We start from the raw sequence: 115,575 nt of genomic DNA, 5'->3' as shown, positions 1-115,575 counted from the left end.
TCCTCTTGTGGGAAAGGGAGTTTAGTTTTCACAGAGGTATCAACAGGAATTTGTATATAAGCACTAAGGATTATAGGTTTTGTCCCTTTCAAATTTTCTAATATTTTATATACAACAAAGGATGCTATAAAGAGATGTGAAAATCATATCACGTCTTGAAAATATCAGGATAATAGTACTTTTATATTTGCTTTTTATGTAATACCAGGCATTTTTACCTCATTTAATCCTTACAAAAACAGTATGAAGGATATTATCCCCAGTTTACAGAGAGGATGGTAGAAAGCAAGCATAATGCCTTGCCTTTGGTTATAGAGGTAGAGCTGAATTCAAACACAGGCATTCTGGCATCTGTTTGGCTTTTAGTGAACACTACACTTTTTTGATTAAGATTATAGATTTAGACCAAATTTTTTTTTTTTTTTTTTTTTTTTTTTAGATTTAGACCATATTATGGGTAAATTAGGTTATCCTTAGTCTAAATCCTGTATAAACTTTGGGTACTCTCTTTGGATTATAGTGCTATTTATAGCTTTCCTGAACTAATTAGTTTTTAAATGCGTATTATTAAAATAAAAAATCCCAAGCTACCTGTGTTTCTGCAAAATTTTTATGACAGGTTTGTTTGGTTTCTTTTTTGGTATATATTTTTGTATACTTGTTTTGTACTTGATTTTTTTTCTTAAATCGTAACATTCATTTAATTGAACTGAAACCATTTGTACTTGTGTATAAAATCTAGACTTTTTTCTTTGAGTTTTTTTTAGATATTAAAACATTTCAGCAAAATAAGCTGTGGTATTTTTATCTTTACTACTGGCTGTATTCTTATTTTTTTTGTATTCTTATTTTAAAATGAGGAACATTGGGGGATAATAGATTTTTTTAGATAGTTATTTTAGATGCCTTTTTATAAAAAAAAAATAGATGCCTTTTTATCAAAGTTGAGTTATTTACTCTTCCTTAAGACTTATCATATCTATGGAAGCCTCTGGGAGGCCTTGTTTTTCTCTAGTCTTGAGTGAATCCCCATCAAAACAATGCATTAGAAAGTAGAAACCTTGACTATCCCATGATAGTGATTCAGTTGTCTCTTTTTATCTTTTAAATTTGGATCCACAAAGCCAATTCATAGTAGCTAAAAATGATCACTGAAGAGCTAGTTTGCTGTCTAAAAAGTTAAATGTTTTACTGTCAAAATATTTAACATGAAAATAACTAGCATAGTCCTTTATTTAAATTAAAATTGTGAGTAGTGACAAAGTTTCAATCAAGATAGATACAGTCTAATAATGCACCTGAATGATGTGCATTATTGGACTTAATATATCTTCTATGAAACCCTTTAGAAGTCCAACTTGTTACTTTTTAATTGACTATTGGACAAGTAGACATTGAATTAATTCATTAGGAGGCCAAATCCAGGAAAAATAAAAAATGTCAGTCTGAGAGATTCACTTAGTATATCTTGATGCCTTTTTTTTTTTTTTTTAAAGATTCTATTTATTTGAGAGAGGAGCACAAACAGTGGCAAGAGTGTGAGGGAAAAGCAGACTCTGCTGAGCAGGGAGCCTGATGCAGGTCTTGATTCCAGAATCCTGAGTTCATGACCTGAGCCGTCAAAGGCAGCAGGTTAACTGGCTAAGCCACTGAGGTGCCCCCATCCTGATACTTTTTAAAATTTTTTTCTTTTTTTTTCTGATACTTTTTTGATGAACATAATATTTGATAACATTTTTCATACTGTTGTGTATGATTGTCATTTAATGAGGATGGATAAAATGTAGTTCTACATTGAGATGTTTCAAGATCCTGTATTTTAAAGTAAAATAACTTTTTAAAACATTTTAACTTCTTGTTTTAAAGTATTATAACCAGTTTCTTATGAGCTAATTTATATGTTTTATTGAATCTTAAATATTAAAAAGGTTGATTATATCTAGACTGATAGAAGTATTTTCCTAATCTGTTTTTAAGTTCCTAAGAATTAGGGTTGGATTTCTATCTAATTTTTTTCCTTACATTTTTATCAAATTACAATAATTGAATTTTTGATAAAACTGTAGTAGACTCTGGGATTTTTTTACTTTGACAGTTTTGTGTTCTGTGAATAGAAATAGTCTTATTTCTTTCTAATCCATATGCCTTTTGCTTGTGTTGTTTCACTTTGTTTTTTGGTTTTGCCTATAGCACTGACTAGGACTTCTAGTACAGTGCTGAGCAGGAGTAGTGAGAATGGACATCTTTGCCTTATTCATTATCTTAGGGGGATAGTATTCAGTCCACCATTAGGGGTGGTTAGTAGGATTTTTTTAGATGCCTTTTACCAGGTTGAGAAAGTTCTGTGTCTGGTTTGTAGAGAGTTTGTGTATGTGTGTTTAAATCATGAATGAGTGGTATATTTTATCAGAGTCTTTTCCTGTACCCATTGAGATGATCATAGTTTTGTCATTAGTATGTGGAAATGAAAGGTTACATTAATTGATTTTTAAATATGGAATCAACTTTAGTTTCTTGGGATAAATCCCATAGGATATGATTTCCTAGATTTTGTTAAAGATTTTTGTGTCTATATTTATGGAAAGTGTTGATCTCCAGTTATGTAATGCCTTTGGATTTGGTATCAGGTTAATGCTGGCCTCATTAAATGAGTCAGGAAATATTCCTTCCTTTTAGAAGAGTTTACATTTGGTATTCTTCCTTGAATGTTTGGTAGAATTTACCAATGCAGGTCCCTCAGCCTAGAGATTTCTTTGTTGGAAGATTTTAAACTTAAAATTTTAAGTTACTTAGTAGATTTAGGGCTATTCGGGTTATCTCTTTCCACTTGAGTGAGCTTTGGTGTATGCCTTTATAGAAAATTTGTCCATTTTCTCCACGTTTTTGAATTTATGGCCATAGAGTTCTTGGTTTTTCATAATCCTTTTTTTTTTTAAAGATTTGTATTTATGTATTTATTTATTTATTTATTTATTTATTTATTTATTTATTTATTTGAGAGAGAGGGGCAGAGACATAGGCAGAGGGAGAAGCAGGCTCCATGAAGGGAGCCCGATGTGGGACTTGATTCTGGGACTCGAGGATCACACCCTGAGCCAAAAGCAGACGTTCAACCACTGAGCCACCCAGGCATCCCTCCATAATCCTTTTAATGTCTGTAGCATGTGTAATGATGTCCCTTCTTTCCTTCTTCATATTTTTCATTTTCATCTTTTTCTTAGTCTGGTTAGAGATCTGTCAATTTTATTGTTTTTCCAAAAATCCAGCTTTTGGTTTCATTGATTTTTCTGTTACTTATGTCATTCTCAGTTCTTCTTTGTTCTTATTTCTTCTCCTTGCTCTCCAGTTTTTTTTGTTTGTTTGTTTTTGTTTTTTTTAAGTTTTTAAAGTAATCCCTACAACTAAGATAGGGCTCAAACTCATGACTTCAAGATCAAGAGCTGCATGCTCTACCAACAGAGCCAGCCAGGTGTTCTAAATATTGCTTGAAAGGAAATATGACATATTGTGCTCTTATTTTCATTCAGTTTGAAATATTTTCTAATTCCCTTGTGATTTTTCTTTGACCCATGGGTTATTTATAAGTGTATTATTTGAAAATATTTGAGGACTTTCCAGGTATCATTTCTATTACTGATTTCTAGTTTAATTCTGTTATATTTCTAGAACATACATTATATTTCATTTTTTAAAAATTTGTTAAAGTTTTTGTTATGGTCTAAAATATAGTTTATCTTGGTGAATGTTTCATGTGCAATTGAAAAGAGTATGTATTTTGCTCTAGGATAACAGTATTCTATAAATGTTTAGCTAGTCTAATTGGTTGATGCTGTTGTTCAGGTCTTTTATATCCTTATTAATTTTCTGTCTACTTGTTCTGCATTACTGAGAAGAGTGTAAAATTTTTTTTTTCTTCCTGTCAGATTTTCTTCATGCAATTTGAAGATGTCTTATTAGTTGTATATAGATATTTAAGGCTGTTATTTCTTCTTGGAAAATTGATCCCTTTATTGATTTGTACTATCCTTCCTTATTTCTGGTAATGTTTCTTGCTCTAAAGTTTTTTTGTCTGATATTTAGTTATTTCAGTTAATTTAGTATTTATTTGATATAGTTACTGTATATTTCTTTAGATTAATTTTTACAAGGCCTATTTATCATTTTACTTCTTGCCTATTTATATCCTTTTATTTAAAATGTTTTTCTTATAAACAGCTTAGAATTGGATCTTGGATTACCTGACAAATTCTTTTAATTGATTAAAGGTGTTTACATTTAAGTAATTATTGATGTAGGTGGATTAAAATATAACATCTTGCCAGGAACTTTCTATTTGTTCTACTTGTTTAATGTTTCTTTTAACTCTTCTTTCAGATTGTTTTTTTTTTTAATGAGGCCATTTTATGTCTACTGTTGGCTTATTATTATTTATACCTTAAAATTTTCTTATACTGGTTACCCAGGGTTTACGATATATCTTTAATCAGAGCCTATTTTCATATAATATATACTGCTTTACTCCCAGTCTATGGCTTATCTTTTCATTTTCTCAGTGGTGTCTTTAGAAAAGCTGAAATTTTTAATTTTGATAAAGTCCAGTTTATCACATTTTTCTTTTATGGATTATGCTTTTGTTGTCATATCTAAGAAACCTTTACCTGGGGCAGCCCTGGTGGCGCAGCGGTTTAGTGCCGCCTGCAGCCCAGGGTGTGATCCTGGAGACCCTGGATCGAGTCCCACGTCAGGCTCTCTGTATGATGCCTGCTTCTCCCTCCGCCTGTGTCTCTGCCTCTCTCTCTCTCTGTCTCTATGAATATATAAATAAAAAAAAAATCTTAAAAAAAAAAGAAGAAACCTTTACCTAATGAAAGTCCTAAAGATTTTCTTCTGTGTTTTCTTTTAGTAGTTTTATTGTTTTCACTTTTATATCATTAAATTCTATGATCTATATTGAGTTAATTAATTTTAGTGGGATGAAGTAAGAGTTTTTTTGCATATGGGTATACAGATGCTTTTGTTTGGCTACTTTTGTTCATGTGAGAAATGGGGGAGAAGGATCCAGGTGGGGATTTTGTTCCTTTACTGCGACCACTGCTGCTCTCCTCTTCAAGAGGCCACAAGGGACACTTTCGTAGATTCCCACCATGTCTCCAATTTTTTTTGGTAAACATCCTGTGAGGTCTTTGGATAGGAGCCTGAGAGTGAATGTGAATTCTTCTTTTGTCTTTGGCCCCCAGGGTTTTAATAGTCTTTTCTGAGGTCACACTCAGCTTTTAGCAATTAATTAGAAATTTTAGCTAAGTTCTTACTGTAGTTTCTTTTTAAAGTGAACAAATGCTTACGTATCTTCTCTTCTTAGATTGAGTTGGTTGGCCCTGCAACCTCAGCTCTCTGCTGGTCAAGAATTGGGGTGAATTTGTAGATTGTCCGTCATTTTAAGAGTGACAGCAATGCTCTTTTCAGCTTTCTACATTATAAGAGTGGAAATCTGGAAATCTAGGCTGCTTTTTACTATTGAGATAAGAAATGCTCATTTAGAATTAAAACAATTCTTAAGGAGATTTTAAACATACAAAAAGAGAAAATAATAAAAACTCCCATATACCTTTGAACCACTCCATTGCCTCAAATGCTACCAACTGAGGGCAGTCTATAATCCCATTCTTTTTTATATACTTTATTTACTTAATATATATTATACATAAGTTCATAGAAGTTTGCTTTTTAAGTTATACAAATGTGTTCCATTTTCTTAATATTGTTGCTATGTTGATCATATCCACACCTAAATTTAAAAATAGAACATTTACTTATGCTCACTTAGGGCAGCACATATACTAAAAATGGAACATTTACTGGTATCTTGAAGACCTCTATATGACACTATTTTGACTTAATCCCAGCTCTTTACCCTACCACTGGAGGTTGCCACTATCCTGAGTTTTATGTTAATCATTCCCATGATTTAGCTTTTTTTTGCTTTTGGTCTTTCTATAAATGGAATCATACTGTATGCATTGTTCTATGTTTTGCTTCTTTCACACAGTATTACGTTTTTTTATTTCATCATTTTATTTCACTTAGCAGTGGTTAATTATACAGTATTCTTTTATATGCAAATGCTACACTTGATTTTTCTGTTCACCTGTCAGTTGACATTTTGGTTGTGTCCCGAGTTTTGCTGCTATAAAAAATGTTGCTCATGAGCAATTCTGTACATTTGTCCTGGTATAAATGTGCAACATTTTCCCAGGGCATATACTTAGGAATCCAGTTGCTGGGTTGTCCAGTATGTGTATATTTACTAGTAATTCCAAGTTATTTTCATAAATATTTGTGTCAGTTTGCACTTTATACTTACCTCTTTGCCAACATTTGGAATTATTAGACAATTTTTAAAATGTGGTTCTCATTTGTATTTTCAAGATTACTAGTGAGCTTAGTATGTATTTATATGTTTACTGGCCAATTCTTTTTTTGTGTGTGTGTGTGTGTGATATGACTACTTATGTTGGTTTTTCCTGGTTTTCTGTTGGGTTGTATGCATAGTCTTAGTAATTTATGGGAGTCCTATTTGTATTATAGATAGTAATGCCTACTTGGTTTTAAGTGCTATAAATATTTGCTCCTAATTTGTGCTTTGGCTTTTCACTTCATTTATGGTATGTTCTAATGTACAGAACTTCTTAAGTTTTTTATAGTTGAAGTGTTGATCAGTCTTTTCCTTTATGACTTGAGCTTTTGTGTCTTGTTTATAAAAAAAGGACACTCTCCCAAATCCTTATGTATAATTGAGGATTCAGTTTTAGCGTCCCATCATTTGTGAGAATAAGAAGGCCTTCTTGTTTTCCATGGGAGGTGACCCCTAAGCCCTTGTGGCTGATTTCTGTATTTTAACCTATCAGGTAGACTCAATCTTGAGAACTAATATGGTTATGGCGGATTTTAGTTTCATAGAGCCCATAACTGGAAACTAAATGCATTGTATTATGATGAGTAACATTTTTCTGTGTATTTTAGTGTTCCTCTTGTAAGTTTTGCCTACTTTATCAACTTAGGGGAGACCTTAAAAAACCATATGTCAAAGTAATACAGGCAAAGTATTACTTTGTAATTCCTAAGCACATTCACTTTACTTTCATTGAAATTCATAGAGGAAGACAATGGGAAACTGGAATCAGATATGTTGAGAAGATATAATTTTCTTTTTTTTAAATTTTTTTACTTATTTATGATAGTCACAGAGAGAGAGAGAGAGAGAGAGGCAGAGACACAGGCAGAGGGAGAAGTAGGCTCCATGCACCGGGAGCCCGATGTGGGATTCGATCCCGGGTCTCCAGGATCAGTGCCCTGGGCCAAAGGCAGGCACTAAACCGCTGTGTCACCCAGGGATCCCGAGAAGATATAATTTTCAATTGCATAGCACACCTTTATAAAAGTTAAGGAAAAAAGTCAAGTTCTTCAGATACTGATTGGCATGAAGAATTGTCCTACTAAGGACTAAAGTCTGCTCACCTGGCTTTTGTGTTCCACACAGGTATCTTGATGACAATTTATGATGGCTATATTGGTAAATGTTAAGAAGCAAAACTAAAAATCCCACTAGAATTTGGAGAGTTTATTTATTTTTTATTTATTTATTTATTTTTATTTTTTTAAATTTTTTTTTAAGGTTTTTATTTATTTATGATAGTCACAGAGAGAGAGAGAGGCAGAGACACAGGCAGAGGGAGAAGCAGGCTCCATGCACCGGGAGCCCGATGTGGGACTCGATCCCGGGTCTCCAGGATCGCGCCCTGGGCCAAAGGCAGGCGCCAAACCGCTGCGCCATCCAGGGATCCCAGAATTTGGGGAGTTTAGACAAGGAATTTATTGCTATAAGATATTAATGGCTTGCAGAATTTTTTTAGCATACTAAAACACTCTAGGTTGTACTTTCAAGAATGATTACACAGAACTCAGTGACCAGTGATGCTATCTCCTATCATCAGGAAACCATGGCCAGCACGATCATTCCATTACTGCTGTGATCAAAAAGCTGCCATGATCGGGATGCTGTTGCCATGCTGCAGCATGGAGCAAGAGTCAGACAATGCCTGCTGTAATACGCACTGGCACAATGGATACCCACCCCTTGCTTCTTAACTTCACAAAGCTAGTGTGACTAAATTATCAGGTTCTCTGCTGATGCTGCCACAGAAAAAACAGACCCTTTATGAAAATGCTAGAGGGGCACCTGGGTGGCTGTGGTTGAGCATCTGCCTTTCACTCAGGTGGTAATCCCTGGGTCCTGGGATGGAGTCCCACATCAGGCTCTCCAAGGGGAGCCCGCTTCTCCCTCTTGCTTATGTTTCTGCCTTTCTCTGTGTCTCTCATGACACAGAGAATGCCCTTCATGAATAAAAATCTTTGAAAACAAAAACAAAGATGCTCGAGAAAGAATTGTACCTTGCACCTCACTTTCAGTTTTCAAATCTTTACAAATGATCTGAATGACAGAACCTAAATAATACCCAGGGCCCTGTTTGTAAAGGAGTCTGGAAAATATAAGTTTTAACTTTGCAGAAGCAGGAGAGAGACACACCCTAAAAGGATTGTGTAATGGGTATTGAACAATCCACTGTGTTCATCAACCTTGAGGTAATAAAGCCACTCCTCAACATTTTCTTTTTTATTTTTTTTAAATCTTTATTTATTTATGATAGTCACAGAGATAGAGAGAGAGAGAGAGAGGCAGAGACACAGGCAGAGGGAGAAGCAGGCTCCATGCACCGGGAGCCCGACGTGGGATTCGATCCTGGGTCTCCAGGATCGCGTCCTGGGCCAAAGGCAGGCGCCAAACCGCTGCGCCACCCAGGGATCCCTCCTCAACATTTTCTTATACAAGGTTTGCCTCTCATATTAAAGTTCTTCATGTACTTGGGATATCCTTTTTTTCTTTCTTTAACGGTATGCAGTAGCTATTTAATTTCATCCTTTTCTCAGAATGGGTGACTAATTTTCCCAGCACTGTTTATTGACCTTGATTGGTTTGAGGTTTTCTGGCTCATATATAATCCCAATTCTATTACCTATCCTGTTGCACATAGGATTGTTTCTTGGCTATCCTATTACATTGGTCTATTAAGTCGACTTAATAGACCTATTTTGCATCAAAATCAAATGCTCATAATTATCATAGCTTAATACAAGTTTTGATATCTGATAGGGCAAATATCCCCTTACTCTTTGTCTTCAGGAATTGAAGTTGGATTTTAGCACTTTCATGCAAATTTTAGAATCAACTTTTAAAATTCTACCAAAAACAAAAAAATAGGATTTTGATTGGATTTACATTAAATGTCTGCATTATTTTGGAAAGAATCACTATCTTTGCAAAATTGAGTATTTTCATAAATGTGTCATGCTTCCATATGTTTCTTTAATGCCCTTCAATAAAGTTTTTCTCCATAGAGGGCCATTCTGTTTATTGATTTTACTATTTTTCACTTTTTCTATTTTTAGCTATTATAAACATTTAATTGAAAAATTTAATTGTTGGCATAAACAAATATTTTTGACTTGTGTGAAATTTATCTAGTAATCCTGTTGAACCTACTTCTTTTTGTTTTTTTTTAAGGTTTTATTTATTTACTTGAGAAAGAGACCATGTGTGGTGGGAGGGGGAAGAGGTAGAGGGAAAGGAAAAGAGAGAAGCAGCCCCCCCCCCCCCCCCAGCAGGGAGCCAGTTGAGGGGCTCAATTCCAGGACCTGGAGATCAATCATGATCTGAGCCAAAAGTAGATACTTAACTGACTGAGCCGGGTACCCAGTCATCCCTGAACCTTCTTATTCTAATGATCTTTCTAAGGATCCTTTTTGGTTTTCTATGGATAAAAGGATACAATTCATAGGAAATGGCAGTTTTTAAAAAATTTTTGTTTCTTTTTCTTGTCATATTATGGTAACCAGCACTTCTAAGTTAATGTTAAATAAAAATAAAAGGTCTTTTTATTTGCATATTATTTAGATGGGAATTGACATTTTAAAACATGGTAAATCTCTTAAAACGTGGTAAATCCATTTATTTAGATTTTCTTTTGTGTACCTCATGAAAGTTTGTTTTGCTACATATAGACTGATTTTTTTTTCCTTATTACAGGTTTTATTTTTTCTGCTTTTTTTTTATTTTTTATTTTTTATTTTTTATTATTATTATTTTTTTCTGCTTCTTTGCACGCCTAGTAACTTTTCATTTGATGCCAGATAGTGCAAATTTTATCTTTTGGGGACCTGGAAATGTTTGTATTCCTTTGACTATTCTCCAGCTTTGTTCCAGGAAGCAGTTAAATTACTTGGAAATGGTTTGATCCTTTTTGGTCTTTTTAATGTTTCAGACATAACAGGAACAATATACAGTCTAGGACTAATTTCTCTTCTGAGACAAGACCCTTTTACGTTAACATTTTGTGATTTATGAAATTTTAAAATCTCACTGGTGGGAATAGGCACTATTCTTACCCTTGTATTATCTCTAAGTACTGCTCCCTCTAATCCTTTTGGGCGTTTTCCTGGCCTCAACCCCAGATAGTTTCCCCATACCTGTGCACTGATCAGTATCCTGCTGAATATTCAAGGGAGATCCTCTGCAGATCTCTGGAGTTCTCTTTCCCCTCTACTATTCTACCCTACAAACTCTTTAACTGCCTGTCTCCCTGGACTCTTCCCTCTACCTCCTCAATTTAGGGAGTCTGGCAGTTCCTCTTCCATGTGCTCTGTCCTGGAAACTCAGGACAACTGGGGGGCAAACATAGGAATCACTATGTTTCTTATCCCTCAGGGATCACTGTCCTTTGTTGGCTGTTTTTCAGTGTCTTGAAACCATTGTTTCATGTTTTTGTCTGGAGTTTTAGATCTATCAGGTTGGAGGGTAAATCTGGTTCCTATTACTCTTATCTTAGCAGAAGCTGCTATCCAAATAAGAGTATTTTTAATTTCCAAGATTTCTGTTTATTTTTGTTTCACAAATAGCAGTATTCTCTTGAGTCTCAGAAGATCTTATAAATTTATCTTTGGTTGCATAAGTCACTCTTTTTGGATGATAGTTTCTCTTTTGAATTTCGAGTCTTTCTCATGGGCTTGAGTTTCTTTATATGTTTGACAATTCTTGGTTGTCTGCTTATCTTTCTTTGCATTTGAGAATTGCTGTACATTTCTTTGTGGATGCTAGTGATACAACCTTATCTGGTTCTTCTCATTTTTCATGATATTCTTCCAAATTGAGTTTGGTGGCAGTTTGTCTTGTGAGTGTGTTGTTTCTCATTCTTGGCATTAGTTGTTCCTTGTGCACTTCACTGTTTCTCTGATCCCAGATCTGTGCTCACTACATCATCCTGAGAGCAAATACTGCTATTGAACATTTCCCACTTATTCTTAGCAAAAGCTGGAGATTGAAAAGAGCTCCATTTGCCTGGCTTCTCAGAATTCATTTTTCTAATTAATCACTTGGAAATATCCCTTCCTGTACTTTATATAGTATCAGTGACCTGTGGAATTTCCTTAGACTCATTTTTGTGATAATCTGCTATCATTTGGAGCTTTGGTTTCTTCTAAACTTATTTCTATGTAGATCTAATGCCATCTGCATTATTTTTTTAAGCATGAGTTCTTCAGAATTTCAGACCCTCTGGGAACATTTTTTCTTGCTTTCCACTGTTGTTATGAATATATATTTTTAAACATATATATCTTCTTTGACAGTTTATGGGCTATAGAGCAGAAGGAGATGTGTACACATGTTCAGTGGTTCCATAATGTTTCATTATATGAAGATGAGCCATCAAGAGATTTTGATCGTTTATGATGTGTATAAGTTACACTGTAATGAACATTCTTGAACATATATCTTTACATGTTTATGTCATATTTATGAAGGGTAAATTCCTAATGGTTGGAATTTTCTGTCAAATAGTATGTGCTTCTTGCTTTTGATAAATTTTAGAAGTACATATTGTGAAATTATCCTTTTTTTTTTTTTTTTTTTTTGTGAAATTATCCTTTTAAAAAGTGTATTTGCTTTTGTCCAGACCCATAGGATGTATAGTATAATACGAAGAGTGTACTGGCATGTTCTGTGAACTATGAACTTTGAGTGATGATGTGTCTGTCAATGTGGGTTTGTCAGTTATAACAAATGTACCACTCTGGTGGGGGATGTTGACGGTGACTCTGCATATGTGAGGGCTAGGAGTACATGAGAAATCTTTGTACTTTCTCCTCAGTGTTGCTGTGAACCTAAAGCTGCTCCAAAAAATAAAGTCTGAATGTTTAAAATGTATTTATTTAATATAGACATATAGTGTTTACAGGGTATGAGGCATTGTTCTAAGCTCTTTACAGATATTAAATAATTTATCCCTTACAACAACCCTATGATATAATATCACCTTTTTTTCAAGATAAGAAAACTAATGGGGTACAGAGAGATTAAGAAATTTGTTCAAGGTCACATAGCCACATTGTATCATTTTATATTTCCATGGAACTGTTTTCCTGTGAAACATCTGCCAATCTAAGTGAAAAATAATATCTTATTACTCTTTGATTTTGTATCTCCAATTATATAAATTAGGTTAAACAGTGTCATATCTTTGTTGGTTATTTGTAATCTCTAGTTTTGTCTGTTGCAAATTGGATCTTTTTCTTATTGATTTACATGACGTGATCTTTGTATCATAGATCAATTAACCTGTGTTTTCATAGGTGTTGTGGATATTTGTCCTCAGTTTGCCATTTGTTTTTGACTTTATTTTTTCCAGAAGTAAATTTAAAAATTTTGAATGCATTCTTTTTCATTGTCGCTTTCTGATCTATGTGCTGCTTTTGATGAATTCAGAAATTGTGAGGCAAGAGATGAGAGAGTTAAGAACTTGGCTTTATTGTTTATTTATTTATTTACTTGTTTATGCAAATGGCTATACTGTTTTCCCAATATTTACAAATTCACTGATTAGAAATGCCATATTTATCACACTAAATTGGAATTTGAAATTTTGTCCAGAAACAGTAACTTTAGTTATTATAGTAAGCCTTAGCATTTCTTCTTACATGGATTATCAGTTTTCAAATAATTAAGATGTAATAGAATGTACTTAACAATGAAATTGCATCTGGCATAATTTGAATTTCTCAGAATGAATCAGAGTATTCTAGGATATTGTAATGCTTTAGGGTTTATTTTTATCAAAAGCAGTTATCATTAGAATGAAGAATTTTAGTGCCAGTTAACTAATATGTGTAGTTGCTAGAATGGTAGATACATTATTATAATTACTAATCTTTACAAAGTTCTAAAACTTTGATTTACCCATGTTATTACTATTTATTTATGTATTTCCCGTTTCATTGAGAAATAATTGACATAATTCACTGTATAAGTTTAAGGCATATAGCATGATGGCTTGATTTACATATATTGTGAAAATATCACAGTAAGTTCAGCTAATATCCATCTTTTCATATATATTAAAGAAGGGGAAAAAAGGGGAGAAAATTCTCCCTGTGATAAGAACTCTTTAAGAGCTAATCTCTTAACAACTTTCCTGTATATCATACAGCAGTATTGGCTATAGTCATCATGTTATACGTTACATCCCCAATACTTATTTATTTTATAATTGGAAGTTTGTACCTTTTGACCACCTTTTCATAATCCTTCTCCCCTTACCCTCTGCTTCAGGTAACCACAAGTCTTATCTCTTTTTCTATGAGTTTTTTGTTTTTGTTTTGTTTTGGGTTCCACATATATGTGAAATCACACAGTATTTGTTTTTCTCTGACTTATTTCACTTAGCATAATGACCTCAAGGACCAATCATGTGGTCATACATGATAGGACTTTCTCAATTTTTATGTCTGAACAATATTTCTCCTGGCTTGAAAAGTTTCTGTTGAGAAATCCACCACAAATAGTCTTATGGGAGTAACCTCTCTCTTTCGCTGCTCTTAAAATGCTTTGTGACCTTTGACAATTTAATTATAATGTGGCTCTATGTAACTCTATGGAGGTTCAATTTATTTGAGGTCCTTTGAGCCTCATGGATCTAGATGTTCATTTCTTTTGCCAGGTTTGGGAAGTTTTCAGCCTTTGTCTCTTTAAATATACTTTTTATCCCTTTCTCTTCTCTTTTTGGAATTTTCATAATGCAAATATTGTTTCTTTTCCGTGAGTACCATAATTCCCATAGGCTTTCATTCTTTTTAATTTGTGCTTCTCTGACTGGGTACTTTCCAATGTCCTATCCTATAGGTTGCTGATTCTTTCTTCTGCATGGTTGACTACTTTTGTAATTTTATTCAGTTATTCAGTTATTGTATTTTTCAGCTCTAGGATGTCTTTTTTTTTTTCTGTTTTGTCTTAATGGGTACTATTTCCTTGTTGAATTTCCTGTTTTGTTCATATATTGTTTTCTTAATTCTGTTTAGTTGCCTGTTTAATTGGAGTTCACTAAACCTCTTTAAGAGAATTAGTCTGAATTATTTGTCTGACAGTTCATAGATCTCTATTTCCTTAGGGTCAGTTATTAGAACTTTATTAATTTGCTTTGATGGTGTCATATTTACCTGATTTTTCATACCCTTGATTCCTTACTTTGGTATTTGCACATATGAGTAATCAGGCTTCTCTTTCAGACTTTACAGGTTTGGTAACCTAGCCATTCAGCTCATTTTGGGTTTCTAGGTATGTCTTCTGATAATGTCTTTGAGTAGGTGGGGTCTGCTATTATTTATTTTTGGGTGAAGCAACTGTTTGAGCTCTGAGGACAGGGATGGAAGACAGTGTGTGCCTCTGACTGAGAACAGTTGGATTGGACTGCTGGCTTGGTTCTCTGCCCAAGTGAGGCCATAGGATGGAGTCCATGGTTGCCTGGCTTCTCTGGTTAGGCTTACTAGATGCTCAAGGCTGGTACCATAGTCAGTGATAGATGGGGCTATGGATTCCCCTGTCAGGGGAAGCAGCAGGACAGAACCCAGGATCTGTACAACTTGTTTGGGGGACCCAGTTCATTGTAGAGTGTGCACTTAATTCTCTGGTCAGGCAAGGCTACTAAAGACAGGAGAAGCTATGGGCTGCAGTCTCTGTTCAAATGTCACTGTACATAGGGTGTTGGATGGGCTTCACAGCTTCCTGTGTGCTCTGATTCGTAGGTTTCCTGATCAGAGAAGCTGAAGGCTGGATTCAGCAGTGAGCGGGGCTATGATTAGAAAGAGTGGCATAATGGGAGAATAGCTCTAAAGCTGGTGAAGCTCTTTGTTGGTTGTCTTAACTCAAGCTGACCCACACCTCAAGTTCCCTGACCAAATAGGACCACTGGCTTTTTTCTGCAGACTCTTGGTTCTGCCTGCCTCTCAGCTGGGGTGCTACAGGGCCAGCAGAGCTTTCAAAAGTTGTCACCAGCCCTTCTGGTGAGATGGGACTGGAAGGCACTCCACAGTGAGTGGGGCTATGACTTAGCTCCTTGCCTGGGCTCTAGGGCCCTCAAAACTCCTTGTTGAGGATTTGGATAGGTAGATCTGCACCTCATTGAGTCTCCCCTGGTCAGAGCACAGCCCTGACTTTGTGGTACAGATGAGGAAAGCCACAGGTTGGGATTACTACACTGCAGATGCGCATTTGATCTGCCAGGATCTGTGTGCTGGTTGTTGCAAGCCCCTTTCCTCTTTGTCAGTCAGATTCCCAGTGGTGCTGGGCCCTGTAGATGCCCCTGCAACCTTCTGATGTAAGATCAGAGTAGAGGTTCCTACAAAATGACCCACAATGCAGTGGCAGGGGAGGTGCAGGTTGTTTGCCCTGGGTTCTCTTTTCCCAATGGTAGAAACAGGCTCAGGAGAGATTGCTTCAAGTGCTGCTGCACTGGCCTGGGGTGGGACGGAGTAGTAAGCGTGTAGCTGCTTTTCTTACTCTACTAATGCAGTCTGTCTCTGAGCTGCTGGGTGTGATTTGGTCTTACCCCATGTTTTAGGATTCTCTCGGTGATGTCTTGTTCTTTTCTTTTTCCTTTTTTTTTTTTTTTTTTTTTTTAAGTAAACTCTATGCCCAGTGTGTGGCTTGAACTCATGACCCCAAGATCAAGGGTCACATGCTCTACTCACTGAGCCAGCCAGGTGCCCCAAATGGTGTCTTGTTCTTGAATAGTTGTTAGTTGTTTTTGTGAGGGGAAGTCAAGTCAGGAACAACCTATGTTGCCATCTTGGTGACGTCACTCCAGCATTCACATCCTGTAAAATCACTAAAGTATACACTATTCATTTTATCGTCACCTACCCACCGATGAACTTGTGTTGGAGGATAAATTATTATTTTAATTTGGAAAATGATGTTTTTCCCTCCTGACTCATACCTTTTTCCATTAGTGTGAGATAGTCAAAGACTATACCTTAAAAAACAGTTTGTTATTTACTGAGTATTTTGAAAACTTTACCAAATATGTCAAATTACTGAAATGAGAACTTAGGTGATTCAACTGACAGTTCAATGTCCTAAGTTTGGCTTATTAGATATTATTCAGTATTTTTGTGGTTTTTACACCCAAGTATTTAATATGTGCACTTTCAATGATTATGGAGTTGAAATTGTGTTCCTGAGGGGAGAGCTTACTCTTTGCTCCCAGATTACCTGTATATTTTGTTAATGTTCAACATGCAATTATTTCATTTTGGTTTAGTTATCTGTTTGAAAGAAATACCGTTCACAGGCACAAAGTTGTTTCTGGGGGATTAGCTCCTTATTGTTTTTCACTGCCTTGGTTTTCAAATTAAATTTAACAAAATTGTTTTTAAAAATAATGTGTAAAAGAACTATAAACTAAAACTATTAATTTTATGCTGTCTTTTTCTTTAAATCAGAAAAATTGCCTTACTGAATTTAATGCAATATACTTTCATCAGTGTAATGTGTCATTTATATAAAACCAGAGAGAATTAAAAGTAAAACATTAAGGATATTGCTATTTTTAGGTTTTTGTTGTATGTACTTAGTTTGAATTCCTGATTCTATTTATTTTTTCTGTCAGAATAAGCAAAGTATGATCACAGGAATAATATTTAGAACTAGTACAACAAACAGAAACTGAAAACCAAGAAGAAAATACCATTAGGAAAAACATATAAACAAGTCTCATCAATGACCATATATACATGAAGTCTCAAAGCAAAAATACAAAGCTAATAGTGAAATTAAGGCAGTTAATATTTTTTTAAAAAATATTCAGGCTTCTCACTAGGAAAGATCACTCCCTGTCTAGTTGTTTATCATGATAAATATTTGATGTTTTAAATAGACTGAAAAATTAATCTATGATATAATTCTGGATATAAGGCCCAAATTATCTAAATAATCATTTAACACATTCATATAATGTAGATTCACTGTCTCATTTCTTGCCAGTCATTTGACTATATGACATTAAAAGTTTTTTTCCGACTAAAAGCAATACTAGATTAGGTATCCATTATCTGTTCCCTTGGAGAATTTAGAAGTGCTGAATTTCTCATTGGATAGCTCAAGAAGCATTTCGCCAAGTTCTTGAATAACCAAATTGTCTTTCTCTTGGTATCATATTCTTATTTCATCACTAGACTAATACTCTTGAGAGTTAAATTTGATCGGATTTGATGTGTACATTCCCCAAAGTGCTTATTTTCATTTATTTAATAAAAATCCTTAGTTTGCAGGATCTGTGCAATGTAAGTATTCTGAATAAAGATCTGTTGCCTAATTTACTGCTCCTTATCTCCAAGAGTGTACCTATTTGCCGAACATACGTTAGATACTCAACAAATAGTTATTGAGTGAATTTAGGCAGGGATAACCCCCTGATATTAGCAAATGAAACAACACCTTCAAAATAACCCAGGATCAAAAACAAATTACAAAGAAATTAGAAAAAAAATTGAATTTAAGAGTAATAAAAATATATCCAAATTTGTGGGATTTAGCTTATGCAGTGCCAAGAGGGAAAATTATAGCTCTACATGTTCATATTAGAAAAGGAAAAAAAGTTTATGATCAATGATCTGAACTTTTACCTTCAGAAATCTAGAAAAAGAGCAATTAACCTCAATAAGTACTATGGAGGAAATAATAAATAATGGAAATCAATAAAATAGGAAATGGACATACAGTAGAGAAACCCAAAATGACGTAGAAAACAAACACAATCGAGAATAATCAATGAAACTTTAAATAATTCCAAAAGAAAAATGGATAACCTTTTAGATGGTTCTGGAACAACTCAATATCATATTTTTAAAAAAATCTCACCTCAACTATCCACAAATATAAACTCAAAATATATTATAGATCTAAATGTAAAAGTTAAAACTCTAAAACTTCTAAAAGAAAATACTGAGAAAAACCTTTAGGACTTTAAGGCAGAAAAAAAGGACTTTAAGGCAGGCAAAGATTTTGTAGATAGGACACAGAAACACTTAAAAAGAATGAAAATACTGAAAAACTGAACTTTTCAAAATTAAAAACCTTTGCTCTTCCAGAGACACTATGAAATAAAGAGAGTTGCCACAGACTGGGAGAAAATATTTGCAATAATATATCTGATAAACATCTTGTATCTAGAACACTAAAGAACTCTTAGAACTTAATAAAAGACAACCCATGTTAAAATGTGAGCAAAAGACTTAGACAGAAGTCTAAAAAATATTATCAATGGCCAATAAATGCATGAAAACAAATTTAATGTCATTAGTTATCAGGTAAATGTAAATTAAACCACAATGAGATGCCATGGTACACTCATTAAAATGGGTAAAATTGAAAAGTTTGACGCTAACAAGTATTGGCAAAGATGTGAGGTAACAGTTGGAATTCTTATATACTGCCAGTAGGAATACAAATTGGCATGAGCACTTTAGAAAATTAGCAGTTTCTTAAACATTCATTTACTATATGATTGAACAAAATCCACTTCGAAATGTTTGCCCTAGAGGAATGAAACTATATCCATATAAAGAATTGTACCTGAATGTTCATTGCAGCTTAATTTGTAATAGCCTGGGATTTTGAGAGAAATCCAAAAAGTCCATCTATAAATGTATAGATAAATTATATATTCAAACAGTGGAATACTATCCAGTAATAAAAAGGAACAAACTACTGCTACTTGCAACAACCTGGATGAATCTCAAAACCTTAGTGGGGGTGAAAGGCCAGAGGTGAAATTGTATACTCCATGTACATACATATGAAATTCTAGAGGAGGTAAATTTAATTTATAGTGAAAAGAGATCAATAGTTGCCTGGGTGAGGTGTTTTTTAAATTTTTATTTTATTTTTTAACTGAATACAGAGGGGCACAAGGGAACTTCTTTGGTAATGGAAAAATTTTATATTTTGATTATGGTGTTGTTTGTAAGATGTATAACAAATTTTGGCAAAACTCATCAAACTATATTTTACTCTGCAAAAAGTATACCATACTTCAAAAAGTTGACTTAAAGAGATGAATAGAGTGATACTTTCTCTTTGCTCTCTGAAACCTGCATAAGATGGGGATTACCATTCTTCAAAAGTTACTGCATTTGGGGGAGGAGTAGATTTTCGACTAATAATTCAGTTTATATTTTTGGTCATTAATTTCTTTAGGTTTCCTATTTCCTCTTAAAAAGCAAATCAGTGATAAATCAGCACTCTAAATTCCAACCTAAGTTACTTCTCTTTCTTTTTTATTAAGAATTATGAGATATCAATGAGAGAAGAGGGTTCTGTTTCTCCACTCACTTCAAATCCTAGTTAAGACTATTCTTAAGAGTCATCCTGAGATCTAGGCTTGGTTACTTTCCCCTCTTCTGTGTTTCCATATCATTTCCAACATTGTGCAATTTTTCAAGTGGTTTTGATAGCATGCCAGGAATTGCTTGTTTAGATAAGGGCAGAAGTAAAATATTTCTTAGCTGAGAAAATTGATGCTTATTTCATTTATGAATCTTGAAAATCTTTGGATATATTTAGCCACATATCCCAAATCCAAGTTATTTTTTTCTCGATTATTATTTAATACTTCTCCATTTAGCCAGGAATCACAAATTCAGTTCAGAAGCCAGGCTTATAATGAACAGAATGAGACAGACTGGATATTAAGACAATAGGGAATACTGGAGAATGAATCCCTCAACCTAAAGTATTGACAACAACAACAAAATGAAGACAACTTGCCTGCCAAACAAATATGCCTACAGGCCATACTAAACTGGTTGACCACCATTGTGAATCCATTGACTTGTGACTTAAAATATATAGTACCACTCAAAGAAGTTTCTCAATTAGGAGACAAGGAATATTGTGGGAAGTTTTTCAAACACTCCATATTCCCCTTACCATCTGCCTAATTGAGGACCACTGGTAATACTACCTTAGTATCTAGTGTTAAATGATAATAATCAAGTTGATGGCACCATGTGGCTTTAGTTACTGGCCATTGCTAACAGTTTTCTTTTTGCCAGCAGAGAATGGTAATTTTGCTGTGAGTTTGAGCAAAACTACATTTGTGCACAATTGCATTATTAGAGAAATGACGAGAGATAACCATATGTAGCTCTCAAATGACCCATATTACTATGTTGAGTACTTGGACAAAAATTCTATTTTCTCATTTATTATTCATTCATCCATTCAATAAATATTTAAATGCATGCAAAAATGAGTTAGTGGTTTCTTTTCTCCGAAGATACTTAAAACTTAGTGTTGGGAGGGAGAAAATCTAGGCCTGGTATTCAAATGGCGAATGTCGCTGAGTTGGGCTTAATGAAGCCTCTTAGGATCAGCTGGCCTGCTAGCAAACGCTTCATTTCCCGTGGATTTCTTTTCTCACAGGCTGAGCAGAGCTCCAACAGTCCTCACAACAATTATCACCCACTTGTTCTGTAGGTCTCAAGTTTTTTTGCATTAGTCAGGTTGAAGGATTCATGGTATTAATCACGACTGAAGTTGTTATTTATCACCTGCTGGGTGAGAAATAATAATTTTGGCACTAGTGGGGCAGCAGGCCAGAGGTACCAAATTAAGTAAAACATCTAAACACCAGCAAGGATCATTTCTCTGATTAATGAATTGTTACAAAGAAAAAGTGCTACTCATTATCTGGTCTTACCAATACAAAGTGGGACATGTAAGGAAAAAAAAAGTACCAGCTTGCTCAGTCCAATTTTTCTGTTTATTTTATTCTTTGTTTTTGCTCTTTTTTCTTTGACTAGGAATAGATTTGGATAGCCAATCAAACTATTTTTAATTTTTTTGCTACCAAATAACACAAAGGGAGAGATACCTTATATTTTAGTAGTATACCAGGCCATTTCAATACAATGCTTTTTGTGACCTTTAAGAAATTAAAGTGATTTCAAAAGACATTAGATAAATCACCTTTAAAATGTTGAATTACCTCCTCATACATGTATAAATCAAAGATTTTACTCTAAAGAGTTGGTACATTTTACTTTTTCTACTCTGAACTGAATACCATTGCTGAAGGGTTTCTTTTAGAAAGGATACATTTTCATTTCTGGTTTTTTTTTTGTTTGTTTATTCGTTTTGTTTTTGATAGTTCTGAAAAAGAAAAGCTCATTTTTACTCTGTACCCTAGAGTAATCTTTACCTTTCAAGTGCTATCTAAGAACTTCCATTTTTAATCAGTGATAGGAGTATAGGAGTAACAGGGACTGGATTTATTCTCCTGCCTTAAACAACTGAAAAAAAAAAAAAGAAAGCAGACAAAATATAGGAAACATTGGTTTTCAGACGTGAAACAGTAGTCAGTTCAGGATACTGATCTTTGCATGAAGGAAAACAAAGTGAGCCCTTCAATTGTCTCAGCTTCTGCTTAGCCAGCATTTCTAGGCTGCAGCACAAGAGAACAGAACCCAAACAGAGCCTGCTAGGTTCCCTGAGTTGAGAAGACAAGAGTTCAGAGTTCCAGAAGGCCAAGGTGGCCAGAAAACACAAAGCAGAGTACCAGAGAGGAGATAACTGCATAGAGAACTCTAAGAGATCTATAAAGGGTTTTGGTTCTGGTCTTGAGTGTTGATCATCACATGCATAAGAAGTAACTACCAAGACTCAAGGAACTACTGATAAAGAGCAAGCAGAATGATCTTTAGAGCTCATGGTGGGCCGGGAATAGTTTGTGTTCCAACCAATCAAGAGTAGAAAGATCACTTGATGCATGAGTCTTTAAATGGGGTCCTCAGGAAGGGATTGTCTCAGAAGGGAATCAGGGCCAAATTAGGCCTGGACTGTAGGCTGTGTGGATCTTCTTAAGAAAGCTTCAAAGCAAGCCTCAAACGAATTGAATTAATTCCAAGTAACTTCACTTCATTCCAGAACAAAACCTTAAAATACTTAAGGAACATAAAAACCTCCAGCACCCACTAATGTAAAATTCACAACATCTGGCATCCAAAAAAAAAAAGACTAAGCATGCAAAGAAACACAAGAAGAAAAATCAATCAGTAGAAACAGACCCAGAAATGGTACAGATGACAGAATTAGTGCACAATGATGTTACAACAGCTATTATAAATGTACTCCAAGGGATCCTGGGTGGCTCAGCGGTTTAGCGTCTGCCTTCAGCCCAGGGCGTGATCCTGGAGACCCGGGATCGAGTCCCACATCAGGCTCCCTGCGTGGAGCCTGCTTCTTTAAAGTATTTAAAGTAACTAAAATTTAAAAAAATATATCAAATTATATTGAAAGCATCTAAGGGAGGGTAGGCAAGATGCCTACATATGGAATACCATAATAATACTTAAAAGTATTACTATAATCCTTATAATAATAAGGCCAGATATAAAAGCCATCTACTAACAAAACTCAATCTGAATGAGTTTAATTCAACTAAACAAATATTTACTGGACATTTTTTATGTTGCACTTGTTCGATTCTGAAAGAGATACAAAGACACAGCCTGTATTCTTTAGCAGATTATAGTCTATGGCGGGGGTAGATAAGGCAAAGATGTGTGCAAAGTTAAATGAGAAGGCAAAAAAGCAACCATCTAAGAAGAGATAGAAGGGCATGTGTAATTAAGTATTCCAAAAATGACACAGTTTAAACATGTGGAAAACTATTGACATTTAATGGAATGGTTGTCAAAAGTTTCATGGAGAAGGTAAACCTAATTGTATTTTAGAAGATAGGAAGGTAGATTCTGAATAGGGGAAGACGTTTATTAAAAGGTAACAGTATGAGTAAAAAGTGCCCGGTAAAGTCATGGATGGTAGATAAATCAGTGTAGTTGGATCAAAGGTGTCTGTAGGATAACCATGAAAGGTGAAGTTGTAAGAAAATAGGACTAGGTGACAAATGGCCTTGAGCACACTTAAGCAATTCTGACATTTAGGCAACGTGCAGTCGTCCTAGGCAGTACGCTATAATGGACATTGCTCTGGGCTTGGAGTCAAAAACCTTGTTCTCCTGGCTTCAGTTGGTTCTGTATAAATGGTCTCAGGCAAGTTATGCCCTCTCCAAGTTTTATCTCCCTCATCTACAAAATGGAAATGTTAATATGGTTCTACCCATCTCACACTCTTGGTGCGAAGATCAAACAAATGAAGGAATGTGTAAGCGCTTTGTGGATTATGAAGCAATCCACAAATCCAAAGTATTACTTTTACTGAAGAGAAGAATAAGATATGATTAAATTGGCTCTTGAACAAGATTGATAAGGAAATGATGTATTCTATGCCTGCTGTATAGCTAGAGGACATAAATGAAAGCCCCTTTCATTAATTTAAATTGAGATAATAGGTAGTTGGATTAGGAAAATTGCCAAGGAAAAGGAAATAGTGGGGCAGGTCTGAGAAGAACTTGGAAGAAGAAGGTCACAGGGCTGATAGCTAAGGAGATGTGGTGAAAGAAAAAGTAGTGGCAGAACTTGGAGCCTCGATGGCAGAAAAATCACAGTTGATAGAAAAGCACTTTCATGAGACGTTGACCGTTTGGAAGCTAGGTTTGGACATGTTGAGTTGGACGTCCAAATGGTAATGTCCAGGAAGCAGTTTAGAAAGATATTAATGTTTACGATTCTAATTTAACAAATCACCCAAAGAATCTTCTATACACAAGAGAAATCTTTACTATCCATGTCCTTGGTATTTGTAGGGTACAGGAGAACAAAAAACCTGGGGATGGAGGAGGGATAAACTGGGTGTAACTCAGCTCTGCCAACCTTGACAATGCTCATTTTAAAACATGTAAATTAAACTTGTCAGAATAAGTTCCTAGGGGGCTGCTGGCCACATCTTTAAAACTCCCCAAATGTAAGATCACAAAATCCATCTTGCTTGTTTTTCTATAATTTTATTATTAACATATGTATGTTTCCATTTTCTGCCCTCTTGTCATTAATTGAAAGAATCACAGGTAATCAGAAGTGGCAAATACTGATGGAAATTCTGTTAACTGGCTGTTCTTTTCAATTGAGAGTATTCATTTTCTGGAAATCATATCCTATTGAGTCACTACTTAGATGGCCTTGGTGGCTTCTATTTCACTTATTCCCATAGGCACAACTGGTTCTAAATGGGATTTTTTTTTTTTTTTAGTTTGGGAAGTACATAGATTTTTGTTTTACAAATTAATTTTGAGGGCTGATTTATTTTTATTAAAATTGGGTACTTCTGCTCAAGTTTTCAAAGTCCGTGTTTGAAGATTTTTTTTGTTTATGTCCAAATATGGTAAATGATAGAGGACAAGAACTAAATATCACATGTCTTTGTTTAGTTCCCCCCTCCCCCCACCACCCCCGCACAACCCGCCATTGAAAGAGGGGGGCCCGGGAGATATTTTATGTCCATGTGAATTTTATAGGAAAATAAATCCATATGTTTCTGATGAACTTACACTTAACTCATCAAAATGTGTGGTTTTGTGAAAACTATTTGATGTCTAAACAGATCCCTTTGGGACAATCTTTAAACCTTTTTATTTCTTCTCCAATTGGTCCCTCTCCCTCCCTGATAAAAACAGAGGATCGTAGTGAGAAAAAAAATACTGCACTGCCTTGAATCAAATATCTGGATTCTGGGGAGCATTTACAAGTTAAATAAATAGATAGCTGGATAGATAGATAGATGATAGATAATCAATCCTGTCTTAATAGTTTAGAAATTATGGTTTAGGATCTCCCTTGAACCCTGTGTGTGTGTGGACATGCATACACATAAAAGAAAATCTTATTTATGGGTTCCTGAAACTTGAGATGTGCACGAGAGCCACCTGGTAATGGCATTGTAGGGGATGACAGTTCCCTCTACTTCTTCTGGCCTATTAGGTAATGGCAAATCCCTAAAATTAATGACACCTCCTGGTCGTAGGTGTAACCCTCTCTGTTTAGGACTGATGACAACAAGTATACCCTTCCAAACCTTCCACTAGGTGCTCATGCAAAGGGACAAAACACAGGCCATTTCAAAGGCAGGTGGCACAGCCGGTAACCAGGGATTATACCAAGAGTGCCCTTTGCTATTCCCCTTTATCAAAATACATTCATCCCAGTTCTCAAATCTCTGGTTTGGGTGCCTACATCTCTCCCCACACTAATTTCTGCAGGTCAGACGGTGACCCTGATCGGAACAAAACCGGGAGGCAGATACTCACACCGGAGCGCCCCGCACCCCCCCGGGTGTCACAAGCCATATCGCTGCAAATGCCTCACACACCTTGGAGCGCAGCTTGTGGAACTGATGAGGTGAGAGCGCGGCACAGCGGCGCGGGCCCGGTAATCACAGGGCTGAGGAAACACATACATCATCTGCCACCCAGGTTGGCATTTCAAGTAAAAAACCTTCACACTGTGTAAGATGTTGGACAAATGATGGCCATATGCATGTTTGTCTGGGTGCAGATGGCTCTGCGTTCTCCGAGAGGAGAAAGCTGAGCTCGGCTCTTTTTGCAGACAGTTTAATATTGGTGACACAGTTTATGTCCTCTGCAAAAACAATAATGGAGGAGAAGGTGACATAAATTATTTGCAAATCGTTTGACATATGCAGGGCATTGTCCTTGCAATAATCACCATCAGTCTGTCAGTTTAAGATATGAACCGTGCCACTGCCATTTTATATCACTGTGTTAAGCTTTCACATGTTGTAATTTTACAGATTTGTTCTTTGGAGAGCCTCCGCAACACAAATCAAATTGGATTATGTTTAGTCATGTACTGTATCATGCACATTGCTTAGATAAAAATAAAAACGTGCGCTCTGCGGGATGGGGATCTGGAGGCCGGCTTCCATCCCCTATCTCTGGGAGGTGGTAGTTAAATAAACGTCTCCATCTGAACCATTATTCAACTTCCGTTCATTTTTCAAGTTGGTGAGGTTCTTTTTGGAGAATATTGACTTTCGTTTCTCACTATAAAGATATCTAGAACGCATATGGGATGAAAATGGCCCAACGGGAGGATTTTCCTTATGTTTCCTAGTAGGTCTAAGAAGTTAATATGCAAATGTCCAATGATAGCTCATGGTGACCTTTTCATTTTCTGTGTGGGCTTATTGGATTTCTTTCTCAACCCAAGAAAATGATGATCAGTGGTGGTTCAAAAGTAGACCTGTTGTCCCAATCGCCAGAGTTTGAGCTTAATGCCACATGAGGCCTTGTGCTTACTGAGTTTCCTGATGCCAACTGCGTTGAAGACTGTGTGTCACAGTTGAGCCTTGCAGAGCAAATGCCTTAGGTGCTCCTGAGTCATTGTTCTATTGCCTGTATTTGGACCAATTGATAAATGAAACTTAGAGACTGTTTCTCTGGTTTCCCAGACTTTCCAAGAAAACTGTCAATTCCAAAACAGGGCATTCAGAAATTGAGCACAAAGATTTCTATTTTTTTTTTTTTTTTTTTTTTAAGGAGCACAAAGATTTCTAAAGGGAAATGGGATTTGTTTTCATTTGGAAAAGTTAGCTCGATTTAATTACATCAGCAGAGCTGCATCTACTTTCTCTCTCTCAGAACACAGCCCTTGAAACAAAGATTTATTGCATTTCCCTCTTTGAGGTAACATTTTTTTTTCTCACTGAAGGCAGCCATTATCGCTATACCATTTTATATCTATACTGATAAGTGCAGTGAGGCAAACATTTATAAATAAATTGCTTTAATCTATCTTAAATGATGCATTTAAACAATGTGTCAGGGAATTTGACATTAGGTTCAGATGATTTCACGAAGTCTTCATAGTAGCATTAAATTGGAATATTATTTACTTAGCATTCAAGAAAGATTTAAATAAATAAAAATATAAACTCGATGAAAATGCTGATAAAATAAAATACTGTATTTATAGGACCAAAGTGTAAAGATGGCAATTTCTGCTGTCTTCCAACAAACTTAACGAATCCATTTATTTTGGAAGTCATTGTCTGTATGCTGATACGACCTCTGTCTAACCTCTTGTTGGACCCATGGAACTGGATGTCCCATGAGAACCTCGGATTCTACCGCCCCTTATTTTTTTTTTAAGATCTTATTTATTTATTTATTTGAGAGAGAGAGAGAGAGAGAGAGAGAGAGAGAGAGAGAGAGAGAGAGCTCAAGCAGAGGGAGGGGCAAAGGCAGAGGGAGAAGCAGACTCCTTGCTGAACAAGGAACCTGACGCAGGGCTCAACCCCAGGACCCTGAGATCATGACCTGAATTGAAGGCAGACACTTACTTCCCCAACTGAGCCACCCGAGCGCCCCTCTACAATCCTGTCTAAAGTGCTCTTCCTCCAGCAATCCCACCATCTGAATTAATGTCACCATCTATTTAGTTGCTCCTTAATCTATATTCTCTTACAACTTCCAAGCTCATTTCTGCCATAAAACTTTTGTATATATTATAGTTAATTATTTTAATTATTTGTCTCTCCAATTAGACTGCCAGGTCTTCGAAGCCATGTCAGACACACAGCTGTGCAGTAAATATTTGTTGAATTGAATGGAATCATCTTTGGCTCCTCTTTCTCCCTTGTCTCAGTATCAAGTACTGCCAATTATTCCTATGAACTGTGTCTAGCATTTATAGCATCATCCTCATTCCATTGCTTTGTTCCTGGTTTCAGGTCCTCATTGTCCTTCTGTTATTTTTTGCTAACTATTCTCTCCAGACTGAGGTCCTCCATTTCTGCCTCTGTTCTAGGTGGGTACCTGTTTCCTAGGGGTCCATGCACTGCTTTTGTCTTACAGCTCCAGGACTCATGGCCTTATTGTAGGATTGATTATTTATGTTTCGCAAATCAGGGTTTATCAAATATTAGCTTACTGCTAATTTTTTGTATAGATGGAGTTTTAGAATGTGATTCTACACATTGAATTGTAGCTTTCACCAAGTCTGATCTCTCTTCTTTGTGATATCTATTTATAGCTCATATGCCCAGGTTAGATTTCCCTTTTCCTTTCAACTGTTTACTGATGCTTAAAAAAACTTTTTTTATTTTGACAAATTTTAAACATACACAAATGTGGAGAGAATAACATAATGAACTCCCTGTACCCGCTGTTCAGCTTCAACAGTAATGAACTCATGGGCAATCTTCTTTTGTTTAAAACTCCATTCCCATTCTTTTCATTGATCATTGTATTGAATCAAATCCTAGATGTTCTGTATCAACTTTAAATATACTATATATTTCTAAATGATAAGGACTCCCTTGAAACCTTGTTAAACACCATTTTAGCACTTAGCAAAATTGACCTTTCTATCATCTAATATGTTGTCAATGTTCATATTCCTTAGTTGTCCCATAAAACATTTTAAAAATTATGTTCAAATAAATATCTAAATAAGGTGCACACATTGCTGTCAGGTTGATGAGTCACTTAATCTTGTGTAATCTATAGAGAACTCCCTCATCTCTATTTTTGCTTGGCATTTAGTTGTTGAAAGACCTAGGTATTTGTCCTACCACCTTTTCTGCAGTCTGGATTTATTGATGGCATTTATTGATGGCATTTTCTTTCCCTTTATTTACCAATTTTCAAATTAATGAATTTGGTTCCCTAACAATCTCCAATGACCAATGAGTATATTATTTTTTTAGTATCATTATGAACAAATGGACTTTAAATATTTGCTTGGTCAATCCAAGTATTTATAATCTTTATTGATGCTCAAATGGTCCCATCTTCAGCCAGTGGGAGGTTCTGTAGTTTGACTCTGAATCCTTTTGACTGTGGTAGTATTTGGTGGTTTCCAATTTTTATTTGGCTTTTATTGTTTTTTTTTCATTTGTTTTTATTGAAGTTTGATTTGCCAACATATAGTATAATACCCAGTGCTCATCCCAAATCAAGTGCCCTCCTCAGTGCCTGTCACCGAGTGTATTTGGATTTTATTGTGATCAATTTATATATTTCCTTTTCCAGGCCTGGGATGAGCTGTCTCTCACAAAAACTGGCTTTTTTTTTTTTTTTTTTTTGCTGGAAAATGGTATTTAGAGAACACAGTGAAGATACTCATTGCTACTGGGTTGATCATTATTTCAGCCATTTTCAGTGAATGGAAGTAGGCAACATAATATAAATATATTCACATACATAATTGAAACACGAGGCATATTCAGAGAAGTCTGACCTGCATCTCTGTCTTGAATATATCATAGTCCTTACATATTTGGGTGTTTTCCTATTGTTCTGCTTTCTATTTCAGAACACTCAGTGCTTTAATGAAAAATTGAGTATATTTTTTCTCATAATTTTTACTAATACACTTTTGGAATTGATTCCTAGAAGTGCAATACATAGGTTGAAAGTAAATGCCTGTGTCATTTGGTTACTATTGGCAAATTCCCTATGTATGATCTAATTTTGCATTGTCACTAGTAATATATGAGAGTTTCTATCCCCTGCATATCAACATAGTATATTTTCTAACTTTGATTTTTACTAATCTAATAGCTGAGAAATAATATCTAAATCTAGTTTTTAAATTGACTTTATTGAGGTATAGTTTACACATAGTAAATTTTAGGTGTACAGTATTCAGATTTAGAAAAATGTATATATCCATGTGACTACCACCAAAATTAATATATAAAACATTTCCATCATCCCCCAAAGTTCTTCATGACACTTTATAGTCAATCCTCACTCCCTACCCCACTCCTGGTCCCAGGCAACCACTAACTTGCTTTGTATCTCTGTAGATTAATTTTTCCTATTCTAGAATTTCATATAAATGAAATTATATGTACATACTTTTGTGTTTGACTTTTCTCAATTAATATGAATTGAGATTCTATGTGAGATTCATCCGTTGATGCATGGATCAATTTATTTTTTGAAATACATTTTATGAGTTGTATGGATGTACTGCACTTTGTTTATCCACTCGCCTCTGGATAGCCATTTGTGTTGTTTTAGGTGTTTAGCTATATTGAGAAACACTGTCATGAATATTCATGATGTATCAGTTTTTGTGGGGACATATGTTTCATTTGGCTAAACACCTAGGAGTGGAATTGCTCAGTCGTATGGTAAGTATGTATTTAGCTGTATGAATGAGTAACTACAAAATGTTTTTCAAAGTGGTTGTACTATATAGTATTCAGCAGTATTTGAGAGTTTTAGGTGTGCCATATTTTTGCTATTAATTGGTGTTGGCACTTATTTAAATTTTAGCCATTTTAGTGCATGAGTAGTGATTTCATTATTTATTTAGTTTTATTATTATTATTTTTAAAAGATTTTATTTATTTATTCATGAGAGACACAGAGAAAGAGGCAGAGATACAGGCAGAGGGAGAAGCAGGCTCCATGCGGGGAGCCTGATGTGGGACTTGATCCCTGACCCTGGGATCACACTCTGAGCTGAAGGCAGATGCTCAACCCCTGAGCCACCCAGAGATCCCTATTTAGTATTATTTATTGTGATTTTATTTTACATTGCCCTGATGAGTGATGTTGGGCATCTTTTGTAGACTTAGTGGCCAGTCATATGTTTTTGGTTATGAAGTGTCTGTTTAAATCTTTTGCCCAATGTTAATTGGAGTCTAAGAGTTTGTATAAAAAAACAACCACCCTGGCTATAAGTCTCTTGTCAATTTTTTAAATATATTTTCCTACGCTGTGGCTTGCTTTTGCAGTTTTATAAAGAATATTGTTGGAAGAGCAAAAGTTGTAAGTTTTGATGCAGTACAATTTATTACTATCTTTTTCTAGGTTTGTGCTTTCTGTGTCCCATTTACAACAACTTTCCTTACCCCAAGGCCACAGAGATTTTCTAAAGTCTTAGCTCTTACCTTTATTTCTGTGTGTGGTATGAAAGGTAAAGTCCTTTTTTTTTTTTTTTTTTTTTTTTTTTACCCCACATGGATATCCAGTTGTTGTAGCACCATCTGTTGAAAAGATGATTCTTTTCATATTGAATTATTTTGGTAACTTTTGCTGTACATGAGTTGACCACATATGTATGTTTGTTTCCAGACATTTTATTCTGTTACATTAATCTATAAGTCTATTCCTATGCCAGTACAGTTGTGGTAACTGTAGTTTTACAGTAAGTCTTGAAATCGGACAGGTTACATCTTCCCATGTTATTTTTCTTTTAACAAAAAAGTTTAGGTGATTCCAGGTCCTTTCAATTTCTATGCAAATTTTAGAGTCCATTTGTCAATGTTTACATACACATAAAAATTTCCTGGGATTTTTACTGGGGTTTCTTTAAATTTAGGGAGAATTTACATCTAAATAATATCATTTTCTCCACCTAATTTTCATAGTATTTATTTAGGCCTTCTTTAATTTTTCTCAGTGATACTTTATAGTTTTTAGTATATAGTTCTTACTCATGTTTTGTTAACTTTATCCCTAGGGATTCCATATTTTTGATAGTGTAATTATTGCTTTTAAATTTCATTTTGGAATTATTTGTTGTTAACATATAGACATTTAATTAAATTTTGTGTATTTCTCTGCTACCATACAACTTTGTTAAGTTTACTTTTAAGTACTAGTAGCTTTTTGTAGATTAGTTAGATTGGTTTTTTACATATGCAGTCATGTTATATCTACAAATAAAGACAGTTCACTTCTTCCTTTCCCATCTGTATGCCTCTTATTACCTTTCTCTTGCCTTATTGTACTGGCTTGGACTTCTAGTACTCTGTTGAATAGAAATGGTGAAATGAAACATCATTGCCATATCCTCAATATTAGGATCTCAGATGTTCACCATTACATGAAATTATTTGCAGTTTTTTTTTTCCCATAGCTTCTTTTTACCAGGTTGAGAAAGTTCCCTTCTGTTACTGGTTTGTTCTTTCAAATGAACTTCAATCAATGTGTTTAACTACAGAAGCGAGAGGAAGATAAGTGGGAGGTACTTGCTGTTCAGAGGGTACAGATCTATAGATAAAGTTGCTTTTCAACATTTTGAAGGTCAATATTTCTGAAGCAGATGTCACATGGAAGGGTAATTGGGATAAAGGTCACTTGGGAAGTTGGAACCTGAGACATTAACCTTGATATTTCAGCAAGCTAGTATGAAAAAACAAAGAATGAAAATCCAAAAATAACAATGGAAGAAATAATGAGGTATCTTATTCTTTTTGTATGACTCTGATTTTATGTGTCCCATTGCAATTTTTAGGGAGAGCTAATTTGTCCAGACTTTGACATTTCTTATCCTGTGAAAGAACAGAATTGTCTGTTGCCCTTTCCAATAGGAAAAGACATTCCCAATCCAGTCTCAGTCACATATGTGTACCACATTGACTAGCTGCTAGCAGAAATGGTCTGCTGTAAGTCTCCTGCCCTTGGCAGAGTGGGAAGCATCATGATGCCTTGGCAAAAATGTGGCCTTTAGTATCAATCAGACCTGGGTTCAAATCTTATCACTTCTGCTTCCTACTGAGGTGACTTTAGGAAATCAGTTTCTCCAGCTGTAAAATGAACATATAATACTTAAACTATAGCTTTTGGGCTGATTAAATGTCAAATGCATAATAGTCTCATTTCTCTCTCCTGTCATTCATTAAGACATCATTAATGCAGGTGTGAGTAGGGAGGACTACAATTTATTTTCATGCCTTAGTCTTTCTCTGTTGCATGCCAATTGACATATGCAGAAGTTAAAGCTGTGTTCTTGGTTTTATTATTACTGTGTTGGTGAAGAAACTCCAAATTTATATTTCATTTTATTTGGGGTTAGAATGTTAGAAAATATAAAGAATGTGTTTGTCCTTTTGTGAGAATGGTATTTGAAATGAAAGCTGGCTAAGTAAAAGTACTTGGTAAGCTTATGGGCAGTCTCCTTGAAGATGTGAATAGATCCAGGAATATCTGCTGCTCTCCTTTCACAGACACAAATGGAATCTTCCCTGGATGCAAAGAAAACCAGTACAGTTTTGGAGATCTTGGAACTAGAACTGAAAGCCAAGCTAGGGCTTGATGTCAGTTTTCTTAGACTCCAACTATATAGATTTTTCAAAAAACTCATTTCAAATCTTACTCAATAAAACCCATGCTAAAGGGCATTCGACACTTTTTAATATTGTATGTACCATCTGAACTATTTTCCAAACAAATCTTGCTGGAATCATCGATTCATTCATTTAACACAGCTTCCTGAGCACTATGGTGAGTCTGTTACTGCCAGGTGATGTTCTTGTGCCAAAGTGATTTCTAGATAAATAGAGGGAAACTAATGTGTGTAATAAAGAAGTTCAATTTCAGTTGTATTTGGAATCAGTTTCTGATTTCCTGATGCGTAATGGGAAATAATGGGATTCTATGTACACTAAAAAACATCAGAATACCTGAGAATATAGGAGATGGCTGAATAATTTCCTTAGTCTCCAAGATATCCCATGTATTTGGAAATGTATTATACATGCTAAGTTTTTTTTTTTTTTTTACATGCTAAGTTTTGATCTTGAGTCACCTTGGTATTTTTAGTTTAATTTCTTAATTTAAACAAATGCTTAATCAGAGGTGTTCTGTGCCTTTTACAGATACGTATTTATGAAAAGAGCTATATGTATTCTGCATTGTCCAAAATATCTATAATTTTATTTTTTATTGCTGACTTTAAAAAATAACCCGTTTATATCAGTGCAGTCTTTTTCTGATGGTAAGAGGGAAACCCTCAAACACGCACATATACACAGACACACCAAATCTTAAATCCCAAGTGATAAACCCACTCCAAGTTTGCCACATTGACACTCCATTCTTCTTCTTCTTTAAAGACTTATTTATTTATTTATTTATTCAAGACAGAGAGAGAAAGAGAGAGGCAGAAACACAGGCAGAGGGAGAAGCAGGCTCCATGCAGGGACCCCAAAGTGGGACTCGATGCAGGGTCTCCAGGATCACACCCCAGGCCAAAGGCGGCGCTAAACCGCTGAGCCACCGGGGCTGCCCTCCATTCTTCTTTTAACTTAAATGTAACTGAGGTGTGTACATAGCCCCTTATCACTGTGGTCTTGTTAGAAATGCACATAGACTCCCAGAGAGATGGAGGTCTTACTGTTTGGAAGGCTACTACAAAATGCAAAGTATTAAGGTTTTGTATTGTATTAACTCAAGGGAATTTAACAGGAAGAAAAGCATTATGATAGCATGCAGTGTCCTTCTACTTCAAGCAAGAACAAGATTATCACTGAGGTTTTTCCTTTGTTCCAAATCTGCTTTCTGCCTAAGTACTCATTGTGTTCAGGTAATATTGAATCAGATAGATTAGTTCAAATTTAGTTTCTTATCTGTTGACTCAAGTGTGGTCTCCTTTTGTAACAATGAGCTGATAGATTTAGCAGATAAAATATAGGATGTCCAGTGAAATTTGAATCTCAGCTAAAGAATGAATATATTTTTAGTGTAAGTATGCCCCAAGGAGTGCATGGGACATCCTTATACTAAAAGAATTATTTATCATTTATCTGAAATTCAAATTTAGTGGGTGTTCAGGATTTTGATTTGCTAAATCTGGCAACCCTAGTTCTTGGGCTTCTCTATTCTTACAATAGTCATATTTACATATCTATGAATTCAGTGCAGGTCAATATTTGGCTTTTGTTAAATATTTCACAACTACTGATTTTGCATGCCAGTATTCCTTTCATTGGATTTTGATGTCTGATTCTGTCTCCTTCAGAAGAATTGAATCTGCTCACACAAAGATTGAATTTGAAACTTGTTATAAGGAATTCCCCTCTCCACCCTTCCATCTGGGTATCCAGGGCCACCAGCAATGGTATTGTTCTCCTATGTTACTCCCATTGTAATGAGCTTACAATCCTGAATCTTTAGATCTACTGCAAGTTTAATTGAAAGAAGCATTTCAGCATAAGATCTATTACCCAATAAATCGAAGGGGAAATAAGAAAATAACATTGATGTATGTCTAGGATCCACAAACATACCAGATGAACAAATATATTGGCTCATAATTTATTTTGCAAAGGGTCTTGTAATACAAAATGTTGAATAATGAAAAGTGGTTGATAAGTGTCAACGACTAAGGCTGACATCTTTAGAGAACTATCCCCTTTTCTGAGTAAGAGTCCACATCACAAGTGGCCAGTCCGTAATTTTATGGAGAAACATAAGTGACAGAGTGAGCACATCCCATTCATGGGCAAGCATCTGAACAGGAGAATTACCATTACCAAAGGCCTATACACGGTCTCAGCCACTCTGGAAAATGGTATGGGGGCTCCTCAAGAAGTTGAAAATAGAGCTACCCTATAACCCAGCAATTGTACTACTAAGTATTTACCTCAAAGACACAAAGGTAGTGATCTGAAGGGACACCTGCACCCCAAAGTTCATAGCAGCAATGTCCACAGTAGCCAAACTGTGGAAGGAGCCGAGATGTCCTTCGACAGATGATTGGATAAAGAAGATGTGGTAAATATATACAATGGAATATTACTCAGCCAATGGAAAGGATGAACACTTACCATTTACATCGATGTGGATGGAACTGGAGGGTATTAAGTGGAGCGAAATAAATCAATTAGAGACAGTTATCATATGGTTTCGCTCCTATGTGGAATATAAGAAACAGCACAGAGGACCATAAAGTAAGGGAGGGAAAACTGAATGGGGAGTCATCAGAGAGGAAGAAAAACCATGAGAGTCTCTTAACTGTCATAAGCAAACTGAGGGTTGCTGGAGGGAGGTGAGGGGGGATGGGGTAACTGGGTGATGGGCATTAAGGAGGGCTTGTGATATGAGCTCCGGGTGTTATATGCAACTCATAAGTTATTGAATACTACATCTGAAACTAAGGATGCATTATATGTTGGCAAATGGAATTTAAATTTTAAAAAAGGCCTATACACTGTCTCATGAAGGCAATATGGGTTTTTAAAATAATGGTTTGTGCACGGGAGTGCCTCGCTTGGTGATGGCTTCTAGTCCCTGTGACATTCATGTAATTTTTTTAAGAAATCACTTCACTGTCATAGGCTGATTCTGAGCTTGACTGGCAACATTTATTAAGTTGTAAACATAATTTTTACAATGGTTGCACTTTTTCAGCATGTGAGAAGTTTTTGCTCAGAAGAAGCTTCTCTTGGTCCTCTACGTTAAACAAGAACAGGTCCTCTCAGACTTTTCCGACTGAATGTCCCCATATACTGAAGCAATATCTGTCATTGATTGATGATTTGTGATCTTTCCTTTCTCTTTTGTTGAAGGTTTTAGCAATCAGGAAATGACTGACTACAAGGGATCAAGTTTGGGACGCCTGGGTGGCTCAGCGATTGAGCGTATCCCTTCGGCTCAGGGTGTGATCCCGGGGTCTATGATCAAGTCTCACATTGGGCTCCTTGTGGGAAGCCTGTTTCTCCCTCTGTCTGTGTTTCTGCCTCTTTTTGTGTGTTTCTCATGAATAAATAAAATTCTTAAAATAAAAACAAGGGATCAAGTTTGACTCAGACTTATGAAAATATTAACCTTCTCCTAAACCTTTGGGGCTTTGGATTTGATGTGTGAAACAATTATTTTTGTGATTCTAGTTAATTGAGCTCTTACTTAGAACATAGTCACTTAACACAAACTATGGAAATATGAGAATGTTTTAGAAGGACCCATGTACCACTTAAATTTCCTGTGTCTTTCACCTGCCAGCAACTTACACAAATCCAAGGTCATTGTCTTTTCTTAGTGGTTCCTAAGATGCAGAAACCCCATAATTTATTGATTTTGGATTCTAAGTATTTCAAATGCAAATCAAGCTGAAACTTGGCAAACTATTTCTACTCTAGATTTTTTAAAAATTTTTTCTCTACTTGGAATGTTATTTAAAATGATAGCCATGAATGTTAAATTCCAATTTTTGACAAGCAGACGACAGTCACATCTTTTTAGGGGAATTACCTTGCAGCAGCATAGTGCTGGGTAAGTTAAAGCCCAGAGTTGGAAAGCAGTGCAAGTCCTAATCCCTTCCTCAGCCATTTAGGGTCATGAAGGCTGAAGGAAGGAATGAGCTGAAGAGAAGAGGATCTAAAGGGAGACTGGAGAGCGACACAGGAGGAACGGGAGTCGCAGCTGCCAGGTGGTGGCTCCTTTGAATGGCCTGTGGCTTGTCAGCTTCCATGGTGATTCTTGAGAGGAAGACTTTGAATGGACTTGCTCTTCGGGGCAGAACTTGAGGAAACCACAAAGGACATTTTGAAGGAGGCTGAAATTGTACATCAGCCCTTGGATGCTGAGCTAGTCACAGTCAAATACTGTTACTCGGATCTTCATGGTCTCCAGAGGCTTGATGAGGCTGGTGATATCTATGGTCAGTCAGGGTATCCACAAATAGCCTCTGTCATCACAGAACATCCCATATCATCGACAACCTTCCGTACTTTTCATCAGTACCACTGCTCAAGGGGATTCAAGCTATCTAATGTAGCTCTAATTGGTATATTCCAGATGAACCGCTGGCCAGGTGAAAGAATTTTTGCAATTAATACTGTTGATCCTTGGAGTTTCTAGCCTTTACTTTCAGAATAGTGTTTTCCAAATTTGCTACAGCATAAGAACCATCTGAGACACTTGTTAAAATACAAATCCCAAGGCACATCTTTTGGAGATTCTGATTCAGGAGGCTGGTAGGACAGTGAGGTGGGATGGTAATCTGTGCAACGAGATCTAGGATCTGTATGTCTTTTTTCTTTTTTAAAAAGATTATTTATTTATTTATTTATTTATTTATTTATTTATTTATTTATGAGAGACACAGAGAGAGAGATAGAGAGAGAGAGAGAGAGAGAGGGAGGGAGGCAGAGACATAGGCAGAGGGAGAAGCAGGCTTCCTGTTAGGAGCCTGATGGAAAACTCAATCCTGGACCCCGGGATCACACCCTGAGCCAAAGGCAGACGTTCAGCTGCTGAGCCACCCAGGCATCCCTGGGATCTGTATTTCTAACAAACTCCTCAGGGAATACTTAAGATCAACAAGTTTAAAAAAAAAAAAAAAAAAAAAAGATCAACAAGTTTAGGAGACATTGACTTTAGATACGGTTTATGTGTGAAATGCCCTGGTTGGCTGGATTTTGTCTAGAATTTGATCTCTGGGGTTTGATGAGCAAGTGCATCATGTTATCCTACTCATTATTTATCTTAATTTCATAGACTTTGGTATATTTTTTCCTTTTAACCTCTTTTGGATAGGGAGTCAATTTTTTTAGTATTTCTATGAGAACCACTTCACCCACATGACCATTTTAGTTGCCTTTTATCTAAGCTGCTGGTCATGTGTGGATATTGAATATGAGGCCAGAATTGTATACACTTTCCCAGACGTGGATGTACCATTGTTCCTAAGAGCATAAGAACAAGTTTACCTCTCACCCCTGATCACTTCCAGAGCCCATCTCTCCATCTGTGTATTGCAACCACTCCATATATCTTCATCAACATCCCAAAGCCTCTCCATGGGCCTCATCTCTTATAGTTTTTTCTTTCTGGGACACCAAATCCTTTTAAGCCATCTAAGTCCAACTAACTCCCACCACTTCTTTTACCTTACTTGAACCTCGACCACCTAGGCTATCTTTCTTTTTCCATACAGCATCATATGGTGCATCTAGGAGAGAATTCATCACTTTCCATCAAGTTGTTACCTTGTAAGACCAGAGCTTTGCATTTCCAATAGCAAGCATAGTGCTTTGCACATAGTCTCTGTTCAGAACATGTTTATTGAAAGAAATAGTGTTTATTTATTATATTTGCTGATACTGTGCACATTTATTCACTTACTTGCTTGCAGGAAGATGGCAGGGAGCAGTGTTTGTAAGAGAAAGCCCTTAAACTCTTTGGCAAGACTAAAAGCCGAGATTGTGGAGTTTCATAAAAACATTTTGCATGACTTCATCTAAATGCTGACACTCAGTTTTCAATTTTATATTAAATCACAGAATTTTGAGAGATCCTTTTAGTATTTTGTTCCTATCAGCAGTTCACATTTTAGCTATCTTAGTGTTGTCTATACTCTGGGAGTTTTCTCTTGTGCTCTCTTGCAGAACACTTATAAAACATCAGATAGTCCCAATTCTGATCTCTATGGAAACCAATTTTGTCCTCAGAAAAAAGTTTACCTTTACTTGTTTTTTTGTTTTTAGCCTCTATGTAGCAGTCCTTCCCCCTTATTCACAGAGGATACATTCTAAGACATTCTCAGTGGATACCTGAAACCATGGATAGTCCTAAACTCTCTATATATACTATTTTTTAAAATACATACATACCTATGATAAAATTTAATTTCTAAATTAGGCACAGTAATATATTAACAACAAAATAACAAAATAGAATAATTATAACAACATACTGTAATAAAAGTTATGTAAATGTGGTATCTCTCAAAATATCTTACTGTACTGTAATCACCCTTCCTCATGTGATGATATGAGATGATAAAATGTCTACTTGATGAGATGCAGTGAGGTGAATGACACAGGCTTTATGATGTAATGTTGGGCTATTATTGACCTGACGAAAGGTCAGAGGATCATCTGTTTCTGGACTGGGTTGACTATGAGTATCTTACACTGAGGAAAGCAAGTCTTCAGGTAAGGGAGGGATGGGAACTATAGCACGTCTCTCTTCTTGACCAAACAACAAAACTTTCAAGAATAAAATCTTGAGCTTATGAATAGCCATTTGGATAAGAATGAGTCCAATAGGATGTATATTGGGGGATTAGAATGGGAAGAAGGCCTATGAAAATACATCAACTAGAACTCACAGCAAATAATGTTATTTTGGGAACCATTCCTTAGAAAGAAGTGGATGGCTTCAGAATGTGTATGAAAGCATCTTTTAGGAACTCATTTTTACCAACTCAACTCAAAATCTTTACAAAAGCCTATCAGGCCAGAACTAATTTAGCCCCTGCTACCTATCGGAACACATCTGTCATAGTCCCTTCACTCACTTGGCTCTAGCCTTTCTTGTCTTTCTTGTTTACTCAGCCTGGACCACTTTCTCACCTCTTTTCCTTCGATCTCTGCTCAAATATCATCTTCTTAGTGAGTTATTCCTAGGCAGTTCTAGAAAAAAATAATAGTACCTCCCAACCTGTAGGTCCTGCCTGTTTCTCTCTCAAACTTTTCCTCTATAGCATTTATCAGCTTCTGGCGTACTTTATGTTTACTTGTGCATTTATTTCCCTGTCTTCCCTGTCTTCCCTCCCATGGTGGTGGTAAACTCCATGAAGACTAAGGTTGGTTGGTCTGTCTTTTTTTTTTTTTTTTTTTAAGATTTTATATATTTATTCATGAGGGACAGAGAAAGAGAGAGGCAGAGACATAGGCAGAGGGAGAAGCAGGCTCCCTGCAAGAGCTTGATGTGGGACTCGATCCCCAGACCTCAGGATCAGGCCCTGAGTCAAAGGCAAATACTCAACTGCTGAGCTGCCCAGGCGTCCCTGGTCTGTCTTTGTTTGTTTGTTTGTTTGTTTAACTGAAGTATAGTTGACATACACTGTGATATTAGTTTCTGGTGTACAACATAGTGATTCAGCAAGCTTAAATGTTATGGTACATTCACCATAAGTATAGTTACTATCTGGTCTCTCTTGTTCACTGCTCTATCCTCAGTGTCTAAGTCAATAACTGAAAAAAAGTGCTGTAGGAGGTCAAATCAACATTCATTGTTTAATATTGAATTAGATCCTATTGTACGGTCTTTGTACAATCTGCATTATTATTAAAAAGATGGAATAGAACAATGAGCAAGCTAAGAAAGAATAAAATAGTTATGGCATAATTACCTCCTAAACTATTGGGTTTTAGACAGTTTTAATGAGGTATTAAAATCTTTCATGGAATATTTCAGTCCAGTTCTATTAAGCTCTTTTGAAAGATAGGAAAAAATATTTATCACAATTTATTATAGTGAAAAGGGGACACGATGTAGGTGTCCAACAATAAGGAGCTGTTAACTAAGTTAATGTGTATTTGTAGGTTGTTGTCTTAGACAGTCATGAGAAATAATACTGACATGGAAAAATGTTTCTGTTATACTCAAAAGTGTATAAAGTAAGGTAGAAATATGCAAAAATTAAGGCCTCAGCTTTGTTATGTGTAAGATTACACACACATACACACTCTGAGGACTGGAAAGAAATATATCAAAGTAATGAAACTGAGATAAGCTAAGTAAACCACCCAAGGGCATACTCCACAGTTCATGAAGGAGCCGAGGTAAATCTAGCCAGTGCAGCTCTAGCCTTAGCCTCTGAGCATCTTCTGCAGCACATGCTGCTGGTTCTGCACACATCATGCTGTTCCCCTCAGGCTCACCAGCAGCACTCCCTCTAGCTGTGAGCTTCTCCAGTGCATGGCTGGGTGTCTAACCCGGCACCCATCATGTGCACCAGCTCACCCCATGGTTGTAGATATACATAATATGCCTAATGTATTTATTATACCCAATATAACTTTGGGTCTTATATATCTTCTCTCTGGATAACAGGGTTAGATTTCAGCAGATGTAAGTCAGTCTTTTAGTTTTACCTGGAAACTACTGTTGAATAGTAGCACTTTGTGGGCTAAGAAGTAGTGATTTCTGTAAGTATTGAGCTGATTTTTAGTTTCTTCTTTTCCAGGACTGGTACCTTTGTTGATCAACGTGGCCAGGGGTTAGCTATAAAGCAGGTCTACTAAAAATAGGCCAGTGGCTCATTTGGAAGTATGTTTGTTAACACCTTGGGCAACTCTTAGGTTATGACAGCAGTGTATCTGAGGGCAAGCTTAGCCAAGGCATCTTCCAAACTCGTCATTAGTAAAGCTTATTTGGGTATTTAATAAAAATAAGAGTCAGTAAATACAGCCCTGGACTAGAGTCATCTCAAGGAAGTGGCTTACAAGATGGTCACCATTTGTTCTTCTGTTTCCTTAAGCAGCTATCTTGATACCCAAGATGTCCTGTTTATAAACTGTCATCTAGGAGGCCAGGGAGCGGAGAGCCATGTGATGGATCACCCTCAGCAGGCTGACTCCGCCTGTCGCTCTCGCTGGCTCTAATTAAAAGACGACGAAGTCAGGGGTCTAAGGCGGGGATGACAATAGGGCAGCAGTCCCCAAAATAGCAGCAAAGGAAAATGGATGCCTTTGAGTGATTGCATGATGTCTGAATTAATGGCCAGGAAATGAGCGATTATTGCATACTTAGAGCTAGGCCGTTTAATAAAGCTTGTGGTGTGCTCAAAGCCATATACTTGAACTTGGGAAAATTTAAGAGAAGAAGTTATTGCTTGGCTGGGTATAATGCATATCCAAGCAGTGCTTAAACTAAGGGGAAAAATACTTTCTGTTACTGCCGTTTTTGTATTGATGTTTCTAAAATAAGCCTGAGCTTGTGAAACTCATTTTGTAGACACGTGTAGTCTCCAGCCAGTTGTTGACTTAGAGAAAGGGCTTTTATTGCCATTGCCTCTGTTTCTGACTTTTAATACTATTAGTTGGTATTTAAATAGCTGTTTTTCTATAGAAGCAAAGCTCCTAAGATCTCTCTCCTTACCTCTTCTTCTTCTTCTTCTTCTTTTTTAAAATATATTCTCATGGCACTTCTATTTGGCAAGTCAGTGATAAGCATCCTTATTTTTCTGTGGCTGATTAGTTCAGTAGGTTAAAGCACCACACAAAAGAGGCCGAGGTCCAGCGTTTGATTCCCCCATGGGGATGAGCTCCTCTAGGCTGCACTCCTAACCCCAGCCACCATTTTGTAATGGTGCCCATTCATCATGGGCGGAAACAGGAGAAAGGGTGAGGGTGGATCAGAGCAAATCCATCACCACTACTGGAAACCCAACTGATCATCCTGGCCTCACAGATTGGGGGCGGGGAGGGGTCAGGGAAGTCATTTTATGCAAACAGCAGTAAAGTATGCAAATGTGGAAATTGAGGTACAGATATGTCATATTGCTGGGTTTTAAAATGCAATCCTTTAGAGAAACTTCAAATCCACATTATTTTATTTCTAATTTTCAGTTTTGAATTTTAAAAACATGATCCTAAAAACATTTGCTGCTATCCTGCCTGTATCACATATGGGCACCTAATTATTCCTTAAACTATCTTTTGTTCTAAATATAACCACCACAAATTTAATCGTTGGAAAACAGATGTCAAATGAAACCTTGCTCACATATATCTTCTCACAGAGCATGGCCTACCTTAGAAGAGCCTATAGGGAATAAAGGAGAAAAAAAAATACCAGAACATCACACTGACTTCTAAAGGCAGATGATTTTGGCTGAGGTAGGAGACGTTATATTTGGCCTGGTTTTGTTTTTGCAGGACAGTTATTCTTAGAGTGGCTGACCTTCCTATTGCGGATTTCTTTTCTCTTGACTGACTTCGGTTCCCATTTCTCTCCCTGGCCCCCCCCCCCACACTTATTTATTTATTTATTTTCCCTCCAACTAGTGCAGCTTCCGAGAAGCCCTGCTGCTCTCATTTTGCAGATGGTGCTGCAGGGTGCTCTCAGGTGCCTTGCTGGCTGAGGTCCCCACCAAACGTTGCCCACGTACCAAGCCCACAGTTAAGTTAAATGTAAACACCTCACTGAGATGGGAAAAATCTGGGCCATGCTCCTTAAGTTGTTCTGTTCAATGTTTCTCTTTCCTCATAGGCCTTTATGAATGTTCACTGAGTTGAAAAGAAGCCAAGGTCTGGAAATGCTATTTATGTGCTTCTCTGATGACTGTGATCTGGCTTCGTTTTCCAAAGCGCTACATCCACAGATAGCCAGTGTCTTCTTATCAGTCCAGGCAGCCTTTCACCTCCACTTCTGGTTTATTTCCTCTTTATAAGTGGCCTCCAGGCCTGGAGTCACCTCCCCTACCTTAGCCATGAGCATTATCCAGTCCTATGTGTGTTCCAGCCAGGGAGTACCTGATTTTCACTGTCTAGCGATCCTGCACCCCAGGACCCTCCTCCCCTGATCCCTGTTCTGAGCGTCTGTCCCTCTGCTCTGTGTGGCTGGCAAGTTTCTTGGCTGATCTCAAACACTCCTCCACCCCCCCATTCCTTCTGATAGAAAAACAGTGTATTCATTATCCCGGGAATTAGAAAGGTAGAGAGGAGGCTTCCTACCTCAGGCTAAAAGAATTAAACAGAGTCATAATTAAGAGCACAGATTCTGGAGCCAGACTGCTTGGATCAACTCCATTACTTTATAGCTGTGTGACCTTAGACAAGTTACTTAACCTCTCCAGCCTCCATCATTTCATCTTTCGGTGTAAATAATAGTCTCTTCTGCACAGGTTGATATATATATATATATTTTTTGCACAGGTTGATATTTAAAGCACTCAGAACAGGCCTGGCAAAGAGTAAATGCTATGTGTTATTCAACTAATGTGAATTTTTTTCCTCCCCAGTCTTCCCTCTACCTGTCTTGCCTTTTCCTATCACGTTGTTATTCTGGGCAGCAGGGGGGTTGGGCCTGTATGTGTGGGCATCAAGAACCAGGCATCAGCTGCCTGCAGCCCCTGGCAAAGGCGTAACTGCATGCTTAGTACATTTTCTCCGGATGAGCTCATTGAAGCCTTAGCGCTGATGCAGGATCATGACTGCAGGTTGGGGCCTGCCAAGCACAGGGCCTGCTGGCGAGGGGAGCTGTCGGGTGCACATGGAGCGTGTGTGTGCGTGTGTGCGTGAGTGCGTGTGCGCTGGGTGAGTCAGGATGTGTGTGCGTGGCCTGGGAGGTTTGGGGGCTATGGTACAAACCGGTATCTTTGGGTGAAAACCTGTTTTTTTTTTTTAAGTGTTTATTTTTTTAAATTTATTTATTTATGATAGAGAGAGAGAGAGAGAGAGAGAGAGAGAGGGAGAGGCAGAGACACAGGCAGAGGGAGAAGCAGGCTCCATGCACCGGGAGCCCGATGAGGGATTGATCCTGGGTCTCCAGGATCGCGCCCTGGGCCAAAGGCAGGCACTAAACCGCTGCGCCACCCAGGGATCCCTGAAAACCTGTTTTGTACTGAGACATTCAGACACATTTTTAGGATGAGACGAAACAACTCAAGAGAATTAGTGAGAAACTCTGGAAAAGAAGGTGTATAAGAGATAGAGGAAAGATCAAGAAATCATGGGGGGAGAATTGCTTTTTTGAGGAGAATTTAGAGACTTTAATTACTTTCTCAGTATTAACATGTACTCACTATATCTGTGACCTAAATATGCCCCCGATCTTGACTAATAAACTTAAAGCACTACTCAAGGATGTCTTCTGCATCAAGGGAGAGGGAAAGACCAGAATCATCAGCTCTTAGAACCTCAAAAGGGGTCGCTGCTTGGACCATCTTGGAACTCTCCATTTATTAAGTTAAATCTGCTTTTCACAAGTGCTCACAATCAAGCTAAAACCAATACATTTTTTCCTCATCCATTGTATTGTTGATTTTCATTTTTGTTTGATGATCAACAATGGGATGCACAAGAGAACTACTGTGTGTGTGTTTTTAACACATTTGAAGTGGCCCATTTATTTATTTATTTGGCCCATATATTTAAATATAATTTCTGAATTCTGAAAGATAAAGGTGATTCTTCAATGCCCACAGGCCACAGACCACATCTCTCTTGATTATCATAACCAGAGGATTACTCAGTGCCTTATCCCTTAGGAGATATTTAATAAATGTTTATTGACTCGAAAAAAATGAAACAAATGGGTAAACAAACAAAAAGAAGAATCAGACCTATAAATGCAGAGAACAAACTGATGGTTGCCAGAGGAAGGGAGGTGTGGGGTTGGGTATAATGAGTAAAGGGTATTGGGAGCTACAGGCTTCCAGGTATGGAATGAATAAGTCACAGGAATAAAAGGTGCAGCATAACGAATACAGTCAATAGTAGTTTCTGTTGCATTGTATGGTGACAAACAGTAGCTACACTTGTGGTGAGCATAGCATAGTATAGAGAGGTTGAATCACTAAGTTGTGTACTTGAAACTAATGTAACATTGTGTGTCAACTATACTCCAATAAAAAAAATTTAAAAATAAAATCAGTTAACCCTCCAAAAATATACTATTAAAAATAAATAAATTTGTATTGCTTATAATTGCTGAATATATGGGCAAATGTGCCTGCCACCTGTTAAACAAGGTTTGGGGCTAATATATTTTTGTCTCTTTTGGGTTTTAGGTATGTAGAAGTGGATTGGTAATTTTTGGTTCATGACACATTCTTTTCACTTATTATGATTTTACAATTTATACTATATGAATTATACTATATTTACACTTTGTGGTTTATAATATAATTTTATACTGTGTCTATAAATCCACCATCCAACACAGAAGCTCAGCCTTAACAATAATCTACATCTGACTTACAGTTCCCCCCATCCCCTTGATCCTAGAAAGCTACCATCCAGAATTCTGAGATGAATACTCATCTAAAATATGTCTTATGGGGTGGAGGTGGGGAAGAAAAAACACCCCTATGTTCCAAACAACCAACTGGCTCAGGAATTTCTGCAACAAATCCATATGCAAGTTGGAGACGGTTGCACATCTGTATTTTATTCAGGCCAGTAGAGTGTCTGGTTTGAGCCAATTCATCTTGGTGGAGAAGGCTCTGCAGGCCTGTGACGAAGGGGCGGGATGGGAGGAATTTCTTTGCTTTTGGATATTAAATACTGAACAGACATGATAGTCTACTTTTTAAAGTACAGAATTAAGGCTGAATTTTTGTAGTGGATATCAGGACTGATGTTCGTCTTTAGTTAAAAGCCGTAAGAGTCTTCCATGAAGAGGAATGGTCTCACCCACCACGTAATGAAGCTGTGGTCCCCATCCTTCAACTACTTTCAGCTCTTTTGCTTGCTTCTTCTGGTAGGACTTCCATATTTCTAAATAAGAATATGCTTCTCTCTGTTGAGTCATCACTTTTACTCATCACTATTGAAGACCTAGCTTGCTTACACCACCCTCCAGTTTTCCCCCATATTATGGGTTAGATCAGCATTTCAGAATTTATTTTTTTTTTATTTATTTTTTTTAATTTATTTTTTATTGGTGTTCAATTTACTAACATACAGAATAACACCCAGTGCCCGTCACCCATTCACTCCCACCCCCCGCCCTCCTCCCCTTCTACCACCCCTAGTTCGTTTCCCAGAGTTAGCAGTCTTTACGTTCTGTCTCCCTTTCTGATATTTCCCACACATTTCTTCTCCCTTCCCTTATATTCCCTTTCACTATTATTTATATTCCCCAAATGAATGAGAACAGGAGGGGCCCCGCGAGGGGCCGGGCTCAGAATTTATAAAATTACAACAGTCAGCTTGTTGTCTGAGCCAAGTGGTGTACCATGAGTACATTTCTCCAATCATGTAACTTTTCACTTTCCTTCGAGTTACTAATTCTCAAATCCAGTGATTGTCACTGGATTTGTTTTCTTTGTACCCATTAATAGGTCTTTTTACTCTTACAGTTGCTCAGTCCACTTTCCCTTAGAGTAAATCTATCTGTTACTCTGTCAGTTTCTCCTTACACCCTCCGCTTTGACTTTTCCTTCTTGAAAACATCTTTCCTGGATCCTGAGTCTTCTTGCTTTAATCTGAACCAGTTGCTCGGAGGCTTGTGTTTTGGGATTTTCTTTTGCCTTTTTGGTTTTTTGGGGGGCCTACATTGGATTCCCTATTTTCTTGAAGCACATGTTTTCCTCTTCCTTGTTTTGTGAGAAAAAGGGTCCCGAGAAAAAAGGACAGGAGAGGCAATCATTTTGGTATTTTGCATCTCCTACATGATTTTTTTCCTGCCCCCACATTGGAATGATAATTTGGTTATGGAATTCTAAATCGAAAATGATCTTCATTGTTTCATTGTCCTCTGGGTCCTAATGCAGCCTTCCGACATCTGATGCCATTCTTATTCCTGATCCTTTGTATGTCCATCCAGATCCAGCACTCTCCCATTTGGAAGCTACTAGGATCTTCTCTTTATCCTTTGTGTTCTAAACTTTTCCAACATGGGCATATTTTGTTCATGATTCTAGGCTCTCAGAAGGCTTTTTACTTTGCAGACTTATAAACTTCAGTTCTAGAAATGTTTCTTATGTTGAGAGTTTTCTCTTTCTTTTTGTCAGTTCTAGCTATCAGCTGTTCGGTGTTCTACATTGAGAATTTTCTCATGTTTTTCTTTCATTGTCTATTTCCTTATATTTTCTTGACTTTGTCTTACAGTACTTCTCCTGGAGTTTTCTTTTGGTGGCCATATTTTTTCTAAAGCTTGTCCCGTTTTTTTTTTTTTGTTGTTGTTGTTGTTGTTTGTTTGTTTTTTTGTTTTTTGTTTTTTTGTTTTTTGTTGTTGTTCCTTTTGTAGAGCTTCATCTTGTTTCATGAATGCAATATTTTCTCTTTTCCCCTGGAGGACATTAATTGTAATTTTATGGATGTTTTCTTCTGCTCCCTGCATTGTTTCCCTCACTTTAGAGGTCTTCTCTTCCCTCCACCATGTTTACTGGTTTACATTTCTGTCTGGCATGCTTGAGGATTTTCTCAAATGTCTGGTATTTCTCGGCTGTAAGTTTATAATTAAGATCTAGGGCTATACTTAAAGTTATTTGTAACATTTTATTTTCTCAGTAGGAATTGTCTTTGATTTTCTGATATGTTTGCTAAAATACTCAAGTAATACAGAGAAATGAAAATTCTCTCATAATTCTGCCTTCTAGAGATAACCCCTATTTTTAAAAAACCCTTTGTGTTTTTATGCATATATAAACACGTATTTATATAAATAGAATTATAATAGATGATGTTTGAAACCTGTCTTTTATCACTATCAGTAGGCCATTAGTATCTTTCTTTGTCAATACATATAGGGTACCCTTTTTAATGGCTACAACATTTATTTAACCAGCCATCTATTGATGGAAACATTTAGGCTTGAATTTGTTACTATTAAAAGTAATATTGTGCTAGGCTTTGTGGTATGTACATCTTGGTCCACTTATCTGACTACCTCTTTAGGAAAAATTCCTAAAGGAAAATTGCAGAGAACACAGGGAGGTACATATTTAAGACTGGAGATGTTGTTTGTATGTGAGAAGCTTTGCTGATGAGAGTCACTGTAGAATAATCACACTGTGAATTGCCTTTTTTATTGACAAGCCCTCAGATGTAACTACCTATTGGTCTGTTCTCTGGGGGCTTTCCATTAAGGGGCTATAACCTTGTGTCAAGGGTGTACAAATCTGACTATTGCCTTTAGAAGGAAGGTGGGAGAAGAGCCAGGAATCTCATTGTTTAATATGAAGATAAGCAGTCACAGCCATCTCTCCATCGCTTTCTGCTGTGCCTTGTGTCCCTGAGTCTGTTTCTGTTTCTCCAGAGAATACTCTTCCTGTCTCCCTGCCTTGCAGGTGGAGGTGAGGATCCAAGATAGAGGAGAGGGTGAACAACTGCTCTGTTGAAGATGTCAGTCCACTGCTCTTGTGTCATGGGGCAGTTAATTCCCAAGCCCCAGCCCCTGGTGCTTCCCATGCCTGAGGCCTACCCAGTTTGGGGATTCTGTTGGCTGGGCTGGCTTCTCCTCAGTAGGTCCCTCGGTGGGCACTTAGCATTTACCCCTTTTGCTTGGTTAAGTCAATCACCACTTTACACCCGCATTCCACATGGTATATTGTGGCTGGGGTGTTTCAGATGGCTCCTGCTCTCATCAGAGTTGGAGCTTGTGTTTTTGTTTCATGTTTCTCCTATTGTTTTAGGGGTGGTTTTCGGATGGGATGTGGGGGAACAGAAAAGTCAATCTATAAAATCTTAAAACTGGCAGCACACAATTGTTTAAATACAGTTATGATAAGGGTCCCCGAGAGATATATTATGAGGGATCATAACAGTGAGACCTGCCTGGGTTTGGCCACCTGGATAAGGAGGAAAAAAGAGTCTTGAGAAGGAGTAAAGTTCTTACCCATGAAGCCAATTGGTCAAATGGATCATGTTCCTTAAGACTTGGAGGACTTTGCCGGGCATTTTATCTTTAAAATTAGGTATCTTAAACCTTATAAGTATGTAAACTTTTTAAAGATTTACTTATTTATTTTTAGAGAGAGAGCAAGCATGTGGTGGGGGGGAGGGGCAGAGGGAGAGAGAGAGAGAATCTCAAGCAGACTCCCCGCTGAGTGTGGAGCCTGACGCAGGCTCGATCCCATGACCCTGAGATCATGACCTGAGCTGAAATCAAGAGCTGGATGTTTAATCGACTGAGCCACTCAGGCGCCCCAGGGACATAAACTTTTTAAAAGCAAAAACTGTTTAAACTGTTTAAACATAATGTTCATTGGAGTCTCTTAAAGTGAAGGGATATTTTACTGGAGGATGGAGAGTCTGTCTTCCTCTGAAATGTTAAGTCATTTAGATATTTAAAAATACTTTTTTTCAAATCCTTAACTAGTAGTTTGTGTTACTCTCTCTTCCTTTGAACATCCTGAAGCTTAGAAACCAGATCTGTATCTCTCCGAGACCACCCCATTCTCCTTTTTTGCTAAACAGCCATTCAGACAACTCAAGAGGAAACACTGACACTTAATCAACAAAAGAAAGTTGTACTCTGTATCCTGTTTGTATGGAGACAAAAATAGCTCTTCAAAAATAACAGATTGAAGCTGATAATAAAAATGTCCACTTTGATAGTGAGCATTTCTCTCTTTCTGAGATAAGCTGTGCTATCCTAAGAAATAGGGTGTTGAATGGAACACGATCATGTCAGAGTTGCTCTGTTTTGCACTCATGCAAATATAGATGTTTTACAGTGACAGTTGCCAATAAAGACTTGCACAGGACCCAGCTGTTTGTACTTTGGTTAGAGTCCCATTGTTAATGATGCACGGTAGCACTTTTTTTTTTTTTTTTAAATGAAAGGCAAAAGAACAGGAAGCAGTAACAAAATCCAATCAGTAGAGCTGTTGTCAGCCAGGTTCTTTTAGTTGTGGTGACGGGCCCTGCAATATGCAAGGGGCTCTTCCACGGATGAAGGTTTAGAACAACCAGTGTCAGCCCTCCCTCAGCTCCTGGGGCAGCAGCCAAGGCTGTGCCTCAGGTATAGTGTCTAGAGGAATTGTCTCAAAATGTTCTTAACTGAGTAGCCATCATTGGTATATTCACCTATTTAGAGGATGTACCATGTACTTTACATATATCAAACAGAGAGTTGAAGATGATCTAAGCAGTACACATAAATTAAAACAATTTAAAATTTCTCCCCATATCCTGGTATAGCATTCTTATTTTGGAGCCCTCTGGTCTGGAAACAAAGGCCCCATTTTATCCATAAAATGGAAGTTCTTAGAATTTGTCTCTACAATAAGTGAATCACCTGGTGAGAAGGAGCAGTGTCTGGACAAGCGTAGGTAGGTTGTTTTTCTCTTCTCAGGGTTCATCTAAACCTATTAGGTCACCCTGTAGTAATGGAAACTTCCCTTAGTGAGGCACTGGTATAGAAACCCAGCTCCCAGAAATCAAATTCCCTTCTGGGTGATTTGAAAGTCTTCTGCTGGCTACTTTTATGTCCTCAAAGTCCAGGATCAGAAATGAAACTTTCAGATTAGTTGCAGATGCCCCCCCTCCCCCTTTCGTAACTGGATGTGCTTTAATTCAAAAGGAAACTTTTCAGGCCATTAAGCTTCAATACAGTTTAATGCCTTTGGGCTGTGGGGCTTGAAATCATAGAGAAGCCTGAATAAATGTTTTAAAATAAAATCTGGAACACAAAGTACTTTTTTGTTTTTTCCTTGCAGCAAATTTGTTTTTTTAGTTTTGTGATTTTTCTGCCTTGTTGAAATAAAAAAATCTTGGTCATGTCCAGACTGCAAAAGCCCCAGTGGATGGGCCAGACCCACTCAGGAGTGGATGGGCCAAGTCTGAGGAGGTTTGGCTTGTCGTAGAGGGAGGAGGGCAGTGACCTCTGTCTCCTCCTGCTTGCAGTTTTAAAATAGTCCCAAGTGACCAGTTTGCATTCTAGGCCGTAGTAACTCTTTTGCAGAATGAATAATATTTTCTTAAGCGCTCTTAAGTTCTCATTCACAGCCTATTTTAAAAATGATTTAATGAATATAAATATGCTGTTTATAAGTCCCCAAGTGCATATTTTTTAGAATGGCTAAAAGAGTAGCTTTGTTTACACACATTTAATACACCGGCCATGTGGGATGTTATTGTGGTCAGGACTCCCTCAAAATGATTTATGGAGAAGAGTGCTATCTGTCTGGTTATCTTTTCTCAGGATCAAATTCGATTTTAACACTTGATTCGCTTGAACTTGCACGGACTCTTGCCCTCCCCACTCTTTTCAAGTGGGGACACTAAGGTTTGCAGATACACAAGTAGCTCGCTCCAGCTTAAGCCAAGGGCCGTATGGTATGCGAGAGCCAAGTCCAGTTATCTGAAAATCTAGCCAATGCACTGCTTATAAACTTAGAGTGAAACCTCCTTAGTCAGAAGAGCTCTGATAATCGAGATAAGAGCTGGGCTCTTACCTCTAGACTGCAGAAAAGATTTGTCAAGCAAATTAATAATCTACAAAGGCCAGTTTAGTGTACATGCTGTTTTAAGTCTGGGGAAGCAGCCAATCATGTACAATCAGAATGCTACTTACGAATTGTTTCTCTATGTGTTAATCAGCTCCCTAAGTCACTTCTTATTAGCAGTGTCCGGCAAGCTGTATCAATTATTGTGTGTGATTTATTTATTTATTTACTTATTTTTAAAAGATTTTATTTATTTATTATGAGAGACACAGAGAGAGAGGCAGAGACACAGGCAGAGGGAGAAGCAGGCTCCCTGTGGGGAGCCCGATGCGGAACTCGATCCCACCACCCCGGAATCACGACCTGAGCCGAAGGCAGACGCTCAACCACTGAACCACCCAGGTGCCCTCATTTCAAATTTTTAGGTGACAAGATTAACATTTTATTTCCTTTTTAGTAGACTTCCTAGGAATTAATCCATAACCATTTGGATTATTGCAAACAAAACCACCCCTTGTTGTTTTTGTGGTGCTTTAGGAATATCAGGAAGCCTATAATTCTGGTAAAATGAAAGAAACAACTTAAGTATTTCTCAGTAGAAAAGAGGACCCAATGAAATTATACTTTATGATGATGCCCCCAAATAAAAAAGGAAAAAATAACTGTGAGTTACATGTTTACATGACCCTACAAATATGAAGTCGCTATTTGGCTTGAGTTGTTTAAAAATCTAGCCCAAATCAATCCAAGTTAATCAGATACAGGCCACCAAAAACCACACAGAGTGATTTAGGAGGTGCACCGTACAGGCCAGTCATGAGTGAATCAGAATTCTTTTGAAGAGCCAAAGCCTCAAGTTGTTAAGTGTTTAAAGTGGGAAAATTAATCTTTTTTTTTTTTTTCGAAATTGGACAAACTGAGGTCAAGCTAGAGTGATACAGTACATCTTCTCAGCAGAGAATAATATTGAATTGATTTGAGGGTGGGAGTTCTTGATGATTAGCTTTCAAAATAAGAATGCCATTCTCTGGAATTCTGCATTAAACACAGTTTCATCTTCACCTTGAGAAGTCGTTATTTTCATCCAGCAAAAAGCATTTCCTGTGTGGTGGTAATAACACAATGAAATTTTATCAGGTGCCTCTGTAATGTATAGTCATCAATGAATCTAACAAGGATACATTTTATAAGAAAATCAATAAGAGAAAATGATTATATTGTTGACTGGAGCCAGCATCCAGAAATGAAAAATAGAAAGGAAAATATCACTTTGCATTGGACAGGGTTTCAGTGTGTATAATGTGCTGGGGCCTTCTCTTCAAAGTTATTAGGTCTCTCACGAAACAACAGGCAGCAAAGGGATGAAAATACTTCAGCCCTTTTTAAATGTCAAAAACAACCTTAAAAGCACTATTTCATCTCTAATCTATTGTTTGAATAAAGTGCGGTTTTCTGTCCCACTGAAACGTTTATATGTTTAAGTTGAAATGTGTTGTGAGCCACTGTTTGGAGATACTTAGATTTACAAATGGGAAAAACTATTCAAATAGTGAACTCAAAAGAAAGAAATCAGTGATGGATTCTATCAACTAGACCTCTGGAAAACATGGCAAATGAATTTTTTTTAAATCTCTGAGGACAGGAGAATTTGTACTTAATGTCATCTACCCACAGTGTTGTTTCAAAATACTCCAAAGAATGAACACAGACCTGGGAAAGAGCCATTGATTCACATGCTAAAGAAGAATACAAAATACTTAAGATTTTGAAGTGTACTTAATGTAATTGAGACTGTCTTAAAAACCACTTTTTAAAACGATGGCTGTATAATTCCATCATAATCCTCTCGTTTTTCTTCCCTAAAAAAGTGTATTAACTTCAAATTGTAAAACTTGACAGATTGCTTAACAGGTGTTCCCATGAAATGGGAAATACACGCTGATTACCATAAATGCATCTGATTCTAGATTGTGGATTTATTTTGATACCTTGATTCTACTTATTTTTTATTTTTTTTTAAATAGCACGTGCGGGGTGGGAGGGGCAGAAGGAGAGACTCTCTAGCAGGCTCCATGTGGGGTGCAGCCTGACACCTTCTGGCTCCATCTCACGCCCTGAGCGGAAATCAAGAGTCGGTTGCTTAGTCCACTGAGCCACCTGGTCGGCTTGGCCTTCTCGCCCTTCCTCCCTGCAGACACCTTCACTCATTTTGGTTAGATGAATAGTCAAAGTTTATGACTATGTATGTCTTTTTCCCAGCTGAGCCTATGATGATACCGGTTCCTTTATGGTCTGTTATTCTCCCTAGAATCAATAACCCTCTTTCTCTTTTTCATTTGCTTTCATTTTCTCTTTTGAGCTAGCTTATCCCCAGATCTTGGACAAAGGGGTGAGTTTTCTCTGACGACAATTAAACAAATCAGGTAGTCTTTCTCTAAGATACACCATTCCAGAATCCCTTTTCACCTTAGCCCTGCTTAGACTGGCTCCCAGCTGAGGCCCAACAGTCTCCCTTTACCATTACTGTGTAGTCTCCATGGGCCTTTTTCTCTATTGGATCCCTTGTTTCCTGGATCCCGAATCTTCCTCTTGTTGTATCACCTCTTTGGGTAGTAAGCCTTGAGTCTAGTAGCTTCCTAATAAAAAACACAGAGAAGGTCATATTTTATATATATATATATATATATATATATATATATATATATATATTTTTTTTTTTTTTTTGTATTTCCAAAAATGTCTCTATCCCATCTTTCCATCTGGTTAATAGTTTGGCTGCAAATAGAATTCTTTTGTGCAAGTGATTTCCCCTGAGTGTTTTTGAGGCATTGTTTCACTGTCCTCTTGTTCCCGTGTTGCCATTATGATTTCCTGTGCCATCCTTTGTGTGTGGCCCTTACCTCAGAGTTCCTGGATTTCCTCTTGGAAAATCTAAACTTTCTAGAGTTCTGAAATTTCATGATTATGAATTTTGGTATCAGCCTTTTTTTCATTTCTTAAATTGGGTGCTTGAAAAGACCTCTTCATTTGGGACCTTATGTATTTCTCCTCTGAGGGTTCTTTTCTGGTGTTATTTCTTTGATGATTTCCTCCTCACCTCCTTCCCTGTTCTTTCTTTGTTAAACTGCTATAACATGTTGGACTTGCTGAAGATCATCTAAATTTTTCATTTTATTGCCTCTACAGCCATATATTTATCTTCTTCATTTGATTTGTGGGCATTTTTCTCATCTGTATGTTCCAACCATTTTATTGCTTTTTGTTTCCATTTCAGTGGTCATAATTTGCAAGGATTCTTTACTGTGATTTGAGTATGTCTTTTAAAATAACTTGTATTTTTGAGAAGCTCACTTACTCTTTTTTTTAAAAAAAAGATTTTATTTGTTTATTCATGAGAGACACAGAGAGAGAGAGAGAGGCAGAAACACAGGCAGAGGGAGAAGCTGGCTACACGCAGGGAGCCTGATATGGGTCTCGATCCCGGGTCTCTAGGATCACGCCCTGGGCGGAAGGCAGCGCTAAACCGCTGAGCCACCTGGGCTGCCCATGCCACTCACTTTTTTTTTTTTTTTTAAGATTTATTTATTTATGATTGACCTAGAGAGAGAGAGAGGCAGAGACACAGGCAGAGGGAGAAGCAGGCTCCATGCCGGGAGCCCGACGTGGGACTCGATCCTGGGTCTCCAGGATCACACCCTGGGCCAAAGGTAGGCGCTAAACCGCTGAGCCACCCAGGGATCCCCCCCGCTCACTTTTTAATGTTTTCTTCATCCCTATATTACTAACATTTTCTGCAAGTTGGATCCACCCTTCCATCTTTCCTTCCTTCCTCCCTTTCTTTTTTAAGATTTTATTTATTTGTTCATGAGAGACACAGAGACAGAGGCAGAGACACAGGCAGAGAGAGAATCTGGCTGCCTGTGGGGAGCCCGATGGGGGGACTTGATCCCAGGACCCCGAGATCACGACCTGAGCAAAGGCAGACCCTTAACCACCAAGCCACCCAGGTGCCCCCTTCTATCTTTTCTTCCTTCCTTCCTCCCCCACCCCTTTTTTATTAGGATTGTTTTCCTAAATGTCTAATGGTTTCTGACTGTTCAGTTGTCAGAGTGTCTCTACCATGGGATCTGGAGGCTGTGTTTTGTGTGTGTGTGTGTGTGTGTGTGTGTGTACCCAAGTCAGTACCAGATGACCAGTAAGCTCCATTGTTAGGAAGCTTCCATTCTTCCATTTGTGTGTGTGTGTGTGTGTGTGTGGGGGGGTGCCTAAAGCTGTTCACATTCGCAGACAGATCTCTTGAGCTTTGTTGGTTTTTCTCAGAGAGGAATCCTGCATTCTTGGCTGCTGGCATTCTTGGAATTCAGTTGGGGAAGGGTGCTACTCTTCTGTGTACAGACTTTCACCTAGTCCTGTTGCCAGTAAGGAAACCCTATGCTTAGCTGTGATTTGTAATCCCATATTCAAAGTCACTCTGATTCAACTGTTGTAGAGAATAGACCTCTAGGATTCCGCTGGGTGAGGACTAGGGCACTGTCTAACCGTGCTGCTTGGGGAAGGGAATCGTTCGTATTTGACTGCTGTGGAATATACAGAATTGCATAAATACTTTTGTTTTCAGCTCACTTACACACCTACCTCCAGAGGCATCAAGTGCCTCCAAATCGCACACCTCTCAGGTTTCTGGGGAGCAAATATATTTGCTCCTGGCTTTTCCCTCACGGTTGGCTTTAGTATTTGGTTTTTTGAGACTACCTGGACAGTTATGACTTCTTCACCAGCTTTTCAAGTTCCCATGATATTATCACTATCTTCTCCTCACCTGTTCTTTTTTTTTTTTTTTTTAAAGATTTTATTTATTTATTCATGAGAAACACAGAGAGAGAGGCAGAGACACAGGCAGAGGGGAGAAGCAGGCTCCACGCGGGGAGCCCGATGCGGGACTCAATCCCAGGACCCCAGGATCACACTCTGAGCTGAAAGCAGATGCTCAACTGCTGAGCCACCCAGGTGTCCCACCTCACCTGTTCTTTTAATCCTTGTGAGTGAACACTTTTTCAAAAATTATTTAATTACCACTTCAGTGGCGATTCAGAAGGGAATAACAGCAAGGGCATCTGCTAAATCTAACTATATTTAAATAGAAATATCTATTTTTGGAACTTTTTGATTGTCTTTCTTGTGTTAGACTTGCTTGCTCTTCTTTCTTCTCTGGTTTTCAAAGGAGAGTTCTTTGAGGCTCAGCCCTATGTCCTTCATTCTCTTTGCTGTTTACTCTGAAGACATCATGAATACAATTGCTCCTATGCCGCACACCTCAAGCCTGAATCTCTGATCTTGTTTGTCATCTAAACTCATATTTCCATCAAAGCTCATAGTTCCATATTTCCATGGGCCCAGCATGGCAGGGACTAGGACAGAGCAGTTGGGTCCCAGATGCAGAATTTAGATTTCCATCAAAGCTCATAGTTCCATATTTCCATGGGCCCAGCATGGCAGGGACTAGGACAGAGCAGTTGGGTCCCAGATGCAGAATTTAGGGAGGCAGTTCCTCTCAGGGTTGTGTGGCCTGAGACCTGGGAGCGAGCACCTTCTTAAATTTTGCACCCTCAGCCCCTTGTCATCCCCACCCTCATCTTGGCCCTGCCACCTTGTACACGTGGTCATATTGGCTATCTCGTTGTCACTTCCAACCTACTGATGTCCAATGCCAAGTTCAGCATCATTCTAGTCAGAGTCTTTCTCTCTTTCCTCATCTATATTTCCAGTCTTTGTTCATAGCACCACCAATCTATCTGTCAAATCCAGTCTCTCCTTTATTAACTCCATTATAGCCTGACTCAATGTTTTATTTATTTTTCCTTCAAAATATACTTTTCATCTATCCCTCCCAACAGATATTTTAGCTCTGGAAGCCTTGAACAAAAACTTTTTCTCCTCCAAAATTCCTTACACAATGTTTTCGTCACTTCTTTCCTAAAATCTTATTTTTTTCCCTCCCATTTAGATATAAAATGCCTACTATACTTCCACAGTCCTCTTTATCTGATTCTGCATTCATGAATTCATCTTTCTTTTAAGGTTTAATACAAGTCATAGCTCCATGGAGCTTTGAGTCACTACTCATTGCTGACTAGTCTGTTAGTTTCTTCCTTTCTGCCTCATGGCCGTCTCCTACTCCTTGGTCCAAAGCTGAGTTCATCATCTCCCAATCCACCTCTCAGCCAAATTCATTTATCTGCTCCCGATAATCTCATTTAAAATACTATCAATTTTTCCTGTAAAATATATCTCATGTTTTTACACCTGCCTCCTCACCTAGGTGGTAAGGTCCTGAAAGGCAAGGTGCATGTGTGAGCATGGCGTCTTGCAAAGTCTAAGCAAAGAGAAGGCCCTCAAATTTTCCTTGATAAGAAAAGCTCCTCTAGTATTTTACATAATAGCTATCCATGGGAAAGGAGGACTAATTTATCTTCCTATTAAAATAATGTCATGGGCAACCTGGTTGGCTCAGCGGTTTAGCGCTGCCTTCAGCCCAGGGCCTGATCCTGGAGACCCAGGATCGAGTCCCACGTCGGGCTCCCTGAGTGGAGCCTGCTTCTCCCTCTGCCTGTGTTTCTGCCTCTCTCTCTTTCTCTATCTCTGTGTCTCTCATGAATAAATAAATAAAATCTTAATTTTTTTTTAAATAAAAGAATGTCATTTCAAAAGAAAAGGGTATTGCTGGGTTATCTCAATCCAATATCAGAATCATCATTAAGTACATACTTGAAAATGTTTGTGTAATTAGATGAAATGTCTTAAACTGGGTGCTGAAATTGTCTGCAAAGCCTTCACTATAGTCATTCAAAATATATTTATGGCTACTATGATTATTATGAAGGTAGAGCTTTACATAAAAGTTCATACAGTATAAGAGCACAAGAAACTTTTGGAAACCACCAAAAGCAGCCCTCTAGCATGCACTGACTTCAGTAAAATCTCTACAGACCATCTCTACTTCCCGGCTTCTCTCTTTGATAAACACCTATGGCTTCATCACTAATAACAGAGATTTGAAAGCAAAGAAAAGGCAAGCAAGAGTTGTAATGATTCTGTGATAAATTTTTCAGCCTTTCTAGAACACTTCACCTAGTATCTTATTCAAGTATTTCCAGCTTTCCTCAACAACAAATCTCTGCAAGGTATCAAACTACAGTTATTGGAGAAATGAGAAATTCAATTAGGAAATGGTAATGGGATTGGATTTGTCTTCTTTGGGAGTATGTGAGGTTTGAATTCAGAGTCTCAGAACTTTCTAGCCTTCATGAGCATTTTCTGAGACAGAGTGTCCCAGATTATGGCAAGTCTCCCAGTCCTTCCGGCCTGGACTCAACACTGGTCAGTTCTCCTGTGTGGTCTTGCAGTGTTTGTGGTGGTGAACCAGTCCCTCATGAAATCCCTGCCTCCACATTCTCTGCTTTCCCGGCAGCTTCCCCACTGCCATTAACAGGGATCTGCTACTTGGCCCGAGAGCTGCTCAAAACTCAATGTGCTGGTGAACCAATTGGGATCTTCATGCGCAGATGCTGATTGGGTGCGTCTGGGTGGGTTTGAGTCTGCAGAAACTCCTAGATGGTGCCCATGCTGCTCCTCTGAAGAGCGTACTTTGAGTAGTAGGGATGTAGGAATATGCAGGAGAATTTTTCATGCTTTCTGCTGTTATTTTTAAGACTAAATGTGCTGTGGACATGCCAAACTTCCTTGTGTTGAATTGTCACGATGTCTTACAGATAATTACAGACCCATGATTTTGTACTTTATTTCCATCTCCTAGCATCCCAGTGGGTGCGTGGTTCTCACGTTGGAGAAGCAGGCAGTGCAGACAAACTTGTTTGCCTTGAACTCACTGGGTCAGTGCTGATTAGCCCTCTTGGGAGCCAAGGAAACTATTCACAACCCCTCAGGGTCCTGCTCACTTGGGGACTTGGGGTATTTCTAATGCCATCCAGCTCTGAGTAATTGGATCTTTATTTTTAAGAGTGCTGCTCCGAAGTACTTAGCTTTGAAGAATATTCAGGGGTCCCACTGCTGGCTGGCAAGGCTGCCTGTGGACTACAGGACTCTGATTTATGGGGCTTCTCCCCTGCCTGTTCAGCAGGGAGTCACTTGCCAGATACTCAAACAGAAATATGACTCTGGGTGGTGATAAACATTCTGAGAAGAGGGCATGAAATGTGACTGAGAAAGGAACTGAAAAAGAAAATAACATTTTATTCACTGAGCTACACTCGGCTTCCATCTCTGTGAGATAGATGGTGAATGTCCTTCCTTTGGGTGGTAGGTGCAAAAACATGAAGATCTGGCTTACCAAGGGTAGATTGAGCAGATTTTGACTGCTTTTGCCTGGCATTTCAGAAAGATTGATTCATTTAAAGATACAGATTAGATGAGGATATCTCCCTTTGCAAATTGATTTTGTTTAATTTTAGTTACCCTATTTATTTATTTTCCAGGACCAGGTTGGGTGGCCATTTGTTTGAGTTGAAAGACATTTGATCTGAACTGATAATTTGTCTGTATTTGTCTATTTGAGAGGACTGGCCTTTGTGAAATTTGACAGGAGAGCTCAGATTAGTTCCTGCAGCTATCTAATCACTCGATTAAGGAGCTTTTTTAGATCAGACCAAACAAGGGAGGACTGAATTGATTTAGCATAGTCTGTAATCTGTGATTCTCAGAGTGTGGGTTCCAGACCAGCAGCACCGGTTTACCTTGGAACCAATTAGAAATGCAAATTTTTAAGCTCCACTCCAGACCTACGAATCAGAAATCTATGTGTTTATTCCCCCTGAGATCCATCTGCATTTTTATTATGTATTTACCTCAGCCATTTATAGAAGCCCATAAAGTAAAAAGTGAAAGATCTCCCCAACCCCCAGCCTTACTCTCCTGAGTACGTCATCATTTGTAAAAATAGCTGGGTTTATTTAGCTTTTAATTTTGAAATAGTTATAGATTCATAGCAAGTTGCATAAAGAAACGTACAGGGAGGTCCTATGTACCCCTCACCTAGTTTCTGCCAATGCTAATAATGTCTTGTATAACCAGAGTACAATGTCAAAACCGGGGAATTGACATTGGTATAATCTACTGAGTTTATTCAGGTTTCACCAGTTTTACATGCACTCTGTGTGTGTGTGTGTGTGTGTGTGTGTGTGTGTGTGTGTAGCTCCTGGCAACTTTATCACATGCACAGATTCTAGTAACCACCATTACAATCAAGGTACAGAAACGTCCCATCCCTACTAGATCTCTTGTGTTATCTCTTTGTAGCTACACCTGCTTCCTTCCCTTCTCTCGTCCTTAACCACTGACAACCATTAATCTGTTCATCTGTATAATTTTGTTATTTCAATTTTCTTTGTTACTTACAAGTTTATATTTGTTATATCCCTTATTTATGGGATTGGCTTTTTTTTTTTTTAACTCGGAGAATACAATTCTCTGAGATTTATTCAAGCTGTCACATGCATCAATAGTTTCTCCTGTTTAGTGGTGGCTAAGTAGTATTCCATGGTAAGGATGCCCCACAGTTGGCTTAATCATTCACTCATGGAGAATGTCTGGGTGGTTTCCAATTTTAGACTAATATGAATAAGGCTGTTATAAACATTCTTGTACAGGTTTTTGTATGAACACGCATTTTTATTTCTCTGGGCTAAATGCCCAAGAGTATAATTACTGGGTCCTATTGTAGTTGCATATTTAGTTTAAGAAAAAAAACCTGTGAAACTCTTTTCTGGGGTGGTTGTATCATTTTATAGCCACAACAGCAATTTATGAGACTGATCTAGTTTCTGGCCCTTCCTTTTATTTTTATCCATCTATTCTGAAAGGTGTGTGGTGACATCTTATTGTAGTTTTAATTTGCTCTTTCTTTCTTTCTTTCTTTCTTTCTTTCTTTCTTTCTTTCTTTCTTTCTTTCTTTTTCTTCTTCTTCTTCTTCTTCTTCTTCTTCTTTTCTTTCTTTCTTTCTCTTTCTTTCTTCTTTCTTTCTTTCTTTCTTTCTTTCTTTCTTTCTTTCTTTCTTTCTTTCCTTTCCTTTCCTTTCCTTTCTTTTTCTTTCTTCTTTCTTTCTTTCTTTCTTTCTTTCTTTCTTTCTTTCTTTCTTTCTTTCTTCTTTCTTTCTTTTTCTCTTTCTTTCTTTCTCTTTCTTTCTTTTTGCCTTTTCCTAATAGTGAATTATTTTGAACATCTTTCCATGTGCTTACATATCATCTATGTATTTTTTGGTGAAATGTTGGTTCATTTGTTTTCCTGTTCTCTAGTTGGATTGTTTGATTTTCACAATTGAGGTTTGAGAGTCCTTCAGATATACGATTCATAAATATTTTCTCCCAGTCTATAGCTCATCTTTTTATCTTCTTAACAGGATCTTTTGCAGAGTAAAAATTTAAAGTTGTGATGAAGTACAATTTATCGTCTTTCCCTCTTATAGATTGTCGTCTTGAGGCCAAGTCTAAGAGCTCTTCTCCTAACTCTAGGTCCCAAGGATTTCCTCTTATTTTTTTTTCTAAAAGTTTTATAATTTTCCATGTAAGATTATGGTCCCTTCTGAGTTACCTGTGTTGAATAAGAGCAGTAGCAGAGGACATGTTTACCTTGTCCCTAATCCTTTGGAGAAGGCAGCCAGTCTCTCACTATTAAGTATGATGTTAGCTGTAGAGGTTTTGTAGATGCCCTTATCAAGGTGAGAAAGTTCTCCTCTATTTCTAGATCAGAGGGTTGATCTTGAATGGGTGTTGAATTTTGTCAAATGCTTTTCTTTCGACAATTAATATGATATGATTTTTCTGTATTAGCCTGTTGATTTGTTGATTACATCGTTTGATTTCTGAGTCATGGACCAGATTTGCATACCTGGAATAAATCTCACTTAGTGGTGGTATATAATTATTTTTATATATTACTGGATTCCATTTTGTTGAGGGTTTTTGTGTCTAAGTTCATGAGAGATATTTGTTGTAGGGTTTTGTTTTGTTTTTTTTTTTGGTGCTATTTGTCTGATTGCCTTATTAGGGTAATACTTGTCTCATAAAATGAATTGTTCCCTCCTCTTCTTTTCTCTAAAAAAAGTGTGTAAAATTCGTGTTAATTCTTCTTTAAGTGTTTTATATAATTATTCAGTGAAACTATGAAAGCCCAGGATATTTTTGGGGAGGATTCCTAAATAATGAATTTAATTTCTTTAATGGTTATAGGATTATTCAGATTGTTTATTTCATCTTGGTTAATAGTAGTTTGTGATTTTTTTAGTGAGATTGGTACATTTAAGTTATCAAATTTATGAGTGTAAAGTTTGTAGTACCTTATTATCATTGTAATGTCTGTAGCATCTGTATTGAAGTATCTATCATTCCTGATATTAGTGATTTGGGTCTACTCTCTGACTTTAACAGTCTTGCTAGAAGTGTATTAACTTTTTTGCTTAAAAAAAAAAGACTTTTAAAATTGATTTTCCTCTTTGTTTTCAATTTCACTGATTTTTTCTCTTCATTATTTCCTTCTCTTTGCCTTGGGTTTATTTTGATCTTTTCCTGTTTCTTGAGGCAATAACTTAGTTTATTGGTTTGAGAGCTTTCTCTTTTCTAATATAAACATGTTTCTTTTTCAGTACTGCTTTAGTTGCACCCCGCAAATTTATTATGTTGTATTTTCACCTTCAATTTAGTTCTATGAATTTTTAAAATTTCTTTTGAGATTTCCTCTTTTTACTCATGGATTATTTGGAAGTGTGCTGTTTTATTTCCAAGCATTTTGAGATTTACCTGTTCTCTCTCTCTTATTAATTTCTAGTTTGATTCCATTATGGTCAGAGAACATATATGCATGACTTAAATTCTTTTACATTTGTTGTAATTTGTTTTATGAGCCAGCATATGGTCTACCTTTGTTGTTGTTGTTGTTGTTGTTGTTGTTGTTGTTTTTTGGTCTACCTTTGTATATGTTCTGTGGTGACTTGAAAAGAATCTGTGTTCTGCTCTCGTTGGGTGGAGTTCTACAGATATCATTTAGGGCCTATTGGCTGATGATGTTGTTCAGTTCTTCTACATTGGTGCTAATTTTCTGTCTAGCCTTTCTATTAATTGCCGAGACGAGTGTTGAAGTTCCCAGCTGTAATTATGACAATCTGTGTTTGAACAAGCCTTCCAGATGGTTCTGATCATGCTGAAGTTTGGGAACAAGTACTTTTAACTCTTTGTGAGTTTCTTTCAACCTCATGAAAGAAATCACCTGGAATGTAGAGAAATTGTGAGTTCTTTCATGAAGTTGGAACTCCTTAGCTCTGGCCCTTTCTTCCAATCCATCCTCCTGACCATCACTAGGTGTATTTTCCTAAAGAAAATTCCAATCATGTCACTTCCTGGGAAACCTTCAATGATTCTTTACTGCCCTTGAGTTAAGCCTACCATCTTAATTTGACTGGTGTTGTCTCCTCACAAGCACTGCTACATGCTAACATCCTCTGTGATCTCTATTCTTTATCAAACTTGATGAATTATAATATCCTTGTAATATCATGATTTGTAATTAAAAAAATACATATTTGTCGTTGTTCCTATTTCTGGCGCAGAGCTCCTAAAGCCCTTGGAATGTCCTAAGTAATCAGAGTGGCAAAGGTGTCTTTGTTATATTAATGAGGTGAACTTTTGGATGGCACCTAAATTTGAAAGCTGGTTGCCAGGAGAACTAACCATGTCTTTTGAGGATGGGAACTTTCAATCTCACCCACTTGACTTCCTGTGGGGGGAGATAGTCTGGAGGTTGAATCTATGGCTAAGGACCCGTGATTTAATCAAACATGCCTATGTAATGAAGCCTCAAAAAAAAAAAAACCAAAAAACAAAAACCAAAACAAAAACAACAACCCACCACTCACACACACACACACACAAGGGAGAAGATTTGGAGAGCTTATGGGTTGGTGTACACATGGAGATGAGAATGGTGTGCTGGAAGATGGCTTGGAAACTCTGTGCCCCTTCCCACATGCCTTGCCCTATGCATGTCTTCCATCTGACTCTTCCTGAATTATATTCTTTTTTTTTTTTTTTTAATGATAGTCACAGAGAGAGAGAGAGAGAGAGGCAGAGACACAGGCAGAGGGAGAAGCAGGCTCCATGCACCGGGAGCCCGATGTGGGATTCGATCCCGGGTCTCCAGGATCGCGCCCTGGGCCAAAGGCAGGCGCTAAACCGCTGCGCCACCCAGGGATCCCTGAATTATATTCTTTATAGTAAACTGGTGATCTAGTAAATAAAATGGTTCCCTGAACTCTGTGAGCCACTCTAGCAAATTAATTGAATGCAAGGAGGTGGTTGTTGGAACATCCAATCTATACCCAATGGGTCAGAAGCATAGATGTGGCATCGAAGGTGGAGAATACTCTTGTAAGACTGAGACCTTAACCTGTGGAATTCAATCCAGTCTCCACGTAGATAGTGTCAGAATTGAGTTGAATTGATGGACACCCAACTGGTGTCTGAGAATTGCTTGGTGGTGTAGGAACGCCACACCCCTCTCCACCATATTGGAATTGGGTCCCAGTACCGTTTTAATCTTAAACCCACACTGTGCCTTCCTTCCTCTGAGTTTTCTTATGCAGTTTGTTTTTAACCTGGGATGCCCTCCATCCATATTTAAATCTGTTGAAATTTTCCTGGTCTTTCTGACCATCTCAACACCTTCATGAGGACTTTTCTTAGTATCTGAACAATATATAATTTCTCCGTTTTTGGAATCTCCAAGGCGGTTTATTTCTCTCTTATTTTCCACATTATCCTTCTTTAAAATTAGTTGAGATTTTATCTTCTCTCTCCTGCTCAGTTGAAAGTTTATTGAAGGTGAGGACTCCATCCTTGTATTTTCTATAGTACCTCTTGCATGGTTCCTTAAAAATACTTCGGAAGTATTTGCTGAATTGAATTTTCTGGAGAATTAATGACACTTAATGTTCCGTTGTTTTGTTCCTCTGAAATGGAAGAGGATTTCTAAAAAAGTTAAAAGAGTTTCCTCTTTTATTTATTTATTTATTTTTTATTTTTTAAGTTTCTCCTTTTAAAACCTAAGAGTAAAATATTTTTCAACAAAGGAGAATTCATTAGAAATTTATAATGCATTTGAAGTGGACTTGAAATATATTTTAAATATTGGTACCATAATAAGATACATAGAACTATTATATGATACTCAATGTTCATAGTGATTCTAAGTATATGTCTGTATCCCCTCTTTTCCATTCCTACTGCTATTCTCAAGGGCTGGTCCTACTAATCTATTCTCTGGATTATTGCAGTGTTTCTCAAACCTGCCTGGCCATAAGGATAGCCCAGGACACTCACAAAAATGCAGATTTCTTAGCTTCATTCCAGAATTTCAAAGAACGATCAAGAATCTAGATTTTACCAAACATCCCATTTGATTCTAATAGTCAGGCCATTCATTGCTTTCTAAGAGTTATAATTTCTCATCTCCCCAATTCATGGTTCATCTATCATGTTACTTAATTATCAATTAAATTGCAAACTACTTTCATAAAAGATTTGTAATTGAGGGGATAGTGTCTCAATGCCTGATTTTCTAAGTGAAAGGGACCATCATGAGGTCTAGTATATTTACTAATTTTAGAATGCTTTAGGATCCTCAATATGAGCATGAAAAATGCTATTACTTTCCCCTATCCAGAATAAAAGACGGGTTATTATGAGAGCAAAAGAAAAAAATTTTACAGCACAATACAGAAACACAGCAGAAAGCAATATGGTACTATCTTATTTGTGTTTTAGGGCAAACTGAAGGACTGATAAAAAATGATTTCAGTAGCTTCTGGGAATGGGATGGACAGAATGACTCAACACATTTGATGCTTTATAGTATAAAACAGCTAACTAATTGCAAACAGAATGAAGAAAATTCATCCCAAAGATCTTCTAATGCCTACAAATGTTGACATGCAATTGCCAAGTAGCAACTTTTACATACCATAAAGCATAATAGCAACATTACTATCTTAGCTTTGGAGTCTAAAGGGACTTTAGAAAGTATCTCATTTAGGGGTGCCTGGGTGGCTCTGTGGATTGGGCATCTGATCTCAGGGTTGTGAGATCAAGCCTCCCATCTGGCTCCACACTCAGTGCAGAGGCTGCTTGAGATTCTTTTTGGCCCTCCCGCTTCTGCTGTAGCTGAAATCAATCAATCAATCCTTTTAAGAAGGCATCTCATTTAATCTTGCATTTTAAAGACAATAAAAATGGTGAAACTTGAACTATTATATCATGACAGACATTGTTTTTTTTTAAATTTAATTTATTTATTTATTCATAGAGACACAGAGAGAGAGAGAGGCAGAGACACAGGCAGAGGGAGGAGCAGGCTCCATGCAGGGAGCCGGATGTGGGACTCGATCCCGGGTCTCCAGGATCACACCCCAGGCTGCAGGTAGCGCCAAACTGCTGTGCCACCGGGGCTGCCCATGACAGACATTGTTAAAAGTATTTTGAACATACAGCATCATTTAATCTCATCATCTCTGAAATAGTTCATAGTACTATTTACGATAAGGAAACAGAACAACAGAGAGGGTAAGAAGTTGCCCAACATCACACAGCTTATGAGGGGTGGGTACAGTTGAGCTCTGTAGTCTGACTCTGAAAGTCCACTCTTTTAAGTGCTACCTTCTGCTAAGGAAATAAGACCCAAGTACCCCAAGGCAAGTCACTTCTCCCCAGTAAGAGTAAAACTCAACTCTCTTGCTTTCTAATACAATATTCTTTCTACCTCACCGGGATACATAAAAACATGTCAGATAAATTGGTGATTTCTTTTGGACCCCTTACTGTTATCAGTAGGAGTGTGTTGCATCTCATAGTTACAGAAGAGTAAATACTTCTACTAATGGTCTCAGGAAAATTTGCCTGGATAAAGTTGCCTGGATTTCAAGTCTATAGTCTTTTAGCACCATGTAGACAGATAAATAAATTAGTGCCACCATTATATTAATGAAAATGTGAGAACACTATGAGTAACCCAAATATATATTATCACTTAAAAGCTATCTTATGTTTCTCATAAGAAACATATGTTATGGGATGAATTGTGTCCCTGTCCAAATCCGTATTTTGAAGTCCTAATCTCCAGTATCTTGGAATGTGACTGTATTTGGAGACAGGGGCTTTAGAAAAGTAATTAATATAAAATGAGGTCATATTGGTAGGCTCTAAGCCAATATGACTGGTGTCCTTAAAAAGAGGAGATTAGGACCACGTGAGATGTAGGGAGAAGGTGGCCATCTGCACATCATGGAAAGAGGCCTCAGGAGAACCCAAACCTGCTGACGTTTCGATCTTAGGCTTCCAACCTCCAGAACTGGACCCAAATAAATTCCTGTTATTTAAGGCACTCATTCTGTGGTAGTTTCTTCTGGCAGCCCAAGAAAATGAATATAGCATAATTGTTAGAGCCTATGAAGTCCTGAGAACATTGATGCTTGGGAAAACCCTTTGATCATTAAAGGGTTCTTTGTTTACTATCTGCTTTACATAGAACCATTAGCACAAAGTGTCGTCCAAGGTACAACTTGGACAGGTCAGGGTATAGTACCCTCTCTACATACATTTTCCTTCGCAGGAAGTTTAGTTTGAATTTCTCTGCTAAGGGCTCCAGGAACATTTCCTCATTTTTGCTCACCCCTTCAATCACCAACTTTCTTAAGCCCACGGCAAATATAGCAACCAAAGTAACCCTGACCATTCTCCTGGCTTTCCATGTCTTTAGCCAAGGTTCCAGACTGACGTGAAGCAGCATAATAAAGAAGGGCAGGTGGTTCTAGCTTAACCGTAAACCTGTGGCACAGTCTGTAGTTAGGCCATTTTACCTTGAGGTTGTCTACTTGGAGGAAAGTTTCTGTTCTGCAATATGTAGTAGGGATAAATTTTTTTAAAAAGGAGAGAGAGAGAGAGATAAGTATGTTTTTAGAATATGGGCTTTGGAAAGCTCTAGCAATTATAAGGGACACCGAGGAAACCATACTCTTTCTGCCCAGGCTTCCACAGTGAGGGACCATGACAAGTGTTCTGGGAAAAAAGATGCTTTGCAAGGTTACCTTTCTATCTGGAACTTTCAAATTTAAGATGCTACTAGAATGTACACATTATTTGTTCATTTATTTTAAAACTATTCATTACAAGCCCTTCTACCTTTTCCCTGAAACTCAGAGGAATATAAAAACTTTTCTCTTTTAGGTCTTTTGTAAAACAGCATGGGCAAAAAATATCACTTTTCTGCTGGAATGAAATATGTGTATGGGCGAGGGGAAGGAGTCTGGATACCCTGCACATTTACTTCTCAGTCTTGTCATAAATATCAATACATGAGATAAAAAGCAATCTTGCCAAACACTCACCACCAGAGAATTCCTCAAGTAGAGTTATACTGGGGCCAAGAGCTAGTTGTCAATTTCGATAGAATGTAAAAAATTTTAGTGCCTTTTGATCCCTAAAGCACTAGGAAGTGGCAAACATGACAAATGTAATAATAATAATAATAATAATAATAATAATGAAAAACACAATTGTGACGTGTTCCAGGATTTCTAAAATTGTGTCAGATTTTTAAAAAGATTTTATTTATTTATTCATGAGAGACACAGAGAAAGAGAGAGAGACAGAGACACAGGCAGAGGGAGAAGCAGGCTCCACGCAGGGAGCCTGATATGGGACTTGATTCCGGGACTCCAGGATCACACCCTGGGCTGAAGGCGGTGCTAAGCCGCTGTGCCACCCAGGGATCCCAATTGTGTCAGATTTTATATAAGTCCATAAAGTACTAGGAAGTGGTAAAAAAACCAAACCAAAACAATAAGAATAAACAACAAGAACAAAATTTGAAATCATCTAGGAGTTCTAATTGTGTCCGATTTTATACGTCTTAGTTTTCTTTAGTAGATAATATGATTCACTAAGTATTTCTGATCACATGTTGGTTGGATGGAAGACTCAGAAGGAAATACATATTTTAAGCGTATTACTATAGTTATCAATATCCAGGAGCATGCACTAAGTGCAATATTAAGCAAAAGTAAGATGATTACTTTTAAAGATTTTATTTGAGAGAGAACACACCGGCAGGGGGGAGGGGCAGGGAGAGGGAGAAGCAGACTCCCCGCTGAGCAGGGAGCTGATGTGGGACTCGATCCTAGGACTCTGAGGTCATGACTTGAGCCAAAGGCAGCTGCTCAACCCACTGAGCCCCCTAGGTGCCTTGGTTTTTGGTTTTTGTTTTTAACCAGTGAGTTTTGTATTAAACAATGCTGTTGGCAGCAATAGTGATGTTGTGAACATAAAACTGCCTTTGTCTGAGATATTCCTGAGAAATTCTTGTCCAGGAGAAGCCATCTGTGTATTTCTGAAATCCTCTAGGGTGCCCTGTCACTATTTTTCCCAAAGAACTGTCTCATTGGGGGTGGGGGGGGAGGTGTTTTCTTAATGCATTTCTCCAGGTGCTGAGTTGTCTGTAGATAATCAGCTGACAGATTCTCCAAATGAGCAAACACAGCCCTGAGTCCTTAGACCGAAGCCTTGCCTGCTTGGCCTTGCCTGCTTGGCCAGGGTGAATGAGCTGGGGGGTAAGGGGTGGGGGGGATGGAGCATGCTCAGGGGCTGCTTTCTCCCTGGGACTCAGTAATGCCCTGGGGGGGCGCGGGGTGGCTCACCGTGTGGAAAAGGAAGAAAAACTTTAAGAGCAACAGGTGAAATAGATGGCGAGGCTTGGGGCTTTTGTCAGGGGCCGGGGCCCTTCTGGGGCAGCTCACCAGGTCCTCGGTTCGGATGCAGCTGTGCTCAGCCATTGCTGAGGCGGTTGCACACGGGGGCTTCCTGGGCCAGCAGGTGCTCGTGGCTGCTGGGTAGACAGCTGCGCAGCTGAAACCCGGGGGGCCAGGACCACCATCTCGGGGGGCACTCGGGAAATTCGAACTCTCCAGAGCACCCCGGGCCTGCTGCGGTCTGCTGTGGCCTGCTGCCAGCCATCTGCCCTCCTGACGCCTCCCCAGGGTCCTGCAGGCCCATGACGTGCACTGGGGGAAAGCGTGTCCGGGGACCGTGTGAACTGCACCAGCTGTGTCAGCCCAGAGGAGGACCTTTCGGGCCTGACTGCAGCCGGCGACAGTCGTGCTGGTGGCATCCAGGGGCCTTGGCTTCCGGATCTGCTGCCATGTCTGAAAAAGGCCCATAGCTCTGGCTTCCCTCGGGGCCCCTGTCCGGCCCCAGAGGGCCAGGGCGGCCCCCAGGGAGTGAGTGACCCTCAGGAGCACGCTGGCACAGTCCTTTGATTCAGCTTGGTTGCATAAGCTTTGCAGGGAGGTACCTACCTCGCTCACAGAAACTCCAGCTCCACGACACAGTATTCAGATTGCCACCGTGTGGGGACCTCGCCTCCAGGCCCAGCTTCTCGGGAAGTAAAGGAGAGAAAAGTAACCACATTCTGGGCAGTCAGGTTAGGATCCTGCTATTCCAACAAGCCCTGGGTCGAGGCAGGTAGCGGCGGCCTGGGCGGCCAAGCCGGAAAACCTGACAGGTAGGTTGTTACCTCGCTGTGACCTCCCCTCCCCTCCTCTGCCTACCACCTAGGACCCGACAGAGGTGCTGGGGGCCGACAGAAGGCAGCTGGGGTCGAGCAGGAAGCTTTGGTGGCATCTGGGGTTCTGCGAGCCTGGGTTGCAGTCCTGCATCTGCCAAGAATAATCCCGGCTGATTCCATCATCTCTTAAGAGCCTCAGTTTCCCCACCTATAGGAATGGAACATTGCAGCAGGAGGGCTCCCGAACTGTGATGTGGTCTCCAAGGTGCTGTGTTGAAACAGTGTGAATGCCTCAGAAGGCAGCGATTATCAAAATATAAATCATGGTGACCAGAGCCACTGATGGTAATTAGAGTGTGTAGGCTCACAGGGAATGAATAAAATATGTTTGTTCTGTAGAACACCAGGCATCTGTTTATAAGTTTAGAAAGCAAAAACCGCAATGGTGTTTAAGATTGTTTTGTTAATGCATGCCTACAGCACAGCGTGCCCTGGAAACAGAGGCGCTGCATGAGGAGGAGAAACACGGGCGTGGCTTTTTATATACATTTTTTTTCTAACATTTTATTTACTGCATCCATTATTTTTTTTCAACAACTAAAAACAGCCTTCCAAACAGCTTTTATCTTTAAATTTACTTTATGGAGGTAGTCACGCTGCCTTTAGAAGAACTTTATTAGGCTGCACTTACTACATTATCTAGAAAATAATGCATTTATATGCCTATAGATCCACCTTCCCCCAAAACCACACAAAACAAAAAATATAGATGTCTGGTTTTGTCAGTCCCTATAAATAAAGGAGGCAGAGACAGTAAATATAGAAAGGTAGCATGTTACATTACCATAACACACCAGAAACCCAAGGTGAGGATAAAAGTGCTATTTATCAACCCACTGAGAGCTATGGTTCTATGGATTTTCATGTCTCCGGTGTTACTGGAGTTTAGATAATTCCAGAATTTGATTCTTTATCTTCGAACTTCATTTTCGGAAAGCATTTTAGTAAAGCTGAGAAATAGACTCCAGAAGGTAGGAGTGTGATGAGGAACAAAGATAAATGAGTGGACCGTGTCGAGTATCTCCGCTCCAAATAGCAGCAGAAGGTGGGGAAAGGTTCAGATTCAAAGGGAATCCAGTGTCAAGATTCTTATCACTTCCACATCAGTTGACTGGTTTGCAGCTCTTAGTCCTGGCAGCACCACGTGATTTCTGTCTAGTGTCTCTCCAAAAAATGCCATTCCAGTTGGACAGTTACAAAATAATAATAATAAAAGAACACTCACCGATCCTATTTTCAACCAACCATCTGGGTTTTCTAAGGGCTGATCTCACTGCTGTTTTTCCTTTGAGATGTGATGTCCCCTCCCACCCCCATTTGTCTGTGCTTTGGTCTCAAGAGGCCATTCTTCTTTGCTATCTCCCGCTTAAGATCTGTTCCATTCCAGGTCAGGAATTCATCTGATTTTAAACTACAAATTCATTGCAAATAAAACAGAAGTCTGAATGATAATATTTGCATTAACTGAATTTCTTTCCTCCTTAAAGGAGTATTCTTCTCGCTTTCTGTTTTTGATTTTTTCTTATGTCTGCATGCATGTGTTTACTGTCAGGTGTCTGTAGAAAACATAATCATGGCTTCTTGACATTAGAGTGAACCAGAGTGTTATTGGATGTGAAGAATATAACCTGTCTGCCTGCCTTCCTTCCTTCCTTCCTTCCTTCCTTCCTTCCTTCCTTCCTTCCTTCCTCTTTCTCTTGTTTTAATTCAAAAGTTTTCCAAAAATAGTCTGGGTTTCTAAGATTAATGGGAGACAGAGAAGTATCACTACCATTTACTGAGGGCTGCCCTATTCCAGGCCCTGCACTATGTGCTTTAAATGCTTCATTTCAGGGGCGCCCGGGTGGCTCAGTCGGTTAAGCATCTGCTGTGGGCTCAGGTCATGATCCCAGGGTCCCGGAGAGTCTGCTTCTCCCTCTCCCTCCGCCCCTCCCCCTGCTCGTGCTCTCATGCTCTCTCCCTCTCTCTCTCTCAAATAAATATATAAAATCTCAAAAAAAAAAAAAAAAGCTTCATCTCATTATCCCTCATGCCAGCCTCTGATGTAGGCACTGTTGTCTCCAGTGCGCAGATGAGGTGACTTGCTCAAGGTCATAGAGCTGGACGTCAAACAACACCTGAAATGGGTAGCAAGGTGGAGATTTTATACTCCACAGTTTAAAAGAGAAGTAGCTTCTTTATTTAAGAAAAATGGATCTTGTGTTGCTCTTAAGACACTCCTCAGCAGCTACTGGAAAAAAAATATTTTTGTCAATTAAGGGGAACTCGAAAGAAAATGGGTTGGATTGGAAAAGACTGCTTGAAATGAAAAGAGACAAAGCCACCTCAGCACATCAGACTTACACATAATAAGGAAAGTTACAGGGACGCCGGGGTGGCTCAGCGGTTGAGCGTCTGCCTTTGGCTCAGGGCGCGATCCTGGAGTCCCAGGATCGAGTCCCACATTGGGGTCCCTGCATGGAGCCTGCTTGTCCCTCTGCCTGTGTCTCTGCCTCTCTGTGTGTCTCTCATGAATAAATAAATAAATAATCTAAAAAGAAAAAAAAGAAAGAAAGTTACAGTTCCTGCGTATCTGAGTCCTGGTGTACTAATGCTGACTTGGGTACCTGGGTGATCGTCGGTAGAAACTGTGGGCAGGACTTTCTGGGAGAATGAGTCCCTACTTTCCTCCCCTACTCAAGCTCCCACCCCAGTGGGAGCCCCCAGGGCACCCTGTGCCTCTCACTTGCGGAGCCCAGTCCCCTTCTGATTCCTTCATGTGCAGCTGTCTTCCCAGCTGGGCTGGAGGCTCCAGGAGTGCTGGGGCGGTGTTTCTCCTTCAGCATCCAACAGCCTGCACACAGGACCTGAGACAAAGCAGCAAATGGAGGCCATGGGTCTTGGTTAACCACTTCTCTTCCAACCTTGAACACCAGCTGTATACTCACACTCCATCCTCCTCTACCCCACCATAGCTAGTCCTCTGTCTCCTCTTTAAGGCCATCTGGGCAGGGAATTCTGAGGTCTCGGGTAGCTGGAGCACGGCTTGGGGGGAGCGGAGGGAATGTCCAGAACAAGCTCTGTAGAGCTTGCCAGAGTCTAAGGGGGATGTTGCCAATACTTAAAAAACATTGTTGAATGAATGATTAACAATGAATATGCTGAAACAAAGTCACAGAGAGATGGCATTAAGCTGACCTCTCCGGGACCCTGAACAAGCCAGAGGCCCTACAGCCAGTGTCCCTGGAGGGGAGAACAGTCCGATGGGGGTGATGATAGACCCTGCGTGAGACACCTACTGTTGCTGTTATTTTTCATTACTTCCCTCTAACCTATAAGGGGACTCATTGCCCAGAAATTTCTTTTTTTGCCCAGAAATTTCTGTTCACCTGGGTGTCCAATAAGGAGATAATCACAGGCCTTCTCAGAAATGACTCCAACCAGTGGAAGTTGGACATCCTGAGAAATAACGGGACCCTCAGGTTCCCTCCCTCTTTGTCACCAGTCGTTTCTAGATCCCCGTGGCACTTCTAGCTCATTCCTGACAGTATATATAAAGTACAGATTACAAGTGAAATTGCAAGCGAGGTGAATTCCTGCCTGGGTCATGTTTACCCATTAGGGTCTATGGGCTAGAGGCCAATTAAACACATATAAGACCCCAACAAAATTTGCCAGACAAAAACAAAACGAAATCATCTCTCTTACAACTAGACCAGTGCCACCTGCAGTTTTGAGGGTAACATTCCGGGATGGTGTGAAAACAGGGAGTGCCGAGAGGATCTTCATGAAGCAGCAGAGGAAGTGCACGGAGATGAACCACTGCTTCCTTTATCTTAAGAACACAAGAAGGATTCTGAGAGAATCAGAATGTACCTCGCCTATAGGAGCAAAGCAAAAAGGGGTTCTATGTTCAATAGGCAGGAACTCCATTAAAAAAAAGAATTGACAATTACTTTAGAAGTCAGGAAGCCAATTTTAAAATCAATATATTGCTTGAGAAGGGTAACGTGATGTAGTGTCAAAGTAGGAAGCATTATCAAAGCTACATTCACTTTGCGCGGGTCCTTAAGTGGCCCTGGTCAATGCCGAACCGTTGAAAGAAAGGGGAGTCAGAGAGCAGCTTTACCACCTGACCTCAATCTTTGCACTAACCGAACCCTCCTATTCAAGACAAAGCCAAAAATCGGCTTTGAAACTGCTCTTAGACTTGCGTTTGCTTGGTTTTAGCCTCACCGTATAGGAACATCTCCTTCCAGGCCCTACCCGGGTCCCTAGAATAAATAGCCCAACTACAAACAGGAACCACCGCAGAACCGGGTCCCCTGCAGATTCTTGGTGGCTTGCAAAACACAGTCTGAATGCTATGACAAGGGAAGTGGCGAACAAAGGGAGATTTATTTTTTTTTAATATTTTTATTTATTTACTCATTAGAGACACACACACAGAGAGAGGCAGAGACACAGGCAGAGGGAGAAGCAGGCTCCGTGCAGGGAGCCCGACGTGGGACTCGATCCCGGGTCTCCAGGATCGCGCCCTGGGCTGAAGGTGGCACTAAACCGCTGAGCCGCCCGCCCCCCTTCCCCCTTGGGCTGCCCACAAAGGGAGATTTAAAGTAAAGTATATGAAACGAATTTTCATCATCTCCCCTTTAGCTTGTGAGAAACTCCGCATCAGCCACATATGTACATCGTTGAAGAATAATTTCAGCTTATTCAGCGCAAGGGGCAGAAGTATATTTGGTTTGTGGAAGAATTAACTGTCATTTGCAGTCTCGTTACCATGTTGAGGGGCTGCTGAGTAAAGTAACAGCCGACGGCTGGACTGGAACCTTGAGGAAGGAGCCAGGTTTCTTTTTTCGATGTTTGGTAGAAAGCCTTTTCCCATTCGTTTTAAATTACTTAGAAAAGCAAACATTTTGGTAAATGCTTCAGAGAGATTTATAGATGACCCTAAATGCAATCTACTTGGTGACTGACTCAATTTTAATTCCTTTGGTTCTTGGTTGCAGAAAGGCCAACGTTGTTACCACTTGCCTGGTCAAAGGTTACGCTTCCTGCCCTCCATCAACCCGGCTGGGACATCTGAGTGTTTTTAGATACTAGTCAGGTCACCTTCCAAGGGGAATCACTCACGCTAACCATCTGATTCAGGGGCCTCTGTAATGAATCCTGGTACCAGGTATGGAATTAGCCAGGCTCTAGCTTCCCTGGTTTAATGAAATGCGTGTTGGACGCCCATCCGTGTAAGACCTCAGGAAGCCAAGGTACCTGGGAGACAGGACGTTCGATTGCCATCCTTCCCTTTTTAAATTTAAATTTTAATTACATTTTCATTATACTTTTGGTGCGTGTGTGTTTGGGTGTGTGTAATACAGAGTTTTTGTGCTCACGTCGCAGGGAATTAGGAAACCCTGAGTGCCGCCGTGTTGGGTCATTGCTTCTCGGAGGAGGCCTCCCCCCACAGCTTTAATCATCCACTTGCAGTTCACCATGAATGCCCTCAGCAGTGACGTGGGCATGCTCTCCTGAGGTCCCCCGCATCAGAGGAAGCCCTACCGAGTGTTCACGGGAGCCAAGCACTGTCTTAAGGTCTTTATTTGCTGAAGACTGATAATTATTCTTTTTCATACACGAGGAAACAAAGATGCAGAGGAGGGACTTGGCTACGCTGGGGAGTGACAGGGCCAAAATTTGGAGCCAGGCCGCCTAGAACCTGTGCACTTAACCACATTCCAGATGGACAAAAGTGGGTCAGAGCAAAATAGTGAAGCCCTGGAAAGTTATTCTGGGAGTTCCAGAATCCTCTTTCTGCCTCTTTGCCAGAAGCACCCCTCTCCCTGGCCCTCAAACATTAACATGCTGGGCTCTAGCCACAGCGTCCACTCAGAGCAGAGATCTGCCAGCTTAAACTCAGGACCGTGTCCTAAACTCACGTTGTGCACGGATGTGGTACCTGTCATAGGTGTTCACTTGGGAGGCTGGCCAACCCAGCTCCTACCTCCTGGCCTCTGGAATTCGTTCAGATATGGGCCCACGACCCAACCTTGTCCAAAAAAAAAGGTCTGTTTTTTGAAGCCAAGTGAACAGAGACTGATTTTTCATGATGGACTTGAAACCAGGGAGGAGGAGCAACTGTACCATCATGGGCCTCATGGGGCCCGAGGAGGGACAATGACAGAGCAGAGGCTGCCTGAGAGCCAGAGCACGCTGGGTCCTGGGGGCGTCTTTAAGTCCAGCCCAGCTGCGTCCGGCGTGGGTTATAGCCTGGACTTCTGAGCTATGACCCATTTAATTCCCTTTCTGCTCGAGTAGTTTGCATTAGGCTTTCTGACAAGCCTCTTTCCGCTTCTGAACAATTTTTAAATTCTTTTTTAAAAAAAGATTTTATTTATTTACTCATGAGAGACACAGAGAGAGGCAGAGGGAGCAGCAGGTTCCCCACAGGGAGCCTGAAATAGGACTCGATCCCAGGACCCCAGGACCATGCCCTGAGCCGAGGGCAGACACTCAACCCCTGAGCCACCCAGGCATCCCCAATTTTAATATTCTAATTAGAAAATAAAGTCATTTTATTTTCATCTGATGAAAATAAAAACATTGTCCAGTGGCAGAGAAAAGCCACTGGGACCCTTTCAAGAAGCAAAGGGTGGGGTGGGTGCTATGATAGAACAGGTTGAGAGGCCAGGGAATTAATGTTGGGAAGTCACAACATTGGCACTTATTTTCTCCTCTAATGCCCCCAGCGAGCTTGCAAAGAAGGTAGCATTATCTTCAGTTCACAGAGGAGGAAACCGAGGCACAGGGAGGGTGAACCCATTTTCACACTGTTCGTAAGCGGTTGATCTGGCCTTCGAACGCAGGCCCGTCTGGCTCGGGAGGCCTCAGCTGACCTTCTGCCGTTCGGAGTAGACCACGGAGTGCTGTGTGAAGCAAGGGCCCGGGGAGCGAAATGGGCCAAGGGGCCCCTCATTCCACGTGCCTTGGTCATCTTCAAAGTGCTCAACACACCGTCTTGTTTGCTGAGCCAGGGGGCAGGGCAGTGGATGTCATCTCCAAATCTTAGAGGCTGGCTGCTGCCATTAGGGTAGGTAGGATTGGGGCGATTGCTTTGGTTGTGGGGAACGAGGAAAGATGAACATGAAAATGTGATGTGTTCAAAGCTTTCATTTGCTGGGGCCAGAGAGGACACAGAAGAGACACTGTGGGCTCAACATGGTTTTTCTTTTTTTTTTTTTTAATTTTTTTAATTTTTTAAATTTTTGGCCCGGGTTGAGTCCGAAATGCCACTTTTGCCAGGGTAATGAGTGAGTCGAGCGCTTTGGTAAGTTGGGGGAGGAAAAGAAAAATGATAGTGAGGCAGCTATTTGTTGAACAACATTTTAAATGTACCATGAGTACAGTTATGTACTAAGTGCTTTTGAGAACATCAGATGAAAGGGAAAGTTATTGAGGAAGCCAAGATGCACAAAACTGTGGAGCAATTAAATAGCAACACCTGAACAGAGAGTATAGAAATGCATGTAGGCGTGTGTTCAGAGTACATCACGGCTGACGGGAGTGATCATGAGTTCAATGGGGCTGGGCGAAAGTAGCTTTTTGGATCTCTCTCTCTCTCTCTTTTTTTAAAGATTCATTTACTCACTTGATTGAGAGAGAAGAGAGGGAGAGGGAGAGAGAATCCCAAACAGACTGCATGCTAAGTGCGGAGCCTGACTGGGGGCTCAATCCCGTGACCCCCAGATCTCCACCCCGAGATTATGACCCGAGCCAAAGCCAAGAGTTGGACGCTCAACTGACTGGGGTATCCCAGCTTTTTGGATCTCTTAAGTTTTGAGCCAAGCTTCGAAGAATTAACCTGATCAGTAGGAGGGGGTGGGGAGGATGTATTTTGGTGAAAGCAACAGGATGGCCAAATGGAGGTGTCACTCGATTCTGCTGAACAAGAAGGAGGCATGTCTGGGTTCCTGGAGTAGGGGCAGTGGAAACTGGGTTTGGATCTACACAGATTTACACTGTTCCTTGATGAAAAGCTGACTGGGAAAGGAGGCCCGTCATGGAGTTGTGAACCACAGAGAAGGTGTGGGCGCGGCTCCGCACTGCTCCAAAGAAATGGGGATGACTTCCTGGCTTTGTTGCCCAAGGACAGTGTGTTACACTGGTACGTGAATCGGACCCAGTTTGATTCATCTTCCCTTGGGGTGTGCCACTCTGGGAGGACTGATGCATATTTATTGAATGACTAGGTGAAGGAAGGAAGGAAGGAAGGAAGGAAGGAAGGAAGGAAGGAAGGAAGGAAAGAAGGAAGGAAGGAAGGAAGGGTGGAAGGGAGGAAGGGAGGGAGGGAGGAAGAAAGGGAGAGAGGGAGGAAGAGAGGAAGGAAAAAAGGAAGCCTGACCAAACTGCTTCAGAAGCAGGGGCAAGATAATAGGTATTGATCAATGGCTGGAAGCTGTGGAGAGTTCAAGATTGAACGGAGTAGAGCCATTTTTCTCTACAAAGGCGAAGTCATTACGTGGGAACTGTGGTTTCTTTTTGTGGTGGCACACGTGGAAGTCCAACTGGAGAGGATGGATCTTTCTGACTGCCGTGGATGTCCTGGTTACTCCAGGTCTTCGGCTTGCCCACCCATCCATAGTCACGTCCTCACTGCTCCCTGGCTTCCCTCTCACGGAAAGAAGACACATCAGGGGCTGAACACCAGGGGCCTTGCTCCCTGTGGACAAACTGGCTGCGGTGAGGAGTCCCTTGGCGTGGGACACCTGAGTAGCTTCTCCCCGCTTCCCAGCCCCGGCAGCTTTTGCCCTAACCTACTTAGGAGTCTTTTGCAGACTTGCCTTCTCTCTTCAAAGGGGAGCTTGCTTTTCTTCAAACATGTTCTAATACACCTGAACAAATCAATTAAAAGAAAAAGCCATCTCGCGGTTTTCCGACAGATTCTGTGACTTTATAGAGGTTGAATCTCCTGGTATACACATCCTAAATCAAAGACTCTTCCCTCCCCTCCCCTCATCTTTCCTCCATCCTCCCAGTGCAGGAAATTGTTCTGGTAAGTGGAGTCCTCTGATCCTTCCCCAGGCCGATGGCTCTGTGCACGGGCCTCCGCACTGCTCCAGTGATCCCAGGAAATGGAATTCCTTTCCCAAGCTGGAGGCCCCAAATTTACCTCTTTTTTCTTGCATTACTTCATGGGTAGATAATCTGAGTTAATTCCTTCAGGGTTCTTATGCATTTAGCCTTTGCCTCTTAATTCGGCTGCTGTTCTCCAGCTCAATACCCAAGGCAAATTTCCTAAGCTCATTCCAGTGCGGATCCTTATTTTCTTGCATTAAGATAGAGTTGCATTAGCCTGCAGTCTCTTTAGGGGAGGTTCTGATGAATACGTGTTTTTCTTCTGTATTCAACAGTTGACTGTCACTCTTTTATAATGCCAACGCCTTCCTAATTGAGCTTTTCCAAATGAACCTTTGCTTTCTATTTCTTCTGGCTCACTTTGGGGGAAAGAACTCTTCTCAGTGTTTAGGGGTAAGGATGCTTAGACCAGGGAGTAAAAACAAAATACTACTTTTCCATTTTCCTTGTCTTTTGGGAAATCAAGCAATTTGGCTGCCAGAAACAGCTTCTTCTATAAATCAGTTCATTAGGCCCTTAATTTCTGTGACATTTGTCTTCTTGACTTAATTGTAAACTTTGAATGTGGGGACTGATTCTTCTTTTCTTTCCTTCTCTTCCACACTCTGAGCTAACTTCAGCATTGGGTTCTCCTCATCATGAGGGGGCACTCCACATGTGTAGGGGGCGCCCAGGTTGAGGTGCTAATTCCTGTGGTGTTTGGTGTGTTGAAATTAAAGTCTTAAAATTAAAGCATTTAAAAAATGTATTTGTGCCAAATATGGAATGTGTTGGTATGGTCACTATAATTAGGGTATATTTTTTAAAGATCTATTTATTTATTTGAGAGAGAGAGAGAATGTACGAGAGGGAGGGAGAGACAGAGAAAGAGAATCTTCAAGCAGATTCCCCACTGAGTGCAGAGCCCAAGGTGGGGCTTGATCTTACAGCCCATGAGATCATGGGTCAAAACCAAGGGTCGGTTGCTTAACCGACTGAGCCACCCAGGCGCCCCTATAATTAGGATATTTTTGACCACAAATGTCAGAAAACTTAATTTATAGTAATGTCAACAATAAGTGAGATATTCCCAGGACATTTGCAATCCCCCCCCCTTTTTTTTTGGTCCAAATTATTAACACTACCCTTTTCATTCTCAAAAGTGTCCGGAGTTAGACAATAGAGTATATGGTCATCCACATTGGTGTTCAGTGGCTGCTGTACCATTACTACAAGCTTGGTGTCTTAAAACACACAGTTCTGTAAGAAGTCTGACACAGTCTCACTGGGCTAAAGTCAAGGTGTCAGCAGGCTTGCATTCCTTCTGGAGGCTCTGGGTGAAGAATATATTTCCTTGCTTTTTCCGGCTCCTAGAGGCTGCCTACGTTCTTTAGCTTGTGGCCCCATCCTCCAGCGATGTCCTCCTGAGTCCTTCTTACACTGCCATCTCCTGGTCCTCTCTCTGATTCCCTCTCCCCAATAATCCAAGGTAATCACCCTATTTTAAGGTTGTCAGTGGACTAGCAACCTTGATGCCATCTTTGACCTTAATTCCTCCTCCCTTGCCATGTAAACTAACGTATTCACAGGAGCCAGGGAGCAGGTGTAGACACCTTTGGGGGGGCCATTGTCCAGCCTACACAACATTCTACCCACCAAGGGCTTTATCATCATGCATAACAGGAAGTGCAGTGGCAGAGTGGCTCCCGGAGGGTAAATTCACAGCTTTGTCACAGGACTGTGGACCCAGAGTCTCACGTCTTTCTACTGAGCCGTCTTCGTCAGGCCAGCTTGTCTTTGGTTTTGGGTGTGAGGTGGCTGCCATATTCCCAGACACCGTGCAGACACCACTGCAACCAGGAGTGTTAGGAGGCTTTTTGTTCTCATGCATATCTCTACCAGTGAGGAAAAACTTTTGAGAAGTCCCACTTGTGTCTTACTGGTCAGGACTGGGGTACACCACAGATCACCTCTGAAGACATGGCTGCGGGAGAGAAAAAGCCAGGGTGAGTGGGGTTTCCGAGGGGAGGGCCCAGCTAATGGCTTTGGAGCCAGCAACCAGCAGTGTCCCTGCACTCCCAGAAAGGCTGGAATAGTGTCCATGACTCGTGTGTCCAGGCACTGCATGCTGGGACGGGGGACTTTGAGCCCCTAAGGCACTCTTCTGATATCTCCTAGTTTTCTGTTCATGCAGTTCTTTGGGATTGTGAAGTGGATTATAATTTCGTTTAGGGTAGCTGTTCCAGAGATCTCGAGACATGGCAAGAGTTTTCTGTTTCTCACAGTTGACAGAAGTAGACACTACAAAGCAAAATGGCACTCCTAGGAGGGTCTGGACTGAACCCCTAGGGTCCATCTTCTGCTTGCACCTAGGCCTCACTGTGGCTACTTTAAACATCCTAGTCCTGCTTTATGAGCCTGCCTAGAATGGGAAGGTATGTGTAATTCTAAGGTACTAAAGCAGAGCTTGTCAGCATATTTTGCTATTTTGTAATAATCTTGCAAGTTTTCTGTTTTAGCCATGCTCAAAACTTCAGTAAATATAGTAGCTAATCATCGTGTGCACCTCGGTGAGCTGATATAATGGTATTGATGGCCACAGCTGCACCGTACAGAGTAGTACATTCCAGTACATGAATGAACGGGCTTTACGGCCCTGTCATTATTACCGGCAGCAGGACTATAAGGTAGAGCACGAGAAGTCACAAGCAATAAAAAGCACATTGCTTCATGTCCAAGTGAAATGACACGCCAGCTCGGGTAAATGCCCAAGAATAACACAGAGTAGCTCTTCACCCCTTGAGGACCCCGGCTGTTGATACCATAAAAAAAACTGAGACGGTTAGAATGGAGTAGTGGCAACTGGTATTGAGGCGTCCCATCCTGATTCTTCCCCTGCTGTGGATGAGAGTATGGGTTTCTCAGATTGTTCTCTGGGAAAAATTGGTTTAAAGAATGAATATGCTATTTCCTTATTACATCAAATTATTATCTTCATGTCAACTCATTCATTTAATCATAAGTGTTTATTGAGTTCCTACTATGTGCCGGCTGCCATTCCAGGCTCTCGGGATGAGAGATCAGTGAACCAAACAAATACCCCTTGGGTCGTAGAACTTATATTCCCATGGGAGGCTGACAAATGGTAAATATAGCAAACCAGTGAATTGCATGGAATGTTTAGAAGGTGAGAAATGTCCTGGGAAAAGAAAGGGTTAAGCAGGTTCAAAGGGATCAGAAATGTGAGAAGAGCAGTTGGAGAGGATGGTTAGGTTCACAATTTTGAATAAAGTGGACAGAGGATGTGTCATGGGACAGATGATGTGTCATGGGACAGATGATGTTTAGGCAAACAATTGGCGGTGAGGGAGCTAGCCATACAGACAAGACAAATATAAACCCAACTGGATCTCTTTCTGTGATATCCCCCCTCACCCTTAAAGTCTTTCAAAGTCTTCTCTTAGCTCTTGCAGGAAGGTCTAAACCCTTTAACAGGATTTCAGACAATTTCTTCTTCTCTGGAAACTTACCTCGTTCATCTCTTTCCCCAGCCCTTACATTACTCCAACCATACTGGGGGGCCTTCTGTGCCTTGAGAGCCCACTCTCTGCCACCTGAGGCCTCCTCCCTGGAGGTTCATTGTGGCTGACATTTTGGTGTTTTCTTACCCTCCAGGTCTCAGCTGAAATGTTGGCTTTTCAGAGAGGCCTTCCTGGACTCAGGAAGTCTAAGGTGCCAGCCCTCAGTTACACTACCGTATCACCTATTGATTCTATCATAATCTGACATTGTCCTGTTTTTATATTGTTAACTGTCTTTCTCCTTTAGAGTGTAAGAGCCATGCAAGGGCCATACACACGGGAAGTGACATTATCCACCTCGTTCCTTATTTTATCTCTAAAATTTAGCCCATAGAAAGCACCCACTATAGTCTGTTAAGTGAACAGATGCACACATGCTTGGGAGTATGAAGCCTGAAGACCTGTTGGTCTGTAGTAATTTAAGTCTTACAGAATATTCACTGACCCGCCTATCCCTAGCATCTCTCTCTCTCTCTCTCTCTCTCTCTCTCTCTCTCTCACACACACACACACACACACACACACACGACATAAGTAACACATTTGTGCTGCAGGAGAGTTAAGCTGTGCCACTCTGCTTCTTCCTACCAAGAGACACACCGTTAGCTAGACTGAAGGTGGGTAATGGGTTTATAGATAGATCAACCTCAGGACATCCTGTAAGTGACTGATATGATAGCTGTTTGATAGAGCACTTGCTCCATAGCGGATTAAATTAGAAAGTGAAATGATCATTCACTGTTATTTCAGAGACTATCATCTATCTATCTATCGGAGAGATTCTGAACCAGAATCTTGTCAAGCCTTGGTGCTGCTCCCAACAAAACTGAGAATAACTGGACGTTAGCACAACTAGGTAGGTAGCCTCTCATAGAGCCTGTAGTTCCACAGCTACAGGTGGTACCATCTGCTTAATTTCCACTGTTTTCAAGACAGCTGTTCTGGCAATATGTTTTGCTCTGCGGAAATGAGGTGAAAGAAACAAAGAAAAGCAAAAGATGGGGGCTCTTTCCGTGGGTTTATTTTCCTCCAGTTTCTTTAGAAAACAAATCGAATGTGACTGGTCCACAGAAGGCGTTCTACAAGCAGAAAGCCTGTGGGGTTAGAGGATGTGAATACTTTAAAGACCTTCTATAAAGATTGTTTAAGGATTGCATGGATGGGTGGGTGAATAAATGAAATAAAGATGGCAGATAGGCTTTCTTTGGGAGGCAGCATATTGTAATAGGAAACTCTGGAGCTTATGATTGCTTCATGACGTGCCTAACACTGGAAGAATTTAGGGGAATTAGCATAACCTCTGAAGAAGACCCTTGCATTTTGTAAAAACATGTGAAAAAGCAACTTTCATCTGTAGGTTCAAATAAGAATGGTATGTCTAACTTTTCACCTATCCACTAGCAAAGATGAAAAGTAACAATGGTCACAGTAAGGGTGTTGTGACATAAACCTCAGTCACTGCTGCTGTGAACTCATACAACCTTCCCAGAAAGAGATTTGGTGAAATATAACAAGAGTCTTAACATTTTTCATACCTTTTATTAAAATGATTTATATTTTAATTGATTTTCTTGCAGAGGATTATTTGTGTATAGAGAGGTTTATGGCAGTGCTTTTTGTTAATAGTGAAAAACTGGTAGCGTTCAAGTATATATTAGAATGGTTACCTAACTGTATGGAACGTGTATATAATAGTGTATTATGCTACCATTAAAACTTATGAGCATGATGTAATGTGAAATAAAAAACCAGGACATGAAATTATATATGGACTATGAATTCAACCATGAGAAAGAAAATATGCTGGAAAACCACTGGAAAGAAATTTGTGAAAATATTGAGTGATTGCCTCTGGATGGTGGAATTATAGACTTTTTTCCTCTAAATAATGTTTTTCCCCCTACTTTCCATATCTTCCTCAACAAGTATGGGCTATTTTGATCCTCATAAAGAAAGGTCTTCATAAAAACTTTGGAGGCAGAACTGAATTTTAGTTAATTAATTAAGTAATTAATTCTGAATTTTAATTTAGGTTCTACTATGTAATGTTGGTGTGTTATTTTGGTATGACGTTTGGTCAATTATTCACTGTCTCTAAGCCTCAATTTATCATCAGTAAAATGAAGAAGATAGATTCCAGCTTGCAGGTTGCTATGATGCCTAACCAAGATGTTCTATTTAAGGAGGTTGGCAGAAATGCTGGCATGCTCTTGAAAGTAAATGGTACTTACAATAATTGTTGCTTGGGGGTTCAAGGTGATTGCAAGATGATTGAAGTATTTTTTTAACCTCTCACCAATTAATATTTTATTTTTTATTGCCCAGTCAACATTTTACAGAAAAAAATGAATTGTTTAATGTTAAGCTCTAGTTACATAGATGTCTTCTTTGATACTTTTCAATAGAGACTTACATTTTACATAAATATCATCAATAAACAGAATAATTTGTGTTCTATTTAATATTTTGGGGTCTCAAACATTTTTGCACGTAACTTTACATATATCAGTATTATTTAATAGCTACTTAAAATCTATGATAGCAACAATACACCAAATTTTATTTATCCACTTCCTAATTGTGGGATTTTTTTTAACCTATTGTACAAGTAGATTTTTTTCTTTTAAATGTTTTCTTGGGCATATGCTACTCAAAGTAAGTTACTGTGTTAAAAGATCGATTACAGAGTTTTTGTATTCTTCTAAACAACTTTTTAAAAAGACTAATATGCAATGCTATTGGTATGAGGGTACAAGCAATTAAAAATTTATTTGCTAATATAATAGCATGAACTAGGTCATGGTTGTTCAGTTTGCATTTTTAATCTTAGGAAATCTGAATATTATTGTAAGCATTGACTTTTATTTGTATCTTCTAATCTGTTTTCTGTCCTTTTGTTAATTTTTTTAGTAAAAAGTGGAAAGCATCCACTTTTGGATTTGCATCCGTTTTTAAAAATATTAAACATTTTATTCATGTGTAATCAAATAAATTTATTACATCTTATCTTTTGTTTTCCTTCTATTTTGGATACACTTTTCATTTTCCCTTTGCTGCTCCCATATACCTTGTCAATAATGTTTCTCAATTGCTATACAGTTCCTTTGTACCACTATTGGGATGAGAATTGTAGTCTTTTCATTTTTACTTTTTATTGTTTTATCATATGTAAAGTGAATTTAATTTCTTTTTCCATGTGGATATCCAGCTGATCTTTCCACCAGCAGTTATTAAATATTCATTTCTTTCCAATCGATTTATTAAAGTTTCTATTCAGCATCATAGACTATTTAGAAACATTGCTTAATAAGGCAAGAGTATTTCCATAAGAGTTTTTTTTTAATACTAAGAAGATAAGTTTATCATTAGAAATGCCTCTTTTATACATGAAAAAAGAAATTATTTCCCAAGGCTCTCAAGTGATCATTTGAATGGCAGAAGACAAGTTGGAATATAGCAGAAAAGCTACGAGTTCCAACCAGGATATTCTTAGAGATATCAAGCATCGTGTGTAATCTGTTGTATAGAGTTTACATGTAATCTATTTTTATGTAATTTTAAAAATGCATGATTTCGATTACAGATTATTTTCAGATAATTACATGGTTTAGAGACAGAGTGTGCACTATTGATACAGAGGAACCTTTGCTAGTGCCTAATTTCTTACCAGATAAGTGAAAGCTCCTGCATATGGCTTCACAACATTGAGTTCCAACTTCCCACTCTCTCCTGTGATGTCCCCACTATAGCCCCATGTTCATGATTCCTGGCCCTGGTGCCTCTCTCTTTTATACTTTGCCCAAGAACTCTTTCCAGACAGGGTCCCTATGTTGTTTAAGATACTGGTTTGGATAGTTGTGCCTAAAATATGGGGCACCTGGGTGGCTCGGTTAGGTGTCTGCCTTTGGCTTAGGGCATGATCTCCTGATCATGGAGTCAAGCCCCACCTCTGGCTCTCTTCTCTCTCTCTCTTTTTTAAAGATTTATTTATTCATTATAGACAGAGAGAGAGAGAGAGAGAGAGAGAGAGAGGCAGAGACACAGGAGGAGGGAGAAGCAGGCTCCATGCCGGGAGCCCGACGTGGGACTCGATCCTGGGACTCCAGGATCGCGCCCTGGGCCAAAGGCAGGTGCCAAACCACTGAGCCACCCAGGGATCTGGCTCTCTTCTCAATGGGGTGTCTGCTTCTCCTTCTCTCTCTCCCTCTGCTCCTCCCTGCCTGCTTGTGCACTCTCTCACTCTCTTTCATAAATAAATAAATAAATAAATAAATAAATAAATAAATAAATAATAAAATCTTTAAATATATATATATAATTGTGCCTGAAACAAAGGGGAAGGTTTATTTCTATTTCACATAAAAGTCTGAGCTGGTGGACAGGCTTGAAATAGGCTGTGTTGTCCCATTGGATCACTTAGGGCCCAGGTACTCTCTTGTTGCTCTGCCGTCCTCTGGGATTTGTCCTTGTCCACATGGTCTGGGTAGGTACCCACACCTGCATCTCAGCCCACGGGAAGGGCCAAAGTAGGCAATAGGTAACAAGGAGCTTCTTTTTAAGCATGTAATCCAGAACTGCAAACATCACATCTGCTCCCTTCAGAATTTAGTACCATGGTCCTAATTAGTAGGAAGGGAGGCGGGAAATAGCATCTCTAGTGACATTGTACTCAGTTGCAACCTAAAGTGGAGATAGGGGATGGGGAGTGTATCCTATTATGAAAAGATGGAGAGAATGGATGATGGGGTTTTCTCTTTCTCTGTGATGTTTTTCCTGAGCAACTTGGGCAGAATTAGTTTTTCTGTCTTCTGGGTCCCATATTTGTGATAGATAATTTTGTGCATCTCTCTCTCCCTTGAGTCTTTGCTCTCCTTGAGGTCAAATGTAATGTTTCCTTCTTGAGATTTACTTTCTTTGATACTTACATAGATACTAGTTTTATTTTTCAGTGTCAGACGTTATCTATCACATTGACCTCTCACTTGGCAGATAAAACTGTGACACTTTTACCTTCCTCCCACAAGGCACACACCCTCCCTATGTCCTCATCCGCTCAGTATTGTTATACAGTAATTTTATTTATGTCAATATTTGTGCTGTGTTTAAATAACTATGACTATGTAGATGCGATTCATGCAGTGAGCCACGTAGTATGATCAGGAACTTTTTCTATCTTGCACAATATTTTATTTTCCCTAGAGTTTTGTAATTGTTTAAGAAAATTATTGTAATTTACTATCTATGTCCTTAGCACTGAATTCAATCCAAACTCTGCTGAAATTGCGCAAATCTCCTTTCAATATGTTCAAACACCGTAAGCACAAATTGCATCTTCTTGAAGGAAACAAGCCTTTTGTCGTGCTCCGATTGGGGCTGTTTGTTTTCTGTGCTTTTTGTGGCAGTTCAAGTCTACTGTATGGATATACCCCTAAATGTTTTTGGTTAGTCATCTATATCACTAAAAGATTTTTTTGAGCATTTATCGTGCTATATGTATATACTTAGGATATTTGTACTACAGTACTAATATCTTTTACACATTGTAAAATGACACAAACATCTAGATGTTAAGAATAGAGATTAAAAAAACAAATATAATCTGTTTTCTTTTTGCATTCCAATGCATCATCCTGATCAGTCTGTGAATCTACACACTTGGTGGTCATTATACTTTGCCACTTGGATGTACTCACCACTTGGCTATACCTCATGGTGTTTCCAAGGTGACTCATTCTCTTTCCCTTATTTTCAGCTCCTTCTCCTTGTCTTTCTGTGCATTAAATTAGTTTTTTCCACTCAATTAGGCCAGGTTACTAAGAATTAGCTTCAGTCCTCTCTTTCTTAATCCTTACAAACAATCTCCAATCCAAAAATATTTCTTGGATTCATGCAAAAGGTTGCCCATCATTACCTCTTTGTGTACACAGTGTATTCATTCATTCACACTTACTAGTTTTTGGATCAACTATGAAAAATTATTTTTTCCCCCAGGAAGTCATCTGTTTTCTTTAGGTTTTCAAATGTGTCACTATAAGTTTTATGTTATATTCTATGATAGCCCTTTTAGCCTTTCCAGATCTTGTTATTATGCCTCCCTTTTCAGGGAGTAAAATTTCAGTAAAATTTTCCTAATTTTACTGTTTTTCTCTTTTTTCCTTAATCAAGCTTGGGAGGGATTTACCTATTCTATTAGTCTTTTCAAAGAACTAGTTTTCAAATTTATGTAGTTTTGTTTTCTCTTCTACTAATTTCAGCTTTAATCCCCCTAAGGCGTAGTTTAGGTCACATTACTCCTTTCTTGGTAAGCCCTCAATGGCTCCCCATGGCCCTCTGAATTAAGTACGCACTCTTTAGACAGGTTCTCTTGGCTGTCAGGAGATGTGTATTGAATGGAGCTCTTTCTCCATTGTGAAAAAAGGAGAGCTATAGTTGTGTGGAGAAGAAAACCATGTCTGCACACCAGCCCGTAATCTGTTTAGCTATGTTATACAACTCCTTTTATGTTTAACATCAGGGGCAGATCCCTGACCTCTGGCAAGGTTGTGAAATAGACCTTGCTTTCCTGAAAGTTGGGGATATAAATAATATTTATATATAAGGTCTGCAATACCATAGGATCAGTTTCATGAGCTGTAATTAAATAGGACTCTTGCTATAAATTCTTTAGTTCTTGATGGCATGCAACAGCTGGTGACCTTAGTTTTTTAATAGTGTTTTTCAGGGGAGGAGGAAAGAAAAAGAGAGGGTCATTAATATGGTCTAGCCTCTGAGATTTTTGTGAATATTTTGATCTAGTACATACCTCCACTCACTAAGTGAAAGACATCTGTTTCTTCTGTCTGCAGCAATTGGTGTTAGCATTGAAAGTAGCCTGACTGAATGGATCATCCCACTCATGTCTATCCATTTGCTGTGGAGGCAATATTTATCACTTTTGGTGGACTTAGCCGATTGAGCTGATCTTTTCTTTTACTCCTCCCAGAGTCACAATTCTCAAAAAAACTGATGCAGCTGATTGATCTGAGATCTCCTTTTACTTTCTATGGGAAAAAACCACCAGCAGCTGCCAAAAAATAGCCATAGTTAGGAGACTATGGCAGGGGGCCTTGTGAGTTTTCCTGAAGGTGTTGCATGAGAAGGCCACGGCCATGATCACTTCCTCGATGCTTTCCTGCACTGATTGTGTTTTAAGGCTCATTATAAATTGCTAGACATGGCAGTTAAGCAGTGGTCTAAGACATTGAGGAGATTTATTGACATGAATGTGATAGAAAGCATGTATGAATTCATGTGTAATTTGTACCTGAAGGTTTTATGTGTGATGGATTACTCTGTGGTGATTTTGGAAGATGGATATGTGGGGCAAAGTTCCTAGCTAGTAGAATATGGAGATAAAATATTATTTTATTTCATAAATATTATTTTATTTAGTATTCATTTCAGACTTTAAAAATTAAATATTTTTATTCGATTAGTTTCTGATCACACATTTTATAGAGATTCAGGATAAAAATTCAGGTTAAAAAAAGATGAAAGTCAAATTCAGCCAAACTCCAGAGAAAATCACTTTTAATGTTTTATTTACGACCTTATAACTTTTTTTCTAGCCACATGCCAACTTAACAAAAATGCAACTATATTAGGAAAACTTTTTAATGACGTACTATGATAGCTTAAAAAATTAATTGCAAACCTTTTTATATTCCTTTCATTGTTTTCTTGCCTTGTACCTGAGCAGGCTTGTGACTTGCTTGTAACCAATAGAATGTGGCTGAAGTGACTCTATGTGACTTCCGAGGCTAGGTGAGCAAAGGTATTCAGCTTCCACCTTGTTCTTCCTAACACTTATGCTGGAGCTCCAAGTAACCATGCAAGAAGTTCCACTTGCTCTAAAGGAGTCCAAGCCATATGAAGAGGCCAGGTGTGGGCTTTGCAGCCAACAGCCCCCAAACTCACCTCCCAGATGTCTGCCATCTTGGATATCCAGTCCAGGGGAGCTCTCAGGTGACTGAGTTTTCATTCTGTTGCAATTGCGTGAGAGACCTCAAGCAACAACTGCTTGAGCCCCACCTCCAATTCCTGACCTACGAGTTTTTGAGAAAAAAAAAATGGAGTGATCGAGGCACTTTGTTATGTATGCAATAGTACCCAGAACATAAGCTTGAAACAAAGAAACGAACTTAGTGCCATACTGTGAACTCTTCAGGTTCATTCCATTTCCTTTTGCATCATTTTAATGGTCTCACAGCATTTTTAGTGTATGTAAATAAGATACTGCTTTTTAAATTAAACCCCCAGGGTTGAATATTAGTTTACCTTCTAGCTAAACCTTTTAGCTACATCTTTGTATATATCTATTATTTCTTGAGACAACTTAATAAAATTCAAAATTAGAAGTGCCAAAGTTACCATTTTTAGTGCTTTTAACAAATACCTTCAAATTATCCTTTATCAGTAGAGTCTGCACACCAGCACAGACACACATACCCACACACACAGGGAACAGAGGAGAGAGCGTGGGTTTTAGAATCAGTAGTTTTGAGTTTCCCCTCACAGTTCCACAACTTGCATGAGCAAATTACTTCAACTTTCTGAGCCTCATTTGAACCATCTGAAAACCGGAGATAGCAAAACTAACCTTGAAAGAGCTTTTATGAAAATTAATTGAAGTCCAGTATTAAAGTGCGAAGCACAGATTGGCCATTGAAGATGCCAACTGATAGGGCACCTGGGGGGGGGGTGGGTTCAGGGGTTGAGGGTCTGCTTTCAGCTCAGGTGGTGATCCCGGAGGTCCTGGGATCGAGTCCCACATTGGGGCTCCCCGTGGGGAGCCTGCTCCTCCCTCTGCCTGTGTCTCTGCCTCTGTTATGAATAAATAAATAAATTCTTAAAATAAAATGCCAACTGTTATTCTTGTAATGACTTCCTGAGAGTGAAGGAATCATTCCTAGATTCTTTGTCGTCTTCTTCTCCACCAACGGGGGTGATTGTGCCTCCTTCCTGGTAGGAGCCTGGCTGCTGTCGTCCGAGGCCTTCCCCGCGGCTGGCTGAGTCCTGCGAGCACCAGCTGGCAAATGTTAGAGGGGTCACTGCTGGCGCTTAGCGGATGCAGCTTAAAAGGCACTTCTTGAAAGCAGAGGCCTTTTGAAGACCAGTGGGAAGAGTCCCTGAAGCCAGGACGCCGTACCTGATGCACGGAGGAGCAGATGTTCCCAGGGAGGCGGGCCGTCCTGTCATCGCACCCTTCAAACCACATGCCTCAGGCGCTCCCGGGCAGGGACAGGCCTGGGCCTCCCGGGACAGCTGGCCTTCCTCGGAAAGGAGAGAGAAGTGAGGAAACAAAGACATGCAATGCAGGCCGTTCTTCCACATTAAGTTTGAATTACTTTGGGGACATACCACGTGAGCTCCGAAGAGTGTGTGAAAGGAAAAGTGCTCCCAGCTGTGGAGCAGGGCCTGGGTGGCGGCCTCCCGGCAGGTGGCTGAGCGCCCACCGATGGCCCCAAGGTGTCCTGAGCCTGCACTCTCTCGCTCCGGCCACTTTTTCACTATCATTCCAGAGGTCTGGATGAGTTGAAGACCTAAAAAGAAAAGCTCTTCTGCACCTTCAACTTTCTTGACTCCTTTCTATGGGAACCAGGCCTTGGCTGGAAAGATGTTTACTTTCCCAAAATTTAGACAGTCTTACTGTAAGTATGCGATTGTGCAGCAGCTGTAGAACCGCCTTCAGAGACGGGCGAGGCAAGATGTTCTTTCTTTAGGACAATGTTAAAAAATGAAAAAATAAATTGTTTTCACTTGGGGTATTTCCTTTGAATCATCATCGTCTGCACACCCATGTAGTAAGGTCACACGTTTCCTTCTAATCTACTCAGATAGACGAAAATATATCTCCTTTTTGTTTGTTTAAGACCAGTTTGAGGGATCCCTGGGGGGCTCAGTGGTTTAGCACCGCCTTCAGCCCAGGGTGTGATCCTGGAGACCCTGGGATCGGGTCCCACATCGGGCTCCGTGCATGGAGCCTGCTTCTCCCTCCGCCTGTGTCTCTGCCTCTCTCTCTCTCTCTGTGTCTCTCATGAATAAATAAATAAAATCTTAAAAAAAAAAAAAAAGACCAGTTTGATCTTCCTTGTATATCCTCACTTATGTCTTGGGAGGAAGAAAAAAAGGGTTAAAAACTAGATTTTTTCTAACTGGTAAAATTAGTCTGCAGTAAACAGTCTTTACAGATGTTCATGTGCTTTAGATAAAATGGACTCCACTCAGGTCTGCCCCTACCCTGGTTTCAGAAGGATCTTGGTGTGTGAAAATAAGGGGGAAGGGGACATAGATCCTTGTAGCTTTAGTGATTCCCTTGGGATTTTTATTTGTCCCTGTCATAAAACTGTTGGGAAGGTGATCACCGAGGTGGGATGGATTTCAGAGTGAGCGTTGGCTGACAGGTACGGTGGAGGCCCATTGCTGGTATAGCCTTCTAGCCTGTGGGTGAGGCTGGAGGTCTCCCCTAGGAACTTGGAGTTCCTCACCTTGGCTCATGGCACTGCAGGTTCCTTGAATCTGTGCTACATGCTACTTGTGACCCCTGGACTAGTCCTTCCATTTTATTTCTAGCCCTGGAGGGCCCCGGGTTTGGTTCCCAGCTGCTACCATTTGTGTCTGCTTCAGGAGCATGTAGAACTGATGGGTCCTATCCAAGCCACATAGACTCCAGGGAGACCCAGAAAAGCCCTTCTTTCACTACCAGCACTGGACTCCACAGTTTATATGATGTGGCATCTTCTGGTTTGGTGTGGGCCAACCTCCTCCCAGGGTCCAAATATGAGGTGGGGTCCAAACCCTCCTCCCTTCAGAAATAAGACCTCCGTAATCTGGGAGGATTCCATTGATCCCTGACTTCCTCCCCATTCTTGATGAACATCACCCAGATCTCATTCATGAGGCCTCTGACTCAAGGCCTGAATCTCACCTGCAAGTGTGTCTGAAACCTGTAGGGAAAGCCTTCCTTACCTCTTCCTAGCATCTGGTGGTTTGCTGGGAATCTTCGGCATTCCTTGGCTTATAGACTTCATTCACATCCTTCATCTTCACATGGAATTCTCCCTCTGTCTCTTCATATTGTCTTCGCTCTGTGCATGTCTGTGTCCGGGTCCAAATTTTTGCCTATTTAAAAGGAAGCAGTCATATTGGATTAAAGCCCACTCGAAAGGCCTCATCTTAACTCGACTACATCTACAGAGACTCTATTTCTAAATAAAGTCATTTTCTGAGGTAGTAGGGGTTAGAACTTCATCATATCTTTTTTTGGGGGAGGGGGGGACACAAATCAATAAACAACAAACATTTAGGTTGTTTCCAGGTTTTTGTTATTGGTGGTGATGGTGGTGATACCGGTACAGATAAAGCTGTGATACATAGCATCAAGTACATAACATTTTAATTCTATTGAAATAGAATACTAAAATTCAAAAGCAATAAGGAGGGATTGGAAATAAAAATTTTAAACTTAAATTATTGATTTCTGTTTTTCATTATTCACAAGTCTTTAATTGATACTATAAAGAGAAGTAGAATAGAGATGGTTCAGAGCTTTGGAATCAGTTCATTCATAATATAATTCAGAGCTTGGAATCAGTTCATTCATAAATAATAGGCTCAGAATGAGATGGACATTGTCCAATAGTTAATAAGGCATCATGGGCAAAATAAAATCTTAAGAACTGTAAGTTTTAACTAAACATTAATCCTTTTTTAAAAGAGTTGTTTTGAGAATCATGTTGCCTTGCCATGTGCAGTAAAGTTTTTCCAGATATTTTTCCATAGAAAATAATTGCTAGTCATGTTTTCAACATGTTTTAAAGTTGTAACACTGCCACAGGCTTCCAAAAGGAAGGAACTTCTGTTTTGGAAAGATTTTCTGGACAAATAAGATCTCTATAAGATGGAAGAAGTCCCTTGATCCTCATCCTCATCCTCACCCTTAACAAACTCACCCAGATCTCATTTACTAAGCCTCTGACTCAAGGCCTGAATCTTACCTGCATGTGTGTTTCTGCCCTGGGACTCCTGATTAGATGCCAGCTACTTGGTTGTCCTTCTCTTGGTTTAGTTTCACCAATACCTAGAATTCAGGCAGATTGTTCTCTGGGGAGGCCTGAGATTTCTTGGCAAAGCTTGGGCCTAAAGTTCTTCAATATAGACCAGCTTTTTCAATTCTGAGTCTTCAAGATCTGTACTATAGCACCACCAGATTTCCATCGGAAAATGCTTCATCTTTTCTAGTAGTTTTGGTACCATGATTAGTGAGAAGGATCAAAATAGGAGGGAGTTAACATCATTGTGCTTTTCTTGGGGGCCAGGCAATGAGTCATGGCTTTTACAAACTCTTACTTAATACTTAATCTTGGGGGCACATGGGTGGCTCTGCAGCTGAGCATCTGCCTTTTGCTCAGGGCGTGATCCCGGAGTCCCAGGATCGAGTCCTACATTGTGGGGAGCCTGTGTCTCCCTCTGCCTATGTCTCTGCCTCTTTCTCTGTGTCTCTCATGAATAAATACATAAAGTCTTAAAAAATACTTAACCTTGGATATAGGCACTGTCATTCCCATTTATAATTGAGGAAATGGGGGTGAGAGAAATTAAAAATATTGTAGTGAGTGGCAAAACCTGAATTTAAACCTAACTCTGGCAGGTGCTCTATTTTATCTGCTCTTTCTATCTCACCACAATTTTTCCCAGGAAAAAGGTGTGGACTTTTCACAAATGAACACTCCTAAAGCAAGCCTGGGCATATCTGGAACTGGGTTTGCGCTGAGGAATCATTGATACAATAAAGAGAAGTAGAGCGGAATCAGTTCCTATATAGATAATAGGCTCAGATAAGAGTAATATTACCCAATAGATAACAAGACACAACAAAGCCCCCTACAGCAAAGAATTATCTGGTCTGAAATATTCATAGTACTGAGGGTGGAAACCTGGTCTAGAAGGCTGGCTTCTCATGCTGGCTTTTCCAAAGGGTTGTGAACTTGGGTGTAGCACTTGCTTCTCTCTGCCTCAATGTTTCTGTTTTTCTTTTTCTTCCTTCCTTCCTTCCTTCCCCTTCCTTCCTTCCTTCCTTCCTCTCTTTCTCTTTCTTTCTTTTTTCTTTCTTCTTTCTTTCTTTCTTTCTTTCTTTCTTTCTTTCTTTCTTTCTTTCTTTCTTCTTTCTTTCTTCTTTCTTTCTTTCTTTCTTCTCTTTTAAAGATTTATTTATTTATTTATTTATTTATTTATTTATTTATTTGAGAGAGAGAATGAGAGAGAACATGAGAACAGGGTGAGGGGCAGAAGGAAAAGCAGCCTCCCCACTGAGCAGGGAGCCCATGCGGGGCTCAATCCAGGGACTCCAGGATCGTGACCTGAGCCAAAGGCAGATGCTCAACCAACCGAGCCACCCAGGCACATCCTCTTTTTTTTTTTTTTAAGGTTTATTATTTATTATTTGAGAGAGAGAGAGAGAGAGAGAGAGGCAGAGGGAGACAATCTCCATCAGACTCCCCACTGAGCATGGAACTCAATATGGGGCTCCATTTCACCACTGTGAGATCATGACCTGAGCTGAAACCAAGAGTCAATGCTTAACTGACAGAGCCACCCCGGCGCCCCACTGCCTCAATGTTTTCAACTGTGAGGTTTATTTGCAAGCTACATGAACTCTATGATTCTAAGGTTCTTTGAAGAAGGTAAATAAAAATGTCCATGAAAGAAACAAAAATGGCTGATGCTGTTTTCATGAAATCTGGGCGAAGATGAAAGTATATGAGACTTGTAGTTTAAAGGCTCTATCTACATTGAAATGAACTAATAGGATATTACTACTTTTTGTTTGCCCCAATTATTACTGGGTTAGCTGTCCTCTCTTCCTGGCCAGCTGCTTCAATTCACCCTGCTATCGCTGGTCCACTAGCAGTGGCCCACATCTCCACGTGTATATTACTATTTTCTGAGAATAATTTCTATCATTCGACATTAGTTTTCTGTTGTATCATTTGAAGGGTCTTGAATCTTCTCTTAGTGCAAAGGATTTTTATTTTTAAAAATGAGTTGGATTTCAATAAAAGTTTGACTATTACAGTAAGTTCTTTTAAATATGCCATGCAAAGTTGACTGAGAAGAGTCTTGAAAGAGCATCAGAAGACAGAACTGCTGGGTTTTTGTGCATAGACACAAAATCCCAAATCAGCTTAGAGTTATTGTGCTAGTCTAATATTAGTGCTGAAAACAGTATATATCGTGTAGGTTATGACCAGGTCTTTAAAAAAAAATTTAATAAGATATATTATTTCCATAATAGCACGTGGAACTTAGTGGCTGGAATATTAATACTAACTAAAAAACATATCTAGTTTCTTTTGCTTAGAATGGAAGATAGATGATTCTTTTCTAAGAACACTAAATAGGAAATGCTAGGTAATGTTTTCTCATACCCCAGTAATAAGATATATAATAGGATTTGGTAAAAAGAAAATTTGCTTTTGGTATGACTGCAACTAGCCAAACTAAATCACATAGCTGCCAGTCAACACAGAAATTACTTTATGTGGGGGGAAAAACCACTTCCAACAATCATGGCCTTGGGTTTTCCTTCTTCTTCTTCTTCTCCTTTTTTTTTTTAAATGTATTTTTTTCTTAAGAGCTGAAGGTGCAGAGTACAGGTTTACCAGTAAGCTTGGAATGGGCATTATGTTGACATAATACTCTGGAGTGTTTAATTGCCAAAATTCTTTTTTAGATGTCATTATTTCAACGTCATTTTATTTTATTTATTATTATATGTAATTTAATCATTATTTAATGGCTGTTGCTAAGGCAGCTAGTGTTCTACGTGTTTATCTTGAATTCATTGATTTCTATGCCAGGAGAAACCAGGCTGTAGTAGATTTCCCTGTTATTAATCTCAAGAAGGCCCAAGAAGAAAGACCCAGTGAGACTACTTACTTATTAACAAAATAGTAATCAAGTGTTTTATGTACTGTGAGGTAAAAGAAAAATGAGTAAGCCTGGTATCTAAGAAGTATATTGGCTTTGCAGTCAGAGACAACTGGGTTTAAATCTTCTCTCACTCTACCAGTACTGGTATGTGAGCCTGGACCAACTCCTTAGACTTATTTTTTTTTAAATTTTTTTTTTTTAAGATTTTGTTTATCTATTTGAGAGAGAAAGAGCATGAGCAAGCCAGCACACAAACATGCAGGAGAAGCATAGGGAAAGGGAGAGGGACAAGAAGACAGTGTGTGGAGCCTGACGTGGGGCTCAATCTCATGACCCTGAGATCATGACCTGTGCTGAAGTCAGATGCTTAGCAGACTGAGCCAGCCAGACGCCTATTTAATTAATCAATTAATTAATTAATTAATTGCCCCAATTTTCTTATCTGCAAAATAGGGATATTATCCTCCTCATTGAATTTTTAAAAATATGATTTAAATAAAACAATGTAAAACTGCCTAACTTAAAACAGATACTTAATAAATATCCATCCGTGTCCTTTGCACATCATACCTGCTCATATTCCATCCTATCATCCCCCAGCATTTATATTACAGTGGGAAAGATAAGGCTGATGCTGAGTGCCAGGCAAGGGGATATCACTGGTGTCATGTGTACCCAGTGTTTTGGAAAGGGAGCGATTGTTCCAGCCTAGTGGACCAAGGAGAGAAATAGTCCTCATGATGACTAATATTAAACATGCCTCCATCCTCTCTTGATGTGGCATCTCTACCCTCTCCCAGTCAAGGATCATGTGTGTGTCCCCAGGGCTCCACACATAACCCTGGCACAGCCCTTTTCACCCTCCACTGTGTGTGGGTGCATGTATGTGCGTGTTCATGCACACTTTCCTTATCCCTCCCTGTGTCCTTGGGCCTACCTGTGTGGAGCAAGCAGAAAATGAATGCTCCTGGAATGAATGAATGAATGAATGAATGAATATTTGAGCTGTACCGAGGAGAACTGTGTATGTCTGGAAATATCTAACGAAGAAGCATGCGTTCCAGAGTGGACACCTATATGAGCTTTCTCCTCCCCATTCAAAGTATATTTTTAGTAAAATTGTGTTTATCATATTTTGTGATTTACTCTAGGCAAATGGTTAAGTGACCATTGTAATGACTTATCATTTTTCTTTGAGCTCAGGCCCATGAGGTGAAGCAGGTCAGAATCCATTTTACTAAGATTCCACCAGAATATTCCCCACGGTGTAGGAGGCCTAAGCAGAATCCAGCTCTGCCCCTTATTCTACAGTTTTGGGACCTGAGCCTGGCTAGGTGACAGTGCTGGTCAAGATGGTCAGAAATGGTCAGAAATGGGATCCAGCGCTTCCAGTTCAACTTAAACAAAACAAACATCACCATTTTCTTTTTATGAGTCATTGTTCTGGCCATGTTTATTTATGGCTGACAGACTAGCTGGTCAGAAGAACTCACTAAAGGCCTCTCAACCACCAGCTGGGCCGCCAGGCTCCAGACTGACTGAATAGGCTACTATAAAAAAATCACACCCACAGTGTCTGTCATTGACTTGGCCACTTTTTCAGATACAAAGTCATAGCATTTATATGTCTGTAAGTTTGCAGGAACAAGGAGTTAGAGAAATCCAGCTGTTACAGGGATACACTGGTTTACCCTGAAGCTAATGAGGCTTAAGGTTCTAGGCTTCTCACTTGTATAGGTCCTGGATGAAGCAGGGCCCCTGGAGGGGCGAGCAATGTGTTCCTAAGATCATATGTTTTTGTAACTTTTCCCAAAGTTCAATATTTTTGTATTATTTTTCTTGAACAAGATCTCCATACACCATTTCCTCCAGATTGTATAAGCTTCAGGCCCCAGAAAACCTGGATCTGCTCCTGATTATGGGCAGCTCTTTTTTCAATTTCTGATGGCTAAAAACCAAAACAAAACAGAACAAAAACATGTGAAAATACTCCTTGTGTCAGAAACGGCTACTTTACCCCGGGTTTCCACTACCCCTCCCCACCTTCAGTGACATCCCCCTCTAAACTTTAGGTGGACACTCATCCCCTCATTTAGAAAGTACATGTCTCATATTCTCTTGCAGGACGTTTGCCCATGTGGCTGAATTCAGAAGCCAAAGTGGGAAGGTACATATTCTAGGTCTTAAAACCTGAGCTGCTTGCCCCAAACTTTCATCTTCTTCACTTGCTGGGAACGGTGATGACCAGAAGGCACATGTGAAGGATACTAGCACTCCCCCACCTTACCTGGCCTGCTCATCCCAGACTCAAGTTGGAGAGAATTGAAGTCACAGAACTGAGTCTCTTCATTATGGCAATTTAGACTATACTGTAATTCATTCATTTCCCTCTCTTCTCTCTTAAGGAAACTAAAACATAAACCCAGTTCAGCAAGGATTTGTCTCTGTAATGACTCTTGATCCTATGAACTAAAACTGAGTTTGACTAAGATAGGCCAAATTCTAGAAATATCCTTATCAATAGATTCGCTCAAGTTCTATTGGCCTAATACGGTAAAGAACACTGACAGGCAGTTAGGAGATGAAAATTCTACCATTTATAGATTTACAGGTCTAGGGCAGAAACTCTCTGTGGGCCTTGGCATCCTTGTCTGTGCACTGTGAATAATTATGATTGTGTCAGGGCCTTGGGAAAGTCAAATAAGTCCGTGTGTGAGATATCACTTTAGTTTTATATTTATTCTTTTACTTTATTTATATCCTGTCTTATTCCAGAAATGACCTGACCAATTTGATAAGAATACAAACCTACTAGGTTTTTTAATGGGTTTTTTTTTTGTAAGGATTAGAGATAATCTATGCCTAGTGCTTAGCACCCGCCTAGCATATTGTTAGCACACCTGTACGTGATAATTTACCATCAGAAAGTTAGGAAGTGCTCAGTGAGTGGTAGCTTTTTATATTATTATGAATGCTAATAATGTATGCCAAGGGTTTTGAAACTATAAAACTTGGCAAAAATATCAGGTGTTATTATTGTTGCCGTTGAGTCTATTCTGAAAAAATGTAAGCACTCACCATTGGCAGATGTGATACAGCCAAAGTGACTTAGGAGATGCCTACAACAGACAAGTCTAGAAGGTGGGCAGCATGAGGAAGGGTGGCCGCTCAGCCACCCCATCTGTGCTTTCCTAGGCAGCTCCTGACCACATGGGAGTGGCCCAAGGGTAGACGGTCTAGATCCAGCTGGGCCAGTCGCATTCCCTTTCCTGGAGGTTGAAGGTCAGTGGAGCCCAGCCAGGGGCTCTGACGTGGAGCATCCGGCACCACCCAAGACCCATGGTTCAGCTCCCCCTCAACCCAAGTCGTCCCAGTATCCTTCCCACCACCTGCTTCTTGACTTGGGTTAGACAGAGCCCGGGTTCTTTGCCTTGCATCCCAAGAGCCTTGACTGATACCTACAGGAAAATAGTGTTTGCTTTTCTCAAGTGCTTTTGTTACATGTTTCCGAGATTTGTAGAATGGGCAAAAAGTGTAAGGGTTGACTAATAAGGCTGAACAAAACTGGCGAGGTAATATAAAACAGAACACTTCTCAAAATTTTATTCAGCTTCCTTAAAATTACTGACTTGGCAGGTACAAACTGAAGAAAAATACTAAAGCCAGTTAGAAATGTTTTTCTTATCAAATGATAAAACGATCTGGAACTAAATAGAACCACACGAAGGCTAAATTAATTCATTTTGTGTAAAGAAGATACACGAAGAAATGGTTAACTATACCATGTTTCACAAGATCTTTAATTAAGACCATGATGCAAGGGAACCTTGACCCAACTGTAGCCAAGTAGGAGCCCCCTGAACCTCACTCTAACACTCTTCTGAGAGAGAGAGGGGTTTGGTGAGCTTCAGGCTTGTTTTACCCTCCATGGGGCCCTTTATTGCTAATGTACCAAATGTGCTAATTATAAGGCAGTTTTCTCTTTAAGGCAGTCCCCAAGCACTAACTCCTGCGAAGAGTCTATCTATGCTGCTTGTAAAACTACCATCCAGTGAGTTTTGAAACGTAAACAATTACATGGATAATATATGCGGGAAGAGACTATTGTAAACATAAAAATTATATTTACCTTCAATAGAATAAAATGGAACGTGTCCTTTGTCTGGGTCACGCTTTAGTCTAGTGGCCTGCATTTTATAGGGATTTTTTTTTCCCCTAAGAAATCCCTCCCGACCATAATAAAAACCTCATTGATCCTTTCTTTGGAGACATTCATAACCAGATCTTTGATGAAATGCCCCATAATGGTTCTAAATGAGGTGTATTGAACTGGTTTGTCAATTCATTGCAGGAACAGTGGCAGTGCCAATATTAAACGTGAGGTAAACAGTTCTTAGGAAAAGTATTAGGGAAACACTGTAGTCCTGGCCTTTTAAAGCTACAGTTTTAGATTTTAGATCTTTTAAATATAGTTTGAAAAATCTCAACGCTCTATTAAGTAATAGAACTAAAAATGCCAATCAACGTTAGGCCTAGCTAACAAGGCTTGGCTCTCTGTGAAGGATTCTGTTAGATGCTTCATTTCACTCTTCCACCGTTCACAGCTCCTCAGACATCATTCATTCATTCATTCATTCACTCCTCCAACTACTGTTTATTAAATGCCTCTGCGAGCATATATGGAAAAAGACAACTGTCCTTCATAGCGCAATGCAAACACGCAAGTGGTTTTTGAAGGCTCACAGCAGGTACCTACTAGAACTGTTTGGGGGTGCCTGGGTGGCTCAGTCAGTTCAGCATCTGACTCTTGGTGTCAACTCAGTTTGTGATCTCAGGGTTACGGGATCAAGGCCCGCGTAGGGCTCCTCGTTCAGCACAGGGTCTGCTTAGGATTCCCTCTCCTTCTCCCTCTGCCCACCTCCCTCCCTCCGCCAACTCTGTCTCTCCTTCTCTCTCTCTCTCTCTCTCTCATAAATAAATAAATAAGTCTTACAAAAAAAAAAATTGCTTCTACTGGATCACTTGTGCTTATTCATAGGGTGAGATCTGAACCCCCCCTCCTGGGAAGGAAAAATCTTACCCGAAGGAACATAAGATGGCATTTCTTAGGTTAAAACTCAGCTTCAAACATGTCTTTGTTTCCAAAGGGTGCATCTCCTAAGGCCCCGCCCGTAGCTATTTATGACACTCATTGGCCTCCCCCTGCATTGCTGGGAAGGATCTTTAGCCCTTGCTAAATAAAGAAATCCCTGCTGCTGCTCACCCTGGAGAACATTACAGATGTAGCTTCGTGAGAAATAGCTCCAGTGGGAGCAGATGCGTGCAGCAGGAGCCCTGCATGGTCTTCTTTTGGGCTCATGGTTGAAACCCAGTTTTGTTTTCTCTGGTCCTTGCCGTTGAATTCTTTGCCATGTCTCTCATTGGTAGCTGCAAGTGTCTTTCATGTCTCCTTTCTATCTGCCCTCCGGGGGCCTCCCTGAGTGACTTTCATGCTTGCAAATCCCAGGGCTTATTTTTTTTTCAAGTCAGGACATCCCAAACACACCCTCTAAATTTGGCAAAAATCTGTCTCCCTGTTTTGGTATGATGTGGTGACAGCAGAAAGATAGAAACTTAACTCTAGATTTATGGAACAAAGATGAGGCATGGTAGTGCGCTACAGAGAATTCCTGCAGGTTCAAAATGAGTTCAAGTGTGTGGCAACAAGGCTCTTTCCCTTTTGATGTACATGCAGGAATTTCGATGCCGTGAATTTCATAACATCAACTTGGTTTCAAGTGCCTAGTTCAGTGCCCCTCCCCCACGCCCCTCCATATGGAACCCATGGCGCCCTGAATACCCGGTCTTGTGGTCTCCTTGTCTGTCCCCACTATTCACATGAAAGCTACCTTCTGCAAGAGGGACATTCCGCCCTGAGGACAAAAATAGCATCTCTAGCCAACTTTGGCTTCTTCAAAACTCTGAGGGACTAGTCAGTTCTAAGGGACTACAGGTAACTTTTTTTTTAAGGTCAGGATTTGAAGGAAAAGCTCTTTTCCAGCTTACCTGCAGGGGCATTTATTGAGACTTAAAGTTGTGATTACATGTGAAAAAGTCTGACCCTACTATGAATTATTAATTAATATTGATGTCTCATCAATCAGGGCAGTGCATTTATAGTTAGATAGAAGTTAGAGAAAGTCAGGCACCCTAATTGGCACTCTGGAGGGAAGGATGCTAAGACAATGCTAGCAGAAACCTTTTCTCCACAAAGTATGGGGAGTATATTTACCCTCCAGACAGTATTAATTCCGGTGAAGGTCTGGACAGCGTGTTGGTGCTGTGCCAGTTTTCAGGAATTGCAGAACAGAGGAGGCCAGGTTACCTATTGCTGTGTAACTAACTGCCCCAAGACACAGTAGCGTAGAACAGCAGCCATTAATTTGCCCTGGATTTTGTAATCGGTGCTGAGTTCATCCAGATGCTTCTCTTGCTTGTCTTACCTGGGGTCACCTCTGCGGTTACCCTTGGTTGATGGGTTGGTTGGATGTTGGCTGGTTGGGGATGGTCTCATTCATATGTGAGTGAACTGTTGGATGCCTTGACGTTTGGGCCTCCCTCCACTGGGTCCCTCGTCCTCAAGGAGGCTATTCTGGGCTTTCTTATACGGTGATAGTAGTTATCCAAGCGGGCGAAAGTAGAAGCTGTACGATTTCTTGAGGCCTGGGCTTGGAAGTCTCACTATTTCACTTTTGCCACGTTCTCTTGGTCAAAGTGAATCACGAGGCTGGCCCTGATTCAAGGGGTAGGAAAACGACTTTCCTTCGTAATGTGAGGAGCTGCAAATAATTTATGGCCCTGGTTAGTCTCCTACAGATAAGAAGGGTCAGGGTTGAAGGCATGGGCTTCTTTCAGTTGGGACTGTCTGGGCTCCTGCTTAATGTACAGTGAGTACTCACTTTTGGAAAGGACCTGTAGGGAGAGCCCAGGTAACAATCTTTCTTTCTCTCAGACGAACTCTTGAAAATGAACTTCTATGCTTCTACTAGAGTGATTTTTTTTCTAAGATTCAAATCTGATTATATCACCTTTAGACTTACACCTTTGTGGTTTCCTTCTGCCTGGAGGATAAAATACTCATTCTTGAGCATGGCCCATCTGGCCCTTGCCCACCTTTCTAGAGGCATTTCTCATGGTCTTTCCACACATAAGCCTCACTCTTGGTAGTTTCCAATTGCCCTGAGAGCTTTCATGCTTTAGTGAGTTCCTGATGTTGATCTAGAACCATCTCCTCCCTTTCTTACTCTAGGTCCACTGGGTTTGCTAAGAGTCAATGCCTTACAAGGCTTTCTCTGTGGGCAGCCTCAACTAGGTTAGTTTTCCATCTCCGAGCTCCCCTCTGGTGCACATAGCACCTTGATATGCCTCCATTATTGTGCTCTTCACACTGTGGGAGGCTGCTCTCCTTGACCTTTCCTACCACCAGACTGCAGGTCATTGAAGATAAAAACTGTGTCTCATGCCTCTTTGTAGCTCCTAGACCAGTGCTGGCACATAATGGAAGCTCAAAAAGAAATGTGAATAAACATATGAATCATAGAGTGAAATCTCTTTGGGATTTATTTCTTACCATTTTTTAATAAAAGTTCCCCGGCTGTACCTTGGCAGTCCCTGGAATGTACACATATAGGGACACGTAGCACAATAGTGTTTTTCATTATTCCTAACTACCACCAGCACAAGGGTCTCTTGTAGTCCTTCTTTTCCTTCATGTATTTTGGAATTATGTGATCCTCATCAGTGACAAGGCCTGTTTGGGTAAGAAGGCAATCATAAAGAATAGCACAGAGAATAGCAATGTTAAAATGCCATCTTAAAAGTTGCCCATGGGTCCGTGAGAACCCCAGGAAGACCTAGTGCACATGCTGTTTCCCAGGAGGCATGTGACCACTGGGAAAATCCTACCCTAGACTGATGTTAAGTCATCAATCATGGTTCATGCAATGGTCTAAAATACAACTTTGAGGACGGAATATTGTTTCCTATTCTTTATCGCAAAGACAACCATTCAGCAAAAATGTCCCTGGCCCTTACACATCCATGGAGGTTTGAGGGAAATCGCTTTCCCTTCACACAGGCCTTGAACACCCCTGGTCACTCACTGAGGCCACCTGGCTCCTGTCACAGGCTGTAGGCAGCAAAGGCAGCTCATGATGCTCTTTCACCACCCAACAGCTGCTCCAGGGGGTGGTATGTTGAGGGAGAGTCCAGCCAGGGGAAGTGGAGCAAAATGAGGAGCAGTTGTACAATGAGATGGAGCAAGGAGAGGAAAGAAGAGGGGAAGGCCTACCTCTCTCTGTGGCCTATCCGAGCTTCTCCTTCTCATTTCTTTATCCTTTTTTGCCCTCGGTCAAGGGCAGAGGTTGCAGCTGTGTCTTGCATAAAGTATTGGCTACAGAGAAAAAGGACTGGACTTGAAGTTCTGTAAACCTTGCCAAATTTCAGTCCATAGCTGACTTTCTAATAGTGCTCTTCATCTTTTTTCCTTTCAAAACCCTCAATCAATATTGATTGCCAAATGCTTCCATGTCTCTCCCAAAAGACTTGAACTTGCTCCTTGAATGGCCTTATTTGAGGGAAAATCTCAGTAAATATATACCTTTTAGGATGCTGAACACTGATTAAATCCTTAAATAAAACTGAATCTAAATGAAATGGAAAGGATTGTGACCATTTATTCTGTGCCAGGCACTGTGCTAAGTCTTTAGATGCATTATTTCATTTACCTCGATCTCAATTCTGTGAGGTAGACTCTAGTAATATGCCCAGATGGGGAAACTGAATTTAGTGTGATAAAATTGGTAGAAAAAGGCCACACAGGTAGTGACAGAAAGAGCTGGAAAAAATCCTAGTTCTGTTTAAGCTGGTTCAGCCACTTCACTAAATGAGTACAGAGGGTGTGTGTGTGTCTGTATATATATATATATATACCCACATGTGTCCTCCTTCCGCACCCCCAATTTTTGTCAATCATCTAGTATGAGCCAGGGATTTGACTAGATATTTTATCTAGGTTAGCACATTAGCACATTTAATTAAAAGAGCCACTTACTAGCTGAATGTGTATACAACTAAGGACTCTTCATTATTAAGAGATGACATAGAATAGTAGTTAAGTATACTTAACTTGGCTAGAGACCTCTTAGGTTCAAATCAAGTAGCCTGGGTGACTTGCCACTTCTGTGTATTCCAGTAAGTCATTAACTTCTCTATGCCTCGGTTTACCCCTCTGTGACAGGACAGCTACCTCAAGAGGCTGAAATGAGTTAACATTTCTTGAATGAATTGGCTTTTAATATGTGGCTGAAAAAAGAGCCAGATTGAATAAGGATACCTTGCTCCACAAAATCTCCAGCAAGGAAAGCTTTACAAGGAAAATGAAAAAAACATCTATCAAATTACAAAACCCATAACAGGTTTAAATGAGAATTTTGCCCAAATGTGTCTACAGAGCTGTGAAGTGTGAGTGTAATGAACTAAATTGCCTAATTTTATTCCAAATTATTCATTTATTTATTCAAAACAAATAAATTATTATTTATTCAAAGGACAAAAAAAAAAGAGGTCATTTAAAATGCTTAAACAGTAATGGCTGGCAACCCTGGAGCCTGGTTTTGAGAGAATGCTGTTGTCTACTTCTGAATCGTTTGCTTCCAAGACATTTTAGTATTGTTTGAAAGAGGCCTGATTGTTTTGGCTAATGAGTGGGCTATTTATTGTTATTATTTGTATACTGCCAGGAGAGCATGGGGTGTTTTCTGCACAGACACTTGCTGTCAAGTAATACAGTTGACCCTTAAGAAATGAAATACCAGGGGGCCCTTTTATACTGATGTGCACCATTGACTCAGATTTTTATGAGACAATCTAGGAATTCCTTGTGCTCTCTGGGTCAGTCATGAAAGTCAGGCAAGACCAGCCTTAAACTTGAGAGAGTGTATATTCAACCTTCTTCTCATCTATTTAATTTCATTGACTTGTCTTCCTAATTCAGGTTTTGCTTTTAATCCTCTGCACAAGAGCCACCTCCCATCAAAATGTCCATTTTCATAAGATGTGGGAGGAAAGCTTCCTAGAGAGGAGTGTCTGCTTTGAAGGAGGAAGCAGAGGGTTAGAGGGAATCTAAATGCCAATTATGGTCTGCAGACCCGAGCAGAACTATCAAAAGGAGGGAGTTAGTTCACTGCAACAGGGTTCCCCCTGCTGGGCGCTCGTTGAATCGCTCTGCCCTCCGCTCGGAACCCAGGGCTCAGCTCAACCCTGTAACCCAACGCAGCTGCTGGAGAGGGGCCTCCTTCCCCCTGCACGCTACTCCTAGTCTCAGACTCACTGCAGATGTTTCTTTATGACCCGTCAAAATGTTTGCTAAATATCATCTGTTAATTTCCCAAACATCCTGGCTCTAGCTCTTTTATGTGGAACCCGACTCAAGATGTTAAAATAGATGATAGCAAAAGAAAATATAAAATAAAATACAAACCGTGAAGGTGAATTTGTCCCAAAATATCAACAAAATGTGCTGGTAAGTAGGAATCCAATCTCAAAGGACATTTCTTCATTTCTCTGTAGTTCCATGATGGGCAGACTGGTGAGGTGTTTGGTGACCATCTTTAGTCTTCAGCTTTTGATCAGGAGATTTTTTTAAAAAACATTGCCATGTGTAGGGAGAGCTACTGGTTCCAACCTCTGTTGTGGCTGCCCCAGTCACTCCCCTCCGCAACCCTCAGCAAGCACCTCTCAGGGGGACTTCCATACAATGGTATGGGAGGCAAAGTCGCTGTTGTCAGCATCCCTGCATGGGTGAGATCTGGATCTCTACTCTGAGGTTGGTACCAGGCTCCACTTGACAAGGAATGGAGAACAGGCCTCCCTGAGAACTGTGGGTGGAAAAGTGCATCATTCAAAGGGAAGAGCTCCTAGTGGTGACATAGTCATTTAGGGAGATGGAAATGGTGGAGCCCACCCATCAAATCACACCCCAGGCTCCTTGTGCCCCTCTGCTGATAGAGGATCAGTTGCTATGGCAATAAACTCCAGCACTTGCCCTCAAGACAGTGTAGACTGGTTTCCCCAGTGAGAAGAGTTGATGTCAGGAGGCAGGAGGAAGTGGGGAGGAAGTGCCCCCGGGGAGGCCCCCCTGCCCAGGTCCTCACCACACCCACGGGTCCCCTGTGCGGAGGGAAGTGGGGCCAGCTGCAGCTCTGCTCCAGGAAGCTGGGAGCAGGCAGCTGGGCTGGGAAGCCTTTGTGCTAAGGGAGGTCTGCGGAGCAAGCAGCCGCTGATTATAGGACATTTCATCAGAGCAGCTGCAACCGATCAGCTCCTGACTCAGTGCCTCTCAGAAGGTCCACCCTCTAGAAACTTCCCAGGCTGTGTGCATCGGACTTTATCCGAAACGCTCTTCTGCTGTCAAAGTTCCTTTAAAGAGCAAGGCTACCTTTAAGAAGTATATTTTCCAAGTAGCTATTAGGCTAGGTAACTGGTTCTCTGTGTGTTCCCCTTAGCAGCAGTGTCACCCGACCTGGGAAACTGATGGCATTGCATTGTGAATTCCAGAGCCTCGGGCTGGACCTACTGAATAAGAAATTTGGGGGTGAGGCCCAGCAATCTGTGTTTGCACAAGCTCTCTGGGTCACTCCGATACACTCTGAAGTCTGAGAACCATGGAAATTGGTGACAAATTCCTAATTTAGTTAGTATGGGAATATATAATGGGAGAGCAGACGGGTGGGGAAATGGTGATCCAAACCCTCCAACTAAGATGAGGCCAAAGTTAGGTTCTCGATGCATGAAGCCTGTTGGTTTCCTCTCCTTCTGGAATCTAACACCCGTCTTCAGTGTCCTGTTGAATCTAAATGCAGAGGAATACTGCCCCCAACTTTGACCCCATTGTTATAGAAGACTATAATGTGTTTAATGATGAGGGACTGACTTCACAGTGGGGTTTGTGATAGCCCATCGCAGGGGAACACCGGACTGCTGGATTGCTAGAGAGCTTTCTAATGTTCCTCTAAGGTGTTCCAAACCAGCTAGAGACAGGAAAACTTTGGAGTCAGTACCTGTGATAGCTTTTAGAAGATAATTATGGAATGTAACCACAATAAAAAATTATTAGGAGGTTAATAATTTTTTTTTTTTTTTTGCAGGGCATTGTGGCATGCGTGCCTCTCTCTGGTTAGAAGGTTGTTTGGCACTTTCTCTCTTTACCCGTTTTGAAATGCGCTTGGCACAGCTACCTCTTAAGAATTGGGATTAATAGCTGCCATTGATGGAAAGCTTATTATCTGCTGAACACATTAGAACGTATCAATTTCTCATGGTCACAACTCCACAAAATAAGTGCTTTTAATCTCCCCAGTTAGCGGTAAAACAAAATCATGTGAATGAGAATTAGCTCACCCAAATATCTCAAGCTAGTAGTAAGTGGTCACCCTAGGATTAGAACCCCTGATGGTCTGACTCTGGAGAGCATGAGGTCAACCAAACTTCTCTCTCCCTGAAGCCCTAAGCCAAGGGCTAGCTCTTTTCTGGGTCACTGTAGAGACCATCTGCTCCATTTTGTGGCACTGCTAATATTGCTACTGATAATTGGCAAAATATTGACACGGCTCATCTCACATCTCATTTTATCATCACGACAGCCCTACGATGTCGGTGATAGCGTCAAGATCCCCGGGTTATAGATGAGAAAACCAAGTCTCCAAGTTGCCTAACAGCCTATCTGAAACCAAGCAATTAATACGTGGCTGAGCCAAGGATTGGATTGGGAAGCGTGGTCATACTTAATACTCTTCATTTCCCTGCGTAGTGTTATCATGGCTTGTACCCAAATTATTACATTCATATCTGTAGTTATCAGATGTCAATGGCAGCTCTTCCGAGATGTCAATTTTCTTCTTTCAAGCATTCAAAAAAAACCAGGACTTAGAACTTAAAAAAAATATTTTTGCATGATTTTATTTTTGCAGTACAAAAGTAATACATGCATGTAAGAACAAGTCAAGCAATTCAGAAGCCTGCCAACTTTTTTTCATAGTCTCCACAGTGTCCACCGGATTGTCTGACAAAAAGTAGATGTTTAATAAGTAGACGTAAATAGATACTGATTTCATGTCGAGGCACTAAGTTCGCAAGTGTTTGTTGAGCACCAAGAACTGTGCTGGGGGCTTTGGGGGTTGCAGCTGTGGCCTCCATCCTCACAGGGAACAAGGCAATCATGTGAAATGAATGGGACAAAGGAGGAAGGGCAGGCATTGGAGGAGACTGGACCAAGGGGAGGGACCAGATTTTCAGCTTTCAGTGAAGACCTCCCAAGGAGTGACGAGTTGAGGCAAGACCTAAGTTTCCTATCTGAACTCTACAAATGATCTACAAATGAAACTTCTGAACCTAAAAATGATCTTGTAGATCAACACCCATCCCCCACTGCTCACTCATTCTTCCCTCTTTCTTTCCTTTCCTTTTCTTTTTTCTTTCCTTTTTCTTATCTTTCCTTCCTTCCTTCCTTCCTTCCTTCCTTCCTTCCTTCCTTCCTTCCTTCCTTCTTTCCTTCCTTCTTCCTTCCTTCTTCCTTCCTTCCTTCCTTCCTTCCTTCCTTCCTTCCTTCCTTCCTTCCTTCTTTCCTTCCTTCCTTCCTTCCTTCCTTCCTTCCTTCCTTCCTTCCTTCCTTCCTTCCTCCTCTCTTTCAGCAAATATCTGTTCAACACTCACTATGTGCTGGGTTTTATAATTGGCTCTGGAGGGTTTTAAATAATATACAGCTTTATTGAGATAGAGCTCACATACCACCTAATTCACCCACTTAAAGTGTACAATTCAATAGCTTTTCGTATATATAGTCACAGAATTGTGAAACCATCACCATCATCAAATTTAGAGCATGTTCATCAGCCCATCCAGAAACCCCAGAGCCATCAGCAGTCACTCCTCATCCCCCTGCAAGTCCTTCTGCACTGGACAACCACTAATCTGCCTCTGTCTGTATAGATTTGTCTATTCTGGACATTTTATTTAAGTAGAATAGCATAATATGTGATCTTTTGTGACTAGCTTCTTTCACTTGTATGTTTTCAAGGTTCATCAAGGTTGTGGTATGCATCAGTACCTCATTTCTGTTTGTTACTGAATAATATTCCATAGTACCACTTTTTATTTATCCATTCATCCATTAATAAATATTTGGGTGGCTTCCACTTTTTCAGCTATTATGAATAACACTGCTGTAAACATGAACAAATGTTTGTGTGGAAATACACTTCCATTCCTATTTCTCACCTAGAAATAGAATTGCCGAGTCACATGTTTAACCTTTGGAGGAACTGCCAGATTGTTTTCCCATGTGGCTGCACCATTTTACATTCCCAGCAGCAATGTGTGAGGGTTCCAACTCTTCCACATCCTAACCAACATGTATTATTATTTATCTGTGTTTGCTTGGAGCCATCTTAGTGGGTGTGAAGTGGTGTCTCACTGTGGTTTTGGTTTGATGGCTAACCTGGAGAGTTTTGAGCATTGTGGTGACACAATCTGGTTTAGGATTTGAAAGGATTTGTCCAGCTAAGAATAGCCTGTAGTGGGGAAAGGGAGGGAGCAGGGAGGGAGAGCCAGTTAGGAGGTCAGGAGTTTCCTGCAGTAATCCAAGTGGGAGATGGTGGTGGATCAGGGTAGTACTAGAAGTGGTGAGACGTAATGGGGGGGTCCTGGAATCTGCAGAGCTCCTGTGTAAGAAGAATGGGATTTCCAGATTCTTTACAAGACAAATATACCCTCCGTCATTCTCCTCTGGGAAACAAAAGAATGCATGCAAGGAAATGCGGTAGGAACTGTGATGTTGGCGGTGAGCATGGCCATGGAGGTCTGTCAGGGAGCTGGAGATTGAGACCTGGGTCCCTTGATATGGGTGTGGGTGACTGTGAGCACATTATTTAAGATCTCTCTACCTCAATTCTCTCTTTCTTTTTTTCCTTTTATTTATTTATTTTTTTGAGAGAGAGAGAGAGAGAGAGTGAATGAGCTCAGAGGGAAGGAGGGAGAGAATCTTAAGTGGAGAGGGGGAGAGAGAGCATCTTAAGCAGGCTTGGAGCCTACTGTGGAGCCTGACATGGGGATTGATTTCATGACCCTGAGATCATGACCTGAGCCCAAATCAAGAGTTGGACACTTAACTGACTGAGCCACCCAGGTGACCCATTGTGCCTTCTTACCTGAAGAAAGGGAAATAATTTTTAACTCTTCTGGGTTGTTGTCAAGGAGGTACCTAGGAGAGCCA

The 115,575-nt window shown here is 39.6% G+C and overlaps 1 long non-coding RNA gene across 1 annotated transcript; it reads left to right on the top strand.

The window, feature by feature from the left end:
• The first annotated feature begins 39,983 nt into the window (after window positions 1–39,983).
• LOC140624309 (uncharacterized) lies at window positions 39,984–102,684 on the top strand. The gene is made up of 3 exons (XR_012023801.1): window positions 39,984–40,039; window positions 86,049–86,154; window positions 102,393–102,684. It is a non-coding gene; the product is annotated as an uncharacterized lncRNA (long non-coding RNA).
• Window positions 102,685–115,575: the final 12,891 nt, after the last annotated feature.

The sequence above is a fragment of the Canis lupus genome, chromosome 34 (genome assembly GCF_048164855.1).
Source record: "Canis lupus baileyi chromosome 34, mCanLup2.hap1, whole genome shotgun sequence".
Lineage (NCBI taxonomy): Eukaryota > Metazoa > Chordata > Mammalia > Carnivora > Canidae > Canis > Canis lupus.
Note: the sequence above shows the minus strand (reverse complement) of the source record. Positions and strands in the feature narration are given on the sequence as shown.